Here is a 110678-nt window from a genome sequence, read left to right on the forward strand (position 1 = left end):
GTCCTCAATGCGTCCAAGTCCATATGGAGAGAGGTAAACAGTGGGATAACTTCAAGGTTCTATCCTAGTACTCTTCAGTAAATGACCAAGATGAGGGAATAAAAGGGGGATTAACCAAATTTGCAGATGATATCAAGGTGGCGGGAGAACAGGCTCAGGATCCGGATGGAACTTGACAGACTTGAGCACTGGGCCCAATCTAATACAATTAAATTGAATGCAGAGGAAAATAAAATCTTATACCTAGGTAAGAAAAACCAAAGATATACATATAAACTGGGTGAAACCACACTCAATAGCAATGGCTGTGAGAGGGATCGTGAACTGAATATGAGTCAGCAAAGTTCAGTGGCAACCAAAAAAAGCCAATGCAATCCTAAATTGCATTAATAAAGGGATACAGTCTAAGACTAGAGAGGTACTAATACCACTCTGTAAAGCCTTACTTATACCACGCCTTGAGTATTGCATCCAGTTTTGGTCATCACACTACAAAAAAGAAATTGAAACTCTAGAGAAAGTGCAGAGGAAAGTAACCAGGATGATTAGGGGACTGGAAACTATAACATACAAAGAGCAGTTGCAGGAATTGGGCATGGCCAGTGTAGACTAGAGAAGAGCCATGGGAGACATGATATTTGAGGGGCTGCCACAGGGGAGAGGGGGCCAGGCTATTTTCCAAAGCACTGGAAGGCCAGACAAGGAATAATGGATGGAAGCTGACCAAGGAAAGATCAACCTGGAAATGAGGAACTTTCTGATGGTGAGTGATCAACCAGTGGAACAGCTTGCCTGCGGAGGTTGTGAGATCTCCGACACTTGAACACTTGAAACTTTCAAAAGGAGATTGGACTGCCATTTATCCAAAATGGTGTAGGGACTCCTGTTTGAGTGATGAGTTGGACTAGGGCAGTGTTTCCCAACCGTGCATCTTGAAGAGATCTGGACTTCAACTAACAGATGAGGCATCACTGTATTAACAAAAGTAGCTATAGTATTCCAGGCCTCAAGGCAACAAAAGAAGCAACGAGAGATTTGTTTTACTAGTCTTCCACATAGCAATAGTGAGATGGAAAGAAAGCACACTTTGCAAAGATCCCAATCTGGATTGGTCATGTTACCCAGGGCGGGAAATGCACATGACCATATGGATCTTGAAAATCACCTGCTCTAACTGTGGGATATTTCCTGTTCTCAAAGGTGTGTTGGTGTGGGTGTGTCACAGGACTAAAAATGGCTGCTCTTTCAGAAAGGACTGGATAGCGGTCATATGACTTCAGACGCCTCCTCTGTCATAAGAACACTTTTGCTGTATATTCATAACTTCAAACAGTCATTAAATGGTCTGTCTATCTCAAAACTACCCGAATAGGTTTCAGAGAAGTAATCTCTGGACTAATATAAAATAAATACAAAGATTTATTTTATAAATAAAGTGGCTAAATTTTATAATCAGGTAAATATTCTTATATAACAGATTTTTTATAAATTCAGTCATATTCCAGGAGATATTTGGCAATAATTAAACAAATATATATATATATCAAATCTATAAAACACTGAAATAAAAAACAAATTCAATCCTATAAGATTTAGCAGAAACACGTTTTGCCAGATATCAACAAATTAAGAAAACAGCCATTCTGCTTCATAGATCCTTGCAACATACGGTATTTTCCAAAACATAGAGTACAAGATGAAAAGGCTATCACAACATAGTCCTTTCTGGAGCAATCTTAGTGTATTTCTTTACATAGAAAAAACCCAAAATGAAAGATATGTGAAGAAATAAAAAGGAAATTATCAAAACAGCAAGGTTTTTTGGGAACTTAGAGAATGAAATGTTTATGAGCAGAAGCAGCAGCAGTCTCTGAAGAGATATGGATGGCAGGAAGACAAATTATGAAATGCATGCAGCAATGTTATCACACACATTTACATGTTTTGTGTCAGAAATTGGAAAACAAATGTATAACAGTGACATCTGTATAAAGTTAACACCCTGTCATCATTGCAGTTGCTGCAGATGGTGATGTGAAGAAATATATTACTGGGATGTGAAAGACCCATATATGAATCTATAAGGATAACAACAATCTGTTGGAATTAGTATACAAAGAATAAGTTAAGGAAATCTCTATGAAGATATGAGTACCATCTCAAATCCATGTTTCTTCTCAATAAGAAACTTTTGACAGGAAGTTATTATTAGCCAGAACTACTGGGCATAAGTACACACCAGCAAATCAAGATGTGTCTTTGCATAAGATGTTAATGATCACTAGAAAAAAGAAATAGAAATAGAATTATTGGCCATGTGTGATTGGAGACAAACAAGGAATTTGTCTCTAGTGTGTAAGCTCTCAGTGTACAGTACATACAAATAAGATTATAATCACAATCATAAAATACAATTATCATAAATCATAGATACAACACTCAGTGATTGTCACAGGTTTCTAAAGCAATCAACATAAATCATAATAGGATGCTAAATAAGCAGTCAACATAAATCATGAGATACAATAACAAATTATAGTCATAAGAATCTAAGGAAATAGGTATGCATCTATTCCATACATAAGAGCCGGGGTGGCGCAGCAGGTAGAGTGCTGTACTGCAGGCCACTAAAGCTGACTGCTAGAACTGAAGGTCAGAGGTTCAAATCTCATCACCGGCTCAAGGTTGACTCAGCCTTCCATCCTTCCGAGGTGGGTAAAATAAGGATCCGGATTGTGGGGGCAATATGCTGGCTCTGTTAAAAAGTGCTATTGCTAACATGCTGTAAGCCACCCTGAGTCTAAGGAGAAGGGCGGCATAAAAATTGAATAAATAAATAAATAAATAAAAATATGGAATAGGTGCATGAGAAGAAGCACATAGACTTTTGTTCAGTTGCTTCTTTTGACAGCCAAGAAACAACTCATTGTCATACTGGGATTGTGACACCTCCCTTAACAAGGAATATAAAGTAGCCAATCATTTGCCTTTCTTCTAGTATTATAGTTTTTGTTGCACAAGGAAAGAACCTAAGAAAAATAGGTTTGTCACTTATACTCATTTTATTTATTTCTACAAAATATTATATTCTGCTTAGACTCAAGGCTGTCCTTAACCAACATTCATAACTTACAATTCCCCCACAAATTAATTATTCACCCTTCCTAACAAGTACATGCTAACACCAAAGATTCAGTGCAACAGAAGGCTATGAAGTTTAAAACAGTAGTTGGGTTTCACTTACCTTTGCTACCTGTTCAGGAACTGGAGTCCGTGGGAGTGCGCTCGCTTTGCACAAGCACAGCATGTCTGCACATAGCGTTTTGATGATGTCCAGATAGGTGGGTGGAGCCTCCAAACACTGCCACTACAGGTTCTCCGAAACAGTGCAAAGTGGTAGCAACCCATGGAATCCAGAAAGTGATCACTTTGGCGTCCTTAGCAACCTGCCAGTATACGTGACGTCAAAGCTCCGCCCCCGGAATCTCTTCGTGGGAGGGATTCTCCAGCTCTTTCAAAGGGAAGTCTTTTAATGTAATTTTTTTTTTACAAGAAAGAACGCCGCAGCAGCGCTGCAAGCAAAGGAAGGTCTTTTTCATATAAAAATAAAAGTTTTTATTTTCACATGAAATGACCTCCCTTTGCTTGCGGCGCCACTGCAGCGTCCTTTTTCATAAAAATAAATAAAAATAAAAAATCCATAAAAATAAAAAACGATGGGATTCACCCATCACTACTTATTGCTTTTTATGGGGGTTTGTTTGTTTTTGAGATTTTTACTTTTGTAAGCTGCCCAGAGTCAATGAGAATGAATAAAGCAGCAATTATAAATTTCCATTCATTCATTCAGTCACTCACTCCTAAATACATCCTTGAATTTGAAGCAGGAATTTGCAATGAAAATTTCTCTTTTTCCATATTTTCCATTTGTAGATACAGGTACTTTTTAAAATAAAATTGTATTATATTATAAAATTAGTATCCTGGGTGATCACTAAAATCTCTGGACCACTAAATAGTATTTTATGTTGAAATCCGTGGGTTATAATCCGGTTACGTGAACATAAAGAGCTTATTTGTTATGGTGTTCAGCATAAGAAATGTTTTGTCATTTAGAAAATATGAACTGCAATATCTGGCAATGCAAAGTGGAACATTTACCTTGTGAATGTCTATACTGTATGTGATTAAATACACCTTCATATGAAATGCTCTCTACTTCCTTATAACTCATTATGTTATAGAAATTTTCTCCTATTCAACTTATAATTGTCTTTCTATATGGTAATTTAAACATTATTTCATATCCTACCATTAGCAGAACTGGCAATCGTTTATGTCTTTTTTGTAAAAACTGTCAGGTACTTGATATGTACTGTCATATCTAACACTTAATACTTTATGAGAATTAAACATACCTAATTCCTTCAATTTCTCCTAATTTTTGTTTTTGTGTGGCACCACCTTTGTTAATCTTTTTCTGAACCTCTTCTACACTTTTAAGTCTTAAGTCATTCTCATTTAAATCCACGTTTCTAAGAGATAGGATTCTTGGCGAGCCAAAGAATCCAGACACATAGCTGTTTTTGTCACAGCAGTACATCAGCATAATTTCCCTCATCTACTGGCAGGAAGTACCTTCTTCTCCACTTCTCTGTTCCTTAAGGTTCCAACTTCTTTCCTATCCAGTAAGATTTGCTGTATGTCTTCCTATTAAGTCTCATGGCCAATTTCTTCCAACAAAACCTGAAAGCACAGTGTATAAATACAATTATTACTAAAATTCTTACCGTGAATTTAACTGGGGTGGCGCAGCAGGTAGAGTGCTATACTGCAGGCCACTGAAGCTGACTGTAGATCTGAAGGTCAGTGGTTCAAATCTCATCACCGGCTCAAGGTTGACTCAGCCTTTCATCCTTCTGAGGTGGGTAAAATGAGGACCCAGATTGTGGGGGCAATAGCCTGGCTCTGTTAAAAAGTGCTATTGCTAACATGTTGTAAGCCGCCCTGAGTCTAAGGAGAAGGGCGGCATAAAAATCGAATAAATAGATAAATAAATAAATAAACTGGGCAAATTAGTGTGGTGACGTTTGAACCAAGGTAGTTCAAATCATGAGCAAGCTTACAGAAAGCTTCCAAAATCTGGGGATCATGACTACCAAGATTATAAAAATTGTGGCTGCTTCAGTGTTACTGGCTGCTAGAGTGCTACCAGATTGCTGCAATCACATTATCTTTTTTTTTCAACACTCTGGCAGTTTCCCAATCAGTCTCACAAACCCTCACTCCTTCCCCCATCTAGCAGCAGCCATGTCCCTGCATATTAGAGTGGGATGGGATAGGGTGGGTGGGGAGAATTCCAAGATTCCAACAAGGAAATCCATTGGTGAAACCAAAAGTTGGAAGATGCTCCTGCTACACTGCTTTGCCTGCCTTTGGTCATTATATTTCTTTGTTTAGTTAAGGAAATATCTCTAGAACAATGGCCCAGAGGGGCACAGGTTGTGTAATATTTTCTAAATCTCTTGTCATGCACACGTGTTGACGCAACTTTCTTTCAGGCTTGTAAGTTCTCATTCTATGTTCCCTTCATAATCTTAAAAAGCAAAGTGTGGTCCCTCGTTATTCTTCTGCTTAATGAATCTTCTTGCAGTTCCTGTGTATTGTTTCCTCGCTGTTCATAGAAATGCCTTTGCTTCCTCTTTCCTGTTGGTAACTTTCCGGTGGACCCTTCCTTTCATTCTATGTCCACTTATTTTATAGAGTGATAAACTTCTCCATTTACTTGTTCTCCACCCAGACTTTTCTTATCTGAATGTTGAGCCAGTTTGCAGCTGGTAGGCCTACTACATTAAGCAATGTAATAATAATAAAAAACCACCCATGGCTATTTAACAAGCCATAGTACAATAACCAGTTCACACATAATTTAAATAAGCCCTCCAATGGTTTAGAGATTTGTGAACAAGCCCTTGTGTTTTTCAGGGTGATGGAGTATTAGGTTACAAATTTTAACTATTTAAATGGTAATATGTTATTTATATTGTACTTTTTGTAATTTATGTATTTATTTAAATAAATGTATATGGCTGCCCAGCTCAGAAATACAACACTTTGTAACTGATAAAAATAAAAAATTACAATAATATATTTCAAAATCAACTGAAACACAAAGGGGCTAATGAACACAACATATACTAGCAGTGTGGGTTCGTTTATCCTGACTATCTCCATGTATGCAAAAACAACTTGGTCTTTAAGTGTTTCCAAAATATGAGTGAAATTGGGGTCAACCTAATTTTAAGCGGTATGCCATTCCAGCACGTAGGGACAGCTTTGAAAAGATGCTTCATTTGTTTTATCTGTATTGGTATGCAATATTCTTGACGTGGGAAGAATGCAAATAGGCAGGCAGGTTTTAATTAAATAATGGCAGATGTACATAGTAATGTATTAATTACGGTTTTTAATATGAGAGTGCTTTTGGACTTTCATGATACAGTTTTTGAAGTTTTATTATTTGCCCCATTTTACAATATTGCAATCTGGATAGTTGTTAATGATACCTATACTAAACTCAACACACACACCCCTCCGGGATAGGTACTACAGTTTATGTGCTACACAGAACAACTTTCAAATAGCCTATGGTAAGATTGTAATACAGAAAATGTAATGCTACCATATCTGTATCTGATTATATCAGTTGAATATGGAATGTTCTTCTTTTGAAGAGGAACAATAACTTCACCAGCAGTTTTACAAAAAGGTAGAGGTAGCAAATGTAGAAGTCATTAATGCAGTGGTCATTAAATGACTCAATCATTTGCAATGAGATATTTTTGCTGAAAACTGAAAGTAAAGGCAGTTTTTGGCAAAAATATCATAAAATGTGATGTCATGATTGTAAGACACTGCAAATGGTTGTAAATGTGGGCCAGTTGCCAAGACCCTGAAATGAGGTCACATGACTACAGAGGAGGCCTAGCCCTTGGAATGTCAGAACTCGGATGCAAATACCTTTGGGAGGGGTTTCCCATTGTTATTATTATTTATTGGATTTATATGCAGCCCCTCTCCAAGGACTCTTGTACATTGGCCATTGTAACTTTGGTTAATAAGCATTTTATCCATATTATAGATTGTAATCCAGTACAATGGTACCTCTACTTAAGAATTTAATTCGTTCCGTGACCAGGTTCTTAAGTAGAAAAGTTCTTAAGTAGAAACAATTTTTCTCATAGGAATCAATGTAAAAGCAAACAATGCGTGCAAACCCATTAGGAAAGAAATAAAAGCTTGGAATTTGGGTGGGAGGAGGAGGAGGAGGAAGAGGAGGACAGTCGCTGCTGAAGGAGGAAGGTGAGGTGAGAGGAATCAAAAAAATCCAAGTCTTTTTTTAAAAAAGAGGGACTCTGACGCAGTGGGGAGGAGCACGTGTCTCCCATACACCCAGCGCACGGCTGCCTCCCATACACTGCACCAGAGAGAGAAACTCAGGGAGGTGAGGGGGAAATCTCCCGCTCCTTTGACTGAAAGGCGGCTGCTGCTGCTACTTGTTTCCTCTTCCTAACCATGCTGAAGGGCTCCCCTCTTCTCTCACTCACTCTGTAGCCGGTGCCTTTCCTTCACTGTGGTGACTCCTTGGTTTGGCTGAAGTCGAGTTGATTCGGCCAGGGCTAAGCGCCCTCTTTTGCCTTTCCATGCCCAAACGCTCCGGGAGGCAATCTCATGCCAGTGTTTGGGAGGCAGCGTGAGGGAGTCACCACAGTGAAGTGGTTTATTCCCTCTCCAAGCACCCAGAGAAAGGAAAATACTCCAATCGTTCTGGACTGCCAAAACCTCCTTAAGCGCCACCGAAAGGCTCCTCTGGCAGCCCAGAAAAGCCGCCAGGATTAAAGGGGGAATGGAAGTGAAGTGGCCGGGCCTTCGTGCTGCTCTCAAATTTCCTGGGAATTTTTTCCGGGCTCGGGTTCTTAAATAGAAAATGGTTCTTAAGAAGAGGCAAAAAAATCTTGAATACCCGGTTATTATCTAGAAAAGTTCTTAAGCAGAGGTGTTCTTAAGTAGAGGTACCACTGTATTATTGTCTCTATATCATAGATTAGAAGCTGGTGAGACTATTAGCTGATCTATAACATAAACCTTACCTTACATATTAGCTTCAAAATTTCATTTAAGTTCTACCCTTGATTTATCCTTATAATTGCAATTGGAGGATAAACATTATCTCACTACTGATTTTCATTATACTATGCCTTTATAACATTGCCTTTATTTCATTTCTATGCTAAAATTGAAGTACATTTTTAACTACCGTATTCTTATTTTAAAGTAGTGTTTGCCTTTTTTCCCAATGCACTTTTTGCCAATAAGAAAATGGTATATCTAATATTTTTCATTGATGATGTAATATTGTGAGATGTAAGGGCTGCCCAGCTCCTACTGACCAATTTAAATTTCTGAAGGCACATCCTTTCTTATGATCTCTAAGAATTATCCTCATAGCCATCTTTGCATCAGCTAAGGGGGTAGGCAAGTAGGTGGCTTCCGCAAAGGCATCTACCAGTGATGTCTGCCAGGCACTTTCTGGTACATTAATAAGACAATACAGCCTTTTTATAAATATTGGTTTCATCTTTTTAAAGACAGCTGCACCTGTTTTTTAAATAAGAATTTCATGCTTATCATGTTGAAAAAGAACTACAGTATATCTATTTTTTAAAATAGTGCTTTTTAAAGAAAGGGCTAGTCCTATGTTACAAAGTTTGATATAAACTAGAAGAGACAGTCAGCTTCTTACTGTTGTCTGTGCCTGGTTCTGCCATCAAAGTACTGTATATTATATATTTTCTGCTGTATACATAACGGTGTATTTTTTTAAACTTTGGTCTAATTCCTGATACTGTTCTTTGCCAACAGTTGCATGCCTTTGCAGCATTACCAGATGGAACGTGTTCATTATTAATCGTTCTCTCCTGCTCTCTCTCCATCCCTATCCGCTTCCATGCCTACAACTTGCCAGTTATTTGGACACAGATTTAGCTCTTTCACAAGAATGCCAGATTTATAATCTGACACAGCATAGACACTGAGCACATTGGGGTCTGCAACCTATTAATTAGACAACCTGATAGATGGCTAAGCAAGCTAACATCAAGCACTTCTCTATACTAGTTTATCTCACATTAGACAGTGATTGGTGCCCCTTTTCTATTGGCAAGTGATGCATGGTGGAGGCCTCCACCAATCCTTTTCTTTAAAGTGTTGTCCATTAAAACAGTAAGGATAGCAATAGTTATCAGGTCATTATTGTAACAGAACAGAACTAGCAACTGAAGCAGCAAATTTTATGCCAGCATATTTTGCTGCAGAAAAGAAAAATAGCACATTAATGTGGCCATATTTATTTATTTATTAGATTTATAGGCCACCCTTCTCCTCGTGGGCTCAGGGTGGCTTACAGGATAAAATATAAACAATTAATTATTATTATTATTATTATTATTATTATTATTATTATTATTTATTAGATTTGTGTGCCGCCCCTCTCCGTAGACTCGGGGCGGCTCACAACAGTAATAAAACAATGTATAACAATTCTAATAATTAAAAGTCACTAAAAACCCTTTATTAAAAAGCAAAACATACACGCAAGCATACCATGCATAAACTGTATAGGCCCAGGGGAGATGTCTCAATTCCCCCATGCCTGACGGCAGAGGTGGGTTTTAAGGAGTTTACGAAAGACAAGGAGGGTGGCGGCAATTCTAATCACTGGGGGAGCTGGTTTTAGAGGGTCGGGGCCACCACAGAGAAGGCTCTTCCCCTGGGTCCAGCCAAACAACATTGTTTAGTATGATAAAAATTATACAATACAGTTAAAACATTTTTAAAAAGTAACAATAAAAACCCAACGTAAAACAATCAATTATCCCTCATTCATACTACTGGCCGGAGCAGAACTATAGCTCATGGCCCCAGGCTTGTCGGCATAAATTTGTTTTTAACGCCTTTTGGAAGGTGAGGAGACTGGGGGCAGTACGAATCTCCAGGGGGACTTGGTTCCATAGGACCAGAGCTGCAACAGAGAAGGCTTTTCCCTGCGGACCTGCCAGTCCACATTATTTGGTTGATGGGACCTGGAGAAGGCTGATTCTGGTCACAAACCAGTCGCTGGGACACATGAAGCAGAAAACAGTCCCATAAATAATCCCATGCCATGTAAGGCTTTATAGGTCAACGTCTTGTGTTCAGAGACCGATCTCAGCCAGTGCAGCTCATGGAGTGCTGGATTGATATGGGAGTACCTAGGTATGCCCAACATGGCTCTCGTGGCTGCATGCTGGACTAATTGAAATCTCCGAACATTCTTCAAGGGTAACCCCAAGTAGAGCGCATTGCAGTAATTGAGCCTCAAGGTGATGAGGGTGTGACTGTGAGAAGAGACTCCCTGTCCAAATAGGCCTGCAACTGGCACACCAGGCAAACATGTGCTGAAGTCCAGGTTTAATGACACTTTAATGCTTTAATCCTGTACAATTTAAACCAGGGAACTCTTATCTGACAATATTTCTGACCATTAGGCTATAGCAGCTATTTTCCCATCAAGTTATTTTCTCTTCAACCTCAGCGTACTTGTATATGAGCCTAAGGATTCTTATTAATAATATGTCTTTCCTTGACATAGTAGTTTGCATTCCAAGCCATAGTTTCAGATTAATTTTTTGTACAATTTCTTACACTGCCAAGAGATAAGATAAAAGCATGAATTTGCTGCATTGTGACACCAATTCTGAAAGGTAGTTCTTCATAGAATGACATCATAATGGTTTAATCTATTCATTGCTGTGCCAGACATCAATAGCTCCATTTGCCACCTTATAAACCAAAGGGGTCACCTACAGTTAAAATAGTGAGTTCCATTTTATCCTTCCAATTTATTGTTAGTTAAAATTTAATGCAGAATATTCTACCTAGGAAAATGGTGCTACATAATAAAAAAGCTTCTAAGGTAACCTAGATAGAGCTTTAAAAGCATTCGGGAAGAGAAAGATGAAGTCAGCGACAGCACGAACAATGCCAAGAGAACACGCGCTCGCCAGGGTTGGGGGAAACGAGCGTCTGATCCAAGGAAGTGTGTAAAGGACACCTAACTAACAATCTTCAAGCTCAACTATAAAACGGGGCCATTGCCTGCCAGGGCCATAGAGACGAGCATCTCAAATTTCATGTCTTTCAACCAATTTGAAGGGAGACTGGGGAGGGTGGCGTGGCGGCAAGGTCGGGTCCGACTCAAGCGAAGCCACTCTGAGGAGAAGAGACGGACCTTCTGGGAGGGGCGCGCCAATGTGCCATGTGGCTTTTTCTCCTCCCGAGCGGGCTAAAAAGGCCATTCATTCCGCACTACCGATTCCGGCTGGGCCTGTCCGGCCGGGATAAACCGCTCTTACAGGGCTGCGCCCGGCTCAGGCAGCTCTCGAGGCTGCGGTGTGAGTCAGTCGAAGGTGGAAAACATAGCTGCTCAGCTTGTCTGAGGCAGGCTCGCCCGCCCGCCTGTCTTTCCCTCCCTGGCGGAGGCGGGGGCAACCGTTTGTGTCCGACTCAGACCCCTCCCTCTCTGGCTCGCTCAGTGTGAGACTCTCCCGGGGACGCCCGGAAACGCGCCTGGGCCCAAAGGCCTCAAGCCAGCCGTCTTTTTTCCCCCCTCAGCCCTCGCTTTCTTGGTGCCCTGTCGCGGTTAAATGTAGCTCCTGGAACCGCGCGGGGAGGTTTACAGGAACATGGCGGGTAGGTAGCACCTCCCTTCCAACTCCCCATTCGCCCCGCAGTCCCGTTGCGAGAGCCCCCCTCCTCGAAACAAGTCTCAAAAAGGAAAAGAAGCGGCGCCTGAGAGAGAGAGAAAGACTCCCCGATTTGGGTGGGATATCTCGGGGTGGGGGGAGGCCCTCTCCGCCCGAGTTGCACGGGGTGTGTGCGCCTGTGCAACTACGGTGAAAGTGTGGGGTGGCTTGTTTCCCCCCCTTCTTTTGAAGAGGAGAAAAACCGCGGCTCGCTCGCGTTTCTCAATCACGATGAGGTAGGAAGGGCTTGTGGGATTTGTTGGCGGAGGGAGGCGTCCCCTCTTCCGTCTCTCTTCCCTCGGAGTGTGTGACTGTGAGGAGGGGGCGAAGTGCGTGGGCTCGGGTGCCAAAAGGAGCTCGTAATGAGGTTTTGGGGAAGGGAGGGGGGAACGGGCGCCGCGCGGAAGGAGTCCCTCGGCGGGGATTCACGCTGTCTTTTGTTTTGTCTTAATCCGCCTGCCCAGATCTGTCGCTGCTCCAGGAGGACGTTCAGGAGGAGATAGACGGATGTGAGTATCCCTCAGCCGCCGCCGCCTTCCCCCTTTGCACATGGAAGGCCCTCCCAGCTCTGCCTTGCTAACTGGGGAGGGCCGGGGGGCGGGCCCACTTCCTTCTCACCCGGAAACTCTGGGTACCCCCGATTCTGGAGAAAGAAATGGGGAGAGGGAACCCATCTCTGTTCAAGCGCGGTTGGTGCCTTGGATGCAATACGGAGGGGAAGGGTGGGGGGGAGAGGCAGAGGAGTATTGTTGACCTCTTTTTTAAAATGTGGCTTTCTCTGTGAATTGGATGGAGGATTTGCTTGAAATCGTCAAGGCGAGCCCAAGTTGCATTGTGGGAGGAAGTAGCCAAGCTCAGCTCTTTCTCTATTTGAGGGCATTTAGACGTACTGTAGGGCTTGCAAAAATTATCTGAAGCCGAGAATGGGGAATGCTCTGAACTTGATGGGTTGGTTGGGTTTAAATAACATGGTTTTGCTAGCCTTTTGATGAATGGGTTGTAGGTCATGTGCTTCTGAGCTTCCACTTTACTTACTCCTGCCTTTGAAGGGAGTTGTTTTTATTTCTTGACACTGAAGTTGGCTGAACGTGGGAATACAGGAATTGATTGTTTTCCTTGTTACAATGTTTATATGTTTAATTCATCCCTTGACTGAGGTGGCCTGTATTGGGCTAGTTGATGCAGTGAAGAACAGTTTGCTGTTTAAAAGTGTGATAGTTGTCTTTCACCTTGAATAATATTCAGCTAAATATACTGCTCAAGAAAATAAAGGGAACACTCAAATAACACACCCTAGATCTGAATGAATGAAATATTCTCATTGAATACTTTGTTCTGAATGTGCACAACAGCATGTCAAATTGTCAATCAGTGTTGTTTCTTAAGTGGACAGTTTGATTTCACAGAAGTTTGATTTACTTGGAGTTATATTGGGTTGTTTAAGTGTTCCCTTTATTTTTTTTGAGCAGTGTAGTTTTCTGGATACAATAACTGCTTCTACAGTGCAGACAGAAATAATTCTTTATGTACCCCAAATCTACTCAGGAGAGATATAGAAAGCTTAAGTAACAAATCTGGGGTGATGCACAGCATGGGATGTACAGAAAAGGGGGATGTCCAGCAGTTCAAATAAATATTTATTTGCATTGCATTATGTTTTGCTTCTGTTTCAGAAAAAATGCAAGTTAATTTCTATTTTAAATCTGGTGATGGTTTGCAGTTGGGTGGGGGTAGAAGGGATTTCCTTCTGAGACTTGCTACCAGTTAGAAGGACTACAATTCATACAAGAAATGTATTTACTTAAAAACAGTTATAAGTGTTTGAAATAAGTTGTATTTGCATTGTCTGTGTAGTTTAGCGTATTCTATTAATTTCTGGAAAAGTGTGATCTGTTAAAAAGTCCATGGAACTTTGGAGCCTTTCCCAACTTATTTATTTTCATGATATGCTTGGCCAGAGGTTATATAATTCTGGGATGGTAGGGAATTATGGGTGTTACAGTACAATTCATATGAAGGTTATTATTTATTATCTATCAGATTTGGAAAATATGAATTATGCCACAGAGATTTGAACTTTTAAAAGTCAATGTGTGCATTTGGCATTTTGGTATCATGATATAGAAGCTTTATTTAAAAGGCTGCCATGCAGGAGGGCTTGTCCATTTGAACAGTATCAGATTCATTTTGAATCTGGCTAATGAAATATGAAATCTCAGAAGACAAAACAACAAGATAGCTCTATAGCAGTGATGGCAAACCTTTTTTGGTTCATATGCCAAAAGGTGTGTGTGTGTGCTAACATGCGTGCCCGTGTCCCCACCCCTTCCCTCCCATACCCACATGCACACACACACCATGCATGTGCATAGGCCTTTCTGAAGCCTGGTAGATGAAAAAAATGCCCAAACAGGCAAACCTGAAGTTCAGGAAAACACACTTCCAATTTGCCATTGTGCTGTTTCTTGCACTTTGGGGCTTGAGGAAGCTACTCTGAACCCTCCAGAGTGCAAAAAACAGCACAACGGCAAACTGGAAGTGTGTTTTTCCAAACTTCCAGTTTGTCCTTTGGGGGATTTTTTTTGCCTCTGGGGTTCAGGGAAACTTTCCTGAAACATCTGGAGGACGAAACGGCCTTTTCCAAGGCTGAAAATCATCTGGCCAGCACGCACATACGCGCTGGAGCTGAAACAAAGACTCACATGCCCTCTGATATGGCTACATGTGCCACCAGTGCCGTAGGTTTGTCATCACGGCTCTATAGTACAGTGGTACCTCTACTTAAGAACACCTCTACTTAAGAACGTTGCTAGATAAGAACCAGGTGTTCAGGATTTTTTTGCCTCTTCTTAAGAACCCGAGCTCAGAAAAATTTCCCAGGAAATTTGAGAGCGGTACGAAGGCCCGGCCATCTTCCTGCCAATCCCCCTATAATCCCAGCCATCTCGGATTTTTCCTGGCTGCCAGAGGAGCCTTTCAGTGGTGCTTAAGGAGGCTTTGGCAGTCCAGAGCGAACAAAGCATTTTCCTTTCTCTGGACACTTGGAGAGGGAATAAACCACTTCGCTGTGGTGACTTCCTTGCGCTGTCTCCCACACACCCGGCGCAAAATTGCCTCCCGTAGCATCTGGGCGTGGAAAGGCAAAAGGGGGTGCTTCGTCCTGGCTGGATCAACTCGGTTTCAGCCAAGCCGAGGAGTCACCACAGTGAAGAAAAGGCAGCAGCTACAAAGCGAGAGAGAGAGAGGAGAGGGGAGCCCTTCAGCATGGGAAGGAAGAGGAAGCAGGTAGCAGCAGCAGCCGCCTTTCGGTCAAAGGAGCAGGAGGTTTCCCTCTCTTGCCCACCTGGGTTTCTCTCTGTGGCCCAATATATGGGAGGCACCCTCGCGCCGGGTGTATGGGAGGTGCATGCTGCTCCTTGCCTCAGAGTCCCTCTTTTTTTTTTTTTAAGCCTTAAAGTTTGGGATTTTTTTAAATCACCTCACCTCACCTTCTTCCTTCGGCAGGGACTGTCCTCCTCCTCTTTTTCCTCCTCCCCCCCAAAAAAAATTCCGAGCTTTTATTACTTTCCTAATGGGTTTGCACGCATTAGTATTTGCTTTTACATTGATTCCTATGGGAAAAATTGATTCTACTTACAAACCTTTCTACTTAAGAACCTGGTCATGGAACTACTTAAGTTCTTAAGTAGAGGTACTACTGTATTGTGTGTTATTCAACCAGTACTTATTATAATCCCCTCAATTAGCCTTTATGTTTTGGAAAAGTCTGGGCATTTATTTTAAAAAGTAGAAATTGTAGGAACTTAAAAATTTCCCCTCCTATAAAATTGTCTGATTAGCTGTGCAGAACATCAATTAATTATTTTAAAAAGAATCTTTTATTTGTTTCAATGATTGACAGGAACAGGGCTTAGCAAGCATAGGTTGAGTATACAGTGGTCCCCTGATCATTGCGAGGGTTCCGTTCCAGGACCCCTCGCAATGACCGGTTTGTCGCGAAGTAGCGCTGCGGAAGTAAAAACACCATCTGCGCATGCGCAGATGGTGTTTTTACTTCCGCAGCAGCAGCGAGGAGCCGAAGATTGGGGTTTCCCCACCGCCCACGCAAACTCCTCGCTGCCGCTCGCTCGCCCGCCCTTCACCCGCCCACGCCGTTCGCTCGCGCCGCTTCCCAGCTGAGTCCTGAAGCCAATTCGCTTCAGGACTCAGCTGGGAAGCGGCGCGAGCGAACGGCGTGGGCGGGCGCGCGGCGGGCAGGCAGGCGGCGGACAAGACAAGCGGCGGGCGCGGCAGCAGCGAGGAGTTTGCGTGGGCGGTGGGGAAACTCCTCGCTGATGCCCGCCGCTCGCCCTCCCGCCAGCAAGAGGGGGAAGACCCAGGGAAGCCGCCCAGCAGCTGATCTGCCCGGCGCCATCTACGCATGCGTGGCCATAGAAAAAAGGGCGCGCATGCGCAGATGGTGTTTTGACTTCCGGGTTGAAAAATCGCCATATAGCCGTTTCGCAATGATCGGGATCGCAATACCCGGGGGAATCACTGTATTGGTCTTAATAGACACTAAGAGAGATCCTTGATATAATGGAAAAATGAACTAATAATGTAAACACAGTTTGATACTGTTCATTATAACATCTTTTTTGAGTGACTCCAATGCCATCTGTCTGAAGACATACTTTGTATGTAATTATTTCCTGGCCATTAACTTTTAAATTGAATTACAGTATAGCAGAGTTTATCTTGCAAATTTTCTAATTTGTAAGGGCAATTTTAGGAGAAAGTAAGTTGCTTTCTAATTGTAAACAATGTTTTAGCATTCATCTTGTACAGCTGAATTCACATTAATATTCACGGGGTTGTTTTCTCTCTTCCTTTGCTAACCCATGAAAGTGGCATTTGTCGTATGAGCTTTCATGCCTTTACTTTCTTGATTATTAGAGTTACAGTGGGAAAATCAAAGAGGAGTATTTTTTAACTAGTGTTTCACGTGTTTGAAATCTATATTAGCTTCATTTCCTGTCAAAGTCATCTTTGAGCCAAGTTCTTCAACTGAGAACACATTATTTCTTGTTCTTACATGTTTTATTCTGAAACTTGCACCCTGTGTGCTTCTTGAGTAGCGCAGCTGTCTTGGCCCTCTATACAGAGGCTATAGAAATGTTCATCAAAATACTTTATGTGTACTCAGAGATTTATGTATAAAGGTAGAATCTTTACCTGGACATAAGTGAGGCACTGATGATGCCAGTAAATTGAATAGCATATTATAAGTGGATCTCCTAGTAGAGACTGATTGGTCAGTATTTTAGCCTAGAATTCAATATTCAAAATACTTTTGTGTTCCTAAGTGTGGCATTTCATGCCTTAGGGGGGGAAAAAGGCTAAGTTCTTTTTCATTTGAAAGTTGTACTCTAAAATTATTTTGCATGTTTTCCATTATATACTTTTTACAGAGACAAAGAACATTAATTTTATTAACTTTTGTGAGCATTAGATGATTTTAAGATTTGTCAGGAAAACAACTGAATAGGATTTACAACATACCTAATTTTGTATAATAGTTATAAAGACGGGAATGAGATCCACTATTATTTGTAAATAGATTACACATATTATGTACTATTGCGTAGTTTGCATTGTAGTTTTGATAATTATATTCTTCTTGAACCATTCTAAAGTTTCTGAATTTTCAGCCCAAATTATTATGCAATTAATTCATTATTTAGGAACAACAATGAAAAAATGCTAAACTCTATAGCTGAACTTGAATATTGTACAATGGTACCTCTACTTACGAACGCCTCTAGTAACAAACTTTTTGAGATACGAACCTGGTGTTTAAGATTTTTTTGCCTCTTCTCATGAACCATTTTCTACTTACGAACCCGAGCCGACACCACTGGGATGCTCCGTCTCTGGACTTCCATTGCCGGCTGAAGCGCCTGTCATTCTGCTGCAGGGATCTCCCTTTGCTCCCCCCCCCACTGGGAATCCCTGCATTTCATGTTTGCCATCCATCTGAAGCACCTGTCATTCTGCTGCAGGGATCTCCCTTTGCTTCCCCCCGCTGGGAGTGCAGCAGAATCCCTGCAGCAGAATGACAGGTGCTTCGGCCAGCAACGGAAGTCCAGAGGGGGAGCATCCCAGTACCGCCGGCAAGCGGGGGGAAGCAAAGGGAGATCCCTGCAGCAGAATGACAGGCGCTTCAGATGGATGGCAAACACGAAATGCAGGGATTCCCAGCAGGGGAAGCAAAAGGGAATCCCTGCAGCAGAATGACAGGTGCTTCAGCTGGCAACAGAAGTCCGGAGGTGGAGCATCCCAGCGGCGCTGGCAAGCGGGGGGAAGCAAACGGTGAGTTTTGGGATGGATTTGCACGCATTATTTCCTTTTACATTGATTCCTATGGAAAAAATTGCTTCTTCTTATGAACTTTTCTATTTACGAACCTGGTCACGGAACGAATTAAGTTCGTAAGTAGAGGTATGACTGTACTTGAATTTCAAGGTTAATATAATTGCCATTTTGAATGTAATAGTATATCAATCTGTGATAGAAATACAGTGGTACCTCAATAGCTAATTTGTTTATATAACCATTGGTTAGCATTTTCCCTGCAATCTTGTGGACTATTACATTGATTTTCCTTTAATAAATATTGAAAGTTTTTTTCATTCTTGTTTATGCAAATACCTTTTGAATGACTTCCCATTTTAAAGCTGATACCTCTCTGGTCAAAAGTTCAAATCAAGTTCAGGAATACAGTATATCTCCAGCAGTACTTGCCTATATTTTTTTAGAAATACTTATGTCAGAATGGAACGTATGCAAAGATGAATATGGATAAAACTTTCAGAGACACTGCAGCAAGATAATAAAATCTTAGCATTTTATACTGTATTTTTTTTTTCCAAAACTGAAATTAGAAATCTTGCAGTTAAAAATACACTAACATTCTGGCTTATTTCATGTTTTCATTATAAAAATATTGATTTATTGTCATGAAATAAGTACTAATTAACATAGTGCTGTGAAAATAGGAGAAATTTCCAGTACTTTAAATGATTTTCCATCATGTTCATTATAGCTGTTTAATAATGTATTTATTTATTTATTGGATTTGTATGCCGCTCCTCTCCGAGGACTTGGGGCAGCTCACAACAATAATAATCTCTAATACATTAATATCTTATAGTGTATAAATATCTCAAAAGCTGTTTCTATATGCAAAGCATTAAACTAATCTGTGCTAAATTGAACTAAGATATTTGAACAGAAAAATAGTGGTTTAAACATATTTAAATAAAAAGCATTAAATATAATACTGAAAAATTATTAGCCAAGTAAAATATGCTTGAATTGTTGACTTATCTGAAAAAATCCCTTGAAAAAATTACTTAGCAACTTTTAAAGTTTCAATCATATTAGTATCATTTTTCCAAACAATCACCTTTCTAATAAATGATCATTTTTCTTAAAAGAAATATTTCATTAATTTTTTTGTTCCCTTTTGCTTCAAAGTAGACTTAAATGGTTTACAAATCTTTATGAACATAGGCATGGAAAACTATTAGCAATTCATGATAATGCAAAAAAGGCCTAACCTTGCATCAGGGATCCCATTATGATGTAGCTACCATTAAGTCAGTAACAAAAAAAACTGATTTACATCTCTACTATAGTGCTGGAGTACAAATAAGAAAGCATGTGGAGACAACCAGAATACTTATCTATATGAAAAGAGTTAATGTTGGGAATTTCATCTTTCCATTGTTCACTCAAAAAAATACAATAATGGAAACACTTTTTTTTACTTGCTACAAACTTCCTCTTGCCAGAAGACTGTATTAGGAGAAACCTTGTTAGATTGGTAGTGTAATCAAAATGGCTGAAGGGGATTCCTCTGATGGCGTACACATAAAAGAATCAGAATCAACCACCTTTTTGGAAATAGAGGGTATTTTGTAAGACTTCTCTGTAACTGGATTTTCAAAAATGTTTACAATTTCTGTAAAGTAATTAAATGCTTTTGTTTTAGCTTTAGTTTTAGTTTTATTGTACAGCATTTCATGCCTTGGTATTTTTATAGAAAGTTATGTACAAAAACAAATACAAATTTGCCCTTTTGATAAAAGATATAGAATGATGTGAGACATAAATGAATTAATAAATGCGGACTACTATGTTTCCTTCAGTTTTCTATTGAATATATCTTAGCTTTAGTTGTGAGTTATGTAGAAACTGAGAAGCTGATGCCAGGTTTCCTCATATTCTTTGTAAATAAGTCTTAAAAGAGTCTATAAATCTCAAAGAAGCAGGTGAAATAGCTTTATGGCATCATGTTTAACTCATAATGCACCACTGATTGACATCATTTTGTTTCCATTAATGTGAGTCTTAATTTAAGCCATGTTAGATTTATAGATGGCATTTATATGTGAAAATAGCTTTTTTAAACATCAGCTCAAAATGACTGAAGTAAAAATATAGATTTAAATGAAATGAGGACTTGTAAAATTGAAAATACAAATTTAAATGAATTCCAATTTTTTATATAGGATTTGTTTTATTAAAATTATTGGAAATGCTTTGAAATTACAGAAGCTAGCGGATTTGATAAATCTGTTATGATCTGGAAAAAGCTAAGCAGAATGGGACCCACTTAGTACATTAGTAGAAGATCACCAAGATCCACATCTTTGTAGTCTAGTCTGGAAAGAAGGCATTTGCAAATGGTTTCTGAAAGAAATAGCGCAGAGAGGACAATGGCAACCATTTCTATATTGCTGCCAAGAAAAAGCATAGTTTCAGCAGAAATCAATTTAACTTGAAGACCTAACTTTTTTTAAAAAAAAATTGAAATATTGTGACTTAATAATGTACATCAGGTGTATCATTAGTTTTTAAGAAACAGACTAAGCTGGAAGGTTTCATTTCTAGTATTACAAATTTCCCCTCATTGGGATGATTCTGTAAAGCATTAAGAATTAGTTTAAAAAGCTAAAAAGACATTGTGAAGCTCTTCAAAGAATTTCCAAAGCCCTCAACATCTGTGCCAGAGAGCAACTGGAAGTCCCACTGTGCAAATATGCTGTCTTAGTATTTTAAAATAATGCACATCAAAATAAATAACCCTAGTATTCTATCTTCCTAGCATTAGATTTTGCGAAAAACCTACTTAGTGAAACCGTTGATATAATGTGTAGCTACTGTAAAACAAATTCAGTTTTTGGAAAGAGATTGGAAGTAAACTATATCCTTGCTTTTTAATAATTGTGGTGTGGATGCACTTGGAATGCTCTGTCTAATGCTGTCCTTCTCTTTTACTAAATTATATTCTGCAGTAGGGAACCATTGTGAAAAAATTCCATAAAGTGATTCAATACTGGAAGTGCTTCTCTATAAACTTAGGTTACAATGGCAAACTTCAGTTGGAATGACATCAGAATTGTTTAAAACTCATTGCTATGATGTGTTCTTTGCTAGAGTTGCTGGGTCACCTAATGCAGGAAAACAAACAACACACACAAACACACAGATTGCTATCCATTGGCAAGAAGAACTGATAGCGTGCAGTAGTACACTGCTAATTAACTTGTAGTTTAGAATTCTGGCTCATCGTTTCAAATGAAGCTTGCAGACAGTGTTTGGACTTTTTAGATTAGAACACTGAAGTGATCATATGCTAGTTACACAGTTGTAGACATTTTTTCGCTTACTGTAATTGTAGAAACTCAGGTTACTGTCAAGAAGAAATAATCATCACAAAGCATATATTTAACCTGTGGAATTGATTCCTAAAGATGTGATCCATCTGTTTATGCTTTGAAAGTGATTGGAAATACTTAGGGAGAAATACAATATATGAATTGATAAAATGATATGGTAGAAATGAGAAGCATTTGAATTGATAAATTGATGTTGCAGAAATAAGAAGCACAACTGTTTACGCCATTTGCATCTAATTTTTTCCCCTCTCATGTCTGTGCATTTATTTTGCTTACTATTTCTTTTTGTTGCTTACAGAGAGGAGACTATAAAGACACATCTACAATATATGGAGATAAGGCTATCAGTGCATATTTACAGTATTAAAAACAGTAGGCCTTTCATTACCAGATTCCAGAGAATAGGAAGAGAGTGCTGGTATACTTACAGACTCCTCTCATATCTGTTAAGGACTGGGAAATAGAATGAAGGACCTGAGAAGTCTTTGATTGATATAGCAGGACACTTCTTTTGAATGAGCATAGATATTATGCTTTTTACACACTGCATTAAGGATTACACAGTGCTATATAACTCTGCAGCTTATTTGATGTGGCATTTTGCTTACAAACACAGTCCCTTTTTGGTTCTGTGTTGTAAAGGTACATTGATACTGTGTTCTATGTGCAAGTTGACACAAGAAGAAGCAGTGGTTCTAGTTAAATTGTCTGCATAGCCTAACTATTGAATGGGATGGTTTACAAATGTAAACTTGTAATTGTTTGTAATTAATTATTTTCCCTTTTTATGAGAAATAAGTTTTAGCCTATAGGATACAGATTTAAATAGAATAGATAGCTCATGTGCCTGATTGTGTTTATCTTCAAAAGATTTTGTGAATAATACTGTTAATTTCTGCAAGAGGTGAATTGAATTCTGTAGTATGAGTGACTTAGACCAAGGACAGCCTGATTTTAAACATGTTTCTATCTTAAGTATGGGATACTGTCATTTTCTTTACTACTTAAGTATCTAGTGAGGACTTTGACTTGCTCTACCTCTGTAACTTAGTTCGCTTCCCTCCCTCCCATTGCATTTTCCTGTTTGGTATATCCTTGAATATCTTACTACTGCTTTAAATTCAAATAATGTTTTCTCAAGACAGAAATAACTATTTACTTTTCCTCCTGTGATGAGGATGTTGCTAATCATCCTGTTCTAACTTCTCATTATTTTTGCTTGTCACATTCAATCAATTTTCAAGTTAGACCTTTACACAGTAGTGTACAAATGTCTTTGATCTCTCAGCTAAAATTCTGGTTCATGCTCTGATAATCTAATGTTCTTACTGTTTCTGCCAGATTCTCTTGTCTGCTCATATACTTAAAGTTTGCCTTCCCCCTAAATAATTCAGCTTCTGTGGTGCTCTGCTACTGTGTTTCTTCAGTTCCTGCATTGCACTATACTCACTTCAAAAACTATTGTGTCATCAAATCTGTGCCCTTCTCACATGTTAAACTTCAAGACCTCACTTAAATCCTGTTCCACTGGCTGTTAAGTGTCTTTGTATAGTTTTACACTGAAATACCTTATTAGTTTTTCTAATTTTTTGACAAAACTTCAAACGTCATTCTTGATCCTTATTGTTACTCAAACATTTCATGCTTAGTTCAAAATATATTGTGCCTACTTTTAAGCATGTTTAAGCTTCTTTAATACATCTGACTGAGTCATAATATGGTTTATTTGGCTTTGACTTTGTAGAGTATGTGAAACCTATTGCAGTCTGTAGAGTTGATGTTTCGTTTTATATAATTGAAACACTATAAATGTTCATTTAACTTCAACCATTTTCCAGATGAATAATGACATTTAAATAAACCTCAAATTATAATTTAAATAAGCCTCTTGGGGTCTTCTTTTAAAATTAAAATTTTAATCCAGATGATATTGGCAATTTGGATTTTTTAAAAAATAACATTTTATTGTTCAGCTAAATGAATTATGAGAAATATTGATACAAAGATCTTTAAAACTACTTTGTTTTATTAACTGTTTATAATTCATGTGATTATATTATTTTGTTCCTTGAGATATCCAATCCTTGAAAAAAACAAGTTTAAAAATACAGGTATATTGTCTTTATTTTACCCATTTTCTATAGAATACCAGTATGACTGGTTTGATGTGTATACTACGGCATTGACATCAGTTATGTAAAGCATGGAGCATCATAATAGCTGATGCTTTTATAGATTTCCTTAGATTTTTTTCATGTATAAAGGAAATCATGCTTTTTAAAAAAATATTTGCATATAAGCAGTGTTTTGGCTTAAATATGAAGCTGAGATTCTAGCCTTTGGAATCTTCAGTCATTCTAATGGGTGAATACACAATTATGATTATAGATTTTCTTATTCAGTATGACATGAATTATAAACAAAGACTATCATTTGACTAAAGAGTCCTTTGTAAGTAGCTTGTTTCCTTACAGGAAGATTATAAGATTTCTGTAACTTTTTAAAGTTTAGAAATTTGAAATATTGGAGATCTTTTTTTTTAGAATGAAGTGCAATATTTGCATGAAAGGAAAATTAATCTGAATGTCATAATTCCTTGTCCAAAAGAAAGGTTTTTCCTTCTCTGCCGGTGCCTCCATCATTATGTTCTTAGTATATTTAAAACATAACGATCTTTCTATTTAAAAGGACACTTATTTTATGAAATAACTTAGTAAACACAATTAAGGGTAAATTTCAAAACGTTATTGCATCATTGTCCAAAAGCCTCTTTTGAAAGATAAATCATTGTGAAAGATTCAGTTTTAAGAAATATTATTGCATAAGGCTTTAAGTATTCATCTGTTTTAAACTATAGAAATGTGATGATGATAAGAAATATTTCTGATGTCTCTAATAGTTGGTGTGGATGACTACATCTCAGAACCTGATGCGATTATTGTATCTTCAGCCCTGGACTTTGTCTCACAAGATGAAATGTTGACGCCTTTGGGAAGATTGGACAAGTACGCTGCAAGCGAGAATATTTTTAATAGGTATGGTATATAACCTAAGGAATAGAGTAAATATTTTATTGTGCCATTTGTGTGTGTGTGTGTGGGGGGAATTTAATCTTTATATCATTTAGAAATTAAATGTAGACCAAAATCTACCTTTTTTTCTATTTTGTGGATTATATGCCCTTTTTCAGGACTTTTATGATATTTATATAAAATTATATTAGTAAGAATCTCTTACTGTGATCACAGAAAAACTAAACAATAGTAGCTGAAATACTTTTTAAAATATATGGTTAAAGAAGGGGAATTCTATTTACAAAGATAAGTCTAGGATAATGAAATATATGTATAATAAAAATGATCTTAGTTGTTTAACAAATTCTCAGTTGCAGTTCTATACATTTGTATGGGATATTTGTAGCAGTACAATAGTGCCATATTAGGGGAACAAAATTACTATATTAACGCCACTTAAATTCAGTTTTGTTGCAAAGGTCTGAACAGAATAGAAAACATGTACTAATTTAAAATCTACAAAGAAGGCCAGGAAAAAAGTGAGATTGCAGATCACCTAGAGATATTTAGTAGCTGGCAAGCTATAAATTTTTTGTTTTTTTAAAAATTAGGATATAATAATATAATATGCAGTAAAATTACAATAAGCTACTTTTTTTCATGCTGTAGGCAAATGGTGGCTCGAAGTTTGTTGGATACTTTGAAAGAAGTGAGTGATGATGAGAAAGATTGCATTGCTGTATTGGAAAGAGTCAGTAGGCTAGCAGATGATTCAGGTATGTAATATGAACAATTTTTATAGGACAGTATGATAAGAGAAAGGACTTGGAAATTCAGAAAGTAATAAAACTTTAAGAAAAGATGAAATTGCCTAATTGATCAGGAAGCCATGCAGGGAATGAAAGTCTTTCTAAGAACCTTTCTGGTTAAATGTAGGGTCAAAATGCTCAAATAAAATCAAATTCAAAACGTTACCTGTGATGAAAAATAATAATTGGACATTAAATTAGAAGGAATCCATACAGGATGTTCATGTATTCGGGAATGAAGATTTCATTTCCTGAAGTGGTTGATTTTCTATAGAAATAATAGCTAACATCTTCTAGTAAAAAAGACTTTTTGAAGAGGAAATCATTGTATGAGAGAGACAGTCTTATGAAAATATGTTAGCAGTTCCTTTTCTATTATAACAAAGGTAACTCTATATAAAATGGTGTTTTACAGGGAGGTCCTGGGCAATTCATCTGAGGGACAAATTGAATGTCTATACTATGCAAATACAGTGTTCCCTCGATTTTCGCGGGGGATGCGTTCCAAGACCGCCCGCGAAAGTTGAATTTCCGCGAAGTAGAGATGCGGAAGTAAATACACTATTTTTGGCTATCATCAGTATCACAAGCCATCCCTTAACACTTTAAACCCCTAAATTGCAATTTCCCATTCCCTTAGCACTCATTTAGATTATTACTCACCATGTTTCTTTATTAAAGTTTATTTTAAAAAATATTTATTAAAGGTGGACGAAAGTTTGGTGATGATATATGATGTCATCGGGTAGGAAAAACCGTGGTATAGGGGAAAAAACCGCAAAGTATTTTTTAATTAATATTTTTGAAAAACCGTGGTATAGACTTTTCGCGAAGTTCGAATCCGCGAAAATCGAGGGAACACTGTAATATCTTTATCTGTGACAGAAACTTGGCTTACTATCTCTAATGAAATAATACAGTCCCTTTTTAAACTACTCATTAATTTTCAAGCTTTAAGTATCAGTTTATCAAGCCCCATCACATAGTTTTGTAGTGAAGCACGGGTATTTAGCTAGTTGTCTATATATCAGATCCATACTTGGGGTTGTATGTGTGGGAATGCTATTGTTTCTAGACATTGTATTGTAGTCTCTTCTATGAGTCCTGAGAGAGATCCTATGAGTGTTCTTCAGATTTGTTGGTATATTTATCCATCAAACTGCAAGTAGGCAGTGAGGCAGATGTGGTCCATGATTCTGGGTAATGTATTTAGAGCAGATATGTTCAACCTCACAGATTTGGAGTACACATATATAATAATGAACATCTTCAAAGGAATAAAATCCACAAGGGAAGAAAAAAGGAACATTCAATTCAATTCAATTTATTAGATTTGTATGCCGCCCCTCTCCGAAGACTTGGGGCGGCTCACAACAACAATAAAAACAGTATAACAATTGAACAAATCTAATAATAAAATTACATTTAAAAAACCCAACAATTTAAAACCATACAACACATACATACCAAACATAAAATATAAGAAAGCCTGGGGGAGATATCTTAATTCCCCCATGCCTAGCGATATAGGTGAGTCTTGAGTAACTTGCGAAAGACAAGGAGGGTGGGGGACGTTCTAATCTCCGGGGGGAGTTGATTCCAGAGGGCCGGGGCCGCCACAGAGAAGGCTCTTCCCCTGGGGCCCGCCAAACGACATTGTTTGGTTGACGGGACCCGGAGAAGGCCAACTCTGTGGGACCTTATCAGCCGCTGGGATTTGTGCGGTAGAAGGTGGTTCCGGAGGTATTCTGGTCCAATGCCATGAAGGGCTTTAAAGGTCATTACCAACACTTTGAATTGTGATCGGAAACCGATCGGCAGCCAGTGCAGGCCACGGAGTGTTGTAGAAACGTGGGCGAATCTAGGAAGCCCCACGATAGCTCTCGTGGCCGCATTCTGCACGATCTGAAGTTTCCGAACACTTTTCAAAGGTAGCCCCATGTAGAGAGCTAAAGAAAGGTCTATGCCATGGAATTCTTTCCTCTAGATGCATTAACGTCAACTTTTCTGAACAGAGATAGCTTCTGCTTTGTTTTCCAGGTTGGATTAATTGTGATGCAACAAGTGTAGCTAGCTTTAAATAACCTTCAGAATAGGTAATAACCACTGGGCTACTAACTAAAAATGGCGATTAAGAATTCAGATCTTCAGTTAAGTAGCTTCATTGGTTTATTATCATAGATTTATGAGTATGATATAAAATGTTTGATTTTGCCTTCGAAGACCTAAACATAATGGAACTGAGTCCTTAAAAGACTCAGCCTTTTCCAAAACAAGCTTCCTGTAAAGTGAGACATTTAATCAGAAACTTTTCTCTAGTTGGTTCCCTGCTATCTGAGATGCAGCAAATGGAATAAAAATAATGTATTTCTTGGAGGTGATATTTTTTATATTTCCTGGAGAAAGTTGCCAAACTGCCCCCTTTCATTTGCTACCATCGTTTGGATATTATAGTAATTTATCTGCTGCCTGTTGATAGGTACATTTATTATTATATTTATAAATTGTGCTGAAAATGTTGGTGTTGAAGTCTGTTTTAAAAATGTTTATTCTTGATGGATATATAACCAGTACTCTTTTTTGACATGATATTTAGTGTTGGTTTAACTTCAATATATTTTGAAATATTACTAGACTTATGAAACATTTCTGAATATTTTCCTTCTAAAGGTTTGAATAATAATCTTAGTTTTATCCTGAATATTTCAAAACTGTATACACTATCTAGAGAACTTTCTGCCCCAAGCTTCCTATCTTTCAATTTAGGTCTACCAAAGGATCAATGGAGATCTTATGTAGCTTGTAGATATAGGACAACTGGCTATACTTTGATTTATCAAAACCCTTTATTTATCAGTGGCTTGAGTTTTAAAGAAGGAAAAATATGTTATTTTTAAAATAAGGCAGTAACACCTTTTAGGACATTCATTAATTGTCAACTAAATAAGACTAATTATAACCCCTTTACTAGCAATGTACTGTAAGTGATAGCAATTTATATTCAAATGAATATAAACATGAAACTTACAAATGATATGATTTATTTCTTTGTGTTTTTATCGATAGAACCAACAGTAAGAGCTGAGTTAATGGAACAGGTGCCTCATATTGCTATGTTTTGTCAAGAAAACAGGCCGTCAATCCCTTATGCCTTTTCAAAATATTTATTGCCCATTGTGGTGAGGTATCTAGCAGACCAGAATAATCAAGTAAGATTACTTTAAACTTGTTGAAATCATGTAAATATTTAACTGTTTTACCCGCTAGGCATGGGGGAATTGAGACATCTCCCCCGGGCCTATACAGTTTATTCATGGTATGTTTGTGTGTATGTTTTACTTTTTAATAAGGGTTTTTTAGTGACTTTTAATTATTAGATTTATTATACATTGTTTTATTATTGTTGTGAGCTGCCCTGAATCTACGGAAAGGGGCGGCATACAAATCTAATAAATAATAATAATAATAATAATAATAATTATTATTATTATTATTATTATTATTTGTATGATGTCTTTTGCATCATACCTAGTTTCATAATTTTTGTAGGTTTTTAAAAATGTAAACATGATATATATCAGTGATGGCGAACTTGTGGCATGAGTGCGACAGATGGCATGCGGAGCCATATCTGCTGGCACGCGAGTCATTGCCCTAGCTCAGCTCCAACGTGCATGTGTGTGCCGTCCAGCTGGTTTTTGGCTCACACAGAGGCTCTGGGATACAAAACAAATCTAGTACATTAAAAAACTACAGCTAAAAACCCTATAGTATATTGCTCAATCAGACAATCCAATCACACCATGCATCACATTTAATGGTCAGGGGGGTACGATCTAATTGCCCCAGGCCTGGCGACATAGGTGAGTCTTAAGACCTTTGCGGAAGGCGAGGAGGGTGGGGGCAGTACGTCATAATACAATGTCATAAATAATAATATGTCATAAAATCGATTCAATATTTTTGAATAACCCTGTGTATTAATCAATTGTTATACGTCATAACATTTTGGGAAGCAGTTCTTCCCAAGAGTTAAATATTGCAGCTGTGCCCTTCGATGATATCACTTGATCCTTTCTGTATCTGAGGCTGCAGAAAGAAAGTGAGGACTCGGGCAAAGAAAACTTTCAGCTGCTACATTGGACATTTTATAGTTACATATCATATTTGGGCGTGTGACGGCAATGTAAGTTTTGTGTGGAATATGTATGTGCTACTGAATTTCTGCCACCAGATTTTTTAAAAAAATTGAGATGCTGAGCCTGCCCCTAAATTATTCAGAGAAAGAAGGAGAATTTTATTTTAGAAGGAAAGAGAAAAGTATGAGTAAAACAGGAAAGAGCAAAGTTTTTCATCTAAAATAATATGAAATCTAAGAGGTGGAAGACTGAGGAGCACAGGGAGATAAATATATGTGAATAGCATAGAGGAAATATGATTTTTTTATTCAAAATGTTTTGTGTAGGAAAAAAATAAGGAGACAAAAATTCATAACCTGCACATTGCCATCATAGCAACTCTGCTATTCCATGCAATCCTTAGCTAGCTAATAATTTCTCTATCCTGTTCTGGAAGATTAATATTGCCTTTATCTTTACATAGGAGCTAACACAGCTTTATAAAAATAATCTCTAATTAAGAAAGATTTTGTTATTTGTGAACCAGTGTTTTATCTTGTTGAGTGCTTTCGTAGTTTTCCTTTTTTTCTTCTCTGAAGATCAAAAGAATTCTGGTAGCAGCTTTTCAGACTAGCAAATGTTGCTAAAAGGCATAAACATTCATGAACTACCGTATATACTCGAGTATAAGCCGAGTTTTTCAGCCCCAAAAATGGGCTGAAAAACCTGACCTCGGCTTATACTCGGGTCACCACAAGTGGGCGCCAAATCACCACAAGAGGGCGCCCCGCCAGCAAGCTACGGACGGCATGAACTCTCTTCAGGCTTTAGAAGCCTCCAGCCGGAGAGAGAAGCCGATTTGTTACAGAGATCCACTTGGTTCGCAGCAGGGGAAGGAGGAGGAGGACAGCTCTTTCCTTTCCTCCTCCCCTCCTCCCCCACTGTGGGCTATTCTGGCTCTCCTCCTCCTCATTTCCCTGCTGCTGTCCCAAGTGGATCTCTTTAGCAAATCTGCTTCCCTGCACAACACATGGGGCAATAAAGGGAGACGGAGGAGGAGGGAGGATCAGGGGTGGTAGATCCAGCCAACGAGCCAGCCAGCAAGCTAAAAGGTGGGGGGAACGGCATGAACTCTCTCCAGGCTTCTAAAAACTCAAGTTTAAAGACCCATGGGTTAGGGTTAAAAATGCAAGAGTTTTCAAACCTGGAAAGATTAAGGCTTGTGGACTTCAACTCCTACTACTGAAGTAGCATGGCTGGTGCAGGAATTCTGGGAGTTGAAGTCCACTAGTCCTAAAACTGTCAAGTTTAAAGAGCCCTGGGTTAGGGTTAGAAATGCAAGAGTCTTCAAACCTGGAAAGATTAAGGCTTGTGGACTTCAACTCCTACTCCTGAAGTAGCATGGCTGGTGCAGGAATTCTGGGAGTTGAAGTCCACTAGTCTTAAAACTGTCAAGTTTAAAGAGCCCTGGGTTAGGGTTAGAAATTCAAGAGTCTTCAAACCTGGAAAGATTAAGGCTTGTGGACTTCAGCTCCTACTCCTGAGGTAGCATGGCTGGTGCAGGAATTCTGGGAGTTGAAGTCCACTAGTCTTAAAACTGTCAAGTTTAAAGACCCCTGAGTTAGGTTTAGAAATAGGTTTTAGCTTGGTTGCTGATTGAGCTACTTTTTTTACTTTTTAATTTATTGTTATTACCAGATTGCTTTTGTATACCCTATTTTAAATTTACAGAGCTAATTTACTGGTTTTCCGTAAAATATCCTAAAACATTTAATCTACTGATGTCTCAATTAATGTAATTTTATTGGTTTCCATTTTTATAAGTTACCAGTAGCCATTGCATTTTCTAACCTTGACTTATACTCGGGTCAATAAGTTTTCCCAGTTTTTGTGGCAAAAACTGGTGCCTCGGCTTATACTTGGGTCGGCTTATACTCGAGTATATACGGTATATGTTTAAGAAGTGTAGAATTTAGAAGAATAGGGAAAGAGGAAAGAGAAGAAATTAAGGGTGGTTATGCAGTGCAAGTTATATGTGAGACAGATTGCAAGTATTTTACCAATTATATGTTTGAGGTGTGAAAAACCCTTGCCTTTGTTGAGATTTTCTGGGATGGCCTGAAAATGTTTGAGGTGTAGAGTACATGAGTTCAGCAATTTTTCCCATTTCTGCATTAGTAAAACATTTTTGTTTCAAAACAACAACTTTGAAACATTGTAGTGCTGTTCGAGGACAGTGATAGCGAACCTATGGCACGAGCGCCACAGGTGGCATGCGGAGCCATATCTGCTGGCACACGAGCTGTTGCTTTAACTCAGTTCCAACGTGCATGCGTATGCCAGCCAGCTCATTTTTGGCTCAGACAGAGGCTCGGGGAGGGCGTTTTTGGCTTCTGGAGAGCCTCTGGAGGGAATGGGAGGACATTTTTACCCTCCCCCGGCTCCAGGAAAGCCTTTGGAACCTGGGGAGGGCAAAACACGAGCCTACTAAAAGTTATTTTATTATTTATTGGATTTGTATGCCGCCCCTCTCCGCAGACTCGGGGTGGCTAACAACAATGATAAAAACAGCATGTAACAATCCAATTAATAAAACAACTAAAAACCCTTATTATAAAACCAAACATACACACAAACATACCGTGCATAACTTGTAAGGCCTAGGGGGAAGGAATATCTTAACTCACCCATGCCTGGCGGGGAAACAGGTTGTTTCCAGCCTCCGGGGGGTCTCTGGGGGGCATAGGAGCTGTTTTCACCCTCCCCAGGTATTGAATTATGGATCTGGGCACTCGTGCATGCGCGATGGTGCATGCCCATGCTCTTTCGGTACCTGTTCTAGGAGATCAAATTGCTGTGATATTACTGTGCTCTGAGTATTGAATCCAGAGTTGTGTCCATATTTTTTGTGCAGTTTGGCCCCTCAAACCTTTGTGAATAAATCCACATATTTAAAAATGGAAATTAATATTTCCAGATATGAATTCAGAACCACTTGGATTCCATGGCAGAGTGAAACTGCTAAAAAACTGTGTGGAAAGGTTATTTGACTATTCATCTCCCATTAATGCTTTATAATGCTTAACAAATATTTCATCATTGCAGTAATACAAATGAGGCCAATTATTAGAATCACTCAGATGACTCATTGCTCAGAAATGTATCGCAGAATCCATAAATATAATACAGGTAGTCTTTGACTTACAGCAATTTGTTTAGTAACTATTTGAAGTTATGACGCCAAAAAAAAGGTCTGGTGACCATTTTTCACACAATCATTGCAGCATCCACACAGTCACATGCAAATAATCCAGGCACTTGGCAACTGTCAGGTTTATATGACAGTTGCCGTGTCCCACATCATGTGATCAACTTTGGCAAACTTTTGATAAGCAAAGTCAATGGGGACGCAAGATTCACTGAACAGCTATGGCAAAAAAACCTGTTGTAAAATGGGACAAAACTCACCTAACTGTCTTATCTTGTTTGGAAATTTTGTAGAGTTTGAGACAAATGAAATTGTCCTTTTCCTGCTTTTTATGTTTTTACATAGGTGAGAAAAACAAGTCAAGCAGCATTACTTGTTCTGTTGGAACAAGAACTTATTGAACGATATGATGTGGAGACCAAAGTATGTCCCGTTTTAGTAGAACTGACTGCTCCAGATAGCAATGATGATGTGAAGACAGAGGCAGTGGCAGTAAGTATGAATATTTATTTATTGGATTTGTATGCCGCCCCTCTCCGGATATTCCGGGAATCGGTGTTTGCCTGAATAAGCAACAGAGAAGTTTTCATTGATAGAATAAATATTGTGTGATAGTTTTTTAACTCTTTTCCACAATACAGTATATCACTTTTGATTCAGGGCAAAAGGCTAGCTTGCACCAAAACTGCTCTATAGTCTCAGAAAAGGACACAGGCTTTCAATATTTGATATTTATATTTTATACAGTACTTTATCAATGTTTAAAAGACTGTCCGTTGATCTAGCTTTTAAATAATTCAGTTAAATATCCATAGTAAAAAGAAAAAACGAAAGCAATCCAGATTAAATTACCATATAGGGATCAACCAGTTTCATGGTGTCAGCTCATTTTCCAAAAGTCAGTGGAGATGTAGGGGATGTCAAATGTCGAGAGAAGCATTTCCATAGGAAAAGCACATCTCTGAGCCTCCCCTCTTTTTTATCTTCTCTTTCACAAAAGGTGGGGCATATCAGAAGTATTTCTCCTGGAATACCTAAATTGGGTTTGCTGAAATTGGGAGGGAAGGTGTCCATGCAAGTACACCATGCCAAGCCATGTAGATCTTAAAGACGAAATACTGTATTTTACTCAGAAATGAATGGGGACCCAGTGCAGAACCCAGAGCCACAAGCTTAATATGTTTATGTTGCAGGTATTGTCTAGTAACTGGGACACTGCATTCTGGACAAGTAAAAGCTTCCAAGTGGTTTTCAGAGGCAGCCCCGTTTCAAGGCCACCTTGTCTAGCAGTTTCATGTAAATGTTAGAAAAGCATCCCATGTCCAGATCTGAATTGTGCCAGAAAAGAGTTGGGATAATACATGCCTCTATATTTGTACACTGACCAAAGTCTCAGTCATCTGTAATCAATAATCGCTAGAAAGGGAGGGGAGGCTGGAGTCAAAACAATAATTGTCAAATTACAAATTCACGGAGAGCTCTCAAGAAATGGGCAAATACTTTAAAACCATTTTCAAGATTGCTGATACTAGCCCATTCTCCCAGATGTCATCCTCCCTCCAAGCTTCCATAGGAGTCAGAAGGGACAAGGAATAAACACGCAGTTGGCTAAGGAGGACTTGTTTACTTCATCAGATAATATGTCAAAATATTGCCCTAGTCACTGTTCTGTCGGGCTCTCTGGTAGACTTCTCCCAAAAATTCATAGGTACAAATTTCAGACACACACACGTTTGAAAATTCAAAACAATGTTCTTTATAATGAAAATTCATTTAAACTAAGCCCTCTTTTGGTATAGCAAAGAGCACTCGTCTCCAAACAAACTGGTAATTTGTACAAGTCCCTTATCAGTTCTGTGATACTTAGCTTGCAGCTGTGAGGTAATTCACAGTCCTTCTTCTTTCACAAAGTGAAACACACTTTGCTCTGGTTTAGTTTCAAAGCGGGGGAAAATCAGCACAGTCAGTAAAGCAGTCACAAAACACAAGGATCAGATAATCCTCCACAATGGTCAAACCCACAGGCTGCTATTTATAGCAGCCTCACTAATTACCACAGCCCCACCCAACCCCAGGTGGCCTCATTTTCTTTGAAAATAATCTCTCAGTTGTTGTTGCCTATGCATCGCTCTCCGCATGCGTGGCTGTATTATTAACTCTTGTTCTGAATCCAAGGAGGAGCTAGATAATTGATCTCCTTCTGAGCTGTCTGCCACACTCTCCTCTTCCCTGTCACTCATGTCTTCTTGGTCAGAGGAGCCTTCATCAGCAGATTCCACCGGGGGCAAAACAGGCCTGCAGCATGTGGATGTCTCCCCCACATCCACAGTCCTTGGGGCAGGAGCTGGGCCAGAGCTAATCACAACAGTCACTATAACAATCTGCCCAGAAATTGGTGAATTTTGATGTCTGAACAACAAAGTTCTGTACCAATTTGTCATAGCAGCCTGACAGGAAATTTATCCCAATAAGGTAACTTGCCATTTTAAGAGGAAAAATCATAATATTTTAATCATAACATTATTTTCCTCATCCCTACTTTATAAGCTCAGCTTTGAGGTCAGTCAGATTCACTTTTCATTTTTCTCATTTTTCTTTTTTGATATTTCTAGTCACACAGCCTTTATATTTTAGTCCCTTTAGTTTATGTGTATTTTTTATAAAGCAGCATAGTGTAATTTTTAATTGAGGGGACTTTGTTTACATGGGTATAACTTACTGTGTGCTTTTCCAAGCCATGTGATTTGTGTATTTATAACAGTGATGGGTAGTTCCCATGATACCCATTATTGGCTCTGATGAGGGCATTGAAATTTATTGTGACACATTGCTCACACATCCTTGCACCAAAAGCCAGTCATTTAATATAAAATCTATATTTCTCTATTTTCTCTATATTTATATTGCTGCTTGTGGGCATGTAGTAAAGTACTGTATTAAAATGATCAAAATTTCTTCATTCAGTGAGTGTCACAGCTCATTTGAATGTGTCTTCTACTAACTTTATATTGAAAAATAATTTTATTTCAATTTTTTGGTGAAAATATGTCAATGTCTATTAATACACATATACACATGTATATTTATAGCAGTGATGGCGGACTGATGGCATGTTGCCACAGGTGGCTCATGGAGCGTTGTCCTGTCAGCTCCAGTACACACGCACAGGTTGGCCCACTGATTTTCTGCCGTTTTCTCTCTTCCCAGGCTTCCGGAAAGCCTCCTGAAACCTGGGGATTAGGAAGAACCACCAAACGGGCCAACTGAGAGTTCATTTCTGAACTTCCGGTTGGCCTTTTGGACTGTTTTTTACCATTCCAAGGCTTCAGGAAGCTTCCTTGAACCTTTGGGACAGCAAAAAACGGGCCAGTGGGCCTACCAGAAGTCCGGAGACTGCAGTGAGGCCTATCCGCATGCACGGGATGGTAGCGCGGGGGTTGTGTGCATGTGTAGGGTGAGGGCATTGCATTATGTCTGTGGGCTTACATGTACCCTTTTGGCACCTGAGCCAAAAAAGGTTTGCCATCGCTGATTTATAGGATGTAGAGTCATAGGTTTATAAATTTAAAGAAGTTGGACTGCTAGATGCATAACTAAATTTTTTCTTTATTTTTAGATAATGTGCAAAATGGCCTCCATGGTTGGAAAGGACATCACAGAGAGACTCATTCTTCCTAGATTTTGTGAAATGTGCTGTGATTGTAGAATGTTTCACGTACGGAAGGTATGTTTTCTTCCTTATAAATCTATGCTGCTTTTTATAAAAAAAAACATTTCAGTATTAGCTAAGAGCTAGATGTTATGGCACTCTATTTGTAGTCTGCTATAAGATATACTGTTATGATTGAAATGCTGAAAGCTGATGGTCACAATTTATACAACATACTGTACTAGCAAAACTCTACTCGAGATGCCTCAGAGAAGAAATAATGGTAAAATGATTCCTATTGTTGTGGTCTGCCAGTTGCCAGCAGAGCTGGCAGCAGATTCAGACAATGAGGAGGTTGGGGAGGGTCATAGGCCTGTCCTGGAATCTGGGGAAGGCTCAGACGAGGGCTCTGCCGGGGAGGCAGAGAGCTGGCCAAGGCCATCTGGCAGTTGTCAGCTGCCTCTGGAACCAGACATCAGTGAGGCCGAGGAATGGCTGGAGCCTGTTCCTAGTGTTCACATGTGCAGAGCGGCCGGAAGACAAGAACAATTAAGAAAGCAGGGTCGACTTAGTAGTAAGGCCACACCTTGGAGATTATTGGCCCCTCTCCTTAGGAAATAAAAGAGGAGAGAATGGGATGTTGGCTTTTGCAGGCAGCAGTTAGTTCCTTCAAACACGTTGCAAGAGTGGAAAGTGCTTTTTGTGACTAATAGACTCTGTGCCAAGTTTTATCTTGCCTGTATTTGGAAATCAGTTCTCGGGCAGCGTTTCAAGTGAGAGAAGGTGTGTGTTTATAAATATTATTCTGAAAGACTGCTTGACGAGCCTTGCGGAATGTGAATGAAAGGAATTCACAGTGGTGTAAATAAAAGAGGTTTTACTGGGACTAAGACTGTTCTTCATGTTTTCTAAGGAAGCCTAAGTCAGAACAAGAAGAGAGCCCAAGATAATTTAAAGAACTATCACCCAATAAGTTTTCTTTCAGTCATCTACAAGGTTTTCACCAAGATAATAGAAAAAAGAATATTGAGAACATTAAATGATGCACAACCAAAAGGGCAGGCATATAGGTTGGAAACCAGTGGAAAAGACCTTCATCCTTCAGTGGATAGACAATGGTTAAAATTAATGATAAAATATTCATGTTAAGAATTTCAATTACATTCTAATCTAAAGAAAAATATAATGCATTTGTAAGCCAAGTAAATTTAAAATAGTGTTGCTATAAAAAAGTTGGTCCACATATAAAAAGAATGAGCTAGGAAGGATTGTCATAGAAAACGGTGTCAAACTCATGGTGTCATTATGCCATCACATGACATATCATGATATTTTTCTCCTTCACAGAGTTTGGGTGGGCATGGCTTGCACATAACACATCTGGCTTGCAGGACGCCAGTTTGACACCTCTGCCATAGAGAATAGTATTCTGTGGGGATTTATTTTCAGAATTTTAGTTTCAAGGGAGCTGGGGGGAAAAATAGAAAGGTCATAAAAAGAACCTAATTTATACAAATTTCTTATGTATAAATGATGCTTGATTTGCTGACAAAAGCAAAACAATATCATGATTTCACTAAGTATGGTAGCTGAAGGCAAAATATCTAATATTCAGTTTAATCTGTGAGGAATATTATCCAGAATATGGTAGTTCTCAGAATGTGGAAAAAGAGTTACTTTTAGATCATCACAGTGAGCATCTGTGAATGGTAAATTTGAGTTCCTGAAGCAAAGAGGGACTGCAGTGAATAATTTTTTATCAAATAAAATACTGGCTGTTAATTAAAAGTACTAAGTAGCAAAAGTACTAAAAGTACTAAGTATTACTTAAAAAACAATTGAAATATGGTCCTGCTTTTGTAATTTCTTCAAATCCCTAACTTATTACTTTCCTTGGGTCATTCATCACCAATTTTAATTAAAACGCTTATTTTTATCTAGGTGTGTGCAGCCAATTTTGGAGATATTTGTAGTGTAGTCGGACAGCAAGCCACAGAAGAAATGCTTGTGAGTTTCATATATCAAAATTTTACCTTTATTTAATTTTTAATTGCAAAATTGTACTGAATTTCAACATGGGCATTTAAATAATTTTATTGGAGCTAGAATAAAAATGGATAGGATAGAGTTTTTGATAATCATTTCTTCAGGAATACAGTCTCTTGATATTGCATTATTGCATTTCATACCTGGAACAAGAGTATTATATGGGGTTTTTTTCATTTCTAGAAGGTTCAAGCACATTTTTGCATATTGCAAATACTGTAGTAGTAAATGTGATTTTATTGAATTGTTTGATTACTTTTATCTTTGAATGCATTCCTATAATCCCTGCTTTCACTGATTTTTTACTATAAAAATATTTCCTTCTGAAATTATTGTACTTGTGAAAAGGTGGAATAATTTTGTTTTATGTTTCCAAAGATAATATTGGCCATTGTTAAAGGCTGTAAAGTAGAATGGTTCCAGAAATAGTAAATAAAACCTCAGTCCATACTTTTATAATCTTACCCAGATTCTACATTAGAAAGATTTTCTTAAATGTTTTGAAGTCCATAAGGAGTGGAAGAAGACTCAAATTAAATCATTTGTATTTGATATCATATTTTATATTTTCCAGTTACCTAGATTTTTCCAGCTTTGTTCAGATAATGTGTGGGGTGTGCGGAAGGCTTGTGCTGAATGCTTTATGGCTGTTTCATGTGCAACATCACAGGAAGTTCGCCGAACAAAATTGTCAACACTTTTTATTAACCTTATCAGTGATCCTTCACGATGGGCAAGTTCAATTATTAAATTTACTTTCTATTTCTTTGAATTTTCAATTTCTTTCTTTATTAACCTATTTTGAGAACAAATCTTATGATTGAAAGAACAGTTAATATGAGTGGGAAGGTCATATATAAAGAAAATTATTCAATCCTCTATTCTCTATTCTTTTGAAATCAGTGCTTTGCATTGTACACCAGTGGGTATGTTTAAAATGCAGATTAGAAGGAGGGTTTGGAGAATATCTCTTTGCTTATCTCCACTGTGCTATTTGAGAAGTTTTCTCAGAATTAAAGGCCTTTGGAATAGTACGAAAAAGTGTTGCTAGGAGATATGTAGAAAAATGGGGAGGGAGGGGAATCATGTTTTCCTACTCTTGAAAACTTCACTAAATCCTGGTGCAAATTCAAAGAAACATCCATCTCTAGATCTCCCATCTGAATGCAACCCATTGATTATATATGTCCAATAGATCATCATGATTGTGAAGGCTGGGACTATATTTTATATGGGGTGAGATTTTTTCAATTGTGTCGCTATTAGCAATAGCAATAGCACTTAGACTTATATACTGCTTCACAGTGTTTTACAGCCCCCTCTCAGCAGTTTACAGAGTCAGCATATTGCCCCCAACATTTTGGGTCCTCATTTTACCCATTTCAGAAGGATAGAAAGAGTAGTAGATGCTTGGAACAAACTTCCAGCAGATGTGGTTGATAAATCCACAGTAACTGAATTTTAAACATGCCTGGGATAAACATATATCCATCCTAAGATAAAATACAGGAAATAGTATAAGGGCAGACTGGATGGACCACGAGGTCTTTCTGCTGTCAATCCTCTATGTTTCTATGGAAGGCCGAGTCAACTTTGAGCCTGGTGAGATTTGAATTGGTGACCTACAGTCAGCAGAAGCAGTACTTGCAGTACTGCACTCTAACCACTGTGACACCAAGGCTCATTTACTATTACAGATAGTTATGTCCATGTTCAGCTTATGTCCCTTTGTTCAGTGGGTGTTCATATTTATGGCAGTACTGAAAAACCCGGATGTATGACCCCTCATTGAAATTCCACCATTGGAGCTTCACCACCACCAAGCAATACCACCATGTTCACATGATTACCATTTGCAGTCTTCTGTACGTTTTCCTCCCAGCTTCCCACAAACAATGGAGAAGCTGGCAGGGAAAGTTGCAAATCATTTCAGTAAGTTGCTCCTGCGGGTTTTCTCCTGCCCACAACGTCCCTGTCTGATTCTGTATATCTGATATCTGAGATTACTAGTGATAAACATCCATGCTTTTATTTTACAGTAGAAATCTTTAAAACTCTTAAAATAACTGGATTTCTAGGTGGTTTACTTTTACTACTTTTTAATACTAATCACAGATTAAAAATTGTTATTATCCTTCATGAAATAAGATCAAAATAAATGTAATGAAATACTTTTTCAGACAGTTCAAGTAGCATATTGTCATATCTGATTTTTGGGCTTGAACTTTTCCAGATGCAAAAACTCCCTGCTACATACTTTTGCAAGCATATCACCTCCCTAATCATGCCCAATAAAATAGCTGTAGTTTTTCTCTGGAATATGTTCTTCCAGGTTCGCCAAGCTGCCTTTCAATCCCTGGGGCCTTTTATATCAACCTTTGCAAATCCATCCAGCAGTGGTCAATTTTTTAGAGAAGAAGAATGTAAGAATACTGAAAGTCAGAATTTTATAGAAGAACACAGGTATGGATAACAAAATTCAATGAAAATAATGTTGGAATAAAATGGTCACACGTTTTCATATTTGCTCATTTTTCTTTATAAGAGAATCTCTCACATTTTGAGAGTTTATGATAAAACACGTTCCAATTTTTTCCTAATATTTTGAAAGATGATTGATTCTTTGTGCCAAATTTCTGTTTATTGTAGAAAATCTTTGATAGTTTTGAGTTTTCCATCTGTGAATGAGTCAGTGAGCTTATGTGTTGTTTTACAGATCAGAGTGAGTAATTTTTGAGGGAAATATGCCAGTTGAGATCAGTTTCCTGTGTACTACATTGTATTTTGGTCTGGTTTTTACCCCACTTTGTTTGTTTTTATTATTCCTGTTCAGGCCTCCTACAAATCCCCATTTCCTTTCCCCCTTAACTTACAAGTTGCTGTTTGACTAACTGTATTCCAGCTAGATTTGTGTGTGTACGTTAGTGTACTAGTACAGTAGTCCCTCGCTATACCGCGCTTCACCTACTGCGGCTTCACTTCATCGCGGGTTTTCAAGAAATATTAATGAGAAAAGTCATTCGCGGATCTTTGCTGGTTCACGGGTTTCTGAGGAAGTCGATCGGCAGATTTAAACAGCTCGCCGAACTCGATCGGCAGGTTTTTCAAAAAAAATATATCTAAAATTGTAAATACTGTATTTAAATACTGTATCTAAAATAAATACTGTGTGGGAAGGGTTTATAAACACTTAAAACAATGAAAACTTACCAAACAATTACAATATAAATACTTAAATAAGTACTATCAGTCGATAAATTCCCCATCGCGGATTTCACCTATCGCGGCCGGGTCTGGAACGTAACACCAGCGATAGGTGAGGGACTACTGTAATAGCACTTAGACTTATATACAGCTTTACAGTGCTTAACAGCCCTCTCTAAGCAGTTTACAGAATCAGCATATTTTCCCCAACATTTTGAGTCCTCATTTTACCCATCACAGAAGGATGGAAGCTGAGTCAACCTTGAGCCTGGTGAGATTTGAACTGCCAAATTGCAGTCAGCGAGCAGTCAGCAGAAGTAGCCTGCGTACTGCACTCAAACCACTACACCACCAGGGCTCTTATAGTAGATGATCTAATATTAACATCTATTTTCATCTAGCAGTGAAAACAATAAGGATTCAGAAGATGTATCCACACATGATGTACAAAGCCAGACAGAGTTGTCTTTAGACACTGAGGAATGCAATTTTGAAGCCACCCCTGAAAATGACAAAGCAGAAAATAACTTGGTTCATTTCCAGGACGAGGCATTGCTACATAGTGCTTCGTTTTTAGAACCATGCAAAGGACCTTCAGATGAGAATGAACCCAGTTTTGATCATTGTACGTTAGCAGTGCTACCAGAGCCTGCATTGCATTCACAAGAAAACTCACTTGTGGAGCAAGAACTGTATAACTCATTCCATTTCTGGAGGACTCCACTTCCTAAGATAGATATTGATTTCGAGCTTCAGGAAAATGCAGGAAAGGATGATTTAGCAAATCTGAAAGGACAACGGGAGGTTATGACATGTGCATCTTCAAATATAATGGCTACAAGAAAGGAGTTGGAAGAAATGATAGAAAATTTGGAGCCCCATATAGATGATCCAGATGTTAAAGGTAAATAACATCTTGTATTATATTGAATACGTTGAGCTTTGAGTTAGATTTTTTATGTTTATTAAAGTTTACAAATAGAAACATAAGTAAAACTAAGAATATAACAATAACATACTGTATAAGTGCAAAGAAAAAAGAAAACAAGGAAATATGATATACAAGAAATAACTAATTTTCCTGCATTTATTAATTTAAAAAAACTCATAAAATATTTAAATGATTAATGTTTTAGAATTATAATTAGAAACATCTGAAATATGTTATTTCATGCATAATTTTTATCTTTGGTTACTATTTCATAAATGTTTAAAATAATGCTTTAGTTGTGTCAGAATCTACCAACTTTCTCTGTGGAGCAGTAGCAAGGAAGCAAAGAAAAAGGAAGTAAACAGTTTGGGAAAGCAGGAAATTGCTAATTTGAGAAAAGCTCAGGAGGGATGTTGAATTACAATATTTTAGCAATATGAGAAAAAAGACATGACATAAAATTCTAAATAGCAATAAAATTAATGAAATGAAGTAATAAAAGAGCTGGTTAGAGAGTACAATAGGAAAAATAGGTTGAACAAATGGTCTATTGTCTTGTTTTACTTTATCTCTTGTGTTTGTTTTCATAAGGGTCCAAAAGTTTATATATAATAATATTTAATTTTATTAATTATTGTCCAAATGGTTTTTTTTTACCTTGTTCCAATACTTAAATTGTGAAGCTAGCATGATTTTACCAATATTACCCACGTTTTATATGGCAGGACTACAAAGAAAGGGTAGCTACAGAAGGCGTGGACACAAAATAGGTCCCATAAGGGTAAAATAGAGACTTATCCAAGGGCAATTGATAGATAAATAGTGTCTTCCAGGAAGCAACAGTTTAATCAAACCTAAAAACTGAAGATGGGATTAGCGCAAGATGAACTGGGGAAAAACTTAATAATGCTGATCAAAAGCCGAAATCAGTATAACTAATAAAGTTAAGAGTTACAAAGTTAATTCAAACGTCAAACATGAGAATAAAGTTACAAATCTAGAAATAATAAAAACAAATTATCCCATTTGATATGCATGTGCCTTTAAAATATAGTGGTAGAATAGTAGAATCCTTTTAAGGTTGCATGGAAATTGTTTCTTCAGTTTATAGTAGTTTATATAGTAGTTTATAAGGCTATTTTTTTTTTTAGACTATTGAGCAAATAACTGCTATAATTTGCAATGCCTAAACAAGAGATAAGCAAAGTGGAAGTAATGCTTATATTTTCTCTCATAAAAAGGCAACATTTAGCAAACCTCTTCTCCTTTCTATTTTTCTTATTTTGCGGAGTATAATAATACTGTCTGACTACCTGCAGGTTCCTTTTATAAAATTGATAAAGTAATATTTAAATGTCCAATGTTTCTTTAACTGTTCTTGCTTAAAAGTTTGTGCTGACCAATTGGCCCCCATCTTCACCCAAATCTTCAACAAATCACTAGAGTTGTGCTATGTTCCTTCCTGCTTCAAACGCTTGACTATCCTGTTTCCCCGAAAATAAGACGTACCCTGAAAATAAGGCATGTCAGAGGTTTTGCAGAATTTGCTAATATAAGGCACCCCCCGAAAATAAGGCATAGTCAAGTTTACATATGGTACGTTGGAAAAACATACGGTACCATTCAAAGCTGTTCATAGCGGTACCGTAATAATGTGGCGTCCCCTGCTGGCCCCTTCCATCGCTTTGTACCATCTAGTACAGCAGACACAATCTGCTGCTGTCTCACCACCATTACAGTCTCCACTACAGTGCGTAGACTGTAGTTTCTCTGGTGACCGGAAGCTGCAATAGCGGGAGTATACTGTTGTACCATATAAGTGCCATCGTTTGTGTGTGTGGGTGCCATACTGACAGGTACCATACCGTAATCAGTGTACCGTACAGTACACTTTCTTTGGGGGTGTCAGCTTTTCTGCCTGTGAATTTGTCTTATTTGAGAAATATAAGGCACCCCCCGTAAATAAGACGTAGCACAACTTTTGGAGCAAAAATTAATATAAGACAGTGTCTTATTTTCGGGGAAACACGGTATCATCCCAGTGCCGAAGAAGCCCTCCATCAAGGAACTGAATGACTACAGACCAGTTGATCTAACATCTGTAGTTATGAAAACCTTTGAAAGGCTATTGATGTTCCACTTGAAAACCATCACGGATCCACTGTTAGATCCCCTGCAATTTGCATACCAAGCAAATCGATCAACAGTTGATGCTGTTAATATGGCTCTGTAGTGAATTTAATAACTAGTAGTACAATTAAATTAGACTCTGAGAACCTCTAATACCTATAGTTTGATCTTTTGGTTTGCACCATTAAACAACCTACTATATTATGAAGCCTCTTCAATCATTTTCATATTCTTGAAGTAGAATTTACACATATGTATAATAACATGCTTTATCTTTGAGTCAGATAGGTGGTAAGACGATTGTTGTTTAATAATTTTAAAGTGAGACTTTTAACCATAAAAGACTTTAGAAAGCCAGAAAAAAAGGCTTTATAGAATTTTTTTTAAAAAAACTGGATTCCCTTTCAATCTTTTTCTTTGTTTTCTATTGTTAATTTTTTTTTTTAAGGAACCTGCTCATTGGTTCTTAACAATTTTCAAACTTGGTTCTTGACTAAATACCCTGATTGGAAATTTGGTTGCATTTATGAATGTTTTGATGTATGAAGGAACTTGGTTTCACAGAGGTCAGAGAAAACTCTAGAGAGAATGCCTAATTTGCCACAAAGATATAAATTAATCTGCCTAAAGTTACCAATATATTAAAAAGTTATATTAATGGGTTTTTAATTGTTTCTAACATCAGACTACTATTGTACACTGCTTTATTGTTGCTGTTAGCCGCCCCGAGTCTCCGGAGAGGGGCGGCATACAAATCCAATAAGTAAGTAAGTAAGTAAGTAAGTAAGTAAGTAAGTAAGTAAGTAAGTAAGAAAGAAAGAAAGAAAGAAAGAAAGAAAGAAAGAAAGAAAGAAAGAAAGAAAGAAAGAAAGAAAGAAAGAAAGAAAGAAAGAAAGAAAGAAAGATTTCTGTCCGTGCCTTACCTGTATTTCAGAATGTATGTGGGAAGTGATGCTGAATTGCTGATTTGTGTGTTATTACTGTGTAGAGAACCTTTCTTATTATATCATAGTATTTCTTTCTGTCCAGCCCAAGTGGAGGTACTCTCTGCTGCCCTCCGAGCGTCCAGTCTAGATCCTCAAGAGGAGCCTGCAGCAAGCATGGGCAAGTTTTCAAACTATCAAAACGAAGTGTGCATCAAAGACCAACTAAACTATACATTCATCCAGGATAACACAGTGCCTTTAATCAATGATGCTGTTGAGGTAAAGAAAAGAAAAGATAATTTATGAATTTATAAATTACTATAGCACATTTTATATAGTGATCCTGTGCCGTGTAAATATGCCTAGGATGTTGCTGTACACAGTGTTTCTTTTTAAGAAATGTCCTTTTTCCTCTACACCTTTCAGGACATTGTAGAATCCACTCTCCGTTATATTCACACTGACTCGGACTTGAACACTAATAGTTGTTTCAGCCTTGAAGAAGAAAAAAAAACTAAAATTCAGGTATGTTTTAAATGTTTCTCAGGTTCATAGAAAAGCTATACTAAAAGCTAAATCTACATATTCATCTCCAGTCTGTAACTAGATTACCCTTAATCTGTTGGGTCATTAGGGGTATTTTCTTACTTAAGAGAAAAATCGATGTCTAAGGGTAAAAAAGCACAAGAAAAATAGGACTTCTGATTTTCTAGTGCAGTGATGGCTAAGCTTTTTTTCCTCAGGTGCCGAAAGCACAAGCATGTGTGCAATAGCGCGTGTGCCCACACCCATAATAGAAACATAGAAGATTGACGGCAGAAAAAGACCTCATGGTCCATCTAAGTCTGCCCTTATACTATTTCCTGTATTTTATCTTATGATGGATATATGTTTATCCCAGCCATGTTTAAATTCAGTTACTGCGGATTTACCAACCACGTCTGCTGGAAGTTTGTTCCAAGCATCTACTTGCTATATTTTACTGAATAATACAATGCCCTCCCTGCCCTGTGTTACACCCCCCCCATGCCCCATTTTGGTCCTAGCAGACAAGCGCGCATGAAACACACACACACACACCCGCACCTCACTTTGAACCTAGCAGGTCTCCCTAAAACTTCTGGAAGCTGGAAATGGCCCATTTCCGGACTTCTAGCAGTCCTGTTTTTCGCCCTCCCTAGACTCTGGATGCTTTCCTAGAGCCTGGGAAGGGCGAAGACGACTTTCCCCAGCCCTCTGGCCTTCAAAACAGGCCATGTGAAGACTCCTGAGAGGGGAGGGGCAGCATGGGTGGGGCAACCAAAAATCAGCTGGCTGGCACATGGACATGCACGCTGGAGGTGACCGATAGCAGCAGCTCGCATGCCCGCAGAGATGGTTCCATGTACCACCTGTGGCACGTGTGCCATAGGTTCACCATCATGGCTCTAGTGACTTAACTGTAGGTGACCACCCTCCAGCAGCCATTGGTGAAACCAGTCCACGTAGCCTCCAAGAGGGGTAGGGTTTAACCAATCTACTGAACCTCCAGGAGGTGGTGCAGCAGTGTGGCAATATTGAAGCAATCATAAAAATAGACTAACAATCCGAGGCCTAGAAAGCCTAGAACTACGACGCCTAAAACATGATCTGAGTATTGCCCACAAGATCATATGCTGCAATGTCTTACCAGTCAATGACTACTTCAGCTTCAACCGCAATAACACAAGAGCACGCAACAGATTCAAACTTAATACGAACCGCGCCAAACTTGACTGTAAAAAATATGATTTCAACAATCGAGTTATCGAAGCGTGGAACTCAATTGTGTCAACCCCTAACCCCCAACACTTCTCCCTTAGACTCTCCACGATTGACCTCTCCAGGTTCCTAAGAGGCCAGTAAGGGGCGTACATAAGTGCACTGGTGTGCCTTTTGTCCCCTGTCCAATTGTCTTTCTTTCACCTATCTTATATATTCTCTTCCTTTCATATATCCTCTCCTCTAAGTTCACCTTCACCCTTTTTTATATTATCACATATCTATTTTCTTCCTATGTATTTATGTACAGTAGTCCCTCGCTATACCGCGCTTCACCTACTGCGGCTTCACTTCATCGCGGGTTTCTGAGGAAGTTGATCGGCAGATTTAAACAGCCCGCCGAACTCGATCGGCAGTTTTTTTTTTAAAAAAAATCTAAAATTGTAAATACTGTATTTAAATACTGTATCTAAAATAAATACTGTGTGGGAAGGGTTTATAAACACTTAAAACAATGAAAACAATTACAATATAAATACTTAAATAAGTACTATCAGTCGATAAATTCCCCATCGCGGATTTCACCTATCGCGGCCAGGTCTGGAACGTAACACCAGCGATAGGTGAGGGACTACTGTATTGGACAAATGAATAAATACATAAATAAATAAATAAATTCAACTAATTTCAATCCCATAGGAATCTTGGGTTATGGACGCATTTGGTAAATTAGCCATTTGATGATTCTTGGTTCAAAAACTGTTGCTCTATGATACTATTTTGGCTAATTAAAGATTACATACAGAGGAGGTTTAGAGGTATATAGGTATTTATCAGCTCAAATTTTATTCTCTTGTTAGTGAGTCTTAACACAGTATTGGAATTTGAATGTTCTAGCTCTGTGTTGAGCTCTCAGAGAACAAAACATGAACAGGCAAGGTCAAGCTTTATTTCTATTTCTCCTCTTTTTATTTACGCTTGGGAAAACCACTAAAGAAATGATTATCTTTTTCTTACAATTACAGTGGTACCTCGAGATACGAGTTTAATTCGTTCCGAACCTGGGCTCTTAAGTCGAGCAGCTCTTATCTCGAACGACTTTTCCCCATAGGAATTAATGTAAATAATTTTAATTGGTTCCAGCCCTCAAAAAACTCACAAAGTTAGTCTAAATTATGCAGAAAGACATGTTTTTAATGAAGAAATGTACATGTACATATAAATGAATAATGAAGTTTCTTTCACTTAACTTGTAAACTTTCTTAAACTTTTAAATTTACATATGTTCAACTTCTCTGCCACCCAATCCTGTAGGACAGAGGTCCCCAACCCTTTTTGCACCAGGGACCGGCTTTAAGCGATCAAGAGAGGAATGGGTGAATGAATGGACGGAGGGTGGGAAGGAAGGAAGGAAAGAGGGAAGGGACAGGAACAGAGGAAGGAAGCAAGGAAACTTATGAAAGGGGAGAGTAAGAGAGGAATGAGTGAAGGGAGGGAGGGAGGGAAGAAGGTGGGAAGGAGAAAGAAAAGAAGAAATAGAGGAAGGGAAGGTAAAAGAGAGAAAGAAAAAGAGCAAGAAAGAAAGAAAGAAAGAAAGGAAGGAAGGGGGAAGGGACAGGAACAGAGGAAGGAAGCAAGGAAACTTATGAAAGGGGAGAGTAAGAGAGGAATGAGTGAAGGGAGGGAGGGAAGAAGGTGGGAAGAAGAAAGAAAAGAAGAAATAGAGGAAGGGAAGGTAAAAGAGAGAAAGAAAAAGAGAAAGAAAGAAAGCTGCAAGCACCCCCCCGAGCCCCCCAGGCCGGCTGCAACCTTTTAAAACACGCGCGCCGCTTCGCAGCTGTCTCCTGAAGCCGAACGCGGAAGTTAGCGTTTGGCTTCAGGAGACAGCTCCTTGGCGCTTGTATCTCGAATTTGGGCTTGTAAGTAGAACAAAAATATCTCTCCCCTCCCAGCTCTTATCTCGAGTTGCTCTTAAGTAGAGCAGCTCTTATGTCGGGGTTCCACTGTATCAGTTTTTATTTTCCAATTTTAATCTTCACTGTTCCCTTGTAACTCAAACTGAGATAGACTGGTTTTCCTCTGGGCTTTTTGACAGCCTCAAGATTTAGAAGAAAGTTATATATTCTTAACTATGGCAGTGCATCACTTTCCAGAATCTGTTTTTCTTTAAAATATATTTAAACAGCCTGGGAGCAGCACGCATGTAGCCCTTTTTCATCTTTTTGCCTCAAATCCTGTATCTTTGTTCATTTCTAAGATGCTCCTTTTTAATCTTGGGACAAGGTATGAAGTAGATATTAACAAAATTGGATAAGGGTTTCAGTTTATACATATAATTTTTTAATCTGTACTTTTCATAATTAGACATATGGCATTCTCATTGAATATAATCCTGAATATTCACAGTTTTAATATAAAACCAGGTGTTTAAAATTGACTGAGCAACTTCAAATAGAAGGTTGGAGAGAAATCATTAAAGGCATGAGAACTTTTCTCCAATTCTTTAATACATCTTGGACGGGACAGCTAGTCCTGTTGGATTTGTCTACTCACAATTTCATTTGCAAATGCCACCACAAATGTTTAACATATGTTGCATCATTCAAGATACAGCCATGCATTCTCCTTTTCCAGTTTTGTAAAGGATTTTATATCTTTCAGGTGACTTCTAAATTCTGTTTTTCTGTTTTAGGACGTTGTACCTCAAGCTTTGCTAGACCAGTATTTATCCATGACTGATCCCTCTCGAGCTCAGACTGTTGATACCGAGATTGCCAAACACTGTGCCTATAGCCTTCCAGGGGTGGCACTTACCCTAGGTAGACAGAACTGGCATTGCCTGAAAGACACCTATGAGACTCTTGCTTCTGATATGCAGGTAATGGAAAATCAACATTGTACTTGGATGGTATAGAAATTTGTTATGCTACTTTAAGATTAATTTGTCTCATTGAAGTAATAAAAAAACAAATGTTGGTTTATTTCTAGTGCTTCTTGGATTTTTTTTAATGAGAAAGATGTTTTAGAAAATGTGAGAAAGTTAATTTATAGATTATATCTCTCTGTTTAGATAGTTAAATAACTATTGGAATTTTATTTCACTCTGCAATATAGTTACACTGAAATTTGTTTGCTTGTTGAGATGTAATTTATGTAAAATATCATTTTTCCTGCTTAATTGTTGTTTAAGAAATAAATATGGTTATCTAATAAAAGCGGGGGGAGTAAGAATTAGAAAAATATTTTACTTCCTGCTCAGAAATTGTTACAAAACTGGTCTAATATTTCTAAAAGGCCAGACATTATTAGCAAAAGAGGAATTATTTGACTGCAAAATTGCAGGCAAAAGAGAGAGAGAGATTTTATAATTAGTTCTCTATGGAATTTTATTGGCCTTGTGATTGGATACACAAAGAATTTGTCTTGTATATACTCTCTAAGTGTAAAAAGAAAAGATAAGTTCTTCAAGAATAATAAAGTACCACACTTAATAATAGTCCGGGTACAAATAAACAATCAAATTATATTAGAAACCAGTCAATATAAATTGTAAGGATACAAGCAACTAAATTACAGCTATTCAGTAATTTGTGGGAGGAGATGGGTGATGGAAATGATGAGATTAACAGTAGTGCAGACTTAGTAAATAGTTTGACAGTGTTGAGGGAATTATTTGTTTAGCTGAGTGATGGCATTCGGGGAAAAACTGTTCTTGTGTCTAGTTGTTCTGGTGTGCAGTGCTCTTTAGCGTCATTTTGAGGGTAGGATTTGAAAGAGTTTATTATGTCCAGGATATAAGGGGCCTATAACTATTTTCCCAGCCCTCTTTTTGACTCGTGCAGTATACAGGTCCAATGGAAGGCAGGTTGGTAGCAATAGTTTTTTCTGCAGTTCTAATTATCCTCTGAAGTCTGTGTCTGTCTTGTAGGATTGCAGAATCGGTTTGACAGTTATAGAAGTGCAGATGACAGACTTAATAATTCCTCTGTAGAACTGTATCGGCAGCTCCTTGGACAGTTTTAGGTTTCTGAATTGGCACAGAAAGAACATTTTTGTTCTTTTTTGATGACATTTTTGATGTTAGGTGTCCATTTTAGATCTTATGATATGGTCAAACCAAAGAATTTGACGGTCTCTACTGTTAATACTGTGTTATCTAGTATTGTAAGAGGTGGAAGTATGGGCAGGTTTCTCCTAAAGTCTACCACCATTTCTACGATTTTGAGTGTTTTCAATTCCAGATTGTTCTGGCCACACCACAAGGTTAGTTATTCAATCTCCTGTCTGTATGTGGACTCATCATTGTCTTGAATGAGACCAATCACTGTTGTATCATCTGCAAACTTCAGTGAGCTCATCCAAGGGCATGGGGTAAGGTATCATCAGTACGCTGATGATACCCAGCTTTACATCTCCACCCCATGTCCAGTCAACGAAGCAGTGGAAGTGATGTGCCGCTGTCTGCAGGCTGTTGGGGCCTGGATGGGTGTCAACAGACTCAAACTCAACCCTGATAAGACGGAGTGGCTGTGGGTTCTGCCTCCCAAGGACAATCCCATCTGTCCGTCCATTACCCTGGGGGGGGAATTATTGCCCCTACTCTCCTTGCCTTTCGTAAGCTCCTTAAAACCCACCTTTGTCGTCAGGCATGGGGGAACTGAGACATCTCCCCCGGGCATATACAATTTATGCATGGTATGTTTGTATGTATGTTTGCTTAGTAAATGGGGTTTTTAAAATATTTTAAATTATAATTTAGATTTGTCATGAACTGTTTTATTTTGTTGTGAGCCGCCCCGAGTCTGCGGAGAGGGGCAGCATACAAATCTAAATAATAAATAAAATAAAGTTTAACAGATGGATCGTTTGAGATGCAGTCATTAGTGTATAGAGAGAAGTGAAGATAGCACACTGCCTTGGGGGAGACCTGTGCTAATTATACAGTTGTCTGATGAGATTCTGCTTAGCTTTACTTGCTGCTTCCTATTTGTTATGAAGCTTATGATCCACTTACAAGTGTGTTCAGGTGTTGCTACTGGTTCAGCTTAGTTAGAAAAGTGTCTGGAATGATGGTATTGGAATGTTATTAATGTTATTATATTCCTGGATTGGTAAGAATGCAAAATATTTTTTTTTTTAAAATCAGTAGACAAATGAAGATACAGTAGTACCTCAAGATATGAACCCCTCGTCTTACGAACAACTCGTGATACGAACCCGGGGTTCCGAAAAATTTTACCTCTTACGAACTTTTTTCGAGTTACGAACCGGCGTTCGGGAGGCTGCTGGGAAGCCCCTCGGCTGTTTTAAAAGGTGACAGCCAGGCGGTGGGGCTTCCCAGCAGCCTCCCGAACGCCGGTTCGTAACTCGAAAAAAGTTCGTAAGAAGAGACAAAATTTTTCTGAACCCCAGGTTCTGTTCGGGAGGTTGCTGGGAAGCCCCCCCCCAGCCCGGCTGTCACCTTTTAAAACAGCCGCGCGTCTTCCCAGCAGTCTCCGAACGCCGAACGCGGAAGTTCGGGTTTGGCGTTCGGCTTCGGGAAGCTGCTGGGAAGCCGCGCAGCTGTTTTAAAAGGTCACAGCCGGGCTGGGGGGCTTCCCAGCAACCTCCCGAACCCTGAACTTTTGCCGAACTTCTGGGTTCGGGGTTCGGGGGGGTGCTGGGAAGCCCCCCAGCCTGGCTGTGACCTTTTAAAACAGCCGCGCGGCTTCCCAGCCGTCTCCCGAAGCCGAACGCCAAACCCAAACTTCCGCGTTCGGCGTTCGGAGGCTGCTGGGAAGCCCCGCCGCCCGGCTGTCACCTTTTAAAACAGCCTGGGGGCTTCTTGGCGGCCTCCCGAACGCCGAACCCGGAAGTTCGGGTTTGTCGTTCGGCGTTGGGGAGGTCGCTGAGAAGCCCCCAGGCTGTTTTAAAAGGTGACAGCCGGGGGGCAGCGGGTTTTTTGCGGGGGGTTTTTTGGTTGCACGGATTAATTGACTTTACATTGTTTCCTATGGGAAACAATGTTTCGTCTTACGAACCTTTTGTCTTACGAACCTCCCCCTGGAACCAATTAGGTTCGTAAGACGAGGTATGACTGTAATTTGTTTTCTCCTGAAAATGTTTGTCCTATTTGCCATTGGTTTTTTTCCTAACTTTTTTCTGATAAAATTGAAACGTACTATTTCCTTATTTTGCTTTAATATTGTACTTGCAATGAAATGAACTGGAATTATTTTGTATAATTGATAATTGCTTTGGTCCTTTCAGTGGAAAGTCCGAAGAACGTTAGCTTTCTCCATACATGAACTTGCAGTCATTCTTGGAGATCAGCTTACTGCAGGTGACCTGGTTCCAGTCTTTAACGGCTTCTTAAAAGATCTGGATGAAGTTAGGATCGGGGTGCTTAAGCATCTACATGATTTTTTGAAGGTATATTATTCTTTTATATATATTCAAAAATAAAATTATATTTTTCCTTCTTTCCTGTATTTTTTGTTTTAACTTATCAAATTTATTTATGAGATTATTATTATATTTGTAATTACATTTCTGATTTAATTTTATACTGCATATTGCTGTCTTACAACAATTTCAAAAATGCCTTTTAAGACAACTTCAGTTTTTAATACAGTGATTTTACTCAGATTCTCTTAGCAATTTATTATTTTCTATGTGATTTTTAAAAGGTTTCATAATTGTTTGTTCTAGCTTCTTCATCCTGATAAGAGGCGGGAGTATCTTTACCAACTTCAGGAATTTTTGGTCACAGACAATAGCAGGAACTGGCGTTTTCGAGCAGAGCTTGCTGAGTAAGTTTCTGTGATAATTAGATGTGTCAGCAACATATATAAGGGCATGTTGCTTGTTAACATGTGAACCAAGATGAGTCTTGTTTTTCTCTTAATAATCTTTATCCTAAGCCAAAATGCAAACCAAGGAACTCCTGTTGGAAATGGCTTGTGTTTGATTGGATATTTCTTCTTAATTCATCCAATGTGTTGCTTAGGAAACCCCACCCACCCCTACTTTTGTTGCATACCATTTCTGAGGGTTTTGTTTACCCTTAGCAATAACATCTTGGCAATAAACATCATTAAGGTCCTTGCAAAGACTGAGGCCAGAAGGAAATGAATTAAAGTGTCTCACTGCATAATTTTCATTACTTGGAAATAGATCTTAGTTTGTTGTAGTTATTGATATTATTATTATTTATTAGATTTGTATGCTGTCCCTCTCCGAAGACTCGGCGGCTCACAGCATATAATATAAAACAGTAAATACAAAAACAAATCTAATTAATTAAAAACTATATAAACTAAAAACCCGATATATTAAAAATCAATCAAACAAATTCAAATCACAGTCATACAGTCATTATCCTTATCCTTTTAATGTTTTATATTTTCAAAGTATTTAGGAAAATTTACAATGAGAACAAAATTAGAGGATGCTTCTTAAACTGATTATTAAAATAGCCATAATTACAATATAAATATGTAAATAGTGAATAGCATAAGAACTTTATGTACAAAGAATTATATAAAACATCAGTAAGGTATGCTATAAATGTTTAAGAAAGGTTGTAAATATTTAAGTATTAATCAATGCATTTAACTGAAGAAAACAACTTCTGATAAGAGTGGGGCTATAAAGAACGCCTATACAGTAATATCTCTACCTAAGAACGCCTCTACTTACAAACTTTTCTAGATAAGAACCGGGTGTTCAAGATTTTTTTGCTTCTTCTCAAGAACTATTTTTCACTTACAAACCTGAGCCTCTGAAACTGTAACCGAAAAGGGCAGGGGGAAGCCTCCATGGGGCATCTCTAGGAATCTCCTGGGAGGAAACAGGGCCAGAAAAGGCGGGGAGAAACTTCCGTGGGGCCTCTCTAGGAATCTCCTGGGAGGAAACAGGGCCTCCACCCTCCCTATGGTTTCCCCAATCACACACATTATTTGCTTTTACATTGATTCCTACGGGAAAAATTGCTTCTTCTTACAAACTTTTCTACTTAAGAATCTGGTCACGGAACAAATTAAGTTCGTAAGTAGAGGTACCACTGAATATGTTTTATGTTTGTGTTTTGTACTGTGTTATCTTAAAAAAATAGTTTCAAAAATTAAAATAGCCATAACTATTCTGTTTCAAAATGAACATAGTTAAAATTTTTAGAAAATAGAAAAAGAAGCTCCTTATTTTTTCTCTTACCAGATGATAAATTAATAGCTATGACATGACCCATCCATGGTTACTCATAAGTAGGTCCTAATGGGTTCAGAATAATTTATTCTTAATAGAGTTTTAATTCAGAGAGGTTTTCTACTAAACTAATGTAGTTGGTATTATAGTGCACAAGTCTGTTAGTTCAAAGAGCAGAAACATCTTTCTGCTCTCTCAGATACCCAAGAAAACATTCCTTGCTAAGTCTGGAACAAGCTACAAAGGTAGTGAGTGGGTAACGAGTAGATGTTAAAGACTGCTCAGAATCAGTAGTGTCAATAAAGCAGATGGTTCCTGCTATTTTACGGTTTCCTTCAAAAACGTTATATTAGGTCAGATCAAGACTTAGTTCTATACTAGGAGAGACCACAGTTCTTTGTGATACATCATCATTTTCAATGAGTGCCAGAAATTATGGCACAGAATGTTAGCTTGGAAAATGTGAAGAGCAGCCATTTAATGTTAACATGCCCTATGAATGATGGGTCCTCTGTGAGTTGATCAGCAATAAATCCAACAATTGTTGAGACAAGTAAATACATTTGACATTTTCAGTCCACGTATGTCATGAGTGCTAAACGAAATGACTGGAAATGCCATTCACAAACTGGCTTCTAAGGCTGGTCATAAAACCAGCCATGGCTAGTCATAAAACACCAACTTACCACCAAGCAAGCAAGGTTGGTGCAACACTTCTTTTTATTCTACCCAGGACACTTCTTTATGTATTCCTGTGACTTCATCTTTTGGTGGGCTAGGGGATATTTACAAAAAGACCCTCCAACAACACACTTTGGACTAAAACTACTTTTTATTTTCTCAGCATGCCTGTAAGCCTGATGTAGAATCCAAAGGCATCTCAAAAAATATTCTAAAAGCTAGTGTCCTGCTTGGTAGCAAGCCAACTTTTTTATTTTTCTTGAAACGTCTCATTGCATTGGCAGGCTGCCAGCCTTTGGCCTTGTTTAAGCTAATGAATTCCCTTTTAGGGAAACCTGCACAAATAAATTACCCATCTGGCCAGTTTGACACTGTTGCTCACAACTTTGTCAACAGAATTGCTCAGATTCACATTAGTCTGAACTCTTCATGGAGGTGCTTGAAGCAATGACTAGCATAACATCCTGCAATGGTCCGGTCTGTAGATTCTGTTCAAATGACCAGAATACTGTTGAATATGTTTTCCATCATGTATTGACTGGATCTGTGCCCACCTGGATGTTTTGGGGGACAGGTGGGAATATAACAGTTTACACTTGTGGTAAACTTGCTTTGCTTACCATTAAATGTCCAAATGCAATTGAAAGACTTTGTCTGGCTTGGTACAAAACAATTTAAGGATTGGCAACTTGAACCAACTCATTCTGTGTTTTCAAGTAGAGGAAATCATTAGGGAATTTGCATTTTTGTTGTTTTTGTATCCTGTGAGCCACCCCGAGTCTTCGGAGAAGGGCGGCACACAAATCTAATAAATAATAATAATAATAATAATAATAATAATAATAATAATAATTTCCATAAAATAAAGAATTGAAACCAAGCAACAATATTTTTCTGTGATGGCTCTGATATTATGGAACAGCATATTAGTATAGGTAATAATAGTAATAGTAACGGCAGGAGGTAGGAGTAGGTGTAGTAGATTCTTATAGAAACTCAGCATATATCTTTAGGCATATTGCTTCCCCCATGTACTGTACAGTGGTACCTCTACTTAAGAACGTCATTTGTTCCGTGACCAGGTTCTTAAGTAGAAGCAATTTTTCCCATAGAAATCAATGTAAAAGCAAATAATGCGTGCAAACCCATTAGGAAAGAAATAAAAGCTCAGAATTTGGGTGGGAGGAGGAGGAGGAAGAGGAGGAGGAGGACAGTCGCTGCCGAAGGAAGAGGGTGAGGTGAGGTGAATTTTTAAAAATCCAAAAATTTAAGGCTTAAGAAAAGAAAAGAGGGACTCTGAGGCGACGAGGAGGAGCACACGCCTCCAATACACCTGGCGCGAGGCTGCTTCTCATACACTAGCTGCTGCTACTGCTACCTGCTGCCTCTTTCTTCCCATGCTGAAGGGTTCCCCTCTCCTCTTGCTTTGTAGCCGGTGCTTTTCCTTCGCTGTGGTGACTCCTCGGCTGCCCAGAGTGAAGGGAGCATTTCTTTTCTCTGGGCGCTGGCAGAGGTTTATTTCCTATCCAAGCACCCAGAGAAAGGAAAATGCTTTGTTCGCTCTGGACTGCCAAAGCCTCCTTAAGTACCACCGAAAGGCTCCTCAGGCAGCCCAGATGGCCGGGATTAAAGGGGGAATGGCAGAAAACTGGCTGGTCCTTCGTGCCGCTCTCAAATTTCCTGGGAATTTTTTCCGGGCTCCGGTTCTTAAGTAGAAAATGGTTAAGTAGAGGCAAAAAATCTTGAACACCCAGTTCTTATCTAGAAAAGTTCTTAAGTAGAGGTGTTCCTAAGTAGAGGTACAACTGTATTTGGGGAATCATACCATCATTTCTGGTTTTATCTCCCTGGAAATAAACTCAACTCCAGAAATTAATGATCAGTACTCTAAAATTATTGCCCCAATAACAACCTTATTTCAGTACTCAGGATAAATGATAAACTCCATAGGGGTTTGAATAAAAGTGGTCTTAAGGGTTTGTTATATTTTAAGACAATTGAAAATTATTAATAAATTAGCATATTGCCAACTCATTAACTTTCGTTAATTGTAATAAAATCATTATTGTGATTGTTTTGAAAATGTCTTCTTTTGGTTTTTCCCCTATTCTTGTAGGCAGCTGATTTTGCTTCTTGATCTGTATAGTCCGAGAGACATATATGATTATCTGCGACCTATTGCCCTCAACCTATGTGCAGACAAGGTGTCTTCTGTTCGATGGATTTCCTACAAGCTGGTATAAGTTAAAAAGCAGTCCTTGAACACAACAGTTTAATACACCAACTATTTTAGCGATTGATTTACGTAAATGGACCATGTTTTCTAGGTTAGTGAAATGGTAAAGAAGCTGTACAATGCTCCAACACCAACATTTGTGATTGATCTTATGAATGAACTGATTGAAAGATTCTGCAGATGTCCAAAGTGGTCTGGTCGACAAGCATTTGTCTTTATTTGCCAGGTAAGAATTATTCTTATACCTCTTCATAATCACTATTGTGTGTGGATTCTTCATTTTCCATTCTAAATTATTTTGCATTTTAAAGTATGAAAATGGTAAAAAAGAAATAAGATACAAGCTGCTGACTATCATTCTTGTTTCGTTGCTCCTTACATAAAATAAATAAATCCAAGTGGCTTGCTCTGGATTACTGTAAATGTTGCTCATTTATTCAATCTAATTTAATTAGTTATAAATTAATTATTTAGTAATTGATTTAATTACATCAATTTAATTATCAAAATTCAGCACAATTTATTTAGCAGATTATATGATCACAAGCATTTATGGCCTATTCCAAATATGCAGTTAAACAAGCCAGGATTTAGTGTAATTATTTCCATATTTCATTATTCAAAAGAAAAATTCTTTTTCACTGATTGACTGATTGTATTTATGACAAGATGAAGAAAGAAGAGGCTGAATAGGAGAAGAACAACAAAGCTAGAAAGAAAAGAAAAAAAGCCCAAATCTGACAAAGATTCTTGTTCTGTTCTACTTTCACCTCACTGTCCACCATTAAACCATTGATTTAATGAAGCAGGGTTTTTTAGATATCATTCTTTTTCAGACTATTATAGAAGAGGACTCCCTGCCAATGGATCACTTTGCTGAGTATCTACTGCCCCATTTGCTACACTTGGCCTCAGACCGAGTTCCAAACGTTAGAGTCCTGCTTGCAAAGACCTTAAGACAAACACTCCTAGAAAAAGGTTGGTGGCACTAAACTTATCAAATTGCCTTGCTGACTTTCCTGTGATCTTGGAAGTAATTTCCTATGTACTTATTATCTAGAACAGTGTTTTTCAACCAGTGTGCCGTGAGACATGGTCAGGTGTGCCGCGAAGCTCAGAGAGAGAAAGAAAGCAAGAGAGAAAGAAAGAAAGAAGAGAGAGAGAAAGAAAGCAAGAGAGAGAAAGAGTGAGAGAGAGAAAGAGAACAAGAGAAAGAAAGAAAGAGAGAAAGAAAGAAGAGAGAAAGAAAGAAAGCAAGAGAGAGAAAGAGTGAGAGAGAGAAAGAGAACAAGAGAAAGAAAGCAAGAGAGAGAGAAAGTGAAAGAAAGAAAGCAATAGAGAGAGAGAAAGAGAGGGAGGGAAGGAGAGAGAGAGAAAGACATAGAGGGAGGGAGGGAGGGAGAGAGAAAGAGAGCAAAAAAGAGAGGGAGGAAGGAAGAGAAAGAAAGAGGGATGGAGAGAGAAAGAAGGAAGGGCGAGAAAGAGAGAGGGAGAAAGAAATAGAGTGAAAGAGAGGAAGAGAGAGAGAGAATTTTTTTGTCCAAACTTTTTTTAGCCCCCCCCCCCCCCCACTCAATGTGCCCCAGGGTTTCGTAAATGTAAAAAATGTGCCGCAGCTCAAAAAAGGTTGAAAATCACTGATCTAGAAGGCAATGACAAGGACCACTGAGTAATCCTTTGTTTTAAATTGGATTGTACTTTGAACTAAATTAGAATGTGGAAAGTAGTTTAGCCAAAATTTAGGGGGATATAAAGTTTTCTAAGAGTCAAGTTTGAACAAGGAAGAAATGGAGATATTAGTATAGGTAGGAAGGTAGAAAGTACTGAGGAAGTACAGAATTTGCCTCTCCTAATTTTAACCAGTTTTGTCTTCAGGTAATATTTACCGTAATTAAAACAGTTCATGAGGTAGTTGCCTGAAGTCTCAACTGTAAAAACTCTTCCTATAATGCAGGGGTAGGAGGACCCAAGAGGATTACAATAATTTTTGGAGAGGCTTAAGTCTTTTTTTTTTAAAGTCTCCTCACAACATGCCCCAAATGGGTGAAAAGATTTACCTCATTTTTTGTGATGTTACAGGCAGTCCTCAATTTTTGATCATAATGGAGCCTGGAATTACATGCTAGTGCCTGATCAATTAAATGGTCCCATCCTAAATTTCTTCCTTTCACTATGAAGCCACTGGAGACTCCTCTCTCTTTTCTGTTTCCTAGGCAGCATATCTTCCCCTCTTCCCTCAAGGCCATTCTCACACACCATTATACATACCCAGTTTAGCTTTCAAAAGAAAACAAAATAAAAAGAGCAGCTCCTAATATCAAAATAGTTGCCCATTCCTCCTGCAGTGACTAAACTGATTGTGATGCCCTTATAGTTGAAGATACTTGGCATGTGCTCATGGACAACTCTGAATCCTGAACACATGTACGGGGAGTTAGTCCACCGCACAGGACTGGATAATATATTGGATAAGGTTAAATTTTTACTTTTATTTTTTCCAAACTGTATATATTACAGTGAAAGAAAGACCTTTTGCTTTCAAAAATATTCTCCTTTTTATACAGTCTGTGAAATAAGAGGCATCTGATAAAATGATTATTGAAAAGATTAGTAACCGGTAGTTGGGGTGGGAGATAGAAGACAGGCTGAATATAGAAAAGAATGGGAAAATATTTATGGGATTAAGAATGTAAATAGAAAATTAGTTGGAAAGAAAATACTGCAGAATAAAGAGATTTCATTGGCAAAGCCCGATAGCTTAGAAAAGATTAGGAAGGTAATAGAATAAGGAAGAGACAGAAGCATAAATTGTAAGGAAGGACCTATAAGCATGGAACGACAGTGGGACATGAAGGAGAAAAATAACAATGTAAAGAATTTATCCTGAATTCTCCAGGGTGAAAAGGACACGAAGTAGAATTGATAATTTTTATTTAAAAAATGCAAAGTAGGTTAGGCCCAAAAGCCAGAATGAAATTACCGATTGCAGAAGTGTAAGTATAGTAAAACAGACTATGGAATGTGCAGAATTGGACATGATGACAATAAAACCAAGAGATAAGGAGACTTGGAATATTACAAAATCTGGAACTTGTTTTACGATTGGTTGGAAAGGAGAAAAAAATAATAAATAAAATTGTAAATACTCAGCTTATTAATAGAAACATTATTTTGTATATAAATAAGACTATAACCATAGTTACTGAGTTGTAAAGAAAAGATACTATTGGGAAAAAAGAATAGAAATATGTAAGGTACACAAAGTGCATTAATATAAATCGTTGATACTAATTTCTGTAAGAGAACCCTAAGGGTTATTTACATTGTATAGTTGTCAGTGTGGTGTTCAATGTTTTTGTGTTTGTTTTTTCTTTTTTTGTATTTCTTTTTTAATATAACCTAATAATTTTTTTAAAGATAATTTTAATTAAAACTGCAAAGTAGGCTAGAATTAGAGTGAAGAACTGGCCCAGAAGCCAGAATAAGTGAACACAAGAACAAGGGGACACAATCTGGTTAGTTGGGGGAAAGATCAAAAGCAACGTGAGAAAATATTATTTCACTGAAAGAGTAGTAGATCCTTGGAACAAACTCCCAGCGGACGTGGTTGGTAAATCCACAGTACCTGAATTTAAACATGCCTGGGATAAACATAGATCCATTGTAAGATAAAATACAGGAAATAGTATAAGGGCAGACTAGATGGACCATGTGGTCTTTTTCTGCCGTCAGTCTTCTATGTTTCTATGTTTCTAATAAAATTACGGATTGCAGAAGTAGATCCAACATTATTTATTATGTGGATTTGAGGTGAAGGAGGATATGAGCACTAAATGAGGGGAAAAGAAAACAATCTCTTGGCTCCTGCGGACTTTAACTTACATTCCATTTCTGCAATACCCTGATTTTGATGACCAATACTTGCTATTTCCTGCTGATTGGAGCATGACTAATAATAATTCATTCTTTTCCCATTTCCTTTGTCCCCCACCTCCTACAGAATACTTTCTGATGTGTGTTAATTCCCATCAAGAGGCTGTAGAACAGACAATCGTAGCCCTCCAGATGGATAATGACAATGATGTCAAGTATTTTGCAAGCATCCACCCAGCCAGTACCAAAATATCTGATGATGCTATGAGCACAGCCTCTTCAACTTACTAAAAGTAGTTCCTGAATGTTGGTATAATTTTAATAAAAGAGAACAAACATTACAAAATTGTAGGCAATCGTCAAGTGGTCCTAACACGGATTACTGAAACCTCTTTTCCACGGAGGAGAAAAGATCTTACCAGACTTAACTTCAGTTGGATGTTATCTAAATCTGAGATCAAGAATTTTGGAGTCAAGGAAAACCCGTTATGTGTTGAAACTTGACTCTAGAAAAACTTTGCTCAGAGGATTGTATTTGTCACCAGAGCCTTAAATCTTCTGTCTTCCTGAATATGTGAAACTTGAATTGTCTGAGCATTTTCAGTGTAGAAAGGGAGTGATTTCCAGAGACTGTTATTTGTTTTCTGTCAAAAGAGTTACCTTAGCAAACTGTTTCTTTCTTAAGAACCAATAGCTGGTGGATTTATACCGAGAAGCAAAGAAGCTGTCTCCAGTATTAGCTATATTAAAGTTTTTAATCTTTGAAAAGACTTAAATTTGTGTGCAGCTGGGCACATCCTTAAGTGTGAATAGTTTTTATGTGTGTAAATGAGGGAAAAGTAAAAGTTTGGTGTTTTGTTTTTCTCACCTTAAGGACTCAGTGCCAATATTAAACCACAATCTGATTTTAACCCTTAAAACACAGCATATTGCTGTGTCTGTGAACAGAAATCTATGCTGAGTACCTGTGTCCTGATGTTTGATTTTTTATCATGCTGGTCATGACCTGAAGGAAATCTAATAGCACATGTATTTCAAGTCAGGTATTTTAAACTTGATCATGATCGGTTCTGAGGTGCAACTTTTTCTTCATATACTGTACATATCTTGGACCACTTGTGGGAGTGCTGCAGTCTTTAATCATGCTATTTCAAACTGTTGTGATAACATGTTCTTTCCTCAGAATAAAAAAAAATATTAATAAGAGTGAACTTTCCTTTTCTTGATGCCATGTAATCAATTGAAGCTATGAACTGTTTTTTATAAAAACGTTTCCTTGTTCCAGTGTTCAAATGTGCCTAAAAATACAGGTTTAAATTAGCATGATTATGTCAGTGTGTTTTGATTCCCATGTTTTCCTAAAAACAGTTGAACATCCTGATTCCATTGGCGAAAACATCTGTACAATTAGTATTTGTGTTTATATTTTCATAGCCTCAAATGAAGGTATTTTAGGGAGGAAACAATCTGATTTAGCCTGTTTGTATACAGGTCTTTTGAACCCTGATTATATACATCCTGTTTTTAGGATTGTAGTAAATTTATTAATACCAAAGTGCTTAGGAGTCCTGGTGGTGCAATGGTTAGAATGTAGTATTACAGGCTAACTCTGCCCACAGACTGGAGTTCATTCTGATGGGGTTCGTGGTTGACTCAGTCTTCCCTCCTTCCAGAATTAGCTATATTAAAGTTTTTAATCTTTGAAAAGACTTAAATTTGTGTAATCAGCAAAATGAGGACCCAGATTACTGGGGGCAATATGCTGACATTGTAAACTGCCCAGTGTGTACTATAGAGCAATATGAAATGGTATGTAAGTGCTTTTGCTACCGCTGCAGTACATACAGGTGAGGCACTGGGATGGGAATTCATAAAAATACCTTCCTGTAAATCCTTTAAATTATAGCCAGACCTTCTAAGGCCTTTTTCATTTTGTTAACATAATTATATATATGCTTTTTCTGGTTAAGCCTAGGGCTTTGTTTACATGTGCTACTGTACTACACCTGAAGAGAACATGCTCAAATTCCAAACTGGCCATTTGGGTACACTGCAGTTTAGTTTAATTATGGCTTGGCAAAACAGTTGGGGTATTCCTAATGTGCTAGTGTGAATGAAAACTCTCTTTGATATGTTGAAGAAGCCATGCTGAGGCTGGCCTCAGCTTTCTCTAGGGGCATGCATAGGTCATGCTTCCCCTGGACATAAAGGGCATGTGCAGAGACAGCTATCAAAACTGCTGATCAAGATTGGCAAGGAACCTGCCTCTTACTTCAGAGAGGGCTTTATGAAAAACCTCTGTTGGAATACTTTGTACAGCCCTTTTCCTAACATATTTGCTGTTTTCTCAAGTGAACTCAAGATGGGCAGAAAAATATTTCTGCTTAGGCATTATCAATCCATATTTCATCAGCTTATTAACAGAGGGCTTTTCCCCCTAAATGTGAGCCAGCATACATCAAAGTGCCAGTTAAACTATTGAGTTCCTAGTTATAACATAGGAAGGATCCAATTTGAGTCGTCACCAAGATAAGAGGTTTTATCTTCCGAGCTCTCTTCAGGGAACTTCCTTTAGCAGAGTGTATTTTGGACTGTTCTTTCATGGTGTTTATATGGTGTCCGTTGTGATTTTTTAAAGATGCTGATCCAATTTTACATAGGGTTTTTAGTCGTACTTTTAAAATATATTAGATTTGTTCTATATGCTTGTTTTATATTTATTCTGTGTGCCGCCCTGAGACTTTGGAGAAGGGCGGCATGCAAATCTAATAAATTGAATTGAATATCTTAAAAAGCCACAGATAACAAGCACCATATAAATATCACACAATAGTCCAAAGCGCACACACTGCAAGAAGTTCCCAAGATAGGTTTCAGCCCAAGTCTGAAAGCTTGGAAGAGAAAATCGACTCAGATTAGAAAATATAAAGAAATACTTCCCACTAAATCATTTCATTCACATCCTTAAAACATTTTAGCAAAATAATTCTTCTGCAGAAATCATCGTTCTTCTAAAACAGGCTTTTTATTTAACTTACAATTTTGACTGGCATTTAACCAGTGCATCCAAACCAAGCATTTTAACCTCTCCTAGTTTTGGAATTGTTATGTTTCATGTAGTTATTTAGGAACTGGCTTTATACCATATCATGTATATATATTATTTTTTTAACCCCAAAAAATATGTAAGCAAAAGTTGTTTGCAAGTCTAATAGCTGCTTCTCAAATTGGAACAGAAGGACCATCAGCAAAAGTGGATACGTGGGAATTGTAAGCAAGCTAAATTTACAACAATGTATGACATTCGTGGCGGCTAAGATAATGAATTTGTTGATCAAAAAGGTCAGCAGTTCAGTGGTTCGAGTCCCTAGTATAACGGGATGAACGTCCATTACTCAGCTTCTGCCAATCTAGCAGTTTGAAAGCATGCTAAAAATGCAAGTAGAAAAGTAGGGACCACTTTGGGGGGAAGGTAATAGTGTTCTGTGTGCTTTGGCATTTAGTCATGACTAAGGAGACGTCTTCGAACAGCGCTGGCTCTTCAGTTCCTCTCCCTAGAGTCAGGAACAATTAGCACATATACGCAAGGGGAATTTTTACCTTTACCTCATGGCAGTGTTTCCCAACCTTGGCAACTTGAAGATATTTGGACTTCAACTCCCAGAATTCCCAGAATGCTGGCTGGGGACTTCTGGGAGTTGAAGTCCAGATATCTTCAAATTGCCAAGGTTGGGAAACACTGCCTTATTGCATTCTAATCAGATCTGTATTAAATTGTCATATAACATATATTTAATGTTTGCTTCCAATTCTCTGCTTTTGAACCAACTGAAGAGAACTCTAGCTCTCTTAATGGAACTGGAACAATACTTATGTTGGCATTTTCATTGTGCAGCATTATATATGAAACATACCAATTTAATTTCTTCAGTACGAAAAGATAATCAGATAAGCAAATGACTTTAAAAACAGTAAACATTTGCTTACTTCATACCTGCTTAAAACAGAGTTGGAACACTGAATACACTGAAGAGTGACATGGAGGAAATAATTTCCATGCTAAAATAAATCCCTACTGAAAACATGGTCTATCTGCAGAAACTGGAACAAACAGTGAGATTGTGTTCTCTCCCAGCTCATTTTAAGTAGTACATGGGAATTGGAAATGGGGAAAACAGATTCTGCGTTCAGACAACAGAAAGCAGGGTAGAGTCACAGGAGCAAGCAACAAGGCACTTGACTTTGCAGCATAGATAGCTAACCACAACAGATAGGTAAACTTTGTGTCTACTAATCTATAGGAAATTCATAAATGAAAGAAGTGGAAATTGAAAACAAATTTAGGTCTCGTTGCTGAGCTTCTTTCTCTTCATTAGGGTGGATAAAAACATTTGGAATTCAGAACAGTTTGAGCTTACAATGAATTAAGTTCAAATCAGGTTGTTGTGAACATTCCAGAAATGCTTTGCAATCAAAACTTTCAATTTGCCAACAATTTGTATCCTAAGAGGATTTTTTTTCAACTGCCCTCCCTCATTAGTTAACCACTTTCTGCCATAGAGTGATTCTGCTTGATTAGACTGAAGAACTATACAGTACAATCCAGAAGTGTAAGTCAGAAAGAACCACACTTAGTAATCTGCTGTCCTTTTGGTTTTTCTGTAGAATTGCATTTATTTAATTCAAACATGTTTTCATAGGTTCAGTTGGTTATTACCACATCAGGGCTTTTGAATGTGGACCAGAAAATTTATTTGTAAATCTTAACATTTTTAATTCAATAAAATCATTAGCACGTGGCTGTTAAATTCATTTTCTTGATTAACATGTTCTTGACAAACAAAAATTAGCCAATATCAAAATATTTGATGAACATTGATTATAAAAGTTTGTCAATTTAATAGAAATTAGTATGAATTCAAAACAAAAAGGTTTAAATACTGTCAGAAATATAAAATGTATGTAACAGGCCAAAATAAATCTACCTACAACTGTCATTTAACCAACCTCCATAAATTTTAAGGTTTTTAAAAAAGTCGTTCTTTACAATGCACATCTCAGTGTCATTTGTACAAACATTAAATCATGGCCAATGATTCACAACAGTGCAATAGGCAAAACAAAAACAAAAACCCACCCACCACATAAAAAATAAATATTACAGACAGAAACTAAATTAGCTACAAGCACCCTATAGAGTTCAATTAACATCAACCACTTCAAATTGAATTGGGGTTTTAAATGATGTAGTTCTGAAAAGCCACATTTTATTGTAAGAATTCACTGCTGGCAATGGTAACTAATTAAGCATAAGGCAGCTGAACATTTCCATCACAAATTTATGGGTATATATTACCAGCTTTTTTATTTATTAGCATCACCCTCTTTTAAGCACACAAAGGATCACAAATATACTCCCCTATTGCCTTTTAGAAAATGCCAGGAAAGACTTGGAGATGGACCCTCTTCGCTCCATTGCATTGTGCTTAAGAGGACCACCAAAGCATTTACAACACACTTTCAAATATGTACCAAAAACTGGTACAAGTCAGGGGTGGGTTCTACTTACCTTTCCCATCGGTTCACATTGTGATGTGAGTGCATGTGGGCGCGCACTCTCTTCACTCTTGCAAAAATTAGCTTCTGCACATGCACAGAAGCAAAATCAAAGATGGTGGTACCCATGGACCGGTACTGACAGAACCGGCTTTGTGATGTCACCACCGGTTTACTAACAGTTCTAAAGAACCGGTTAGAACTGGTAGGAACCCACCTCTGGTACAAGTTCTAGAACAATTATGAAGCCCTTTCTGAATGTAATACTTCTTTCAAACCCACTAAAATGGCCAAGATTACCCCAGTTCCAAGATCCTGATGGAGAGTCTTGCATGCTTCTGTTGCACTATACTTCAAAGTGCTCTCAATCCATCAAAGAAAGAGTGCAATAAAAACCACCTCCAACTCCTTTTCCTAAATCATAATCAATAACATTTACTAATTTATTTAAATTATCAAAAGAAAGAAAGGTCAGTCAGCATTATGATGTTTGCTATAAAACCTACAAAATGCTTCCATCATTCTCCAACTAATTGGCAACCCTAAGAACCGGTTCTACATATAACTGCATTGACAGGGTTCAAGAATTCATAGTGGATTTATGGATATGTGCTTATCGATCTTTTCATTTTAATTTCACAAGTACTTTCATAAAGCTTTAAAAAAATGTCAGATGAAAACATGTTACATAAAACTAAAGTTTTGAAGATCTTCCACCGTTTCGGGCACATCTGTTTTGTAAAGCTCCTTTGTTACTGAAAGGCACAAGTAAGAGTGAATAAAAACAATTATGAGGAGCGAGAGCAAAAAAAATTACAAAGCAAATCAATGAATGGGATATGGATCGGATCTCCCCATTCTTCGCCAACGGCCACTTTTCATACAATTACTTTACCCCGCACAGAAAAGCATGGACCATTGTAGAACATATTTTTGCTGTGCCAAGTGTGGCTTCTCTATAAACCAGGTCTTCAAACTTGGCAAGTTTAAGAGTTGTGGACTTCAACTCCCAGAGTTCTCCAGCCAGCTATGCTGGCTGGAGAATTCTGGGAGTTGAAGTCCACAACTCTTAAACTTGCCAAGTTTGAAGACCTCTGCTATAAACACTTAACAGACAATTGTATTGACTAGGGACACATCAGCCTTGTAAATAACGTCACAAAAGCCATTTCAATGCTAAGAGGAAGTTCTTTTTCAAGACCAGAATGCAAATGCCTCTTACCAAACTTTTTAAATTAAGACAACCCACAAATGGCATAGAGAGGGGTTGTGCAGTGTTCTCCCCTCTTCTGCTAACCTGTTGGTTTTGCTGCTCGTCAGAGAGAAACATGGTCATCTGCATGTATGGCCAAAAAGATAACCAAATGGAGAGATTTTTGGAAAGGGGAATATGCAACCTTCTTTACCTGAAATTTCTGGTGGTCAAGAATTACCGGACATATTGCTATACGCCCAGCAGAGTATGTACTTTTTCCTATATCCGTGCAATGAAGTTTCTCGTATGAAGTAGCCCTTGGATAGATAATGCATGAGAGAATTTTAAGTCTGGTTCAGAGTGAGTATGTAATCGTTCTAAAATGTATCATCATCCCCTCAATTCCCAAAGACCAGCCAAAGCTAATGTATTGACAAGGCTGAGTAGCTAGAGAGCTGCCGCCTCCCGCCCTCTCTCTCTCTTTCTCTCTGCTTTATCTTTCCAAGTAACCTGAGCCTGATAGGCAGAAGCCACACGTAGGACGGAGACCAAATATCCCCAGAATGTAAAAGAGAAAATATTTACAGAATGTACAGGCCATAGATTTACAGTAAGTTGCACAGTCCTGGTTTTGCACAGGCGAGGATCCAAACGCTCAGAAATCCAATTAAATTGGGGTTTCTTTTCTGTCCTTGCTTGGAGATGGCTTCACTGACTCCTGGATTGCCTTTGGCTGCTCTTTCATAGCTTTTGTCTCTGGGGCACTGTCTCTTGGCAGGGGCGGCTGCTGCTGCTGCAGCGGCATGGGGCCCCCTCGTTTCTCCAGCTCTTCCTCTTCCTGCACCTGCTGCTCCGTTTTGGCTCGTTGTATCTGCAAGAGACGAAGCTGTACTCGCAGTTCAATGATGGCCTCACGCTCCTCGTGAATCGCTTGGTTCAGATGGTTGTTCTTAACCTTGATCCAGTAAAAAAAAAAATGGGAAAAAGGGTCACTTGAGCTTTAAACACAGCCAGCTACTGATGGAACTAATGAATCATTCATAAGGTATTCCTCACTGCAACTCTCTCTTGGAAGGGAGACAAGCGGGGTCTCATCGGGGAAAACAAAACAGGAAAGGAGGCACTTGGAAAATCCAGCCCTAGCAGAAATGAGCAATTGACAATGGCAGATTCAAAGCCAACATAAAATATGTGCCTCCTTCCCCCAGCCTTCCTCATACCCTGTTTCCCTGAAAATAAGACAGTGTCTTATATTAATTTTTGCTCCCAAAGATGTGCTACGTCTTATTTTCAGGGGATGTCTTTTTTTTTTTCCAATGAAGAATTCACATTTATTGCTGAACAAAAAAAAAGAACATTTGTTATATACTGTACAGTAGTTGTCATCACAAACCAGCATAACCAGACAAACTGAATCCTATCAAGAATTTCTTACTACTACCATACCATTATTTCCACGTACAACAATTATACTTTCTTCAAATATATGTTATATATGTTCTGTTCGGGAATGCTGCGAAACGAAACGTCTCCTACGTCTTACTTTCGGGGGATGCTTTATATCAGGCAATTCTACAAGACCTCTCCTATGTCTTACTTTTGGGAATGACTTATTTTCAGGAAAACAGGGTAGGTCTTGGGAACTGTTAATTATTTATTTATATATATTCATTTTTGAAATGTGCTTAAAGAGAAAAAATTGTACAGTGATACCTCATCTTACAAACGCCTTGTCATACAAACTTTTCAAGATACAAACCCGGGGTTTAAGATTTTTTTGCCTCTTCTTACAAACTATTTTCACCTTACAAACCCAAGCCACCGCCACTGGTATGCCCCGCCTCCGGATTTCCATTGCCAGCGAAGCGCCCATTTTTGCACTGCTGGGATTCCCCTGAGGCTCCCCTCCATGGGAAACCCCACCTCCGGACTTCTGTGTTTTTGTGATGTTGCAGGGGAATCCCACCAGGGGAATCCCAGTAGCGCAAAAACGGGCGCTTCGCTGGCAACGGAAGTCCAGAGGTGGGGTTTCCCAGTGAGGGGAGCCTCAGTGAAATCGCAGCATCGCAAAAACAAAGAGGTCCGGAGGTGGGGTTTTGAGAACTTTGGTGTTTTTGCGATGCTGCGATTTCACTGATGCTCCCTTCGCTGGGAAACCCCACCTCCGGACTTCCGTTGCCAGCAAAGTGCTCATTTTTGCTATGCTGGGATTCCCCTGCAGTATCGCAAAAACACAGAAGTCCAGAGGTGGGGTTTCCCATGGAGGGGAGCTCAAGAGAATCCCAGCAGCGCAAAAACGGGCGCTTCGGCTGGCAAAAGGGGTGAATTTTGGGCTTGCACGCATTAATCGCTTTTCCATTGATTCCTATGGGAAACATTGTTTCATCTTACAAACTTTTCACCTTAAGAACCTCGTCCCGGAACCAATTAAGTTTGTAAGACAAGGTATCACTGTACTTTTATTGGGAGATTTATCATTCAACATAGGTGAAGACAGATGTGAATAATTATGAAGTGGTTTCCCAGTACATATCACACATTAGCTATTAAATGGCAAGCTTTCACTGTCACTTCCATGTCAACCCCAAGAGGGGTTAATTCTTAAGAGAAAGGCACATCTGCAAACTACAAAGGCCTAGTTAAATAGTTCTCCCTTAGCTTTCTTTCCAGCTATAAATAAGGAGGTAATAACATTGATCAGTTTTTCAGGCTGTGCTAAAGATTGTTGGAAAAAAAATATTATTCTACGAAGTAGTGTCATTGCTTTTGTGTGTTATCTATTTCTATGTATTGCTTTTGCTGCCAATGTGAAGAAGTTCAATTGCAGAGCTTATTTCTGGGCAGCTGTCCAGGTTTTCTGTGACGCAGAAAATTCTAAGAATCAAAGAAAATAATTATTTCAGTTACCTGTTTTAACTGAAACAGGAAACCTCTGTCTGAACAATATTCTGTATTTTATCTAAATGGAAGAGTTTATTAAACAGAGAAGCAACATGAAATGCCTTTATTGGAAAGACAGGAAAACTTTTTCAATCAGAAGGTTAACTAGAAAACCCACAGAAATCTGATGAAACTACAGTGGTACCTCGAGATACGAGTTTAATTCGTTCCGGACCTGGGCTCTTAAGTCGAGCAGCTCTTATCTCGAACGACTTTTCCCCATAGGAATTAATGTAAATAATTTTAATTGGTTCCAGCCCTCAAAAAACTCACAAAGTTAGTCTAAATTATGCAGAAAGACATGTTTTCAATGAAGAAATGTACATGTACATATAAATGAATAATGAAGTTTCTTTCACTTAACTTGTAAACTTTCTTAAACTTTTAAATTTACATATGTTCAACTTCTCTGCCACCCAATCCTGTAGGACAGAGGTCCCCAACCCTTTTTGCACCAGGGACCGGCTTTAAGCGATCAAGAGAGGAATGGGTGAATGAATGGACGGAGGGTGGGAAGGAAGGAAGGAAAGAGGGAAGGGACAGGAACAGAGGAAGGAAGCAAGGAAACTTATGAAAGGGGAGAGTAAGAGAGGAATGAGTGAAGGGAGGGAGGGAAGAAGGTGGGAAGGAGAAAGAAAAGAAGAAATAGAGGAAGGGAAGGTAAAAGAGAGAAAGAAAAAGAGCAAGAAAGAAAGAAAGAAAGAAAGAAAGAAAGAAAGGGGGAAGGGACAGGAACAGAGGAAGGAAGCAAGGAAACTTATGAAAGGGGAGAGTAAGAGAGGAATGAGTGAAGGGAGGGAGGGAGGGAAGAAGGTGGGAAGGAGAAAGAAAAGAAGAAATAGAGGAAGGGAAGGTAAAAGAGAGAAAGAAAAAGAGCAAGAAAGAAAGCTGCAAGCACCCCCCCGAGCCCCCCAGGCCGGCTGCAACCTTTTAAAACACGCGCGCCGCTTCGCAGCTGTCTCCTGAAGCCGAACGCGGAAGTTAGCGTTTGGCTTCAGGAGACAGCTCCTTGGCGCTTGTATCTCGAATTTGGGCTTGTAAGTAGAACAAAAATATCTCTCCCCTCCCAGCTCTTATCTCGAGTTGCTCTTAAGTAGAGCAGCTCTTATGTCGGGGTTCCACTGTACTTGCGCGGATAGGTAACATGCATCAGTGTTAGCACACTTTCACAAAGTCAAAAAAAAAAAGGCAACCTTCTATGAGAGAAAAGGACAGCATGGAAAACAAGCTGGTACAAATTTAAAAAGATTATCATACTCATTCAATTATTTTTGTTTTATTACAATTTCATTGCTCAGGAATACTATTGATTTTAAAATGAGAATGTTCAGCATTCAAAACCAAAATGCTGAGAAATATATTTCTGTACCATGCACATTTATTGGTCACAGAACAATAAATGTGGAAATTTGCCACAAAACTCATCTAATCCAACTCAGTGACAAAGTGGGAAAGGTGTTCTTGCAGCGTCTGGTAGATTACCTCTAACAAAGGAGCATCTGCTACGTTCTAAATTATGCTATTCCATAGTTAACTAACTTTTAATATTACACACCAAAAAAGGGGTCATATGTTGCATCATATGAGGGTTATCCGGAAAGTAAGGTTACAAGGCACGTAGCTCTTGTGGGGAATGTTTGTGGGGGAAGTTGGTATTACTATTGTGTAGCGGGAAGCCATCAGAAGAGAACGAGCAGTGACAGTGGCCAGTATACCATTGAGTGCCGTTGTGGTGAAGGTTAGAGATGAGCATCCTCATTCCATTTTCCTTCAAGTGCAAAGTCCGCACTGTAATACACTACCTGAAGGCTAAGGGCATGAACGCTGCTGAGATTGGTGCCCAAGATGCTTACTGAAGCGCACAAAATTGACAGAGTCACTGGCTTCCCATTACATGGAAGTAATACCAACTTCCCCCATGAACATTCCCCGCAAGAGCTACATGCCTTGCGGATGGGCACCGGACCAGACTATCTCAGGGACCGTCTTCTGCTGCACGAATCCCAGCGACCAGTTAGGTCCCACAGAGTGGGTCTTCTCCGGGTCCCGTCAGCTAAACAATGCCGCTTGGCGGGACCCAGGGGAAAAGCCTTCTCTGTGGCGGCCCCGGCCCTCTGGAACCAACTCCCCCCAGAAATTAGAATTGCCCCCACCCTCCTTGCCTTTCGTCAGCTACTTAAAACCCACCTCTGCCGCCAGGCATGGGGGAATTGAGATACTCTTTTCCCCTAGGCCTTTACAATTTTATGCATGGTATGTCTGTATGTATGATTGGTTTTTATATTAATGGGTTTTTAATCATTTTTAGTATTGGATTATTATTGTACGTTGTCTTATTGCTGTTAGCCGCCCCGAGTCTCCGGAGAGGGGCAGCATACAAATCCAATAAATTAAATAAATAAGTAAATAAACCTTATTTTCTGGATAACCCTTATATTTTCCCATGACTGAATAAAGAACTCAGTGAATATCTACTGCCCAGAAAACCATCTCACCTCTAGTTCTTCATTCTGCCGTTGCAAATCTTCTAAGATTATCTGTAACTCTTCTTCATCTTCACTCTCACTCTCACTCTCAGAAGAATATTCTTCGGTTTCACTGCGACCATGCTGGCGACTAAATGTGCAAGTGGAAATGTTGTAACATCTATCACTTTTGGCTTGGTTTACTATACATTTTTCAAGCACATTCATGCACACATAATGAATATACTCCAAAACGCAATTTAATTAATTTAAATGCTCATGTAGAAGAAATACAATCTGGCATAAAAGTTTATCTATTGTAACTGTTCTGGCAAAACAATGTTTAAAAAAGTATTTAAAGAGGGCCGAAATATTCCAGTCTTGCTGGGGAGAGGCAGATATGGCGGGAGACATGGAGTAGGCTGCTCTTGGGGAAAAAGGGACCGCTGCTTGAAAGCGGTAACTTGTTCCGGCCCCATGGACTCAACCCGGAGAACTGGTGACAAGCGAATTCCAGACCCTGGGCTCAGGCTGCTGCTGCTCAATGCCAGGTCTGCTATAAATAAAGCTCCCCTCATCCAGGATTTACTCCTGGAGGAGGAGGCAAACCTGGCATGTGTGACTGAGACCTGGCTGGGACCGGAGGGAGGAGTTCTTCTCTTGGAAATGTTCTCAGCCGTGTTTCAGGTGTGGCACCAGTCACGATACCAGCCACATGGTATATTTGTGTGTATGTTTGGTTTTTAATAAGGGTTTCTCAGTTATTTTAATATTAGATTTGTCATATGCTGTTTTATTATTGTTGTTAGCCGCCCCGAGTCTACGGAGAGGGGCGGCATACAAATCTAATAAATAAATAAATAAATGAATGAATGAATAAATAAATGAATAAATAAATAAATAAATAAATTCAAAGTGTTGGTTATGACCTATAAAGCCCTACATGGCATAGGACCAGACTATCTCCGAGATCGCCTTCTGTCGCACGAATCCCAGCAAACGATGAGGTCCCAGAGTTGGTCTCCTTAGGTTCCAGCTGGTGGCACCTAGGGAAAGAGCCTTCTCCATGGGGGCCCCGGCCCTCTGGAATCAGCTCCCCCTGGAGATTCGCACTGCCCCCACCCTCCTTGCCTTCAAAAGAGTTTAAAAACTCATATTTACCGCCAGGCCTGGGGTTTTTAGATCTTCCCCCCTAACCAATCACTGTTTTTAGTATGATTGTCAAATGAATGGTAATTATAGCTTTTTTAAGTTAGAATTTTAAGGATTGTTTTAATGCATTAATAGGATTGTTTATCACTGTTTGTTTTTTATATATGTTGTGAGCTGCCCTGAGTTCTCAGAGAGGGGCCGCATACAAATCCAATGAAATCTTAAATCTTAAATTCAGTAAATTTAACCACCATAGAATTTTGGCTGGAGAAGACTACGCAAACCACCTAGTCTGAACCCTGAATATGCCACTGTAATAATTTGCACCAATTGGATATCCTACAGATGTTATTGGTACTACTACGACTCTTAGAACTTCCATACAAAAGGACCTTGGCCTCAGACGTGCAATCCCAATATATGTGAAAGGTACCAAGATAGTACCTTTCATGCTGCCACATTCCCTAAAAAATAACTTTCCAGGTTTGGTTTTAGTCCGTTTCAAGAAAAGTTGACTTGCAATTTCCACCCACCAGTTAATCCTCAAGCAGAAGCTGGGTTACCTTTGAATTTCTGCTATTTCTGCTCGGAGACGATCTATTTCCTCTTTTTCAGATGCAATTTGTCGACGTAAAAATTGTTCCATCGTTAGCAGTTCTTCTTGTTCTGTCAAAATCTCATTCTCCTATCAAATGTAATTAAACTATATGAGCAATTTTACTGAAATGATAAAACAATTTTGATTCAAGACATTATTATTTTTTTCTTGGCTGTAGTCATAAAACCTAGCTTCTTATGTAGCTAAGTAGAAAATGTGGAAAAAAATAAAATTAGATTGCTCTGGGAAGGGATGAAGAAAAATACAATGCGCACTGTACATATAATGCCCTCATATGCGTCTCAATAGATTTTTTATAGAAAGAGACATTTATTGCAGATTGTACAAAAATAACCTTTTTTTCTAGTTGTTACACCCGGCATGAAACTATACTGCTCAAAAAAAGTAAAGGGAACACTCAAATAACACATCCTAGATCTGAATGAATGAAATATTCTCATTGAATACTTCGTTCTGTACAAAGTTGAATGTGCACAACAGCATATGAAATTGATTGTCAATCAGTGCTGCTTTCTAAGTGGACAGTTTAATTTCACAGAAGTTTGATTTATTTGGAGTTATATTGTGTTGTTTAAGTGGTCCCTTTGGGAGAACTAGCAGTGATGGTAAGATGGTATTGAATAAAGAGTTCAACCGATTTGTTATTTCAAAGGATCTTGAAATTCTGAATTGATAATTATCCAGATTTACATATAAGAATCAGCTTTTTCAGTTATAAGTCCGTAGTGAAATACATATGCTGCTACCATTTTCAATTCTGATTCAGAGATTTCAGATCAGCTACTTTCTGTGTTAACCACCAAGAACTTCAACAACTCCCTCGGGAGACTTAGAATTGACATTATACTTGATAGCTATATATCATTCATTCACAGACACAAATTATCTTTTTCAATCAATTCTCCGCAATTTACTTTCACAATGTGCAGGTTAAACATTACGAATAAAATACTTTAAAGAACAGATATTACCTGAGTCAGCAAAATATTTATAACTTCTTCATTTTCATTCATTTCTTCTTTGGAAACATCCTCCTTTGAAAGACTAGCAATTTCTCGTGCAATCTTTGTTTCACATTCCTGTATTGGAAAAAAAATATTGACTAATAATTTGATTCAAAGGGTCATACATTAACATGGAAGAATATTTAAACTGCAGCTTCTGCAAGGTCTTACCTACAGCAATATTGGAAAATTACAAATGTTATCTCAAGTTTCCTAAAGCAGCATTTGTAGATCAAATTAATCACTCATTTTTATAAGGCAGATGGTGTTTGAATGAGAATGGGTGTTTTGCCTTTCCAAAAATTGATAGACCATAAATTTTTGCTGGCATATCAGCAACAGATTTAGGCAGTGCAGCCATTATAAAACATTCCTACATGCTGGAACATAACTTAATTAAGCAGTTAGGCAATGCCTGATAAAATACAAGATAAATGTAGTGTAAGGTAGTTATAGTCAAAGATCAAAACAATCAAACTCTGAAAATGAAATTATATCCAGAAATCTAAAGCTTACTTATAGCAGAAACAGTGGTATAGTAGATGTATTCTAAACAGAAATTAAACTGGGAAAAAAATAATACCAACAGAAGTTGTGAACAGTACAGTAGAATCACTTAGGTTCTGGCATAGAAGTCCTGATAAAGTGCCTTTTCAATTTTTTTATCCAATGGAATCAAAGAACTAGTGAAATCAAGAATCTAATGAAAGAATAAGTGGGATTAGGACTATCAAAGCCCCGTAATTCTGCACTGCACTCAAGAAAAAAGAAAAGGAAAGGAAAACTTAATGGTTCTATTCATATGCTCCGCAGTCTGCACTGGTTGCCGATCAGTTTCCGGTCACAATTCAAAGTGTTGGTTATGACCTATAAAGCCCTTCATGGCACCGGACCAGATTATCTCAGGGACCGCCTTCTGCTGCACGAATCCCAGCGACCAGTTAGGTCCCACAGAGTGGGTCTTCTCCGGGTCCCATCAACTAAACAATGTCGCTTGGTGGGGCCCAGGGAAGAGCCTTCTCTGTGGCGGCCCCGACCCTCTGGAACCAACTCCCCCCAGAGATTAGAATTGCTCCCACCCTCCTTGCCTTTCGTAAGCTTCTTAAAACCCACCTCTGCCACCAGGCATGGGGGAATTGTGATATTCTTTCCCTCTAGGCCTTTACAATTTTATGCATGGTATGTCTGTCTGTATGTATGTATGTTTGGTTTTACAATAAGGATTTTTAACTGTTTATATTGGATTGTCATATGCTATTTACTACTGTTGTTAGCCGCCCCGAGTCTACGGAGAAGGGCGGCATACAAATCCAATCCAATCCAATCCAATCAAATCTTGCCAGGGTCAGAAATTTTAACTATACAGATGTAAACTAGACATTCAGCACTCCATCTACGTGATTTTATAAGAGAAAAGCACAAACTTACTTGTCTTTTAGCTTCTCTTAGCTTCCTTTTCAGAGCTGTCAAAATCCTTTGCACTTCCCATAATCTTTCTTCTTTGGATAAATCTTTAATCCCTACCTGAAGATCTCGGTGCAAACAGTTCAAAAGAAACTCCTAGTTTTAAAACAAAAGCATATTATTAAATATGCAGATAGTCATTATTTAGATACCGTTACTGTTACAGCAACCTGGTTGTTAAATGGTCACATATGATTGCGATTCTATTTATGATTTTATATCAGCTTTCCTTTTTCCTCTCTTTGGAATGTTCATTATGGCAGTGTTTCCCAACCTTGGCATCTTGAAGATATCTGGACTTCAACTCCCAGAAGTCCCCAGCCAGCATTCACTGGCTGGGGAATTCTGGGAGTTGAAGTCCAAATATCTTCAAGTTGCCAAGGTTGGGAAACACTGCACTATGGTGCTGGTGATTGCAAGAAGGGAGAGTTTTATTTACATTCACTGGAGAGAAATTATAAGTAGGCACACAATATAATCAAAAGGAGTGCACTAATACCAAGCACTTTCAGGGGCTGTTAGCACACTAGGTAAATAGTCAATTTTAGCACATTCCTTCCAACAGTATTCCAATTGTGTGCCTGCTTACTCTCTTATAATCCTTTCCTGTCCAATCTCTCTGCTCTGTGATGGGAGGAAAAAATAAAAATAAAAATGGGTCAGGCACAGGATGTTTACTAACCAATTATAATGGCAACATATGATTGTGAAGGTTGTAAAAATACATGTCTGTATCATGAAGTTATTTTTAGCACTATTGTAACAACAGCCACTTTACAAGGCAGTTGTGTAAGGGAGTTCTATTTTTTCACAAATGGAATATGTCAATTTAAGTTAGCAAGTCAAATTTCCTGAAAATCAATTTCTGTCTATTAAGGTATTGAGTTAGTTCATATACATAATAAGGGTATCTACGAGACCGCCTTCTGCCGCACAAATCCCAGCGACCGGTTAGGTCCCACAGAGTGGGCCTTCTCCGGGTCCCGTCAACAAAACAATGTCGCTTGGCGGGGCCCAGGGGAAAAGCCTTTTCTGTGGCGGCCCCGACCCTCTGAAATCAACTCCCCCCAGAGATTAGAATTGCCCCCACCCTCCTTGCCTTTTGTAAGCTCCTTAAAACCCACCTCTGTCGTCAGGCATGGGGGAATTGAGACATTCTTTCCCCCTAAGCCTTTATAATTTATGCATGGTATGTTTGTTTGTATGGATGTTAGTTTTATAATAAGGGTATTTTAATTGTTTTTAGTATTGGATTTGCACGATGTTTTTATTACTGTTGTTAGCCGCCCCGAGTCTACGGAGAGGGGCGGCATACAAATCCAATAAATAAATAAATAAATAAATAAATAAATAAATAAATAAATAAATAAATAAATAAATAAATAAATAAATAAATAAATAAATAAATAAATAAATAATATTTTAATTAGAACCCAAATCTGAAAATTCGGCCATTGGTTGCAACATTCTGAGATCTGAGCTCAATCTTCAAAAGAATACAACTTTGGTTGAAAAAAATCAAGTTACTACACGAACAAGGTAGAATTAATTCTTAAATAAGGACCGTATGTAAGAGAAAATTATATATATTCAAGCCTTAACTTAAAGTGTCCAGGCTACCTAAATTATAAGTGTAATTTCTTCTCTTAAATCTAAAAGCTGAAAGTTTTTTCCCCTCCACAATCATACAATAAATTTAGCACTTTGCTGAATTAAAAAGGAGCATAAATCAGTGATAAAAAGATTGAAAATAATTCCCTCAATCAAACTTTAGAAAGTTCTAATCATTCAAAGACGACCTACCTGTCTTCGGATCTCTTCTTTAATGCTTTCCTGTGTTTCTGGCAATGCTGGCATGGTTGCCATGTTAGACCAACGAAGCGGCTTTGTTACTGGCTTGAGGACCACATTTCCAAAGAATTCTTGTACATGAGTGAAAAACACATAGAGGACTCGGTTGCTGATCTGAGAAGACACAGTACCACTTTAGAAGTATTGTCATTCATTGTGTAGACACTTGCAAAATAATAAATCATACCTTCCTAAACACACTTAGAACATTATATTTTCAAGCTGTCTAGGGCAGTGTTTTTCAACCAGTGTGCCGCGGCACACTAGTGTGCCGTGAGACATGGTCAGATGTGCCATGGGGAAATTAAACATGGGTCCCAAACTACGTGCCAAATACAGCCCACAGAGGCCATTTATCCGGCCTGCCGCCAGCCGCCTTCATCTGAACATAAACATTCCCCTCACAATCCCTCCAGCTATCAGCGACAGGAAGAATGGAGGCACAGGGAATGCTCACTGACTAATCACCTTCTAGGATTTATACCGCCCACTAGCAATGAACCAATAGCAGACCGCCTCTCATCCACACCCAGGAAGGTCTCCACTCGGGCTGCCGCACACTCGTCATTGTGTGGCTACGGCGAGTAGTTGAAGCTGCTACTCCTCCCCATGGTCCCAATTTCTAATCCTGGTCAATACTAGAGATAAATGTTGCCGCCAGTAGATGTAGCCTCAGCCTCAGCTGGCTATGTCTATCCTGATGGTGTATATAGAATATTTGACCTTTTTCTTTTTATTAGAGGCCCCTGCAGAGGGTGATATATTATGTACTATATTAGAGTGTCAAATTTGTGTCATTTTGGTTGGTTGTGTGCCCCAGGATTTGGCCAGGGCTCAAAAAAGGTTGAAAATCACTGGTCTAGGTTATCCAACATTGTGCTAGATTATTAAAGCCACTGGATCATTTGCAAAGATTTTAAGCTGCTTAGAAAGCTGTCCTGCACCACAGCCGTATGGCGACAGTCCCAGCAGAAATGGCTGTGTATGCACCAAAGAAACCCGGGAGACAGCTGATGAAGCTCTGTGAGCCTTACTAAGAAGTTGGCCTATCTGTGTGAACAATGTAACAATAATCTCTTCTAAATGCACCTGTCCTCAGCACATATTGCTCCATTTTATAATGAAGAATGATGTGAAATGTCCATGCAATATGGGATACAGTCTATGATATGACCAAAGATGGGATTGAATGATTGTCCTCTGCACAGCAGCCCTTATGAATTTGGATCAGCAATCTATTCAATTGCTTTGCTGGATATTTGGTCCTGAATATCAGTTGAGAAAAACTGTGTTAATAGTCTTCCTAGAGTGCCATGCAAACACCATACCAATCTCAAAAAGCAGAATACAGTAACATATTTGGAAAGGACTTTGGAGGTCATCTTATCCAACTACATACTCAATCAGGAGATCCTATACTTCTTCTATCCCAGTGTTTCCCAACCTTTTTTGAGCCACGGCACATTATTCACACTTACAAAATCCTGGGGAACACTGAAGCGGGGGGGCCAGCGGGGGGGGGGCAGCGGGGGGAGGGGCTAAAAATGTTTGGACAAAAAAACCCTCTCTTCCTCCCTTTCGCCCTATTTCTCCCCTATCTCTTTCTTTCCCTCTCTCTCCATCCCTCTTTCTTCCTTCCTCTCTTTTTTGCTTTCTCTCGCCCTCCTTCCCTCCTTCTTTCTCGCTTTCTCTCTCTTGCATTCTTTCTCTCTCTCTTTCTGTTTCTCTTGCTATCTCTTTTATTCTTTCTTTCTCTCTCCCTTGCTTTCTCACTCTCTTTCTCTCGCGCTTTCCTTCTCTCTTCCTCTTTCTCCCTTGCTTTCTCTCTAACCCTCCTTTTTCTCTCTCTCTGTTTCTCTCTCGTGCACCATGCCGGCAACATAGAAAGAGAGAGCGGAGAGAGAGTGGAGGGCGGCTTGCCGGTCCGCGGCCCCCTGGATCAGCGGCCCCGCATGGCCTCAGCGCAAACTCCGCCGTTGCCTTCGCCTCCGCCTAGGAGGCAGCAGCCACATCCAACCCTTTGCCCTCCCAGGTGTCTATGGCGCTCAGCGCCCGGCCACGCACCGCCTCCGCCTCCCGGTACCCCGCCCGACTTCTACCTGCAGGAACGGGTGGTGGGGTGCCACGAAGGGCGGCACTTGGAGGCCACCACGGCACCGTTGTCATCACGGCGCAAAGCCACGCAGTCCTGGATCGCTCACTTCTCCGGCCAGCAAGCCGGCTGCTTGGGAAAACGGCGCGCTTTTTAAACGCACGCTTTCCCAGGCAGCCGACTTTGCTGGCCGGAGAAGGGAGCGATTCAGGACTGCTTGGCTTTGCGCCACTTCAAAAATTTCTGCGGGGGGGGGGGTCTCCTAATGACTGTACGGGTGCACGCCCACACAGCTTAGAAACAACAGTGGCCGGCGCCCTCCCACCAAGCCCCAAAAGTTCACTTCCCGTCACCACCAGGGAAGCTCCAGCCAGGCCGGGCTCGCGGCACACCTGACCATGTCCCGCGGCACACTAGTGTGCCGCAGCACACTGGTTGGGACACACTGTTCTATCCATCCGAATAGAATTTCTGTTTCTGATTTTGTTTTTTTGCAGAAAAACACCACTTATTAACTATGATTAATCTGATTTGGCCAGGTTTAAATTATTGCTTATAAATCTGGATTTAAATCTGGTTATGTGTTAAATCTGGTTAAGGCCAATCACATTTCAAGTTAGCAAACTGATTGTATTGCAAAATCTTGTGTTTATATTTTAATCCAATGTAACCTTCTTTAAAAAGTCTAGAAATATTATATTGTGTATTTATATATTAACATGACAGGTTTTTAAAATATGCATTTTAATCCTTTCCCCACCATAAAATATTCCAATGATCCTCAGCTATGTTCTATTACTTATCAGGAATCTTGAAATGTAACAAAATTGGCTAAAAGGAAGGCAAAAAAGGTCTTTTCTGTGGTATTTAACTATTAACAACCTTTTAATGTTGCTATATTTAATGTCTGGGAAAACTCCAAATTCCAAAAAGGCCTGAATTCAATTTCATAATACTGAAACTTTAGTTAAATAATCAGAGTGAACAGCATATGAACGATCTGCATTTATTTAAGGTGACTGTTAAAAACCAAGGTGGAGTAAGGGCGGCATACAAATCTAATAAATAATAATAATAATAATAAAAGTGCCAAGTAAAGGTATGAATAATTTAACTAATCCTTACACGTAGACCTCACTAGTAATGAGTCATATCAAAGAAATAAAATAGCTAGAGTCTACCCTGATCTAATTATAAGTTAAGTTATTGGGCACAATGGAACATGTTTGAACAAATGTTCAATGAAATAACACTTTCAAATTACTTCATTTTTTTGGCCATATTTTTTTAAAAAACAGCTATTTCACTTAGAAAATATTGTAGAGCTTAAACTACAAGTAGGTCTTTATTCCTGCAACTCAGGAATGAGGACAAAGGGCTTGTGACTATTTTAATGTTTAAGTTTTATAATTTCAATATGGTTTTGTATGTTTTAACTTGTGCTTGGGAATAGCCCTGAGATGGTTATAAGATGGGTAGCTATATAAATGTTTTAACTAAATAATAAGTTTAGCATAAGAATAGGAACTGTTTAGCTGCAATCCTACAGTAAAACAATCAAAACATACACCTGCATTATATTGTAGACACTCCTTTTGTTGATTCAATCAGAGTTCTTTTTAAATTCAAACTTTTTGAATTATCTGAATCTCTTGCTTGTTAGATTTCAGGGACATGTTTGAACATTGTGACCCTAATTGTTACCAATTGTTATACAAAATAAGATTTTGAACTGTCCAACTTTCTTATTTATCTTTACCGCATCCAGATTACAGGTAATTTGTTAAAATCTGTGGATATCTTTATATCTAAATATATGATCTTACAAATCATAAAAAATAAAAAAATTCTTGGCCACTAATATAGATAAAAGATCGACAGGAAAAAAATAGAAAAAAAGAAAAAGTGCAGGAAAATAAGAGAGAAAGAAATATAAAGAAGAACCTTCCAACAGTTACAAACAAGCCTATTAGCCCCCTCACTAAGATTACATGATTTCCTTTTTCATGAATAAAATCCTTCTTTAAATTGACAAATCTATGAGTTACTTTCTCTTCAAGTTCTTGGATAGAGAACTATATACAGTGGTACCTCATCTTACGAACGCCTCTTCTAACAAACTTTTCAAGATACAAACCCGGTGTTTAAGATTTTTTTGCCTCTTCTTCCGAACTATTTTCACCTTACGAACCCAAGCAGCTGCTGCTGGGATGAAGGGGTTTCTTTTCCCCCCCTTTTTTGAAGAAAGAAAAGGGAGGGGCAGCTTGGAGGCGTAAAGATTTTGCATGTTTGTTTTTTATATATACTGTTTTTATGAGATTATCAATTTCAATTGGAACTGGATGGGTGGGCATTGGATTTGGTATTGTGTACTGTACTGTTTTTTATTATTGTTGTGAGCCGCCCCGAGTTTGCGGAGAGGGGCGGCATATAAATCCAATAAACCTAAACCTAAACCTAAACCTAAAAGCACTGAAACGGTGTCTTTTGAAGAAAGAAAAGGGAGGGGCAGCTTGGAGGCGTAAAGATTTTGCATGCTTGCAAAAGCACTGAAACGGTGTCTTTTGAAGAAAGAAAAGGGAGGGGCGCCCCCCTTGCCTTTCTTCCTTCCCACTCACCCTTTAGCCTAGCCTTGCTTCTTCCACCCGCCCCCTTTAGCTGCTCCTCCCTGCCCTCTGTTCGCCTCCCTTCTAAAGTTTGGGATTTTCCTGAAGGATTTGCACGCATTATTTGCTTTTACATTGATTCCTATGGAAAACATTGTTTCATCTTACGAACTTTTCACCTTACGAACCTCCTCCTGGAACCAATTAAGTTCCTACGATGAGGTACCACTGTATATATATTTATATTAATGGATTCCTTCATGCTAATTTAAGTGCATGCCGGCCACCAACTAAATTTTCATTTAACCTTATTTATCTTAAATGAAGTACTAATTCAAGATGGAAGGATTAAAATATCTGAATTCAATTAATAGTTTTGTTTCACTAAACCATATAAAAGTTGCCATACACTTATGCATTCTATGTGGCATTTTGTTAGTATTTACCACACGACACATAATGCATCGAGATAATTTTTTTAAAAACCCATTTAATTAAGTATGTTTAAATTTTGATCATCTGCTTTTGAACAAACTCCAAAATGACTTCAGTTAGGAATTCTGGTGGCATATGAAAAACAGAGACTTGTATGTCCTCAATCCTCAGCACAAATTTGGAATCAAATGCCAATTGAAAGTCCAGCTTAATTATGAGTTAATCATTTAACAATGTCTTGCCAAGTGTCTTAACAGTAGCAGCTCTGTATAGCCTCATGCTAGAAAAATATTTTTTTAATAGAAAGTAGTTACCTAATACTTCCAACCGAGATACAAGATACTAATCACAGTGATCCTGATATCAAAGTTACCTTAAAATATTTTTAAAAATATGCTATATCTAGGCCATGTTAAATTATAAGAACTTAAGGCCATGTTAAATTATAAGAACTCAAGAACTGGAAGCATAGAACTAAATCCAGCTTTATTAAGCAACAGTCCTCTAGAGCAGTGTTTCCCAACCTTTTTTGAGCCACGGCACATTATTCACACTTACAAAATCCTGGGGAACACTGAAGGGGGAGGGCGAGCGGGGGGGGGGGCAAGCGGGGGGAGGGGCTAAAAATGTTTGGACAAAAAACCCCTCTCTTCCTCCCTTTCGCCCTATTTCTCCCCTATCTCTTTCTTTCCCTCTCTCTCCATCCCTCTTTCTTCCTTCCTCTCTTTTTGCTTTCTCTCGCCCTCCTTCCCTCCTTCTTTCTCGCTTTCTCTCTCTTGCATTCTTTCTCTCTCTCTTTCTGTCTCTCTTGCTATCTCTTTTATTCTTTCTTTCTCTCTCCCTTGCTTTCTCACTCTCTTTCTCTCTCTCTTTCCTTCTCTCTTCCTCTTTCTCTCGCGCTTTCTCTCTAACCCTCCTTTTTCTCTCTCTCTCTTTCTCTCTCGTGCACCATGCCGGCAACATAGAGAGAAAGAGAGCGCGGAGAGAGAGTGGAGGGCGGCTTGCCGGTCCGCGGCCCCCTGGATCAGCGGCCCCGCATGGCCCCAGCGCAAACTCCGCCATTGCCTTCGCCTCCGCCTAAGAGGCAGCAGCCACATCCAACCCTTTGCCCTCCCAGGTGTCTATGGCGCTCAGCGCCCGGCCACGCACCGACTCCGCCTCCCGGTACCCCGCCCGACTTCTACCTGCAGGAACGGGTGGTGGGGCGCCACGAAGGGCGGCACTTGGAGGCCACCACGGCACTGTTGTCATCACAGCGCAAAGCCACACAGTCCCGGATCGCTCACTTCTCCGGCCAGCAAGCCGGCTGCTTGGGGAAACGGCGCGCTTTTTAAACGCACGCTTTCCCAGGCAGCCGACTTTGCTGGCCGGAGAAGGGAGCGATTCAGGACTGCTTGGCTTTGCGCCACTTCAAAAATTTCTGCGGGGGGGGGGGGGTTCCTAATGACTGTGCGGGCGCACGCCCACACAGCTTAGAAACAACAGTGGCCGGCGCCCTCCCACCAAGCCCCAAAAGTTCACTTCCCGTCACCACCAGGGAAGCTCCAGCCAGGCTGGGCTCGCGGCACACTTGACCATGTCCCGCGGCACACTAGTGTGCCGCGGCACACTGGTTGGGAAACACTGCTCTAGAGCAGAGGTCCCCAACCGCCGGTCCGCGGACCGGGACCGGGCCGTTGGGGTTTTCCAGCCGGTCCGCGGCGGCGCTGCCCTCCCGGCAGAGTACATTATGCAGGACAGGGTGGGGCGTCGGGCAGGGCGGGGAGAATCAGGAGGCTCCTTTGGCGGCTGGGGGCTGCCTGGCTTTGTGATTTTGGCTGGGGGGGAGTTAGGAAGGTCCTACTTCTCCCCCCCCAGCCAAAAACTCAAAGCCTATCTGCTGGATACGGGCGATGAGCGGGACGAGCGGTGCCGAAGCCGGTGGCTGTGGCAGCTGCTGCAAGAGGCTTCCGCGCCGCTCTGTCCCACTCATCGCCCGTATCCAGCAGATAGGCTTTGAGTTTTTGGCTGGGGGGGGGACTTAGGAAGGTCCTACTTCTCCCCCCCCCCCCAGCCAAAAACTCAAAGCCTATCTGCTGGATACGGGCGATGAGTGGGACAGAGCGGCGTGGAAGCCTCTTGCAGCAGCTGCCATAGCCACCGGCTTCGGCGCCGCTCGTCCCGCTCATTCCCCGTGTCTGGCAGAAGCTGCTGCCCGAGTGCTCTTGGCCGGCGGGATTCAAAGTGCTGGGGTGGGGGGTGTCCTGACAGCCCCCCCACCCCAGTGCTTCGCCTCCCGCTGGGACACCCCCCCACCCCAGCACTTTGGATCCCGCCGGCCAAGAGCACTCGGGCAGCAGCTTCTGCCAGACACGGACAATGAGCGGGACGAGCGGCGCCAAAGCCGGTGGCTGTGGCAGCTGCTGCAAGAGGCTTCCGCGCCGCTCGTCTCACCCATTGCCCGTATCCAGCAGAAGCTGCTGCCCGAGTGCTCTTGGCCGGTGGGATTCAAAGTGCTGGGGTGGGGGTTGTCCCAGCGGGAGGCGAAGCACTGGGGTGGGGGGGCTGTCGGGACACCCCCCACCCCAGCACTTTGAATCCCGCCGTCCAAGAGCACTCAGGCAGCAGCTTCTGCTGGATACGGGCGATGGGTGGGACGAGCGGCGCAGAAGCCGGTGGCTATGGCAGCTGCTGCAAGAGGCTTCCACGCCGCTCTGTCCCACTCATCGCCCGTATCCAGCAGATAGGCTTTGAGTTTTTGGCTGGGGGGGGGGGAGAAGTAGGACCTTCCTAACTCCCCCCCCAGCCAAAATCACAAAGCCAGGCAGCCCCCAGCCGCCAAAGGAGCCTCCTGATTCTCCCCGCCCTGTGGAGAAGTGTGGAGGGCTGCATCACTAAGCTCCACCCCTCCATAACCCCACCCCCATATGACCAAAGCCCCCCCCCCCACCGGGCCGTGGAAAATTGGTCTAGCTTAAAGCCGGTCCCTGGTGCAAAAAAGGTTGGGGACCTCTGCTCTAGAGCAGTGTTTCCCAACCTTGGCAACTTGAAGATATTTGGACTTCAACTCCCAGAATTCCCCAGCAAATGCTGGCTGGGGAATTCTGGGAGTTGAAGTCCAAATATCTTCAAGTTGCCCAGGTTGGGAAACACTGCTCTAGAGATTTGAAATCTCTGAAATAATATCTCTGGCTTAGCTCACTTGGTAAGTTGCATTTGAGAGCCGAGGCCACTAAAGCTGACTGCTAGATCTGCAGGTCAGAGGTTCAAATCTCATCACCGGCTCAAGGTTGACTCAGCCTTCCATCCTTCCAAGGTGGGTAAAATGAGGACCCGGATTGTGGGGGCAATATGCTGGCTCTGTTCAAAAGTGCTAAAATGTTGTAAGCTGCCCTGAGTCTAAGGAGAAGGGTGGCATAAAAAAATCGAATAAATAAATAAATACATAAATAAAATTTGAAGCATGCACTCTGCAAATATGTTTTGGACAGTAGCACACCTTTTCTTTACAGGGGAAATACCATAACCGCACGCAATACAAATAAGGTGACTTCCAGAAATATATTTGGAAACAGTTTTAAATAACAGCTGGCTAGCACACATACCTGGACAGTTGGACTGAGCACTATAGAAATGTTTTGGATGTTCATTTTTGTTTCAAGCTCCTTTGCAATGACGTGGTCCATATGCACAACCAGCCAGGAAATCAAGAGAAAGTTACATTCTGGGAGCTCTTTCAGGAGGCGCTGGCATTCCTGCCGTTTCTCGGACTCCAGGCTCTTCCCGCAAGCATCTTCAAAACGAGGCATCAGCTCTTTGGTAAGCAGGTTTTCAGGAAGCTCACGCAGGTATTGTTTCAACAAGCTAGCTACTGTGTTGGGCTCATAGTCCTCTAGGTTTGGGGATTCTTCTCGGTCATATGCCGCTTTTAACTCATCCACCTTTGATTTAATTCCTTAAAAATATTTAGAATGATTTTTAAATCCTTTGAGAATAAAAAAGAATTATAGTTCAATATTTTTCTGTTGTCTCAGTGAACAGTATCGTTTCATTTCACTTTTCATCTGAGAACTCCAAAGAATTCACATGGTGCCCCCTCCAATGTTCTCATAGTAATAATCCATGAGATAGGCTAAGTGATGTGCCGGTGCCTGGAGGCTGTTGGGGACTGGATGGGTGTCAACAAACTCAAACTCAACCCATACAAGACGGAGTGGCTGTGGGTCTTGCCTCCCAAGGACAATTCCATCTGTCCGTCCATCACCCTGGGGGGGGGAACTATTGACCCCCTCAGAGAGGGTTCGCAACTTGGGCGTCCTGCTCGATCCACAGCTGACATTGGAACATCATCTTTCGGCTGTGGCAAGGAGGGCGTTTGCCCAGGTTTGCCTGGTGCACCAGTTGCGGCCCTATTTGGACAGGCAGTCATTGCTCACAGTCGCTCATGCCCTCATCACCTCAAGGTTCGATTACTGCAACGCTCTCTACATGGGGCTACCTTTAAAAAGTGTTCGGAAACTTCAGATCGTGCAGAACGCAGCCGCAAGAGCCATCGTGGGGCTTCCAAGATTCGCCCACATTTCTTCAACACTCCGTGGCTTGCACTGGCTGCCGATCAGTTTCCGGTCACAATTCAAAGTGTTGGTCATGACCTTTAAAGCCCTACATGGCAATGGACCAGATTACCACCGGAACCGCCTGCTACCGCACGAATCCCAGAGACCGATAAGGTCCCACAGAGTTGGCCTTCTCCGGGTCCCGTCGACTAAATAATGTCATTTGGCGGGCCCCAGGGGAAGAGCCTTCTCTGTGGTGGCCCCGGCCCTCTGGAACCAACTCCCCCCGGAGATTAGAACTGCCCCCACCCTCCCTGTCTTTTGTAAACTACTCAAGACTCATTTATACCGCCAGGCATGGGGGAGTTGAAATAGCTCTTCCCCCTAGGCCATTACAAGTTATGCATGGTATGTTTGTGTGTATGTCTGGTTTTATAATAAGGGTTTTTAGTTGTTTTTTATTATTGGATTGTACATGTTGTGTTTATTATTGTTGTTAGCCGCCCCGAGTCTACGGAAAGGGGCGGCATACAAATCCAATAAATTATTATTATTATTTATTATTATTAAGGCACGGGTGCCAAACTTGTGCCATCACAGTGCCGTTATATGATGTTTTCTTACGTTTTGCCCATTCACCGAGCTGGGGGGGAGGGGTATGGCTTGGGTGTGAGACGCATCCTGCCTGTAGGCCACCAGTTGCCTTGGGCTAAAGTGAAAGAGAACGACTGGAATCTCTTCCTAAGAATGGTTAGATGGGAATTTGAACCTAGCTATTTCAGCACAATTGTATCCATAAAAGATAGTACAAAATTGGTGATGCCCTCTGAATGGCTAAAAAACCACTAAATCCTTCCAAAAATCAGAGAAACACACTTGGTAATACCACTTTGCTATCAGGATACTATCTTTAGTTGTTGTTTCTAGTCCTTCTAGCTCTTGTAGTCCTCCTGAGCAATACTTAATACTGTATTGGTTTTCCATCCTATCTTCCTTCTGGAGAGTAACAAATTCCTGGACTCAAATCACAAAGAACAATGGTACACAAGGATTGTGGGTGAAAAAAGGCAGGAGGAAAATGGAGAGAGAGAGGATGATAATTTGTCGAAATTTCAGAATTCTCTCCATTCCTCTCCATTTGAAACTATGCCTAAAGGTATTCTTTGCAGTTATCAGTTGTCAGAGACAGACTTTTTTCCCCTCTTTGACCCATGTAATAATATTGGAATCTAGCAGAGAGGGAGGCAACAGATCATTCTAATTCTTTTCAAAGGCTCTAGACCAGTGATGGCTAACATATGGCACAGGTACTACAGGTGGCACATGGAGCCATATCTGCTGGCACGCGAGCTGTTGCCCTAGCTCAGCTCCAACACGCATGGTATACCAGCCACCTGAGTTTTGGCTCACGCAGAAGCTCTGGGAGGGTGTTTTTGGCTCCCAGAGTGCCTTAAGGAGGACGGGGAGGGCGTTTTTACCCTACCCCGGCTCCAGGGAAGCCTTTGGAGTCTGCGGAGGGCGAAACACGAGCCTACTGACTCCACCAGAAGTTGGGACACAGGCCGTTTCTGGCCTCTTAGAGGCTTCCGGGGAACAGAGGAAGCTGTTTTCGCCCTCCCCAGGCATTGAATTATGGGTGTGGGCACTCACGCATGCACGATAGTGGTCACGGACGCTCTTTCAGCAACCGAGGAAAAAAAGGTTTGCCATCACTGCTCTAGACATTTAGCATTCTACTAACCTTTATGGGCTTAACTGAAAATCATATAAACTGCTATCCTAAAAGATCAATCATTATTCCAACCAGTCCTATCCTTTTTCTAAGCACTGGACATACAGGGTCCCACATTCATATTTATTCTATTCCAATGTAAGAGCTGAGTATATAAGATTCTATGCTTGCAAAGTATTCATTTTCAGTGCAGTTTTGTCTTTATTCTCTGCTTCTACATTACATGAATATTGCTGGCCTCATGTCTCAATTGGCATTGGCAATTTTAAGCATAGCTATACAATTAAATGTCACTCAAACCACTGTTACGTTTAACTGAGTCAAAGTTACACAAGTACTGTGAATGCTAATGACCTTGGCATTACTACAAGTTGGTTTTCTTCAAATCTTAGCTGAAGAAATTTAACCTCTGCTTGGCACTTTCTCTGGATTGAAGACACCTACTAATGAGAAGGAATTTCATCAAAACTGAAGCGTAGGAAGAAGACACAAATTAATGAACTGTTCTCTGCCTAAGTTCTTGACAAATCGCTACTTATTAGCACCATACCTTCTTGCCCTGTATAAATCAAGATATTTGTTTATTTAGTCCATTTATATGGCTGCAGCACCTTAATAAATAAATGATTTTGGGCAGCTAACAGTCTTAAAGGAAAAACAAACATCCATAAAACTAAATATTACACCGCGATCTAGCAAAATCATAACAACTATGAGCATAGTCAGGAAATGGACTCCTTCACATACTTGGGGTTCCAGGAAAACAGCCTCAAGGATATGTCCTAGCAGACAGAGGATACAAAACTTATTTAAAAATATAAGAACCCTATAGTGTAGCGAAGATTTACGCTATTGGCCTTTATATTGCTTTGCATGGAACTTTCTGCATGGAAGATACACACACACTATAAATGAGCTACAGTTCCTCTTCATGTACATTGCTATGCTAACTCTGAAGTAATTAAACCAACCCTATCCTATTGACATCCAGAACAAAATGACCAATGCAGTTGCAAAGTGCCCAGTGCCAATAAAAAAATCTGAACTGCGATTATCAAAGGTGGCAGATGGCAAACTACGCTGTTTGGAAATCAAAAGCAACCCTGGAAATGAATTTTTACCATCATCTGTAGAACAGTAACTAACTTTCAAAACACATCTATTAAATAAGCCACTGAAACTTTTAAAAATATACTGCTCAAAAAAATAAAGGGAACACTCAAATAACATATCCTACATCTGAATGAATGAAATATTCTCATCGAATACTTCTGTACAAAGTTGAATGTGCACAACAACATGTGAAATTGATTGTAAATCAGTGTTGCTTCCTAGGCGGACAGTTTGATTTCACAGAAGTTTGATTTACTTGGCGTTATATTGTGTTGTTTAAGTGTTCCCTTTATTTTTTTGAGCAGTGTACATAAATATGTTTGTGATTCGTTCAGTCACCATTAAGTCAGAACCAATAATAAATTCCAAGTAAGTGTAAACTGTTTTTCATTTAGGGGAGCATCCTAAAGACGGAAATACAGTGGTACCTCGTCTTACGAACGCCTCTTCTAACGAACTTTTTGAGATACAAACCCGATGTTTAAGATTTTTTTGCCTCTTCTTCCGAACTATTTTCACCTTATGAACACAAGCCGCTGCTGCTGGGATGAAGGGGTTTCTTTTTTTTTTCTTTTTTGAAGAAAGAAAAGGGAGGGGCGTCTCGGAGGGGGAGTTTACATTAACAAAGCTAGGAGAACGGTGTGCTTGCAGAGGCACTGAAAGGGTGTCTTTTGAAGAAAGAAAAGGGAGGGGCGCCCCCCTTGCCTTTCTTCCTTCCCACTCACCCTTTAGCCTAGCCTTGCTTCTTCCACCCGCCCCCTTTCGCTGCTCCTCCCTGCCCTCTGTTCGCCTCCCTTTTAAGTTTGGGATTTTCCTGAAGGATTTGCACGCATTATTCGCTTTTACATTGATTCCTATGGGAAACATTGTTTCGTCTTACAAACTTTTCACCTTCCGAACCTCCACCTGGAACCAATTAAGTTCGTGAGACAAGGTATCATTGTATTATGGAATTTAAAAAACCGTGAAGCGACATCATTTCATCAGGCACATGAAATCTACCTTCTGCTGAGGCACTGTACCTGACACTCTGTAGATGCCTTCGCATTTCATGCCGTATTTTTCTACATAATCTATACATTCCCGGAACACTGCTGGTAGGCGGATGCCATCGTACAACATGGTCCTTTCTGCTGCATCACTCAAGGGGATTCCAAACACAGGCCGGTGCCTAGGAGCCTCCACCGGGGGCAATTCTACCTCTTGAATTGTTTTTTTCTTTTTCTTCTTCTCTTTCCACTGTTTGACAACATCTGCTGCTGTCAAGTCTTTTGACTTCTTCTCTTTCTGCTTCTCTTCCTTGTGCTTGTCATCTTTATGCTTTTCATCTTTGGGTTTTTCTTTTATCTTAAAGTCCTTTTCCTTCTTTTTGGAGAAACTTGGCTTCTTAAAGACATGAATTCCTTTAGAGCGTTTTAGCTTAGAGGGGCTTTCAGCTTCATCTCCTGAGCTGTCTTCCTGAAAAGCTGCATAACCTTCCGCTGTTGGGGGTGGGGAGAGGAAGAACAGAAATAAGACCAGATGTTTAAGCTTTGTGTAAGAAGAAGGGGGGGGGGGGGAAAGCTAGCGCTGAACTCTAATGTGCTATTATTCAAAACACATACTTTGTTCTGCAGAACTAAACAAGTCAAATGTTAGGAGTTTTGCACATTTTCCTTTCTGAGTAAAATCAGAAAAGGCCTTGGTCTTACCTGAGATGCCTTTTCACTCGGTGGTGGAGTTAGCATCCTGGAATGGGTTAACTCATTGGACTGAGTCTGCAAGCTTAATGATATGTCTCCTCTGATTGTCCTCCCCACTTGTGCTGATAAGATCTCTACAGACTGATGTGAAGCCTTGAAGCAGTTGTTCCTAAGGGCCCCAGGGCCGGACCGAAACCCGGATGGGGCTGGATGTATCTCCATCACCTAGAGAAAAGGCATCTCAGGTAAGACCAACGCCCTTTCTCCATGGTGAGCGGAGATAGCATCCAGCAACGGGACATACTAAAGCTTGACAGTCCTCATAGGTGGACATTCGTCCAGTCCAGGGTCATCTTATCCGTGTCCACCCTCTGCAGGACACACCTGCCAAAGGCAGCCTCAGCTGAGGCAAAAGTGTCCAGTTGGTAGTAGCATATGAATGGAGTCAAAGAAGACCAGGTAGCAGTTCTACAGATCTCCTCAATTGAGGCCTGGGTTGCCCATGCTGCAGGTGTAGCCACACTCCTGGTGGAGTGAGCTGTAATATGTGCAGGAGCAGGCAAAGACTGAACCTCATATGCTTTAGCTATACATACCTTGATCCATCTGCCCATGGTAGAGGGGGTTATCTTGTAGCCCTGTATACTTGGTTGGAATGACACAACAAAGGACTCAGTTCCTCTAATGTTGGAAGTCTTCTTTATATATACTACTAAAACAAAATAAAGGGAACACTCAAATAACACATCCTAGACCTGAATGAAATATTCTTATTGAATACTTGGTTCTGTACAGAATTAAAGGTGCACAACAGCATGTGAAATTGATTGTCAATCAGTGTTGCTTCCTAAGTGGACAGTTTGATTTCACAGAAGTTTGATTTACTTGGAATTATATTGTGTTGTTTAAATGTTCCCTTTATTTTTTTGAGCAGTGCATATACAAAGAGCATGTCTAACATCTAACGTCAGCCACTTCCATTCCAGACATGAACAGGGTGGGAACAGAAATTTGGCAGCAAAAGTTCCTAGGCCCTGTGGAACCAGGTATTTATTTTCGGAACAAAAGAAGGATCTAACCGCAGGAAAACTCTGTTGGTGGAATACGCAGAGATCCTGACGAACTATCAAAGCTACCAGCTCTGATACCCTCCTGGTCAATGTGACTGCTACTAGAAAGGCCACTTTAAATGAAAGATACCAGAGACAGGCTGTCTGTAAAGGTTCAAAGGGGAATCCAGTAAAGAACATTTAGTACCTTTGACAGGTCCCAGGTAGGGTACCTGTGAACTATTGGAGTTTTAGTGTTAATTACGCTTCGTATGAGCCCTCTGACCACCAGATACTGAGCCTGGGAATCAAAGGGCCTGATGGTTAGTACCGAAGACAGGGCTGCTACATCTTTCAGCTGTGGCGAGGGGGACGTTTGCCCAGGTTCGCCTGGTGCACTAGTTGCAGCCTTATTTGGACCGGGGGTCATTGCTCAGTCACTCATGCCCTCATCACCTCGAGGCTCGACTACTGTAACGCTCTCTACATGGGGCTACCTTTGAAAAGTGTTCAGAAACTTCAGATCGTGCAGAATGCAGCTGCGAGAGCAATCATGAGCTTCCCCAGGTATGCCCATGTTACACCAACAGTCCGCAGTCTGTATTGGTTGCCGTCACAATTCAAAGTGTTGGTTATGACCTATAAAGCCCTTCATGGCATCGGACCAGAATACATCCGGGTCCGCCTTCTGCCAGATGAATCCCAGAGACCGGTCTTCTTCGGGTCCCGTCAACTAAACAATGTCGTCTGGTGGGACCCAGGGGAAAAGCCTTCTCTGTGGGGGCCCCAACCCTCTGGAACCAGCTCCCCCCAGAGATCATAATTGCCCCCACCCTCCTTGCCTTTCGTAAGCTCCTTAAAACCCACCTCTGTCGTCAGGCATGGGGAAACTGAACTACCCTTTTCCCCCTAGGCCTATACAATTTATGCATGGTATGTTTGTGTGGATGTTTGGTTTTAATAAGGGTTTTTTAATTATTTTAAACATTAGATTTGTTACATGTTGTTTATTACTGTTGTTAGCCGCCCCGAGTCTACGCAGAGGGGCGGCATACAAATCTAATAAATAAATAAATAAATCTGATGACCATGTCTAAGCATAGAGGTTGTCTGATAGTGCAGGTATAATGGGAATCTCCTGAGCTGTGGCCTGAGAAGCCATTAGAGCAGTTTCAGGAAGAGAGCTGTGTCAATCTGTGAAAGTTTGACCAAGCTCTCTCCTTTGCTCCTCCTTTAGGGCCTTTGCAATTGCCCTGTCCAGGGCTTACTGCTGCCTTTCCTCGTCTTTTTCAGATGCTTCAGAAGCCTTCTCTGATTTGTCACTGCCACGGGGCTCTGAGGAATGCCTCTCTCCCAAGGGACCTGCAGCCTCCGCTTGGGAGGGATGGGTGGCCAAGATTTTCCCGCTCTTGGGGAAGGCAGATTCAAAATGGCATCTGCCATTTTTAACTGGGGCAAATTAGACAGAATACCCAGCTGGATCCTGCTGCCTTGTGCTCTCTAGAAGAGAGGAAATAGAAATAAGCCCAGTAAGGCACCAATATACCTTGTGATAGGAGAGAAAGATCCAGCTTATCAAGGATGGGATTGGGGGGATTGCACTCACCACCACCCTTTCTTATAGCTGCAGATGGTGGCATGAAGTCACACAAGTTCAGGGGCCAGCTACCACAAACCAAAGTTCATAAGCGGCACCCGCTAATTAGCCGCTGCTCCTGATCCCAGGAGACTCGATTCGGCATAGCCAGGTATTCAAAGGGTTAGTGTTCCAGATTGACCTTGAGGTCGCTGCCCTGATCTGCTGCTCTCAACAGTCAGATTGCTGCTCTAACCACTAAATTGCGGCCTACAGCAGGCTTGGGAAAAGCTCTTCACGCTGGAAAGCAAGCCGATGTAATTTTCCACCACACAGCCTTCAGTGGAGTTGGGCAAAACCCCTCACCCTGGAACAGCACCTCTGTGCAATCCGCCACCACGAGCCTTCAGCAGAGTCGGGCAAGCCCTTCACTCTGGAAGAAAAATGTTATTTTTGTCTTAGTTTTTGCAAATTAGAAGTTCAGACAAGAGAGAGTCTAAAATGGGAACCATGAAACATGCCTAATCCTGAAGATTGACTGAGTCTTAAAGCGGGGAGGACGACTGGAGGAGGAGTGCTGTTAAGTTTGCAAACTCAATCCAATGAGAGGACAGGGTTAACCCATTCCTGGATGATATCTCCACTTACTCTGGAGAACAGTTCATCTCTTGATTATTTACTGACTAGTATCCAGAATTTTGTCGCTATGTGCAATCTGAATTTATTACAAACAGCAAAGCAATTATAAAATTGTTTGATAATTCTAAAAACATCCATCTTGAATCTACTGGTATTAGATTAAGAATGGTAACTTCATTACAGAATAAAAACTTGTATCAAATTCAATCCAAAATTATATAATGAATAATGGCCAGTATAAATGACACATAATTTCCTCAGTTTAAAATCTTAAAAAGTTAATGCCAAAGTTATTTTCAGATTTCAGCTGGTTTAAAAAATCAAGGAATGCTGAAAATCGTTTTTTTAAAAAAAATATCTGTACCCCTGCACTACTATTGTCATGATCCTAAATCAGTACTGTACTTCACAAGTACATTTTAAGAGTTGTTGAAAATTGCAAATAATATAATTCCAACTTAATTCTTTCAATCACTTTTTTTTCTTTTTCAAATATTGTACCAGGTATTCTAGAATATATATTAATGTGCTTAGGCCCATTTTCTAAAAATAAAGCTCACTATTTAGTTTGCAAAGCCATCCCAAGCATTCTTCCTCTTTATAAACTACTCTTGCTCAAGTGGCTTATACAAATTGCACAAGTGATTCCAATTCTACAACCATAAAACAAATTTAGCTCCTACCACATTGAATTACCAAATTCTTTACAGCCTTTGTAATACAAGTCTAATAACTGATCCCTCCTCTACAACTAACCCTGCCTAGCCTCTAGGTAGGAATAGGAAAATCAGTTTTAAACAAATAAATGCATACACCTGCAATTAATTGCAACACAAATGCTACAATATAAAGCAATGCTTCCCAAACTTTTTCCTTCGTTACCCCAAACCACCAGAAAGCCCTTTTTACTCAATATATGTAAAATATTTTACATCAATTAAAATGGCCCTCTTATGATTGAGTAACAGGTCTCTGTGATTAGCTAAAGAAACACCACTTTAACCCAATTTTCAGTAATTTACACAGGTTTGAGAAGCACTGATATAAGGAAAAATCAAGGAAAAGGCTGAATGCAATTAAAGTTTTCAGGCTGCACAATTTGATAATTAGTATACCAGTGGAATTTGCAAATAGAAATAAGGTGCAGTGGAACCTTGATTTAGTGTACTAACCATGGAGAGTGGGATCCCTTATTCCTGATTAACATTAAATTAGATAGCATCAATGAAGTGATTTATGTCATCTGAATGATTTATCGTTGCACACATGACTAAGATCATCAAGATACTGTACGTTGGTCTCTTGTACGTTAAATATGTGGTACCAAAGTACTATATTATAGTTTTGCTATACAGTGTTTCCTCGATTTTCGCGGGTTCGAACTTCGCAAATAGTCTATACCCCGGTTTTTCAAAAAATATTAATTAAAAAATACTTCGCGTTTTTTTTCTATACCACGGTTTTTCCCACCCGATGACGTCATACACCATCGCCAAACTAATAAATTTTGCAAATAAATAACAAAAAAATAATTATTGTTAATAAATAATTATGTTTATAAATATCAGGATCACTAAGTGTCTTATTCAATGGTGAGTACCAGTAATAATTGTGAGTAAATGGTTGCTAAGAGAATGGGAAATAGTAATTTAGGGGTTTAAAGTGTTAAGGGATGGCTTGTGATACTGTCCATAGCCAAAAATTGTGTACAGTGGTACCTCAAGATACGAACCCCTCGTCTTACGAACAACTCGTGATACGAACCCGGGGTTCAGAAAAATTTTGCCTCTTCTTACGAACTTTTTTCGAGTTACGAACCGGCGTTCGGAGACTGCTGGGAAGCTGCGCGGCTGTTTTAAAAGGTGACAGCCGGGCGGCGGGGCTTCCCAGAAGCCTCCCGAACGCCGGTTCGTAACTCGAACAAAGTTCGTAAGAAGAGGCAAAATTTTGCTGAACCCTGGGTTCGGTTCGGGAGGTTGCTGGGAAGCCCCCCAGGCCGGCTGCGACCTTTTAAAACACCTGCGCCGCTTCGCAGCTGTCTCCTGAAGCCGAACGCTAAAGCCGAACTTCCGCGTTCGGCTTCAGGAGACAGCTGCGAAGCGGCGCGGATGTTTTAAAAGGTCGCAGCCGGCCTGGGGGGCTTGCCAGCACCCCCCCGAATCCGGGTTCGGGGTTCGGGGGGGTGCTGGCAAGCCCCCCAGGCCGGCTGCGACCTTTTAAAACACCCGCGCCGCTTCGCAGCTGTCTCCTGAAGCCGAACTTCCGCGTTCGGCTTCAGGAGACAGCTGCGAAGCAGCGCGGGTGTTTTAAAAGGTCGCAGCCGGCCTGGGGGGCTTGCCAGCACCCCCCCGAACCCGGGTTCGGGGTTTGGGGGGATGCTGGCAAGCCCCCCAGGCCGGCTGTCACCTTTTAAAACAGCCGCGCGGCTTCCCAGCAGTCGCCGAAAGCCGTTTTTTGGGGGGGGGTTGGTTGCACGGATTAATTGACTTTACATTGTTTCCTATGGGAAACAATGTTTCGTCTTACGAACCTTTCGTCTTACGAACCTCCTCCTTGCACCAATTAAGTTCGTATCATGAGGTATTACTGTATTTACTTCCGCATCTCTACTTTGCGGAAATCGACTTTCGCGGGCGGTCTCGGAACGCATCCCCCGTGAAAATCAAGGGAACACTGTATTCCTAAACCTTGAATAAAAACTAAGTTTTTCGAGAACTACAGTGTATAATGCAACTGGATGAAAATTAAAATTATAATTTTTAAATATACATAGTACATATTTTCAAACTGTTGTGTCAGAATCCTATCAGTGTTCTACAATTTATTAGGAACTACAATAGATTCTAGTTACAAAGTGTGAGCCCAAAAGTGGCAATAACAACAAAGTACAACCAAATTTCTGTAGAAGTAAGCTTTGATTATTAATTTCCCCCAAAACTGTTCTCTAGTCTCCAATTCTATTTCTTTCTTAAATGACATAATCAGAAAACAAATTAAAATTCATTTAAGGATTAAATTTTTTTCCAATATTTCAATATACAAACTTGTTTTCAGAAAATGCTAACAATGGACTTCTAATTAATAAAATGATATTACATTATTTATTTATTTGTTTGTTTGTTTATTTGATTTGATTTGTATGCCGCCCCTCTCCGCAGACTCGGGGCGGCTAACAACAATGATAAAAAACAACATGTAACAATCCAATTTAAGCCCTTTTAAATTATCAGAACATTTGGTTCTTTGATATACTGTATACTGTATATAAAACTATCCATTAACATACAAAGGAATGAAAAGTATTTCTTTGAAAGGACATTGTATTACTATTCCCAGGTGGAAATACTTTTCACTTAAAAGCTATGAAAGCTTTTCCATTTTACAGATGTTTAGAGACAGATAACTGAAAAGCCCGGGCTTATCCTGCTTAAAAAAGTTCCTCAAAATATGTTACGAATTTCTTCATGCTTAAAGTACAGCTGCTTACATGGATGTCATTAACATTCAAAGTGAAGTAATAAATAAAGGATAAAGAACACTTAACAAAGAAACTGGGTCATGGAGAAAAAGACAATCAACGCGCACAGATAGCGTGCAGCTTTTCTTAAAGTGACCTACTTCTTTTCTCCTTTTTCTTAAACTTTCCTTTCTTCTTCCCATGTTCTTTCTCATCATCAGACACAATATCAGGAGGCTCGTGGAGGCTGTCATGAGGTGGTGAAGGCTCATTCGTGCGATATAAACCAGGGAATTTGGTTGGGCTGATTTCTTCAGAGCTTGGGGTCCTGGCCAGACTTCCACCATGCTCGACCCTGCGGTGTTCGCTAGGACTGCTGGTGGGGGGCAGGAAGCACTCTGTCATTCTTACTCTCTGGCACCACAGCGGAATAGGATCCTGTTACCTGTCCATTACTCCTGCAACAAAAAACACAAGATGAAACCCTCCAAAGATGTTTTCAAGACACCTTTATAATGTGGGGCTTTAAGATGCCCGTCCCTTTGTCAAAAATGAGCAGGAATTCCACCACTTTTTCCCCCTATTATTTTTTTTATTAAGTACATCAGGAAGACTTACCTGGGAAAACAACTTATAGCCATCACCTCGTAACCTTAATTACCTCCAGGAAAATTCTCAGGATTAATTAATCCATGGACATTTACGTAACACGCTAAACCTAATCAACAGCTTTAATCAAAAGAAAAGTATAATGGCATTCCTGATGAAACTGGCAGGATAAATATGTTAAGCTTGTTTGTACTGTACTTACCATTATCCAAATACAGTGATACCTCATCTTACAAACGCCTTGTCATACAAACTTTTCGAGATACAAACCTGGGGTTTAAGATTTTTTTGCCTCTTCTTACAAACTATTTTCACCTTACAAACCCACCGCCACCGCTGGGATGCCCTGCCTCTGGACTCCCGTTGCCAGCGAAGCACCCATTTTTGCGCTGCTGGGATTCCCCTGAGGCTCCCCTCCATGGGAAACCCCACCTCCGGACTTCTGTTGCCAGCGAAGTGCTTGTTTTTGCGATGCTGGGATTCCCCTGCTGGAATTCCCCTGCAGCATCGCAAAAACACAGAAGTCCAGAGGTGGGATTTCCTATAGAGGGGAACCTCAGGGGAATCCCAGCAGCGCAAAAATGGGCGCTTTGGCTGGCAAAAGGCGTGAATTTTGGGCTTGCACACATTAATCGTTTTTCCATTGATTCCTATGGGAAACATTGTTTCGTCTTACAAACTTTTCACCTTAAGAACGTTGTCCTGGAACCAATTAAGTTTGTAAGACAAGGTATCACTGTATACCCTTCCACTTCCCAAGCATTTTATTCTTTTCCAGGCAATCCCCTTGCATTAATTTTGAAATTAAAGGCTTCTCAACACAGAGCTATTCTTTAGGCTAATAACAAGATATAGCATTAGGGATGGAGTAATAATAATAATAATAATAATTTATTAGATTTGTATGCCGCCCCTCTCCAAAGACTCGGGGCAGCTCACAACAATAATAAAAAACAATATTATAGCGAAACAAATCTAATATTAAAAAAGAAGCATATGAAAACCCTATCATATTTAAAAACCAAACAACACATACATACCAAACATAAAATATAAAAAGCCTGGGGGAAAGGTGTCTCAACTCCCCCATGCCTGGCAGTATAGGTGGGTCTTGAGTAGTTTGCGAAAGACAAGGACGGTGGGGGCAGTTCTAATCTCTGGGGGGGAGTTGATTCCAGAGGGCCGGGGCCGCCACAAAGAAGGCTCTTCCCCTGGGGCCCGCCAAACGACATTGTTTAGTCGACGGGACCCGGAGAAGGCCAACTCTGTGGGACCTTATCGGTCGCTGGGATTCGTGCAGTAGCAGGCGGTAATTTAATTTAGTTTACTTTATTGTCATTGTACCTCATGCAACGAAATCAAATGCCATCTTCAGTGTACATCATACATCATGCCGCCCTGAGTCACTTCGAGAAGGGCGGCATGGAAGTCTAATTAATAAATTAATAAATACCGTAAATAACAAAACTATAAAAACCCCTACATCATTCACATTCTATGAAATGAAATTGAAAACCCCTGATATTGCATTAATATTATACTATGCAGAAGAATTCATTATAGTTTTTGCCTAGGATAGAAGCTGTCCTTTGTTTTTACTGTCCTGTACCGGCTGCCAGATGGTAATAGTTCAAAAGAAGGATACCCAGGATGAATAGGATCTTTAAGAATGTTTTGAATTTTCTTAAGGCAGCGGAAGCTATAAAGCTCTTCCAAGGAGGGGAGAGGGCAAAGAATGATCCTCTGGTCAATGATGTTTATCCTCTGCTGTCTTATCTGTTACTATGCAATTAGGAAACCATACACAGGTGCACTAAGTTAAAATACTCTCTATGGTGCAGTAAAAGGTCACCAGCAATTTTTCATTCAGTTATTTTTTTCCCAAGAAGTCTCAGGTAGTATATAATCTCTGCTGGGACCTTTTGACCGGTGCTGCCAAGTGAGCGCCCAGATCAGGTCCTCTTTTATGATAACATCCAAAAGCTTAAAACTGGCCATTTGCTCCACTTGGTCTCTATTACCAATGGTTGGATGTCTGATCTTTTCCTTCTGTAGTACAATTCTATAGAATTGTAATTCTACAATTCCTCTGTATATATGGTATAGGTAGGCAATTAATAAGCACAAGTTTCCAAATATAATCATTCTTCCCTCAGCTCTTTAAACCACCATCATCTAGTGCAGTGTTTTTCAACCGGTGTGCCGCGGCACACTAGTGTGCCGTGAGACATGGTCAGATGTGCCGCGAAGCTCAGAGAGAGAAAGAAAGCAAGAGAGAGAGAGAGAAAGCAAGAGAGAGAGAGAACAAGAAAGAGAGAGAGAGAAAGCAAGAGAGAGAGAGAAAGAAAGAAAGAAAGAGAGAAAAAGAAAACAAGAGAGAGAGAAAGAAAGAGAGAGAGAGAAAGGAAGAGAGAGAAAGAAAACAAGGGAGAGAGAGAAGAGAGAGAGAAAGAAAGAGAGAGAAAGAGAGGGAGGGAAGGTGGGAGAGAAAGACATAGAGGGAGGGAGGGAGGGAGAAAGAGAGCAAAAAAGAGAGGAAGGAAGGAAGAGAGAAAGAAAGAGGGATGGAGAGAGAGAGACAAAAATAAGAGAGAGAAAGACGGAGGGAGAGAGAAATAGAGTGAAAGGGAGGAAGAGAGAAAAAAACCTGGTCCAACATTTTTTTAGCCCCCCCCCCCCCCCAACTCAATGTGCCCCAGGGTTTTGTAAATGTAAAAAATGTGCCGTGGCTCAAAAAAGGTTGAAAATCACTGATCTAGTGCTCCAGGTTGTCCAAACAATAAGCCAGATCCAGGCTAGGTCTCCTGAATGCCAGAACCGAGATCCAGCAAATGAAGGAAAAAGCATGCAAGGGTATTTTCGTGGCAGTTCCTCCTTTTTTATATTGGCTTGATTCACTAGAAATATTTCCCAATCCTATGTAACAATTCGTCAGAAGGAATGGACAGCTGCAAGAGACAACATGAAGCCCTGCCTACCTTATCATTACTCTGATTTAAGCTACTGGTAAAATCCCAAGAACAAATGCTAATATGAGGAATAACATTTCAACACCATTTCTCTCCTTTCTCTTCTGAGATTCTTTGGAAAGATAAGGAGGTGCTTCCAAAAGTGTTTTTTCATTCCTTAGCTAGAATCTGAATTGGATGAATATTTGTGTACAGAAATTTAAATAAATATAATAAATAAATGACAATCAACATTCCCAAGCAGAACTGGTGTCAGATATTTTAAAAGATCATAAATACATTGTAGTACAGTAATCCCTCACTACTTTGCAGTTCATCTTTTGCGGATTTACTACTTCACGGGGGTTTAAATCCATTAAATATTCTAAAATTATTCTACAGTACTACTGTACTCTATTAAAGAAACTGGTAGGATATCACATGTAGTTCCAGCTGAGGAACATTATAGAACGACTGTTTAATGCAAAGGGTGGGTTTTAAAAGTCCAAACACTGGCTAAATACATAAAAAATATCTTTCCTCTACTTCACAGAAATTCATTTTTCATGGGTGGTCTTGGAACGCATCCCCCTTGAAAAACGAGAGATATATTAGGTAGCAACTGCTTCTAAAAGCAGATCCATAACATCTACCTGAGAAAACATGTACATGTCATTTATTTTTATCCCTCCTTTATTATTTTTATAAATAAGTCAAGGCGGTAAACATACCTAATGTTCCTTCCTCCTCCTATTTTCCTCATAACAAATTTATGAGGTGGGTTGGGCTATGTTTGAAAGGTCACCCATCTGGCTTACATGTACTTATAGTCTCCTGGCTTCTATATGAGGCCTTAGCCACCATACCATGGCTGTTAAACTCCTGGCCCATGGGCCGGATGCGTCATGTGTTGGTCACACCCACACCCAGTTAAGTGAAGGGGGGAAAAGTTCCGATATGTTACATGAAGCCGTTGTGACGACTTGAGTTTGATACCCCTGCATTAGACCAAACTGGCTTTACTATATGTCTCAATGCTCCACTGGCACTTTAAAATATATTTTGAATGTTGATTGATTGATTGATTGATTGATTGATTGATTGATTTTTATGCCTCCCCTCTCCGTAGACTCGGGGCGGGTCACAACACAATGAAACAGTTCATAACAAATCTAATAATTTAAAATTTAAAATATTTTTAAAACCCCATTATTAAGCAGACATACGTACAAACATATCATACATAAATTGTATAGGCCCGGGGGAGATATTTCAATTCCCCCATGCCTGACAACAAAGGTGGGTTTTGAGGAGTTTATGAAAGGCAAGGAGGGTGGGGGCAGTTCTAATCTCTGGGGGGAGCTGGTTCCAGAGAGTCGGGGCTGCCACAGAGAAGGCTCTTCCCCTGGGGCCCGCCAATTGTTGGGGGCTGCACCTTTAGCAAATTTGCAAAATGGAATGTCAACTTGCAAAGCTTTCTGGACCTGCTTCAGGGTTGCCATAAGCAGGGGGATGAGAAATCGCGCCTTGCAGCTGCACCAAGGAATTCACACCTCAGTCAAAACAAAACACATCCTAGCTGGCCAAAGTCAAAGTCATCTCCACGGAGACCCACAACGGCTGGAGGGAGTAACTTGTAAGACCCACAGAATTGCTTTGTGACTGGTGACACATCTTGGGGGGATGAGGCAACAAGTTCAGAGGCAAAGTGAACTAGGTAAAGTCAGAGCTGGCTTCATTTAGGTCATGCCAACATGGCACTCCTAATAAACAATTGGATTTTTTCCTGCAAAATGGCTTGAGGCTCCTGATTTTATTAGGACTGGAACTCAAATGCTGATATCAGATAAATGACTCCCACACAATGGCATGACAGCAAACTAGCAATGGTACACAACAGGCTGCCAAAATCTTGACCAATTTTTATCTTCCTAGTTTCCCCATTTTGAAAGTGAGATTTATACATATGAAATAAAAATTGGAAATTCAGAATTACTACTGCAACTGGCAGAAGAACACAACAACATGCGTCTATTTAGAAACATCTTTCAAAAAGGCTGCTCAAATTTTGAAGCCAAAAATAATCTCAGTAGATATTCAAGATTTCTTTTCACCATCTTTTTCTTTTTTTAAAAAATATTTTTTTTATTATTTTTCATTAGACAAAGAAAGACAAACAACATTCAACATTCAAGGAGCTACCATTGCTCCACTTATCATAGAAGTCTAACTAATAAAAAAAAAAAACCACCTAACTATAATCAGATCGATTCAGAAATATAACACTTTCACTCTATATTCTTATTAAATTTAACTCTGTTGTTTATATGTTGTAGATTATATAACTTTAATTGATTTTCTTATCTATAAAATATAAAATACTTAAACTAATAATACAATATTAAAAGATAATAGATTAATATTAGTGATATTGCAAAAATTCTCTATATTTTTGTTATTTTTAAACTGTTACATTCTATCTATTACTGTCAAGTTATTCAATTAATTAATTAATTAATATTTACTTATTTAATATAACTAAAAAAGGGAAAGAAAAAAAGAACGCATTGTCATATTAATTTCTAAATATTCTTTCATCTATACATTCAATTAACCTTCTAATCAATAAATTCAAATAATTATAAATTCTTACTTATATAATTTTACCACTATTTTTAAAATTCCACCATTTATATACTTTATCCCATATTTTATAAAATTCTGTTTCAGCTTGATTATTTAAACGTTTTGTCATCATATCTAGTTCTGCACATTCCATAATTTTTCTAAATACTTCTACGTCTTTTGGTATTTCCTTTTCTTTCCATTTCTGTGCAAATGTAATTCTTGCCGCAACTAATATATGTATTATTAAATAATAAATTTCTTTTTTATACTTTGTATTTGAAATGCCCAGTAGGAAAAGTTTTCCTTTGTTATTTCATTTATCCATTTCTCTACTTTATTCCAATATTTCTTGGCTTCAGAGCATGTCCACCATGCATGGAAATATGTGCCAGTTTCTTTTTTACATTTCCAACAGACAGGCGAAGCAGTAGGAAACGTTTTAGAAATCCCATCTTTTTCAAGGGAGTTCCAAGACTGTTGTAGGCTCCAATGCATCCTTTCCCTTCGTGTTAATTTTAAGGCGGGATAGAGATTCATGAAGCAATACTCTATTTTACACAATTAAAATGTAGACTTTGAATTTTCATTCATTTACTTCAATTGTAGAATGTAGGGTTTATTTTAAGGCAAACCATGATTTATATAGAAAATTTTTGTTTTGAGTACAATTAGAAACATAGAAACATAGAAGACTGACGGCAGAAAAAGACCTCATGGTCCATCTAGTCTGCCCTTATACTATTTCCTGTATTTTTATCTTACAATGGATATATGTTTATCCCAGGCATGTTTAAATTCAGTTACTGTGGATTTACCAACCACATCTGCTGGAAGTTTGTTCCAAGGATCTACTACTCTTTCAGTGAAATAATATTTTCTCACGTTGCTTTTGATCTTTCCCCCAACTAACTTCAGACTGTGTCCCCTTGTTCTTGTGTTCACTTTCCTATTAAAAGCACTTCCCTCCTGGACCTTATTTAACCCTTTAACATATTTAAATGTTTTGATCATGTCCCCCCTTTTCCTTCTGTCCTCCATATAGATTATGGGGAAACTAAGAAGATAAAAATATAGATTAATTTACATCTATACAAGCCAGTCTGAAAATAAAGTACCGTATATTTTTTCAACTGAAAGAATAAAATGTCTCAAGTGTACATTATGTTCTGGTAGAACAAGTTTTCATTTCAAAAAAACAGTATCATGGGATAAAGATGATCAGGCAATTCATTGTTCCCATATGAATCACAATCACACTACAATTACTATTAGTGAAAGGATTTGTAATGATGCAAGTTTCACAGGCAAAGCAAATACTAAACCACATATGATGCAAGAGGTTTCTGTGTACTCCCCTTACTGTCAGGGCTAGTGGTAGCTTGTTAGACAAAGTCTAACGAGTGTGTGAAGTAAATATATCAGTGTTTCTGTCCATTGGAAATACTATTCTAAAGATATGTGCGGCTATTTTAAAATGAAATAAAGGAAACAAGAGCACAAATCAAAATTATCCTGTTTTATGCAGTCTGCATTTCTAATCTGGTCACGTTGAATAGGTGGCTAGTCCCTCTATGACAGTGATTGCAAACCTTTTTTTTCTATGGTGCCGAAAGAGTGTGGGTGTGCACTACTGCAAATGCATGAGTGCCCACACCCATAATTCAATGCCCGGGGAGGGCGAAAACAGCTTCTCTTGCCCCCCTGGAGGCCATTTGGAGGTCGGAAACAGCCTGTTTCCCAACTTCTGGTGGGCCCAATAGGCTCGTGTTTCGCCCTCCCCAGGCTCCAAAGGCTTCTCTGGAGCCAGGGGAGGGTAAAAACGCCCTCTCCATCGCCCCGGAGGCTCTCTGGAAGCCAAAAACGCCCACCCAGAGCCTCTGTGTGAGTCAAAAATCAGCTGGCTGGAACACACATGTATGTTGGAACTGAGCTAGGGCAACAGCTCGTGTGCCAGCAGATATGGCTCCGCGTGCCACCTGTGACACCCATGCCATAGGTTCGCCATTACTGCTCTATGACTTCTAAAGAAGATACACTGCCACAACATGTCTAAACCTCAGTGGGACAATCCAAAAACGTAAGACTACAGCAGAGATTTTCCACACCTTTCCTATTTTCTCTTTAAGATCTGGATAATAATATGCTCCCGCAGTACTATAACATGCGGAAAAGAGTTTCAGGCTGGGGTGAAAAATACTAAGATCAACTCCAGCTGAATAAAGGTTAGAGGTAAATTAAGATCATATGCAGCAGTCACCTTCAATTTCATGAAATATCACCACTACATTGTATTTATTTTTGACGAGTTGATTTTTGTGGAGCTTTTTCTCTGATAAAACATTCGAAAGGTACTATGGTATATTTATTTAAAAGACCTCCGTCACTGCCCATTTATGAAACACCTCTAAATGGCTCATAACAACAATAATAAACAAAAGGGAAAACAAAGGTTTAGAATCTAAAAATAACATTTTCCGATCCATCTAACAATATAAACCCCAGATTCCAACACTTGGAAGGAAAGCCAGCTCTTTATGGCTTTCCAGAAAGCTAAACTCTTATCGAAATAGGTCAACTGGATGGCAACACCTAAACCTGTAGCATCTCACTCTCTAGCCTGGTGGGGAGTCAGCAGATATCTCTCAGAGAATGGAAGTCCCATAAATCAGTGTTTCCCAACCTTGGCAACTTGAAGATATTTGGACTTCAACTCCCAGAATTCCCCAGCCAGCGTTCACTGGCTGGGGAATTCTGGGAGTTGAAGTCCATGGAAACACTGCCATAGATAACCTGTCCCTGTCCCATGCAGGGCTTTAAACGTGACACCAGCACCTCAAATTGCACCTGAAAAGAAACTGGGGATAGTGAAGTTTGTGCAACAGCTGTGTGACATGGGCAAACAAGGCGCATTCACCAAGCCGCATATTGCCACATTTTGAACCAGATGTAACTTCTGGGTGGTGTCTAAGAACACCACACTGCAGCTGTCCAACTAAGAAGTGACACAGGCAATG

At 39.6% G+C, this 110678-nt stretch overlaps 2 protein-coding genes across 8 annotated transcripts; one reads left to right on the forward strand and one right to left on the reverse strand.

The window, feature by feature from the left end:
• The first annotated feature begins 10888 nt into the window (after positions 1-10888).
• On the forward strand, positions 10889-63523 carry PPP4R1 (protein phosphatase 4 regulatory subunit 1). Of its 7 annotated transcripts, none has more exons than XM_070747532.1 (20): positions 10889-10915; positions 12308-12352; positions 24468-24603; positions 25252-25358; positions 28458-28600; positions 33063-33209; positions 36334-36441; positions 38308-38373; positions 38987-39145; positions 40745-40875; positions 42018-42520; positions 45707-45882; positions 46030-46128; positions 50036-50221; positions 53593-53754; positions 54034-54134; positions 58325-58445; positions 58536-58670; positions 59281-59422; positions 62445-63523. In XM_070747532.1, the coding sequence occupies exons 3-20, from the start codon at positions 24545-24547 to the stop codon at positions 62606-62608; spliced, it is 2709 nt and encodes a 902-aa protein (XP_070603633.1). In that variant the 5' UTR covers positions 10889-10915; positions 12308-12352; positions 24468-24544; the 3' UTR covers positions 62609-63523. The 7 variants fall into 7 exon arrangements, with proteins under 7 accessions (XP_070603633.1, XP_070603627.1, XP_070603628.1 ...); XM_070747526.1 differs by lacking the exon at positions 10889-10915 and adding an exon at positions 11349-11790; XM_070747527.1 differs by lacking the exon at positions 10889-10915 and adding an exon at positions 11482-11790 and having other exon boundaries at positions 42021-42520.
• Positions 63524-66965: 3442 nt separating this feature from the next.
• Positions 66966-101935, reverse strand: RALBP1 (ralA binding protein 1). Its single transcript, XM_070747534.1, has 10 exons — positions 101641-101935; positions 94099-94557; positions 89281-89630; positions 80516-80677; positions 78677-78808; positions 77216-77323; positions 76189-76310; positions 74504-74624; positions 68981-70023; positions 66966-68849 (listed from the first exon to the last, which is right to left on the reverse strand). The coding sequence occupies exons 1-9, from the start codon at positions 101882-101884 to the stop codon at positions 69736-69738; spliced, it is 1986 nt and encodes a 661-aa protein (XP_070603635.1). The 5' UTR covers positions 101885-101935; the 3' UTR covers positions 66966-68849; positions 68981-69735.
• Positions 101936-110678: the final 8743 nt, after the last annotated feature.

This window comes from Erythrolamprus reginae, chromosome 3 (genome assembly GCF_031021105.1).
Source record: "Erythrolamprus reginae isolate rEryReg1 chromosome 3, rEryReg1.hap1, whole genome shotgun sequence".
NCBI classification, from domain to species: domain Eukaryota; kingdom Metazoa; phylum Chordata; class Lepidosauria; order Squamata; family Dipsadidae; genus Erythrolamprus; species Erythrolamprus reginae.

What these genes read in the sequence shown, in the direction of transcription:
- PPP4R1 (XM_070747526.1), top strand. An exon ending in CTCTTGCTTCTGATATGCAG is followed by an intron (nt 50,222 to 53,592) that starts GTAATGGAAAAT and finishes TGGTCCTTTCAG; the next exon opens with TGGAAAGTCCGAAGAACGTT. An exon ending in CATTTGTCTTTATTTGCCAG is followed by an intron (nt 58,671 to 59,280) that starts GTAAGAATTATT and finishes ATTCTTTTTCAG; the next exon opens with ACTATTATAGAAGAGGACTC.
- RALBP1 (XM_070747534.1), bottom strand. Translation starts at nt 101,884, where the DNA reads ATGACAGAGTGCTTCCTGCCCCCCACCAGCAGTCCTAGCGAACACCGC. An exon ending in AAGAAGAGATCCGAAGACAG is followed by an intron (nt 78,809 to 80,515) that starts GTAGGTCGTCTT and finishes TTTTAAAACTAG; the next exon opens with GAGTTTCTTTTGAACTGTTT. An exon ending in GAAATAGCAGAAATTCAAAG is followed by an intron (nt 74,625 to 76,188) that starts GTAACCCAGCTT and finishes TTGCACATTTAG; the next exon opens with TCGCCAGCATGGTCGCAGTG.